General features: G+C 41.9%; 8 protein-coding genes and 2 long non-coding RNA genes across 13 annotated transcripts; 5 read left to right on the top strand and 5 right to left on the bottom strand.

Moving 5' to 3' along the window:
* Positions 1 to 6,337: 6,337 nt before the first annotated feature.
* Positions 6,338 to 9,821, bottom strand: LOC124050987 (12-(S)-hydroxy-5,8,10,14-eicosatetraenoic acid receptor-like). The gene is made up of 3 exons (XM_046373995.1): positions 9,273 to 9,821; positions 7,711 to 8,116; positions 6,338 to 6,832 (listed from the first exon to the last, which is right to left on the bottom strand). Exons 1-3 carry the CDS (start codon positions 9,407 to 9,409, stop codon positions 6,368 to 6,370), a joined length of 1,008 nt encoding a protein of 335 aa, XP_046229951.1. The 5' UTR covers positions 9,410 to 9,821; the 3' UTR covers positions 6,338 to 6,367.
* A 2,072-nt stretch (positions 9,822 to 11,893) lies between these two features.
* LOC124050650 lies at positions 11,894 to 27,440 on the top strand. The gene is made up of 3 exons (XR_006841666.1): positions 11,894 to 11,989; positions 24,982 to 25,163; positions 27,397 to 27,440. It is a non-coding gene; the product is annotated as an uncharacterized LOC124050650 (long non-coding RNA).
* On the bottom strand, positions 14,484 to 18,115 carry gpr31 (G protein-coupled receptor 31). The gene is made up of 2 exons (XM_046373393.1): positions 17,302 to 18,115; positions 14,484 to 16,360 (listed from the first exon to the last, which is right to left on the bottom strand). Exons 1-2 carry the CDS (start codon positions 17,833 to 17,835, stop codon positions 15,899 to 15,901), a joined length of 996 nt encoding a protein of 331 aa, XP_046229349.1. The 5' UTR covers positions 17,836 to 18,115; the 3' UTR covers positions 14,484 to 15,898.
* A 6-nt stretch (positions 27,441 to 27,446) lies between the features above and the next one.
* ttll2 (tubulin tyrosine ligase-like family, member 2) lies at positions 27,447 to 31,103 on the bottom strand. Its single transcript, XM_046373386.1, has 3 exons — positions 30,882 to 31,103; positions 29,001 to 30,352; positions 27,447 to 28,498 (listed from the first exon to the last, which is right to left on the bottom strand). The coding sequence occupies exons 1-3, from the start codon at positions 31,101 to 31,103 to the stop codon at positions 28,195 to 28,197; spliced, it is 1,878 nt and encodes a 625-aa protein (XP_046229342.1). The 3' UTR covers positions 27,447 to 28,194.
* Positions 31,104 to 32,207: 1,104 nt separating this feature from the next.
* On the bottom strand, positions 32,208 to 35,091 carry LOC124050648 (high choriolytic enzyme 2-like). Of its 2 annotated transcripts, XM_046373391.1 has the most exons (11): positions 34,788 to 35,088; positions 34,650 to 34,700; positions 34,403 to 34,453; positions 34,270 to 34,326; positions 34,129 to 34,175; positions 33,885 to 33,954; positions 33,685 to 33,799; positions 33,301 to 33,473; positions 32,747 to 32,828; positions 32,474 to 32,595; positions 32,208 to 32,290 (listed from the first exon to the last, which is right to left on the bottom strand). In XM_046373391.1, exons 1-11 carry the CDS (start codon positions 34,819 to 34,821, stop codon positions 32,268 to 32,270), a joined length of 825 nt encoding a protein of 274 aa, XP_046229347.1. In that variant the 5' UTR covers positions 34,822 to 35,088; the 3' UTR covers positions 32,208 to 32,267. The 2 variants fall into 2 exon arrangements, with proteins under 2 accessions (XP_046229347.1, XP_046229348.1); XM_046373392.1 differs by lacking the exon at positions 34,650 to 34,700 and having other exon boundaries at positions 34,788 to 35,091.
* A 298-nt stretch (positions 35,092 to 35,389) lies between these two features.
* Positions 35,390 to 68,259, top strand: igf2r (insulin-like growth factor 2 receptor). The gene is made up of 51 exons (XM_046373383.1): positions 35,390 to 35,618; positions 37,061 to 37,200; positions 40,897 to 41,015; positions 42,854 to 42,952; positions 43,630 to 43,762; positions 43,948 to 44,059; positions 44,272 to 44,380; positions 44,494 to 44,653; positions 45,643 to 45,832; positions 45,999 to 46,102; positions 46,599 to 46,763; positions 46,941 to 47,084; positions 47,220 to 47,375; positions 47,501 to 47,638; positions 47,941 to 48,091; positions 48,249 to 48,417; positions 48,586 to 48,701; positions 48,795 to 48,954; positions 49,456 to 49,632; positions 49,723 to 49,818; positions 49,959 to 50,060; positions 50,453 to 50,615; positions 51,223 to 51,399; positions 51,541 to 51,687; positions 51,936 to 52,114; positions 52,396 to 52,483; positions 52,660 to 52,869; positions 52,998 to 53,128; positions 53,540 to 53,643; positions 54,209 to 54,342; positions 54,440 to 54,636; positions 55,475 to 55,601; positions 55,709 to 55,840; positions 57,206 to 57,365; positions 57,708 to 57,816; positions 58,445 to 58,526; positions 59,014 to 59,147; positions 59,428 to 59,577; positions 59,670 to 59,828; positions 60,014 to 60,224; positions 60,709 to 60,861; positions 61,057 to 61,291; positions 61,604 to 61,737; positions 61,896 to 62,013; positions 62,589 to 62,735; positions 62,832 to 63,016; positions 63,498 to 63,684; positions 63,789 to 63,932; positions 64,087 to 64,156; positions 64,368 to 64,640; positions 64,723 to 68,259. The coding sequence occupies exons 1-51, from the start codon at positions 35,488 to 35,490 to the stop codon at positions 64,879 to 64,881; spliced, it is 7,470 nt and encodes a 2,489-aa protein (XP_046229339.1). The 5' UTR covers positions 35,390 to 35,487; the 3' UTR covers positions 64,882 to 68,259.
* Positions 68,260 to 69,405: 1,146 nt separating this feature from the next.
* On the top strand, positions 69,406 to 73,086 carry LOC124050647 (solute carrier family 22 member 2-like). The gene is made up of 11 exons (XM_046373390.1): positions 69,406 to 69,847; positions 69,955 to 70,058; positions 70,320 to 70,474; positions 70,564 to 70,732; positions 71,065 to 71,179; positions 71,365 to 71,468; positions 71,630 to 71,844; positions 71,984 to 72,092; positions 72,227 to 72,339; positions 72,484 to 72,583; positions 72,687 to 73,086. The coding sequence occupies exons 1-11, from the start codon at positions 69,446 to 69,448 to the stop codon at positions 72,775 to 72,777; spliced, it is 1,677 nt and encodes a 558-aa protein (XP_046229346.1). The 5' UTR covers positions 69,406 to 69,445; the 3' UTR covers positions 72,778 to 73,086.
* A 796-nt stretch (positions 73,087 to 73,882) lies between these two features.
* On the top strand, positions 73,883 to 80,172 carry LOC124050646 (solute carrier family 22 member 2-like). Of its 2 annotated transcripts, none has more exons than XM_046373387.1 (12): positions 73,883 to 74,505; positions 75,508 to 75,555; positions 75,713 to 75,816; positions 76,228 to 76,382; positions 76,828 to 76,996; positions 77,171 to 77,285; positions 77,430 to 77,533; positions 77,609 to 77,823; positions 77,931 to 78,039; positions 78,145 to 78,257; positions 79,089 to 79,188; positions 79,965 to 80,172. In XM_046373387.1, exons 1-12 carry the CDS (start codon positions 74,152 to 74,154, stop codon positions 80,086 to 80,088), a joined length of 1,710 nt encoding a protein of 569 aa, XP_046229343.1. In that variant the 5' UTR covers positions 73,883 to 74,151; the 3' UTR covers positions 80,089 to 80,172. The 2 variants fall into 2 exon arrangements, with proteins under 2 accessions (XP_046229343.1, XP_046229345.1); XM_046373389.1 differs by having other exon boundaries at positions 73,899 to 74,505; positions 79,987 to 80,172.
* plg (plasminogen) lies at positions 79,882 to 91,191 on the bottom strand. Of its 2 annotated transcripts, none has more exons than XM_046373384.1 (20): positions 91,050 to 91,191; positions 90,716 to 90,836; positions 89,468 to 89,603; positions 89,245 to 89,351; positions 88,763 to 88,877; positions 88,540 to 88,679; positions 87,763 to 87,883; positions 87,507 to 87,625; positions 86,806 to 86,968; positions 85,648 to 85,772; positions 85,084 to 85,243; positions 84,261 to 84,439; positions 84,010 to 84,158; positions 83,822 to 83,915; positions 83,179 to 83,293; positions 82,541 to 82,615; positions 82,302 to 82,442; positions 81,781 to 81,887; positions 81,009 to 81,154; positions 79,882 to 80,606 (listed from the first exon to the last, which is right to left on the bottom strand). In XM_046373384.1, exons 2-20 carry the CDS (start codon positions 90,762 to 90,764, stop codon positions 80,445 to 80,447), a joined length of 2,403 nt encoding a protein of 800 aa, XP_046229340.1. In that variant the 5' UTR covers positions 90,765 to 90,836; positions 91,050 to 91,191; the 3' UTR covers positions 79,882 to 80,444. The 2 variants fall into 2 exon arrangements, with proteins under 2 accessions (XP_046229340.1, XP_046229341.1); XM_046373385.1 differs by having other exon boundaries at positions 90,716 to 90,833; positions 91,050 to 91,170.
* Positions 91,192 to 101,600: 10,409 nt separating this feature from the next.
* On the top strand, positions 101,601 to 103,194 carry LOC124050687. The gene is made up of 3 exons (XR_006841671.1): positions 101,601 to 101,752; positions 102,571 to 102,682; positions 103,166 to 103,194. It is a non-coding gene; the product is annotated as an uncharacterized LOC124050687 (long non-coding RNA).
* The last annotated feature ends 3,327 nt before the right edge of the window (positions 103,195 to 106,521 follow it).

Below are 106,521 nucleotides of genomic sequence, written 5' to 3'. Positions count from 1 at the left end.
GGTGTGGTATGGGGCTGTTTCTCAGGGTTTGGACTCGGCCCCTGATTTCCAGTGAAGGGAAATCTTAATGCTTCAGCATACCAAGACATTTTGGACAATGCTATGCAATGCTATGCTTCCATGCTTCCAACTTTTGATGAGTTTACACAGAGTCCTGACCTCAACCCCATCCAACACCTTTGGGATGAACTGGAACGGAGATTGTGAGCCAGGCCTTTTGGTCCAACATCAGTGTGTGACCTCACAAATGCTCTACTGCATGAATGCGCACAAATTCCCACAGAAACACTCCAACATGTTGTGGAGGCCAAACTTGCATGCAGCCGGTACCAATGGAGCAAAAGTTAAAACTCTGATAACAGACTAATGCAGACTTCAGACGTTAGGATCCTGCCCCAGAGGACAGTTAACTCAGAACTGATGGGGATTCGCAGCCAGTTTGATCCTCTTGCGATTGTGTTGTGTGTCATCAGCTCTCAATGTTTGCTAAACATTTAACTGACCGGGCAGCAGCCGTGACTGAAGTCCCTCTGGGGATGCAGCGTTAATCCCTCCCACTGGGACGGATTTTCATTTATTAGCCCTGTTAGCTCCCGTTAGCCCTGTTAGCTCACTCATTAGCCCAGCTACAGACCTGCCCTGTGGTAAAACGAGTGTAAACATATACACACCTGCTCTGAGGCGCAAACTTTATTGCCTAACTTCACCTTTAACCGCCATCTGATGCTCTTTTACAAGTTCCTCTTTTCGGTCGTTTTTGAGGACGTGCACTCATAAATATTTAACGCTCGGGCTGCAAATCAGACAGCTCAGTGTGATAGCTGCAGATGAAAGCTAAATCATCACTTTGACAGTGATGCAGAAATGGCTTTTGAAAGTGTAGCAATCTTTGTCAGATGCTCCTGAAGAACATCCAAATGCCTGACAGAACTATCCGCTCAAATTACAGTCAGTGCTGCGTTGGGTTGTTTTTAAAATGCGTTACATGGAAAATCTGACTACATTTACTTCATTCTGTTTTCCAGTTCATGTCAAAAGTGCAGTCAGCTGTCCACAGGAGAGAGAAAAGACAAACAGACTGAAAATGTGCAGATTTTTTATGAGTCTTTTAATTAATCTGCTAACATAAGCTGTGAGGTTTTGCAGGAAAATGCAGAACCCTGGTGGAAAGTATAATTCTGGATATTAACACCAGGTGGCGCTAAAAGAAGAAGAATTTGAAAATTCAAACCCATCAGTGGTTTCAAGGCAAAGTTAATTGATTCTTGGCCACTTGGGGGGGCTGCAGAACACAACTTTGACATATGCTCACCTTAAAAAGTAATGTGTGTCTTTATCACTGTGAATCCACTTTCCTCATCATTTCACCAATTATTAACATAAAAACGCTTATTGATGCTTTAAAGATACTGGGCATTGAATGTTCTCTTGAATAATTATTTTGCTGACATTAGTTTTGCACGAAGAAAAAAATAATCCCAAGTCAAACAAACTGTCAGTCTTTATCCTGCCACCAGATGGTGCTAAAGTACAGGACTTTCAAATCCAACACATAGCAGCTTTAATAGTTTTTAAACTGTGGTGGAAGAAGATCTTTAACTTAAAGCAGCTGAAGCATTTTTCACCCAGCAGTTTTCCCATGTTTTTGTGTCTAAGTGACTAATGACAGCAATTTCTGAAACTGGTTTAGTTTTGAGTGAGACCACAGATGCTGTCAAAGTATGCCCGCTAAAAGTGTTTGTTTTGGTCCTTGACAGGCTCATATATCAAGTGTCTAACAACACTAATGAAATGAAATCCTTTTGGAGACACACTTTTTAGTTAAAGAGACAGATCTTTTTTGTTTAACCAGAAACGATCCCTATCGCCTTCACCAAATCCACCAGACTCCATCCGCAGAAACAGTCGTTTTAGCAGTCGTTTAGGCTCTCTTGGTATCTGACCTTGAATCTGTTTCCTTTTTTCAATATTTTTGCATCTTAATGTTTAATGTTACTGCTGGTAAAGATGGGGCATTTTACCCAGTCTACTCTGTAGGTGCTTAAATTTCACCCCTGGGAGCAATTTAGTTTCATCTTAACCTGTAATAATATACCAAAAACCATTTATTTTGTATTAATAATGTGAATCTCCAAAGTCACTTGCCTCTGAATTGTAGTGAAATGCAGAAAATGAAACAGTCAAGTAAAATCCGAGTATGTAAAAAAGTATTTAAGGTCAATGTTTGGTTAAATGTACTTCGCTTCTCATCATGACAATTGATTATATGCCAGTAAGAGAAAACTACACCTTTTAAAATGAATTTCAAACTGTGCAGATGTGTCATTTTTTCCACAAAAGACGTGTGTATGACTTCATTTGGCGAGGTGAAAGTAGCCCTGACTGATCACTGTGAACATGCAGAAATACATGAATGTGAAGCAAGTGGAGGCTTGTCTAAAAACTGGTTTAATTCTGTGATTAAAGAGGAGTCATCTCAGTCCACATTGATGAAGATGCTGAGGTGACGTGCTTGAATGCACAGCATCTTCACCACAGCCTTATCCTCTGCTGATGAGGAATATGAAAATCCTTTCATCACGTTCAACATTTATTGTATTCCTTCAGTGTTGACTGAATGAATTTCTCTCGAATAATCCCACCAACTGCGGCGCTTCTTCTCAGAGGATAATCCGATGACTTCGCTCGAGGTTTTCTTTCCTCGATCACATCAGCGACTAAAATGAGATAAGCTGTGAAGTCGTGTGTTGAATCATGAACGGCGTCTGTAAATATCTGCGTCTGCCATCGCGGCGTGTTGGGCCTTGTTTCTTGTGGAAAATGTTTTTCCACCAGAAAGAGGAGCGATTGTTTCCATGTTGCAGCAGTGACACAATCCGAGTGGGATTAACTGCAGGAACAGCTGGAAGACACGCTGGCTATATGATTTATTGTACCATTTTCTGTCGCTGTTTCCCAGGAAATAACACAACATTGAAAGCAATCACAAAACTAACGATTGACAGATTTAACGTAATGCTCAGTTACTGAAGTTACTGATAAATTTATTGCTAATATGATTTACGAGCATCTGTATATTGTCTATCAACCACGCACACGTTTCAATTTAAACGAAGTAAATGTGTCAAAATAAAAGCTAAGAGGAGAGAGTGGCCTGCCTATAAATTTATAAAAGCACACAACAGGATAACATTAAGGAAAAAAAAGAAAATAAATGAATGCACCGGGATTCGTGGAAGTACTTGATTATATGCAGGTTACTATAGTGTATTTATCTAGTAGTAGTAGTAGTAGAGTACATGACAAGAGTCCAAAATGTCTTGCTATGCTGAAGCATTAAGATTTCCCTTCACTGGAAGTGAGGGGCCGAGCCCCAAAAAGAGGCATGTCTGGATACTTTTGTCTATATAGTGTAGTTGCATATCAATGTACTACACTTTGCATATACTTGTGTATATTTTACTCAGCTGTCAGCTGTTACATGTCATGTTTTAGTCATCTTGCATTTGCCAAAGCGAAGTAATTCTTGGTTCATAGTTTTCAGCAAATGTGTTTACAGTTTAGCTTATAACGTGCAGATTTCTATACTCCAGGAAACAAGTGTGTTACTCACTTGTGGAACTGGACGCAAAACATCCCCAGTCAAATTTCTAGGAGGCAGCTTAGGCAATATTAATATTTATCTGGAGTAAGTGAGTCATCAGGAACAAAGCAAACCTGAAAAACTTTGGATTTCCCCACCAAAATTACACACTACGTGTGTTACTTCCCTCAGAGTCACCGAAGAATCAAACAGTTTCCAACAAATATGAACTTTAAGCAGATTTCAGTTTAGATATCAATCATGAAGCGTCTGCTCGTCTCCATCTCTTGAGTTTGTCAAGTTTGCAGCTTAGTCTTCCAGCTTATCTCGCAAGCTAAATTCCTTAAAAGTCAGCTAAACTTTAAGAGACGTTAAGCCATTAGAGGCTTCAGAAAAGCGGACGTGACAGGGAGGTGGCACCAATAACACTCCAGTCCGGCGTTTCTCTGTGTTTAGGGTTTGTTTGACTTTGTTGCCATACAGCGTCTCTCCTCTGTTGTTGTTGTTGTTGTTGTTGCTGTTGTTGCTGTAGTCGCTGCTGCTGTGATATTCCTGCTAGCCTGAACCTGACAGCCACCACCAGCTCTCCTGTTGCAACAGACACACAACCTGCTGGAGGCTGAACGGTGTTTCTTTTTGTGCTTTGTTTGGTCTGAAGACACGCCATTAGAAGAAAAGAGGAAGGTGGTTTCACAGTCAAGGCTGTGCACGGCGGCACGTTGCTTAATGTTTATGTATCTGTGGTCTCCATCTTTCAGCGGTGTTTTGCTGAGAACAGACAACCCTCTTCCCTCGCAGACTCCAAGCTGTACCTCTTCTGTCGTATTTATGGCAGCAGTACACAAAGCTCTTCGGTCAGTATTTTTAATCGTATACAAATGATTTTATTATTCACAAAATTGTACACAGTGCGAATGAGGACTGTTTAAAAGAGTCTTCCAAGTTTCTGTAGTCCACTTGGGTTTGTCGTTTCTGCAGTGGTTGTTGAACATTACTTTTTAGTTCCTTTATACGCCAGGACAGGATGGTTTTAGTCTGATTTAAAAAAAACATCAGTTATACACAGGAAGTGTACAGTGAATCACAGAAAGAGCTGTGAGATACTGAAATGTAAAAGCACAAAATATTTCACACTATGCTGCGCTGAAGGAAAACCCCTGTCAGGACCGGCAGGACTGGTCTGAGGTACTGATGATGAACTCAGAGATGAGCTGCTGAGCGATATGAGAGCTGTGACAAAATGTGGGCTCTCTCATCTTAACACCTTTGAAATACACTATATAGACAAAAGTATCGGGACATCACAACAACAGGGACTTTAATGACATCTCATTGTAAACACACAGACAGCTTTGCAGCTCTAACAGCTTCCACTCTTCTGTGAAGGCTTTCCACAACATGTTGGAGTGTTTCTGTGGGAATTTGTGCCCATTCATGCAGTAGAGCATTTGTGAGGTCACACACTGATGTTGGACCAAAAGGCCTGGCTCACAATCTCCGTTCCAGTTCATCCCAAAGGTGTTGGATGGGGTTGAGGTCAGGACTCTGTGTGGGCCAGTCAAGTTCTTCCACACCAAACTCATCCAACCATGTCTTTATGGAACTTTATGACGACTTGCCTTCACCTGAAGTCAGGAGCTGAGCCCAACTGCTGCCCCATAAAGAGGTCTGTCCGAATAGGATTCAAGGATTCAAGGAACTTTATTCTACAGCTCACATTCACATGTTTATGGTACGAAATTAGGACTCAGGTCCCGGGAGCAATAAGTAGAATATAAAAATACGAGATAAAAAGTTGAATAAAATAGAAATATAAGCTAAATAAAAATAGAATATAAAAAGAATATAAAACTAAACATTTAAATAAAGAGATATTTCTGTCTATAGCGTAATTCTAATAAATAATTCAAGTAAATAATAATTTAAAATATGAATATCTAAACTGCACTATTTAAGCATAAATTTGCTGAGAAGGTAATTTACATTTAACACATTGTTTGTTGTGCTCGTAGCAGCCACATAACGTGGAACCATGTGAGTGTCAGTCAGAGTGAGACAGTCTCTCACTTTCATACGCAGTGATGTTAATCCTTAAACGCCCTGTACACCCACGCTGGTGTTCGTACTTTGGCTGAATGGCTGAATATTCACAGGACTGTGGGTACGTGTACCAACCAGCACCCCCCTTTTTCTATATTTTTGAGCAGGACATTGAACAATTGAAATCAGTAAACTTTGACATACAGGTTTTATATGACAACATTACAGTTTCGCATTGAAGTTGGGTTTTGAAAGGTTTGAAAGATCTCGGCACCAATACAAGGCCATTAAAAACTCTTTAATGAGATAACTTTAAAAATAGATAATGATGAGAAATAATTTAGCAGATTAGACACAACGAAAGACCATGTTAGAAATAAAAAAAAAACTGCTTTCGAATCACAATTTGAATTTATTCAACGTTACAATATTATTTATAAAAATACAACTGAATATAAAAACCATTCATTTGTGCACAGACGGACTGTGCCTACAGATTACAAAGTCTTTGAAGGAAGTGTAGTCAGGTGGCATCACTCTATCTGATGTATTCATCATTTGTCAAAGTGGTATTTCTCAGTATCACTCCAACAAACATTTCCATAGAATCAGGACGGCTGTGGGTGGACCAGTGGTTACTCATTCTGTGGTGGCTGAGGCATAAAGGTGAATAAATAGTCCGTGTTCTTGCTGATATGAAATATGATTTTTAAAAAAAAAATAAAATAAAAGACTCTCTAGTTCTTATTTCTCTGTTATCGGCAATGAAATGGTTCTAGTCCCAGATGTTGTTGTAGTCGTCATCGTCGTTCCTATGCCACGGTCATATTTCAGCAGCCTCTTTCGGAGAAAAGCTGGACAGAAGGTGGTTGTGTAAGCATCTTTAAACCCTGAGTTGCAGAAACAGTACACCAGAGGGTCCAGCAGGCAGTCCATGTAAGACAAAACCATGAGGCCATCATAGATCTGAACCGCCACATTCTCTGCCTCCGCCATTTCTTTCAGCCTGACGGCCAGCAGCACGGCTCTGGCTATAGTGCAAGGAAGGAAGCAGATGGAGAAGACGATGACCACAGACGTGACCACGCACATGGCTCTCCTCAGCTTGGTCTTCTCCCCCACCGTTTTCTTCCTCAGCCGGTTGACGATGCACACTGTGCAGTAGACGAGGACGATGAAGGGGATGACAATCTGAGAGAAGAAGACGATCTGGAAAAAAACAAAGAAAGTGACTGTGAGGATGATGAGCCACACAGACAGATCATTTTCCTACAGACAGTCAACACAGTTTATTATTTACACCCCTCAGTCAAAGATTATCTCGCCAGGTGCTGAGGTAACAGACTATAAAACTCCAGTCATCTCAAACCGAACAGCAGTGAGACTTAAACTGTAAACTTTAGTAAAAGTTTGCGCAGCTCTTAACATCACGCTTTTCCAGGACTCAGATAGTCTTCGCGAGACCTTAAAGAAACACTGAATCAGAATTTTTTTTTTTTTTTGCAAGCAATTGTAATCTGAGAAGTTACATTTAACAACCCTACATATCACAGCTATGGCTAATGATTGCTGTCATCATCGAGTGAGCTGCAGATAATTTTCCCAGTTAACTGTTTCTGTGGTGTATATAAATGAGTCACATCACAGTCACAGGCTGTTGTGATGTGTTCACTTGTCATAGTTTTGCCCCACCAAAAGATAATCAGTTCACCATCAAAGAAAGACAAGAATAACAGCCTGTATTCACATTTGAGAGTGGAGAGAGCGGAGTTTTTACAATGCAATCAGATTTAAGATGCTGCGGTGCCAGGACAGGTTTGTTTATGCTGCTGTGAGTCAGGGAACAAAGGAAATTAGACAATCACTTCAAGCTAATAATCTTTAATGATTGTCGACTTTGTGGGAAGTCTGTGTAGGTGTGAGGTTGTGTGGATACCTGTAGTTATTATTAAGTGTTGAATATGGTGAGTTTTGGCAGGGGTGGCAGAATTTATTTTTTGTTTTCTTTTGTTTTTTTACTGCTTCTGTCTATGAGAATGCAAACTTAAGAACATGTGGATCGAAATGATGAAGCTCGGGGACAATACCTCTCGGAAGGTGTCTGTCACATCGTGCTCCGGACCCTCGATTTGTCGGCCGTGGCTGTTACAGCACTCAAATGTTCTCAGCATGGTGGGGATGGTGAGGGGCAACAGGAGAAGCCAGATAATGATGGAGATTTGAGGAGATTTCTTCAGTATCTTGACAAAGTTCCTCCTGCCCAGGTGCACCACGTTGAAGTAGCGATCGAGGGACAGGGTGATGAGGAAGGCGATGCTGGCCCCTCGGTTGAGAAACAGCATGAAGAGCATCGTCTTACACACCACAGTATCCGGGCTGCGCCTCTGCTGCTGTTGGTAATGGTAGGCCTTGACGGGGAGACAGGCCACCAGCAAGAAATCAGCAACCACGATGTTGAACAGGAAGATGCTTTTGTTCTTCCAGAACTTGAACCTGAAGAGGAAGCAGTTCAGAAAATGATTTGTTTTACTGCTATAAAGTTAATTCTGCATGACAAATAAAGAGAAGTGCGCACTGGTCCTTTTATCGCCTTTTATCTTAAAGATCTGCAGAATCTCTGCAGCCTCTGCAAGCGTGACACATGACTGTAAACTGAAAGTCAATGTATGAGAACTCAGGTGGGACCTGCTAGTCAACAATTTGATGTGTTTGCGATATAATGTTTATACCCTTTTGTGTTTACTAATTCATAATTGTCACTACTTCTCTTTTAGTGTGTTTCAGTGGTGCCAAAGAAAACAAAGACTCTCTATCTATTTAAAATTGTTTATCACTTTATCTTGTGGTTCGCAGCACAGCTCTTCTTGTTTAATCTGCGCTCAGAATTCAGCAAGTGTGCGTATGAATGTGTTCACAAGTCCTCAAGTCGTTAAACTTTTTAAAGATCATGTTTTTCATTGTAAGTGGAATTATTTGTCTGTGCAGCCAGCGTACGGTGGCATCCTCCGAATAAAAGGCGTTAATATCTGTACGTCTGTATCTGTCTCTAACTGTAGTTTAGTCACTAAAGTTTAAACCTTATGTAAATAGTTATCACTATTTTTTTAACACTTAAATTAATAACTTGCAGTTAACTACCCGCCCATTCCCATAATTTAATTGGCTGAAGGGCCACAGATGCAGGCTCATCCCAAATCACCAAAAACAATCTACTAAAAACTGAGAATAAAGCCCAGATGTTAAAGGCGCCCCTTTCCTCCTCTGCTCCCTGAGCTGAGCATCCATTTATTCGGATTTCTTCCCGACATCAGTCATAAAACCACAGTGTTAGAGAAAATGTGATCAGATCTCACGACTTGAAGCGGCATCCAGCTCAAACGCAGCTGGATATTCTGTCCCATCTCTGTGTGACCTCAGTGACTTTATCACAATACCTGAATCACTCAGAAAGGCTAAATGCCAGGAAGTTCCCACCAGCTGTTAAGTCGTGCAAACATAAATTAGGAAGTTTGAGCTTTCGGCTCCTTATGACTCGACACATTCTCTTTGCTGAAGGCTTTCCCTGACTTCTAATCCACCGGCTCTAATCCCCTTTAGGTTTCAGCAAATAACAAAAATGCAGTGACGGTGAGATTGTGTTTTCTCATACCTGAAGACAAAGATGTAGAGGACCGACAGGTTGAGAGGCAGACCCAGCACGAACTGTACAATCATCACCCCAGAGAAAATTTCATATGCGAATTCGCTGGGGGTTGAGCAGTTGTCAACTGTTGAATTTGTATTCATGATTTGTTGGTTGGACCTAACAGATGTGGAGGCAGTCAAAGTTGTAGAAGTCCTACTGTGTACCAAAAGGAGGATGAGGATTAAAGGTGCTCCCAGGCAGACATGACAAAGTTAAATCCTTCGTTCTGGAGTTGTTTGTAGCTGCCTCTGACCCAGAATCTTCTCCGCTCGGGCTCAGATTCCTCTTCTCACTGTGATCCGTCAAATTCAACAGCCCCCTTCTGAGAGCCTTACTGTGGTTTTTCAGCTCCGTCGAGACTCGGCTGGCCGTGCCAAAACATGCTGGAGAAACATGCTCTGTAAACACTGCACACACTGCAGGAACAAAGTGCTGAAAAAGCAGAGAGAAAAGAGAAAACACCCCGTCTCAATGAGTCTCTTTTTGTGTGTGGCTGCGAGTGATCTTTCAGAGAGGAAGGATTTATAATCAGCTGGAGGTGTGGTTTAAAGACAGGCTTTTCTCACTGAGCAGCAAACGTCGTTTCACTTTAATTTATCAGATACCGACACCTATTCACATGGTTTCTGCATTACAGAGAAGGTGTTACAATAAACTGAGGTGTTTTTCAGCAGGAAAGGTGAAATGCTTGTGAAATTCCTCGGATGGTTGACCAGGTGAAACATGCTTGCCTGCACATGTCCAGCTTTTATGTATGGATGTGACGATGACAGGAGTGAGGAAACGTTGTCCTTAACAGAAAATGACGTATCAGACAGATCAGTTTCCTGAAAAGCCTCAACGAAAAAAGTAATTTATGGGGCGGCTGTATGACATACACCGTGTGTTGGTTAGGACTTCACCTGAACGGCTCTGAGGCTTCACTCATAACACTGACGTTCAGTTTTGAAATCAGCTCCCCAGTGCTGCGCAGACTTATTTATTTATTTTTGGGTTTTTTTTTTAGTAAATCTATTCTGTTTAAACCCCTGATTTCTCCACAGTTGCGGATACAAATCGGATTATGTGAGGTGGTTGCTGCTTAGGAGTTTTTCAGGCTCGTGTGATCTAATCAACGCCTTCAACTCCAGAGTTAAAATTTATTTAACAAGACAGATGAAATTGTTTCTAAAATTCACAACATGTTTTTGTCCATCAAAATATTCCGCTTTAATCCAAAATTTGTTAGCATTCAGTCCTTTTGAAAACCTCAGTGTTCGGTGTATGGTTGGCTTTATTTTATTTTTTGTGCTCGTGACAGGGTTGGGTCGGCCTTGCTCTTGATCCTTTGACGTCAAACATTAACCAGCACCTCCATTTCCTAACCTCTGCTGCTCGTTCACTGACAAACAACAACAGTTAGATCTCTGAAGATACACACCAACGGTTAAACTTTCACATGAGTTTGACATTGACTCTGAAGCCACATACTTCTCACACAGAGTTTCTTGTGTAAAGTCTGCCAGCATGATATTGCACAAAAGAGCAGTGCCACGTCGTTTCTGCAACAGAACATGTCTAAACACAATGATAGACATGTGGTCTGTTGCACCTCTGACCACAACAGTGCATCTATTAATTCATCACATTCATTGCAACACTGCTCCTCTGCCACAGAACTGTCATGCTGTGTTCCCCTTTAAGCAGATGGGATGATTTCAGTCGACAGCTAACACCCTGAAACTCCCTTAATGGTGCAGTGTGTTGGATTTAGTGGCATCCAGTGGTGTGTTTGCAGACTGCAACCAACTGAACTCATCCTGCCTCACTGGCCAGTGTTTGGTTTTTCCATTCTGGGCTACCGTAGAAACATGGCAGCTTGACATGGTGGACTCTGTGGAAGAGGACTCACTAAATCTTCCACACTGGAGATTTCGAAGTAGAAAGATGGGAAATTATACTGTCAAATCAAAGTATTAAGAATAACATAAGATGACAAACTTCATTCATTCTGTGCATAATGCATCAACACTTCTTCTTTGTGAGGATTAAATAAGTGGATCTGCAGTGCATCCATTTCTTTAAACAAGCTTTGCTTGTTTGTGTAGCTTTGTCTCAAAAAAAGCAACAATCTGCACAAAACAAAGGTGCACAAACAAAAGGAACAAAATATTCTCCGTTCCAGTTCATCCCAAAGGTGTTGGATGGGGTTGAGGTCAGGGCTCTGTGTGGGCCAGTCAAGTTCTTCCACACCAAACTCATCCAACCATGTCTTTATGGAGCTTTGCTTTGTGCACTGGGGCACAGTCATGCTGGAATAGAAAAGGGCCTTCAACAAACTGTTGCCACAAAGTTGGAAGCATAGCATTGTCCAAAATGTCTTGGTATGCTGAAGCATTAAGATTTCCCTTCACTGGAAGTCGGGGGCCGAGAACAAACCCTGAGAAACAGGCCCAGACCACACCTGAATTCAATAATCAAGAGACATATTTGTGTATACAGCGTATCTTGAGGGTTTAGAGTTGTATTTGGCCTTACATCATCCACCTTAATGTGTTTAAATAAGTTAGTAATAAGTTTTTTGTTCTTTCTGTGTGCCTCTGCAGTGCCAGCTCTCCCAGGCCCTGAACGGTGTCTCCGACAGACCTAAAGATGCCAAGGAGTTCCTGGTTCAACTGAAGAACATGCTTCAGCAGATACAGGTAATGCTGAGAGATGTCAGGACAGTTTTGGGTTTGATGGGATGAAATGTCACATCATCAGTGACGAGTCCTGTGTGTACTGGGAGGAATTCAAAACAGAAGAGCGTGGGTATATGGCTGTCATTTCTAATTCATACCATGTAGCTAAGCCTGCTTCCTCTGCTTTCACACCACAATGTGATGTCGCTCAGATCGAGGTCATTATTTTTAATAGCGAGCAGGGCTGCCCTCTTCTGAGCAGCTGCACCAGCCACCAACTGCACTGGGCTGGCAGCTTTTTGGTTAAATGTGTGTGCCTTGAGCAGCGTTCCCTTACACAAAAGTCTCAAGCATGGCTAACACTGACAGGGCAAGATATACCAGGTCAGAAAATGAGTCTAGTTTACATTCCAATGTGGTCCTTTGAATCCAGGCATGCAGGATGCAGGACGGGAAATGCTTTACACGACGCTCACAAAGTTACGCTCTACCTCGGCTGTCGTGTCAGACTGAGCTGCTGCGTGCACCTTGCACTTTAGTAAAGAGATGCATAACGTGCATCCAGAGCTCATCGTCTCTCTTCGGATGAGAACTTATCTGTTCTGCATTTCGAGCAGCACTCCTGCAGCAAGCCATGATTTCATTTCTGCCTCTGTGACTTCCTGGACCAAGCATCTTTTTATTTTCATGCATCGGGTCGTGGTAGTAAGTGAGACTCGCTCACAGGTGTTGTTACGGCACGGACATCTTGATTATACGTGTCTCAAGTACCAGTAATGATGACTGCAGTACACACACACACACACTCATCTGTTTACTTTGAGTGCACTTAGAGTAAGGTGCTCTGGAAGACATGTCGCTTAAATTGATTATATTTGCTATCTGTAGAAGTGCCAAGGAAAGGATCAGTGTGTGATTTACACTCAGTGTGCGTTTCCTCCCACACACACACACACACACACACACACACACAGCAACTCTCAGAAATAAGAAACATCTTATTTCACAATCTAATCTGCCTCGGTCTTCTCACTACCAGGCCTGATGTTTCCTGCCCGTGTGTCCGCGCTGTGAATTGTCACCGTATGTGTTCTAAGAAGGTACTTTTTTGAGTGTTGAATGATTTGATCGTAACAATCATTTCAACTATTTCATACTTTTAAAATGTGTGATGTACAGTATAGCCTCGTTTGGTTGAATGTTTTACCTCTCTTGCTCATCACAACACCTTAGGGAAACAATGTATATAGAAATAAATGATCGAAAAAAATACAATCTAAAGTATTCTGAATTAGATAACACGTGTTTCACTGCATTTTTGTCATCTGATCTGGCCTGTATAACCCCGAATGATTTATACCACAAAATGAGCTCATTTCATATTTCTTTATATTCAGGGGAACTTTGAGATGATTCAGAGAACTCACCACATCAATACTGTGAGAGTCATATGGAAAACCTGCAGTTCATAATTTGAGTTCTGCAAGTGAACTTTGCTGGTTAAAAACCACTGATCTGACCCAGATTTTATACTGTATATAGGTGTAAAGTAAATACGTGTAAAGTTCGGACTTTGGCGACTTCCAGCTGTCACATTGAAAAACTGACAAACTGCAGTAAAATTTGTCTTCTCATAAGAAAATTTACACTCGCTATGAACGTGAATTGTGACGTGCGGTTAGACCTGCGTGTTGGCGAGCTGATATCACAGTATGCTGCAATACTGTCATTGTTAACATATGATTAATGTTATTGAATTCACCTGTCTGCCAGTGGTGTTAATGTTGTGGCTGATTGGCTCTGTGCAAAGACAACAGATTTTACGTCATCAACCTCGTTGTTTTTATTTTTTAAATATATGCTCTTTCTGAATTTGACCTTTGACCATTTGACCTGAATTTGACCACAACTTCTTTCAAGCAAGTTGAAACAGGAGCACCACAGTTGTGAAATGTTTGAAAAACAGCAGTTTGGACTCGTATGCCCAGCAGTCCTGATCACGATCCTCCTCACTTCTGCTTTGTCATCTTATTTCATCAGTTTGTACGAGCGGAAACCGACCACGGTCACAGAGCAGCAGGTCATTTTTACTATTACGCCAATAATTACGCTTATGTAGCAGATTTTTGAGGAAGTGAAATGTACAAAAGCTTGACCTTCAGCTTACTTGTTGCCCCTTGAGATCTGTTTAGTTCCAGCTTGCAGTGAAACAAATCAAACATTTACCTCTTTGCTATTGTTTTAGCCACAAGTGTACAGTCCAGAGCTTCTCCTCACTGCAGTCGGGCGCAGGTTTCTGTTTTTCTTCCTTCTATGAATGAAGCTGCTCAACAGAGCCAGTAATTAAAACCGCACCCGCTCTTTATCCCAGGACACAAGTTTCAGGATTGCTCAGATGACTGAGTCACGTCTAAACGTTGTGGGAATGTTTGTGTGTCAGCTGAGGTATATGTTGTTGGCTGCCGAGCCAGAAATCGAGTCCAAAGTGTCAAATAAATTTTCCAGAGCCGAGAAGGATCAGTCAGCAGAAATGTATTTAGAGATACCAGTGTATATTTACACATTCACATATCGCAGCAGGAGTAAAAACACATAAAAGAGAAGGCAGAGTATTTAGTGCTGCCTGTAAAACTATAGAGCTATAAAACAGTCAGTCAGTCTCTGAATGTGAATCCCTGATATGACATACCTTCCTACAGACAGCAGACAACCTATTCATCATGAGCTGAGGCTCTGACACCTTCAGCATTTGTTTTAATTTACACTTCTAACAAAAAAAATGTTACAATATGTTATGGTCAGAGTTATAGGATCACATTATGTCATTGTGATGTTGCAGTGTTTCACCATTGCAGACAAAACTGTGACAAATGCAAAACAGTGACATATTCTGTGACACGCCGTGATGAATCTTTAGTCCACAGGTGAGTACGGCTCATATGAAATTGAAACCAGACCCCAGCTGGTTGATTATTAAATGAGTAAGCTGTGTGTTTGCAGCGACACAGTGAACACCAGGTGATTCACACAGTGAATACTTCTGGATAAAGTTTGTCCAGGCTGGCTACAGGCGTGACTCATGATTTATTCTGTAACGGGCATTCGTGGGAAGGCTTGTCATTCTGTGCACTGGATTAATGGTTGCCATAGTGAGATCTCCAAATCTCCAGAGGCCCCTGACAGAATGAGGGACAGTTTACTGTAAGTTTAGTACAGCACAAAAGAAATTACACTGCAGAGAAAATATGTATATAATAACAGTTATACAATTAAGTAATAAAACAACACTAATGATCAGCTTCCTGTTTGGGCCTTTAGGATTAAGTCTTATATAATAGGGGACTGGTCATGGTCTATTATCTCTGTCAAATCTGGACAGTACTGTTTCCCCTTTTTATTCCCCTTAGTCTGCAATTTCTCACCATGTAGAGCTTGGGAGAAGATGTATTTGAGAAGCTTTGAAGACTTTCATGAAACCCTGGTTTCGCTGGTTTGACTGTGGGAGATTTGACAGATAAGATTCCTGCTCCTTTCTGGCCTCTTGAACACTTGGAAGGAATTTTTCATAGTTTGTCGTCCAAGACAAGCAGAACAGCACATGTGGAATCTTTAGCTGAGGGGCATTCAGCTTGGAAAAAGAAAAACCTTGACAAAATAAAATCCACCATGTTGTTGAGGCACTACAGAAAATCTACAGGGCCGCAGAACGTGTTGAAAAAGCCAAAACAATCCCTTCTATGTACATATGTAGCTCTTTTTATTTTCATTAAGCAATCAGTAAAAAATAGAAACTTAAATAATTATTGTACATCTTGTCTTCATTGCGCTCTTTACCTTCAGAGTCCTCTTTCCTAAAGTAGGTAGACACACTTTTTTTTGACACACTTTGAGTCTGTACAGCAGCCTTCCAGCTTCTGTTTTCCATGAATTTCAAATGACATGATTGCGCCCAGGATGCGATGAGTTTCCTGTTGAGCTTTCCACCGGCAGCTGAGTGTTTTTCACCAAGAACGGGAAATAATTGGAGAGATAAAGAGCTTTAAACTTTGTGCTACAGAAGCAGTAGACCAGCGGATCCAGGAGACAGTCCATGTACGAGAGGACCATGAGGCCGTCAAAGGCCACGGCAGCTTTATCCTGGATTTGTTCGCTGGCATCTTGGACCCGAGTGATCAGCAGGACCACCCTGGCCAAGGTGCAGGGGAGGAAGCAGAAGGAGAACACCACCATGACGGTGGTCACCAGGAAGACAGCTCTCCTCAGCTTGGTCGTATCCCCAATTGTCTTCTTTCTGAGCCGGTTTACGATGCGCACTGTGCAGTAGACCAGGATGACGAAGGGGATGATAATCTGGGTGAAGAAGACCGCTTCTCGCAAACTGTCCACCACGTCCTTCAAACAGAAAAAGGGATCGACTTGATTGTCATACACACAAACAAACTGTACATGGGGACAGTACCAGTCTTCGGTTTAAGCACTCTTCTTCGTCACTGCACATGGCGGTGGTGGAAGAAGTACTTGGATGTAGGTAAATGTACTTTACTTTTCACCACTGGTCAGGTGTACAGTATGTAAAAGTAGTCGAGAGTGTTCATTCACTTCATCAGTTAACTCACCAGTGATGCTAATCCAGCCATGGATTTCACTGACTGCAAACCATGGGTGAAAGCACAAACAAACTTCTGTTTAGCAGGTGGTCGTGGTATAAACACAACAATGCACCCGAATGTGTTCCAACATAACAAATAATAGACACGCTTCTTATCTTATCCAATACTTTCTCATATAATCTTACATAAACAGCATCCTTTGCTGGACAGTATTAATATTTTTGCTTTGCGAAGGCTCATGTTGCCTCCCTGTCGTGTGTGGTGCAGTGTGACACACTCCAGGGTTAACACTTCTCAACTTTAACAGTGCTGTGTGCTGTGTCAGTGCAAAAATAGCTCAGGAAACAGACGCTATCTAAGTGGAGCTCTTGGATGAGTGAACTCTGTTCTCTCTGGGATGAAGCCATGAACCCACAGTTTTCATGTATCTCATCCCCACCATCACACCATTTCATTATTTTCTCACCCGTTGCTCTGTGTGTTACTTCAGGCTGACTAACTGAACTTAACTATTGCATAAATGATTATGATACAAACGTGCTCACTCAGCACTGTGTTGTCATGTGATCTCAACTGACAACACTGTCATGCCAAACTTTCCCAAATGAATCATTTGTTGCTTAATTGCTTTGCCAGATTTTTTTGGACTGCCAGAAACGGTACCAAAAAGCAAAAAAAAAAACCAAAACAAAACAGAAAATTCACATTCAGCATAGACATTACCTTAATCAAGGTGTCATCTTTACTGTTCTTGTGGCTGTTGCAGCAGTCGAAGTTCTTGAGCATGGTGGGGATGGTGAGAGGCAGAAGAAGCAGCCAGATGAGGATAGAGATCTGAGGAGATTTCTTCAGAGCTCTCAGGAGATTCTTTCGACCAGGATGCACCACGTTAAAATATCGATCGATGGATGTCACTGTCAGGAAGGCGATGCTCGCTCCTCGGTTTAAAAACAACATGAAGAGCATGGCTTTGCATACTGTGTCGTTCTCACTCCTCCTCTCACCGTTGATGAAGTTGTGTGCCTTTATGGGCAAACAGAAGAGCAGCAGGATGTCGGCCAGCACCAGGTTGAACAGGAAGATATTGTTGGTGTTGGATTTCCAGAATTTCAGCTTGAATATGAAGAGGTGAAGGACTGATGCATTCAGAGGCAAAGCCAAGATGAAAATCACAATCATGACAGCTGCATAAAATTTGTACAGTGCCTTGTTTGAGGCTTCACAGTCCTCGATAAGTTGGTAACTTGAGTTTCCCATTTGGACAGTCAGATAGGTGTTTTCTTCTTAACTGACAGAGAAATCGCTTCACACACACACCTCTCACCCTACAAACAAACAAAAACAAAATCCTGCCCAACAAGTTTCTTCTGTGTGTGTGTCTTCGGCTTTAATCCTTTGTTAGGTTTCAGATTCCTTTTTCAGTCCTAGTGTGTGCTTCTGGTTCCAAAGTCATTCAGCTTTCATGCCCTGTTCTGTGAGAGTGCAGAGTACCAGGTCTGAAAGCAGTTCTCGCAATATGCAGAGCGAATGGTTGCCACCTCTTTGAGTTTGCTTTGCAGCTCAGTTTTGTACTCTTAGCTCCGCCCTTTAGCCTGAGGAGGTGAGTCACCAGCTGCTTTTCTATTGTGGGACCAATGGAGCTACAAAGGAAAAAAACAGCCTGTAACATGTAAAATACAAATGGTGAAAGTTCAAATTGCTAAGAGGAAACTAAGGAAGCTTCAGATACTTTTTTCTGAATGTCATGTTAAACCCTCACAAGACGAAACAGTCAGATACTGAGAGCACAAGCTGATATGATTTTTGACTGACAGCCAGCGACGTGAGAAAAATGTTCAGGAAATATTTCGCCCTCTTGCAAAGCAAACTGCTGCTTCTTGGCACAAAGTGTGAGAATGGACTCTTCTGCTGTTCTGGAGGGGTGTTTCAGTAAATCCCAGAAGCTACTGTAGGACTCACTGTTTCTCATGAATGACAGCTTGTGAGTGTCACAGCTCCTAGCTCCCTGGCTCAGTTTCACGACTCTTTACCAGATGCTGAAAATGCAAAAGAGAGATATTTAGGGACAATTTCTCATGAGAGTACGCAGATGTGGAGCCCGGGGAATCGGTGATAGATTTACACACAGGCACGAGGAGATGGACATGGTGCTGCTGTCAATGCTTTCTACTATGTAAGGACAAGTCAATGAGGTTTCCTGGAATGTTGCGTCCTAAGGGAGGAGGAGCAGAGGGGGTTAACCAGAGGCCTCACTGACTCTGCATGCCTCGAACTGCTGCAAGTCCAGACAACTCCACAAGATTTTACTGAAGATCAGACTTTCTGCAGGGACACGTTCTACACATATGAAGAGAAGTGACCTCTTTTCAGATTGGGCTCAGGATTAGAAAGGTGCGTTTATGCAAGACCAGGTCAGGTACATGAAATCTTGAAGCATGTAACATGGTGACTTGTGTAATAAATCCATGCTTTTATTTTGCTGTTTTATTACTTAAGGAGGATTTGTGCATAAGTTGGCTCTGATCTGGTTTATACTGAGCGACTAGAATGCTTTATTTAATCTGTCTCTTCTTAGACTTGATCTCATCAGACGAGTTCCTTTTCTCTGTTTTTCACCCCTCCTCACTAATCTGATCTTTGAACCTCCTTCGCCGCCCTGTTCTCCCTTCTCAGTCAGTGGTTTAATTGCATATGGAGTTACTCAGTCAGTTCTGCAGGGGATCAAGGAGGAGTCTTGGTGTAATTAAAGCCAGCAGTCTGGCCCTCGATTGCCACTGACTTAAGCTACCGAGAGGAGTTTTATGAGTAAGATCAGTTTTCATCAGAACAGAATACATGTTTGATATCGACCTGAAACACAGGATTTGCAATGATTACCAACTGGGTTATTAAAAGAAAAGCGATTATTAACCTGATGGAACATGTGATCATGGCTTGCTTATTGCGAGTGTTTGAATCCAGCAGGACTCTGACAAGTGAAGCTTTGCAGCCTGTCAGACAGATTAACAATCAGCTTGCTGTACTCAGATCGTCAAGCTAACCTGTGACTCCGGTAACACCTACTGTAAAGTCGTACTGCTGCTATAAATCACAGCTGTCTACGGCTTTCTCACTTTGACGCGTACTATCTCACAGGAGGCTGAGATGTTTGGCACTCATCCAGTCAAATGCTTTCGTCCGGCAGCTCGCACACAGTGACGCTTTCCTTCACCTCGTATTGCAGATTCAATCATGTGTCTCCTACTCACATGCATTTAGATCCAAGAAGGACACAGCAGAGCAGAGACATTCACCTACCATCACAGGGACCGACCAGACTGTGCACAGGGATGGAGACCAGGACCCTGGAGTATGGAATATCCTGCCTGCTGACCCTAAAGACTCAAAACTCTGGAGGTTTTTTGGGTGTTCAACTGAGATTACTAAATGATATGAAGATAGATAGAAGATATGAGGACATGGTGTGCTGACTAATTTGCTTTGACAATATTTGGCGTTTGCTTTATTTTCCAGATGTAATTGAATTGTTCTTCTTTTTTGAGGGAGAAAGAGACCCTCAGAGCGGGTGCAGACGAGCTGCTGAAATCTCTGAGCCATAACAGCTGTAGGTACACTATACTGACTCAAGTATTAAAGTTATTATCGAATTCAGGTGTGGTGTGGGCCTGTTCCTCAGGGTTTGGACTCGGCTCCTGATTTTCAGTGAAGGGAAATCTTAATGCTTCAGCATACCAAGACATTTTGGACAATGCTATGCTTCCAACTTTGTGGCAACAGTTTGTTGAAGGCCCTTTTCTATTCCAGCATGACTGTGCCCCAGTGCGCAAATATTTTCATAGCAGGATAGTGCGTATAGAGCAATTTACTGTGGCATATTTTTACATAAATTTTATGTGTAATTATTTTTGCAAAATAAAAGGTAACCCCTTTGTCCACATTAGCATATGCCCATACATGTTACTCTCAAATAATTCTTCTTCAACCTTTATTCGAAGCTTAGTGGAATGATGACAGAGATGCTACTTCAGGTGGTCCAGAGCCCCAGAGCTTCCTTCAGCCAGCAAAGGCCCAGTAGGAAGTTAACCTTCGGCCTCTAGAAACGCTCCTCTGCCCCATCTATGGTCTTTAAGGACGCAGCTGGAAACCTTCCAGTCTCTGACCTTTCAGCCTGAGCGCAGCCGAGAGTTTTGGACTTCACAAGACTTCTGCTGTGGTTCATCTGATCCTCAGACATCCCTGTACAGCCACAGAAACCCCTGAACAGCGGTCAGGGCTCAGACTGAGGTCTTTTCCCTGATCTACAGCCAAGAACAAACTTATTGCAACACAGATCTATCCTGAAACTCCACATTTTCAAGTAAAAGGCATCACTTTACAAAACAAGGGTGGAACCAATGGAAAATTTTTTGGAGACAAGGTGAAAGGTCAGTTTGAATTCACATCAGGGGAAAATGCTTGTGAGCTCATCTGGTGGCACCTTGGATGATCAGTGGGAACAATCCCTGCAGCAGCACAACACACATGCCTGGAGGCCCAAACATCCCAGCTCTGTGTGTGACTCCAACATTTCAACATTTGCCCCACATTTGAGGGATGACAGAGATCCCCTCAGGCCTGGTAAAATCAGGAAGTTATTGTTAACTTTACAACAACGAATGACTATGCTGAGAGAGTCTCAAGCTTGAATGTGGAAACTTTATCCACGAGCTGTGATGAAACAAAAACACATTTTCCTCCCTGCCAGTGCAGTAAGTCATGGCCGGGAAGCATCAGGACCTCAGACTGGGTCGGAGCTCAAAAACAAGCCACAGCAGCAGGAGCTGTTTGTCTTTTTGCGTCACGCCACATGAGACAAGCGTCAACACCTCTGAAACACAGCACATTTCCCACACATTCCTCTATAAGAAGCTGCAGCAGTAGTACTGGTGGTAGCAGCGAGGATGAAGATAACCCACCCCCACAGTGTCACCAGTTTCCCAAGCTCCCATCCGCTCCACCCTGCCTGTCAGAAGACGATTCTGCCAGTGAAGATGACCAGGGATGGATGTTCCCGAGGATCGAGAAACTGCACAGAGCCTTGGATCTGGAGGAGGACCTCAGCAACGATCATTTTCCTCAAAGAAATAATGCATTATCATACACTCCAGGGGGCCTGTGTTAGAGGCTGTGACAATCGTGACCAATCACATCCGCTGCTTTCAAGAACCACAGGGCTCTCTGGACAGTTTGGGAATCCTGTGGAGTTTTCCTCAGAGGAAAAATCTGTGGTCTGGAATGTGTGGAGTTTCTAATAGGAATTTATCTAAATGTACGTGCATGTTTTTAAATTCAACTTCAAAGGACGAATTGAAAATGAGAACTGTGACTGAAAAATCCAGGAAATCCAAATATGGAAATATTGTTTATTTGAAAAGTTTAACTGCTGGATACCAGATGTAGAAGCAATCCTGATGTTCCAGTGTGTGATTACAGCAAGCAAAGCCGGCGTCACTGTTCATATGTGCGTCTGACGATTGTTTTAAGACAAACTGAATTCTTTAAACTCTTACACATGCTGGAAAAAGGCAGAGTCACAGTATGAAGGCTGTTGCAAAATCCAGTCCGGAACGCCACATTTATCTGTCAAAACCTCATTCAGAGAAACCACAAGAAGCCCAACACAGAGAGAAAACCAGGAACGAGAACATCGGACCCCCTGAGAGTGCAGATGGACATCTGATGGCCTTAAGAGCCAAAGTGGGAGGCGGCAGAGCTACAGAGACGACGTCAATGAGGATGCGTAGTCATGTCGCAAGCAGGGCCAAAATAAACAGAAATTTTCCAAAATACAGGGAGCTGATTTGACTGACAAAGTGCTTGTTTCTATTGTTAATATGTACACAATACTCTCTTTCTCTCTGCCACACACAAACACATTAAGAAACACCACATAACACCATGAATGCCCATGACAGCAAACTATCCACAAAGACACTTTTCTTAATTCTGCTTTTCTGTGTCTGTTTTGTATATTTTTCATGTCTGGGGTGCAGAGAGCATAAAAATGTGCCAACCATCACAGGGAAGTCGTGGGCAGTTTTTTTTTTATTGTATTGTGCATGCAAACATGACACCCACCTCTGTATCAACTGATCAGCAGCCTGCCACATCTATGCACCACTGCGTTTGACAGGATGTGGGTTAATGTCATTTTATCAGTAAAGCATATTTTGTGAGCATTTCCCTTCTGATATATCATAGTCTCTTTCCTCCACAGAATGCATGCGAGCAAAATGATATGTTTTAATATTGTAAGTTTTAATCATTTTTAGCCACACTAGAGCTCTATGCATGCCGATGTCGGTCTGTCAGACGATGCACCCGGCAGGCTCACACTGAAATATTTCCAAACTGCTATGGATTGCTGAGAAATTCATGGTGCATCACGCAGTAACTTTGATGGTATCTTTCCACAGAGCTGTAACTTATATCAAGGGGATTTGTTGATAGTACTAAAAGATAAAACAACACCTGCTTATCCTTTAAGCCACAAAAATCTTGGTTTTGTAGCTGCTCGGTGTTGCTTAATCAGCCGCTTCAGTGTTTATCATGACATCATTGGCGTTTTGCGACACAGCCTGTGTACACACACCTGAATGTCCCTCATAAACGCGATGGAGGCGAACTGATTGTAAAACGCGGCTCTGTGTCAGAGCCTTTCATTTGTAATAATTAAAAAACTGTCCCGTATTTCAGAAAAGCTCCTTCCTGTATTCCCTTAAGTCATGACTCCCTCCCACTCCTACAGCATGTATGTTGCAGAACTGGCACCACCAGCACTGCATTGTCATTTGCGCGTAGTAGATAAGCTCTTTGATGGCAGGAATTCAACAATGCTTTCAGGTAGCAGCTCAGGCTCTCAGTACAAAGACTGAGAGTCCTTCATTGCACAATCACCTTCCCTTTGTGATAGCAGTTGGAGTCTTTCTTAGAAATAATATCCAATTATCTGACTAATGTTTTGGTCTGTTCATTCAAGCAAAACTGAAACCGAAGTGTCGGTAAATTCAGATTTACCTTCGTCAGATTTCAGATGATTCAAAGTCGTGTGTGCCGCAGGTATTTTCGTATTACATACCTTTTGTTTTCCCCCTTGAAGCAGGCCTGGACAAGTTGCTGCCTGGTTTAATGCAGATGTCACTCATCTGCTCGTCCTACTGGAAGCGATTATCATTACTGCTTTGAAACTTAATTGTCAGGAGGTGCAGTGAAAGCAGCTCTTATCTGACAGCTACAGAGGCATACCAGCGCACTGCTGTCCAAACAGTGTTTTCGACTTGGTGAGGAGGGTTGCAAGGTGCTTGCTAAGGATGCAAACAGTCCCCCTTTGTTAGACATAATTTACAGCTTTTTGTACTTCTGTTTTACAGTGTGTAATTTTCTTTGATTCGTTATCACAGAGCTGCAGGTTTCGTGGAGTCCTGAGAGAAGACGGAGTCAGCTTTTTTTCCTGTCAGATAGCATGTCCATATTTGTGTTTCCTGAAAAAGAGACCAACAACACACACTCTCTAACTCTTCATGAAGCTGTTCGAGAGGCGTGTTGATCATACTGAAGGCCGTTGAAGTGTATTGTTTTATACAGACAGGAGTGTCTGTTATTCTGTCCAGTCCATTTTTGTCAGTGAAGGTTGGCCAAATAACAAAAACACTTAAAATCCAACAGCACCACAAAGTACATCCTCCAAAATCAGCGTACAGTTACATAAACTCCTGCAGTTAAGCGGTTAAAAGAACATTTTCAGTCTCATTAGTTATGACAGCAGTAAATGTGTCATGGCGCTGTAACTCAATGAATTATCACCGTGACATTTTGAGGATGTCTCAGCTGCTGTACGTTCAGAATGAATTGTCCTACAACAAATCAGTTTTCAGCTCAGTAATCAAATGAAAGTCACATGAGTTTGATAAAGAGCAAAGCTTTGATGCCATTAGTTTTACTTACATACAGTATGTATTATTTTCTCCAATATCAGTTATTTGACATGCCCTGCCATTGACAGGCGACCAGTCCAGGGTGTACCCCACCTCTCACCTGTGGTTAGCTGGGAGAGGCTCCAGCCCCCCCCCCAAACTAAAAACTAAAGAAATGAAAACGGTTGATTATAAGTATTTAAGGAAACCTGGAGTTTATGGGATAAAACACAACAATTCGGTTTTTGACTCAAATGATCGCAAAGGTATTTGGGCTGATGCCAAGTGGTTAAACACATTAGAGCGTAAATCTGTTCAAACATTAACAAACCAACTCCCACTTCTTTAAGTCAGCACGGTGAGTCACAGTCAGAGCTACGTGTTCCTGAACAGGGTTACGTTTAATGTTTGTGTTCTCACTCTGTGTGTGTGTGTGTGTGTGTGTGTGTAGGCCATCAGGCTGCAGATGGAGGCCCTTCAGCAGCAGTTGAAGAGTGACTGGTCTGTCAGTCAATGCCAAGCTGATGAGGGGAAATTCTGGGCTGAGGAAGAAACTCACAGTTACACCACAGCCCTGTCCAGTGGCCAGTAAATGTACTGCAGAAACACATGCTGTTCACCAGCAAGGACAAGGTAACATTTACTGTATGTCCTCTGGATGCCCTCTCAGCCATTTTATCCTCATTAAAAAGTTTTTAAGTCAGCATAATTCACCCTGAGTTATACACGATCACGACTTCCACACCAAAACGCATCAATCACTTGACTGGCCCACACAGAGCCCTGACCTCAACCCCATCCAACACCTTTGGGATGAACTGGAACGGAGATTGTGAGCCAGGCCTTTTGGTCCAACATCAGTGTGTGACCTCACAAATGCTCTACTGCATGAATGGGCACAAATTCCCACAGAAACACTCCAACATGTTGTGGAAAGCCTTCACAGAAGAGTGGAAGCTGTTACGTGTTAGCTGTTGGTGTGATGGTCAGATGTCCCAGTACTTTTGTCTATATAGTGTACATAAACTAAAATCCTTATTGTGCATACAATAGATTGCCTGCAGTGGACAACAGGTGGCCTGTGTCTTCCACTTTAGTTCAGAGAGGATGGTCTGATGGAGCTATTAGAAAAAAAAAATGTTCCATTGAAAACACATTTTAAAGCAGAAAAAAATTCGTGCATGAACACTCAAGAACATTTTTTCATCTTTTTTCTGCGTGGTTTCCTCTCTGAGCTGGACTAAGTTGTTGTAAAACACCTGATGAATATCAACTGTTTATGAGGAGTTGCACGTTGTTGAGATTTGATCAACAAGCATAACCTTCACCTCTAAAAATGCCATATAAGGCTGCCTGTTCTGCTCGCTTGTGGCCAAGATTCAGTCACAAAAATGCTACCAAAAAAGAAAAGAAAACGTGCAGAGCTTCAAGTCCCGTTTTAAAAATCAGCAGGAAAAACATGACAGGCTCAGCAGAGTCAGTAGACTGAGTGACTGAGAGGATCCCGAAACATTTAGAAAATATCGATGTTTTCAGAGCAGGGCTGTGTCAGAAGATATTATCATAAAGAATATTATAGCTTGGCTGCAAGAGCACAAAAAGGCTGATGCAGCTGTCCAAAAGATTCCCCAACTGTGCTAAAATATAGAAATATATATTTGTTTAATATGAAACAGATCAAATGGACCACATACACATTTCTGAAGTTGCTTCCCCCCCCCCTTGTGTTACTGTGGGCATTTATAGTAATTTATTTCCTCATTTAAAAGTTTGAGACACCTGTGTCACTGTAGGCTCTTACAGCTTAAGCTTGTCTGAGATATTTTACTTGGGGTTAGATTAGGATGAGAACATGGGTGAATGCCAGAAATGATCTTAAATGATCTGCAAGTGCCACATGAGATCAAAGCTATTTGTATGAGCAAATCCTACCCATCTGTATGTGCTGACCCAAAGTTAGAGAAAAGACTCTTCAGACTAATAGAAAATGGAACTGACAAGTTTTGGGGTTTTTTGTATCACATGAGAGTATGAATGTGTACAAGTCAGTTAATCCTCAGTACAGTCATACAGAGTCAAAGGCAGAGATGGTTCAGATATTGTCCTGCTGTTTGGACCTGCTGTATTGTGGCTTCGTTAGCTGGTGGGAATGAAAGAAGCTGTGCTGCCCTCTGCTGGCCTTCACTTCACTGATGCGTGAGACGTGAAGGACATAACAGCCAGCGGAGGGTGGAAGTAATGCCAGAGACAAAGTGCTCTGAGAACTAAATTATCTTAGAAATATTCATTTTGCTCTTAAATGTCAGAAAACATGAAATAAGCTGAACTCATAATGATCAGTTCTGAGCATATCATATTGCGGCACACACTGTTATTAGTGTGTGTGGTTTTTTTCCACCAGCTGTTGATGATTGTTTCTGTCACACAAATTCCAGAGTTCGCCTTTATTCAAGTGCACAATACCTGTTAAGTGGTCTTTAAGCACCCCGGCAATAATTTATGAGAATGGACAAAAGGTGGTGTCAAAGCACTGACTGCCCTCATTACATGTTCATGCAGTGCAAGTCGATATGCTGCCTGTGCCAGCTCTGTCACTGCCAAACCTGATTTCACCTTCGCAACTTCAACGGCTGCTCGCACGTCTCAGTAAAACAGGTGGAAGAAACGAGACTGATCAAGGGTTCAAGCTCTTTCGGTGATAATTAGGATGATACTGCTTAGCAGAGTGTATTGTTGTAATTAACTGAATCCCAAGCTACAGGGTTACATTATAAGGATGTATTCATGACAGCACAGACATACACTTGAGATGATCACAATAAATGTAATTTCCCCACTGAAGATGAATATTTCTTTATTTTCCAAGATGGAACTTCTGTCTAACGAGTGCAGCCTGCTGTCTTTCACTAAGTTCAGACTCAAACGGAGTCGTTCAGCATCTTAATCAGAAAATGGAAAAAACTGTACAGACTCTGCAGTATGTGACACGTATGGCTCATGGTGTAGTACTTCTTGTACAATCTGTAACGGAGAAACGACATCCGGTGGAGGGAAGAGAGAGATCTCATTTCCAGACCACGCCATCAAGTATTTGGAGCCTGATGACAGCACCATTCATCTTTCAATTAAGACTCAAGTCATTACTATAATTCAGGATTAGCCTCGGGTGTCTGCTGGGTCACAAAGCCACTGGAACCGAGGCTCTCATTAACATGGAAGTGCACAGATATCATCATAAATAAACAAACAATATTAGCACGCCATGAGGTCGGCAGTAAGAGAGCAGATGCTGATATAAATGGAGTTTGATATGAAAATCCTTGCTGTAGTAGAGTCAAACGGCTGGAGAAATCCTCTTATTCCACACAGTCTGACAGTATTACGTTCTGTAGTCTGTGAGCTACATTACGTTTAAACTAAGTCAAATATTCAGACTCTGTGCTGTTTCAGTTCGCATTGAGGAGAATAACATTCAAACAGGGTTCAGTACACCAGCGCTCAGAGCTAAGTGAATTAGAGATGTTCTCTCATTGTAGGGCTCATTAGGCATTTAAAGCTGGCATATGCCTCTTTGTCCCTCGATGAAATGTCTGTTTTCATAAATTACAGGAATCTAAATGTTTGTTCAAAGTAAAACCCCACTCACCTTAATATAAAAAATACTCTAAGTGGGTTTGAAGCACTGACTGAGCAATGGAGGATCCTTCGGACCCCACAACAGTGAATCAAAGTCTTCTTCACCGTCTTCGTCGTTCTTCACCTCCTGATCTGCTCTCCACAGTTTGTCGTCTGATGAGGCCACCATGCAAGTCAGCCTGCGGATCTCCTGCATGATTGTCTTAACATCCAGTTCATGCTGTGAGGCCCTCAGAGTGGCTGCATTGAATGGGAAGGTCCGTATGAAGTCTCCAACCCTGAGCGGAGGAGTCTGTTGTCTCTTCAGTGCCCTTACTGGCCTTTCTTTCCTACTGTGCAACAACCACAACATTAAACACTCTCTGCTAAAGTGAATTTTTTAAAACTTTCTGGTTGTAAGTCTAAAAGCCTGTAGCATCCACTTCTCTCTGTCCTTCTGTCCGACATACACATGTCTGAACTAGTCTTGAAGAGCCATATCATCTCCACAGCCACTAGCATGTTCAGGTAAAGTTAGGAACCAGGTTAGCAACCAAATGTCAAGGGCTTATGGGAAACAGCGTTTGTTAAATTCTGCTAAAATACAAATATTGGATACACAAGGTTGTCCTTCAAGAAACTACTGTCTTTATGTAGACATATGAATCAAGCCACAGGAGAAACTGTGGAGGCTCCATTTTGACAAATGTAGTTACAAAGGCTGGGATTGGATTGAGACGTTTCACTGTGACTTTAAGTTAGCCTACTACAACATATACTTGGTGACTATTTCACCGCAGAGAGAAAGAAAAGGTGATCAGTTTCACAAACAATACACAGTCTTTTTGTAGATACCTGTGAATGTTCGGGAGCTTCCAGGCAGGTCTGAATCCCAGCCCCCGCTGTGGGATATCATGTGTCGAAGAGGAAGCATCCGTCTGTCTTGAGAGCTCCACCTGAGCTTTTGTTTCAGCGTCGTCGTCATGGTGCGTAACCTCAGACACGTGAGGGCTCCTGTTGTCCATTAGCCACGCAGCAAGAGCTGGACATGTCTGTCTGTTTACCACTGACACATTTGTCCTTGAATGTGAGCTGAGTATCAGGTTTAGATTCTTATCGTAGTGGGTTTTTGTAACTTTGGTGTTAATTATTCTGCCCCCGGCCGCATGTATCTTGCTTAAGTCAACCCGAGGAAGGTGTCTCTGGTAGCTTGTGACAAGAGCGTGTTGTCTGGACTTCATGTTTTCAGGCTGGCGAGGCAGTGGGAGTGTCTGGGAGAACTGGTTACCGCTCCCTCGCTTCTTAAACTTGGGGTCTTTAACCTTTGGGAGCACAGGTGTAACATGTGACATGTGGTTAGCGTTGAAACAAGGCTGCTTGTACCCTTGAATCTGGTAAGCCCTCTCTCTCAAGCTGTCATTCAGTGTATAATTCATCAAATCAATCAGATCACTGACTAACCCTTTCTTCACTGTAATATCTGCCTGGCAGTCCAGAGTTAACGCAGGGCTGTAGTTGACTTCCAGCAGCCAAGGTTTGAATTTGACATCAATAAGGATATCAAAGCCAAACAACTCCACGCAGTTTGGACAGGAGGGGACAGACGAAGCGATTGTGAGGAGGGTCAGTGTGACGATGTTGTTGATCTTCTGCCACAAAAGAACCTCGTTGATGTCTTGGCTGTGGAGAAAATGCCTGAACTTGCTCATGGTCCACTTGCATCCTTGGCCCACTCTCTCTTTTTTGGTCTCGTAGAAGGGACCGAACTTATTGATGCTGGTGTTGGTGAGATGAGCGTACAGGTTATGGAGAGATGACAGGTTGTACTTCTCAGTGGCGAAACGCACCAGGCCTTCTTGATGAATGTAAACAGTCAGTGGATGAAAGCTCTTCACACACACATAAATCCTCAGGTCAAACTTGTAGCCGGAGATCAGCAGAGGGTTACTGATGTACCTCTGTACTATAACGGAGCAGTCGTAGACCAAGGCCTTAATATCCTCAAAGATGAAGATCCCTCTGCCTCTGGAGAGATCCGTAGGCTTACATATCCAGTAGACCGACTGTCGCCCGCTCAGACGCAGTTTGTTGTACTCGGCCAGGAAGCGAGTGTAGTCGTTTGGGAGGATGAATGCAGTGGGACTGAAATCGTAGAGAGCTGAACCAAATGTAGCTCTCATTCTCCGTAGGTTGCGTGCCAGGCAGTCCTTTCAGAAAAAATTACAAGTGATTGTGTTAGATTATGATCATTGTAAGAGAAAAGAACAAACTCTTTCTAGTGGACTTCTGTCTGAAACCTTTTTTTGGTTTGGTGTTCTTGCTTAGAGCCCTATTTACATCAGGTATTAACATGTGAGCTGTATCTGTTATCTGGACAATGACATCCAGTCCATGAGTCCTTGCCTTTACACCTGGCACTAAAAGACGCTAAATGCTAATGGCTGACATCCATTGGATCAATCGGTGACCTTTAAACTTAACGGGGAGATTTTTTTTCTTTGCTGTGATCTCATCACAATACGAGCACTATCACCTTTCAATGTGTCGCACAGTTTCATCAGAAGGATGACACGAGTTTTCAAACCAGGATTGTTGTACATCAAATGTAACAAATACGGTACATATCTCCTCAGTAATATATCCTTTTTGAAAGCTGTAACACACCTTTTAATAGAGAGAAGAAAACATGGATCATTCTTCAACACCTGAAGTCAACACAGCATGTCAGACCATCACCTTGCGTGTGATGCCAGCAGTCTTGGGATGGTGGTTGAGGCGTTGCCACGGCAGCAGGTTGTGATACTGTGAGTTGCGGAATGCAGAGCCCCGCCAGTAGAGGTTCCAGTCTTCCTCCTCCTGCTCTTCCTCATCATATTCCTCCCATCCTCGCTCCAGAAGCACCTCCCTCACCAGCTCTGGACCTCCGTCATGGAGTCTGAACACAAGGGATGCAGCCATGCAGCATTGTAAGCTGTAGATACAACAGGTATGAAGAAGAGAAAGTGCAAAAAACACCATGAATGGAGCTAAAGGCAGTAATGTTGATTCAGATTTTACAAACACACACTTTAACAGTTGATCCCCTGGCTGGTCTCCCAGCACCGTGTTTGTGTGTGAGCTAAAGCAGTTAGATGGTAAATCTGAGAAGCCTAAACAAACCTGACACTCGAGCTTCAGCGTACCAGCTTACAGACAGACACAGAACTTTAGAATATAGAAAATGTTCATAAAGAAAAAGATCCTGCTACATTTCAGACTCATAAACAGGACTTTATGGTCACTTTTTAACATGGCAAAAAACACTGAAGCAGAAAAACATGACAACAAATACCCAGACATACATACAGATATCTCCTCTGAGATTCTGCAATGAAATCTACAAAGAGAAATAGAAGAAATAATGTGCAATAAAATGCTTATTTGGTAGAGATCTAGAGTCTAGATGGTTTGGTCTTACCTTTGAATGCTGGTCGCACATCAGCTGATGGTCTCACTCCCTGGCAGGTAAACGACAGTTTCGACTCTCTCAGGGTGTAAACAGACAGTCTGCTCTCTTAGCTCCCCCTACAGACAAAACCAGACTCTCACACAAACCGGCTCATATTATACGCAGTCTGTTAGACGGGTTTTTGTGCAGGAGGCGTCCGTCTTACAAAAGGAATAGCTGTTATGACCAGATGCCCAGTGTTAGGTCTGTATTGTTGTTATTGTAGAGGTGATATTGTAGTTTTCTGAGGAACATTTTAGCCTACTGTGCTGCCAACACAACAGAAGCATATTATGGTAATACAAAAGATGATAACTCAGCAGCCACTTTTTTGCTACACCTGTATAATTTATTATCCAGTGAGTATTAATAATCTAGTACTGCTGTGCAGGTGATAAGGATGTCAGTACACTGCTCCGCTTGCATTTTTTTTTTTTTTTTTTTTTGCAATAGTTTGGCTATCACTGAACTGTTGGTCAGGTGAATGGGATGTTTAGGTATGTTCTGCATTAGTACGTGATTGAATGACAAAAAGGAATGAGATATATACTGAAAAATAAAAAATAAACACAGCAGGCCTTTTATAATTTTATTAAATCTCACAGCAGTGCAGGTTAACCAACAGCGACGCCCACTCACAGCCCTTTCATCCGCTCACCTGAAAAGAAAAGGAAATAAAGAAAAACATCTCAGTATTTTCAGAATACTTTGACAGCTTGAACCGATACCCCACTGCAAGTTTAAAGTTTTGCATTTAATTATTTATCTGTCGTATTTGTCAGAGCACTGTTACGTGACGCCTGCAGATGGCAGAACACTACTTTAGTGAGGAGGTTAATACCACAGTGGTAGAGTCTGTTCAGTCTCTGTATGTCCAGATTGCTGAGATGTGTTCTCTGGCCCATCTGTGGTCCGGCCTGCTTGGCCAACACCGTCGGACTTCCATCTAGAGTGAAAAAATACCTGCAGCAAAAGAACAGAATGTAAAAAAATATATTTATGTATGTGCTGCATTATCCCCTCACCGAGCATCTGCAGACGTCGTAATTAGAAATGTTTGACCAAACAATGATGATTTGTTTCTCCTCTGAAACAAAGATGGGTCAGAACTTACTGTCCATAGTGCATTATTGAGTTGAGGTCATATGGTAGGTTGAGAGTGTTCCCATGTTTCTTCTTGAAGTTCTTTTGCCTGCCTTTAACCAGAAATTCCAAATAATTCATTACTTAAAAACCTAAAGCATGTTTTTATGTTTAATTTCTTTTCAATTGTGTTAATACAGTTCAAATTAATGAGTTTAAATAATTCCCCAGCAGCAACCTTTAATCTAAAAACACGATGATGTGTTGGATGGGGTTGAGGTCAGGGCTCTGTGTGGGCCAGTCAAGTTCTTCCACACCAAACTCATCCAACCATGTCTTTATGGAGCTTTGCTTTGTGCACTGGGGCACAGTCATGCTGGAATAGAAAAGGGCCTTCAACAAACTGTTGCCACAAAGTTGGAAGCATAGCATTGTCCAAAATGTCTTGGTATGCTGAAGCATTAAGATTTCCCTTCACTGGAAGTCCGGGGCTGAGAACAAACCCTGAGAAACAGGCCCAGACCACACATGAATTCAAGAATAAACAGGTGTGTCCCAATACTTTTGTCTATAAAGTGTATTTACCTGGGATGATACTCTGCCACTGCACAGTGATGTACTGATCCCGGTCTTTGCGGGTGTGTTCATGATGCAGTCCCAGAGTGTGGACGATCTCATGGCAGAGATTCCCCACACTACATGACCGGGAGAGATACAGTGACTGGGCTCCTCCTCGACAACCAACAAACGATGCACAACTAGAAAGACATCCAGAGATGAGTCGCCCGAGAAAAAGAAAAATAAACTCACTCTGTCATTTTGTGCCCCAACAAGTAAATTAGAGCTTCAACTCAGGTCATTATTATTGCAAATAAAACAAACACTTTCTGCATGGCTTGATACCACTAAAGATAAGAAAGACAATGTGATTTGGGTGAACTGACCCTTTAACATGAAGAAATTTCTCACCCATTGCCTTTGAGGAACTTGACGTAGTTAAACTCTGTGGTGTGAGGCTGGAAGCGAATGCAGGTGTAGTCTGAGATCATCTTGAAGGCAGCGTAGATGTCCGACACTCGATCAGCTGTTAGAACGAAAACGTAGAAGCCGTTGTGTCACCTGCACTCCAGTAGTTGCACATCAGACCTGTTAGAACCGGCACAACCCACCCAGTTGGTCACTGATTTTGTAAGGCATGACGGCGTCTGGCCACAGGGTCTCCACAGCGTTCCTGTCCTCCTGTAAGTTTAGACAGCTAAACCTTTCAATATAATCACCATGGTTTAAACTGCTGCGCACAAAAACTCTAAATCTTTTGATCATTTTAGTTAGAACTACACTCCTATTAAAAATGTTTTCTATCAAGCATTTTGCAGCCATTTGAAAACAAAACAAACGATTCCCCCATCTTACTGGTATCAGAATGTCGCCCTCTTGGACAATCTTGTCTTCTTTAAGCTCTGTGGGTAACAAAAACAAAAAAACAGTCATTGTGCACATTGCAATGTGATTCATTTTGGCAGATTTAACACATATGACGTATCTGAAGTTTACCTTCTATGGTCTCTGCACTGACCAGCTCTGGTGGGTCAAGTTTTAAAGCAATCATACCTGCAGAAATCTGAAACTTTAAGTCGCATTGTTTTAAACACAAAAGAAAAAATCTTCAGCACCAATGAGCACCGACCTGAGGCAGCACTCGTCACATTCTGGGTGTCATTTACAGGGAGGCCGCCACCTGAAAAAGAAAAATTCACTGAAGTTTAGGTGGTAACAGTGATAATTTTTGCATGTTTTGCACGTATAAAATATACTAGATTTATCCATTACAGTTGCTGTAGTGACACAGCAAGCGCAGAGGAGCAACATTATAACAACATTATCATATCGTCCTCATAAAATAAAAAGTGCTAGCAAATCCAATGAACACCAACCCGAGGAAAAGGTGGTGGCATCCTGGGTTGGGCTTATGGGGGCACCACTAGCTACAGAATAAGAGAGAGCAAATAATCATCATTATTTAGCAATAAAACAAATAAATATATCTGTAGTTTGAACACTTCAGTTTGTACCCGCTGACACGCAGATGAGGACCAGAAGCCACATAGTGCAGCACAGTTTCAATGGAACACAAAGCTTCTGTTGGACTTTTGTCAGAGATCAGGTCACCCAGACACCATCAGGTGTCATCACTTCCCGCTGATTATTGATTATGGCCTGTCAGCTTCAGCTACTTTTATCTGCTCTAATTAAATGATAATGCTATGTGCGGTGAAGGTTATTGGCTACATGATCTGAGGGGTGGATGGGCCAGGATTAGGACAGGTTCGGTATGCAAAGTGCTCGAAGTCTCCGTCTTATCGAGTGCAATGTGACGCAAGGATTGATGCGTTCAGGTACCATAGAACATACGGACGATTGATTCTTTTACTTAACGAACACCCGTCAACACCGCTAGGAGGCTGGTGAATGAGGCTATGTTCTTGACATCATGACAGCATTGAGATAAGATACAGACAGTAGACATATTTTCTTTACATATTTTCGAGGTACTGGGCCAGTATTTATATAACTGCTGACACATAAAGACTACTTCCACGCAGTATTTGCGTTTCTTTAATTTCCCCACAGACATTGAATGCAGCATCAGTCACCGTCATGTGATGTCTTGTCATGTGGTGCAGTCACTTCCTATCAATTTGCTCCAGAGCAGATAGACTCTGCTGTATCATGTCGTCTTAGGCTCCACAGACAATATCCACCACAGTAAACATGTTATTTCAGCATAAATCTAATCGTTGTGCGCCTCTGAAGCGGGTTCTTTGGTTAGTGTCGTGTCTGGGATGCTTGTTGGTCCAGACCGGCGCAGAGGACAGCAGTCCGTGGTACCAGGACCTCTGCAGGTAACAAACACACCTCCGACACTGACACACACTGCAGCTAGAAATAGAGCAGATGACGTTAAAGATCACAGCTGCTCATCCTCATACGCACAGGGATTAAATTTAAGATAAAAGATGGATTTTATTCATACATTTTGTCCTTACATTTGATGATACATTTGATAACTCCCAGACGCGCTCATCCGGTTTCTCACGAGCCTTGACATTATGAGAAGGTCTCCTGTTAAATTTAGCTCACAATCAGTCAGCCTTTTGTCACAGTTACAACATCAACTTTTAGACTGCCAACGTTGCCGCTCTCAACAGTGTAAGCTAGCTAACATATCAATAAATAGTTGTTTTGAGAAAACGTCTGCCTCATAAGTTTTAACCGGCTGACTAGCTAAGTTGCTGTTGAATTAAATGAGCTCCAAAACTTGCTAATATCATTATTAAATTGTCTCGGGTCCGAGGAGTTAACGGTTAATTTCATCTTGTTTTATTCTTTGTCAAGCTAACTGCTAACGCAACTTGAAAACTGTCACGTAACAGCTAATGCTAAATGTTAGCAACGTGAAATGACATGTCTCAGGAAGGAACAATGGCACCACAGTCTCTCCGTAAAGCACCACACAACGCTGTGTGTATCGCAGCCAAAGTTAAGATTATAGCCGGGACGAGCTGCTGTCTGAAAAGCACTGCTCTCCTGGAGAAGTGGAGCTCGGTATGTGCAGCTGCCATTCAAATATTGACACGTTATAAAGTCAGAAATGATAAGCAGGTGACTCAACCTGTAAGGTCAGGCTGCTCGCGCTCTTAATTTCCGTGTTTTGGCAGCATTACTTTGTGTTCTCACAATAGACTGTTAAACAATAGAGTTCAGCTAAGAAACTTTTGGAAAGTTTAATTCCAGTCGTAATATGTGGAGCATTCAGAGCTATCAGGACTGTAGGTTTTAGTGATGGCCGTTTAGAGACAGCATTGGGCAGCAGAGTGTACTGTGCTTACTGTAGGTAATTTTGGTATTTTTGACTAAAATGATAATGTGAGTATCCAAATAGACAAAACAACTCGTTCCAGCTTCTTAAATGTATGAATGTTGCTGTTTTGCTCCTTTTCCTTTGTTAAATGGAGACGTTTTGGGCAAATGAATTGATAATTTTTTGATAATTAATTGTCAGTACAGTAATTTCAAGCAAGTTGACAAGTTGCCAAATATCAATATTTGCTGCTTATTTGTGTTAAATTTTAGTATATTGAATGAGGTAACATTTGGTGTGACAGAAGAAACAATGTAAAAACACTATATTCACACATTTCAAGACTAAGACAATTAATTTATTAATAATCAAACGTTTCAAGTGTGTGCATTGCCTGAATGTTTTTTTTTTTTGTTTCTTCTTTGACTCTTTGTCTTTTTTTCTGTGTGTGTGTGTGTGTGTTATTTATTCCCCATGTTGCAGTTATAAATGGGAGGCCATCGACAAGGATAATAAAGTGAGCTACACACTAAAGCTCTGTGAGTCTTCGCCGTCGACCAGCTGTGGGCCAGGCGTTGCCGTCTGTGCCAGGAACCTCACCACCAACACAGAGCAGTCTGTCGGTGAGTACGTTCCACTGGGGCACAATTAAAGGTTTTGCAGTTACATAAGACATCTGTCATCAGCCAGGTGTGGTAGCATCATGGCAGCCTGTCGGAGAGATTATGGATGGTGATAATAAAGAAGTAAAAAATGGACATCTTGGAATATTATGTTTTGGGGTTTTTTTTAGGTTCTCCTCAGCATGAATAAAATATTGCATGTGTGTGCAAATCAAGTTTGTTGCTATGAGTGTCATAGTGTCCACAGATGCTAGTTCACCTGGAAACAAAGGCTAGAAGGGACAGTTGCAGTGCAGCGAACATGTTGTTGCTTACAAGTCGGTTCAGAATTATGTGACCTGATGTGTTTGCACTTGACCGCGCCTTAAAGGGAATGGATGTTTGTTCTTCCTGCTTATCCCAGTGAGAGGCTGGTTCTCTTTTAACAGCACAGGTAAATGTTTTCCAGTTCTGGTGTTTTGTTTTCTTCCTGGGGAACATTACAACATTTTTTTTTCTTTTTTACAAGATTCAGATTTACTGCTGTCATTGCTGTACTTTGAACATCATTTCAGTGGCGTCTTGTAGATCCAACCTGTGTAAAGTTGCAGATTTCAGCATTAAATATGATTTTTGCAGGAGCTATCACCACGTTACCTTTGTCCCAACCAGGAGACAAACTTGGTGTAATAGCAGGAAAGATATTGATATCTACTTCATTTGAACCTTGTTTCGAGCAGCACTGGATAAAGGAGTGTTGTGTTTGGAGCAGGTGTTGGTCTTAACAGCCTGATATGGCACCCAGCCCATAATGCTGCTCTGTTTTAAATCCTAATTACCTGGTTCATGTTTTTGAATAGCAAAGTGCATGTGAGCTGACGTACTGTTGGCCCTCTTTGATGCGTTTCATGTGTCTTGTGACAACCACTGAGCAGAACATTTCACAGCCTTTTAGTGGCACTACAGGAAAATAAATCCACACCCAAGAGGGGTTTTGCCTTCTTGTAGCAGTTCTGCAATTGTTTTGGGCACAGTTTGGCCACACAGGAGACACGCTAGGCTGTCTCTGTGTGAAGCATGAAATTAGCTTTGAATTATCTGGCTTAATCACAAGAAGTGTTTTCATTTCTACAGCCGCTTGAGGTCATCGTCACATAAACTCATACTGTCTTTGGGCATTTGGTGAAGCGAATGATGCTGTCATTTTTCTGTGAAAGACGGTCTTGGTTTCAGGTTGTTAACCCAGTTTCAGGCCCGACCTTTAGTGAACAGAGACGGCCCTGATCTCCAGTCGGTAGCTGGCATAAATTGATTACTCTAAGGAGGAGGCTGTCACTGCCTGCCACTCCCCCATAAGCCAATTTAAATGGAATAATATTATGAAAAATAACAGCGCTGAATCCATCAGTCGTTTAACTGAGTAACTGAAAATAAATCTTTGGTAAGTAATTGCTTCCTTTCTGTGTTTTTATATAATTTTGAATTGAAAATTAGATTGTACCCCATATTTCAGGCTACCAGGATTTGCTGCTTTTCTTTGCTGAATTTAAGACCAGTTAAGTTTTGGGTGACTGTTTTGTGTATGTGTGTTGCTGTTTTTTTTTTTTTTTGGGGGGGGGTAGTTTCAGTTTCTCAGGTCTCTTTGATTTTGCTCACAACCTTTCTCAAGAAGACAGGCTGCCAGACAGAGTTATTTCAAAGTCCTGCAACAACAACTTGTCCTGTAGTCTGGGGTTTTGACCTTCTCCTTGTGACAACTTTATTTTTGGTAGCTCTCAGTCACAGTGTCATCAGATTTCTGAGGGTGATTTAAAAAAAAAAAGAGCCTTGTTGCTCATTGATGACTCCTGTTGTTGGAAAAGTGTGTTTCTTTATGTGTGTTCAGTCATTTTGCAAGAGGAAGCTCACATGCGGAACGTGAGAGAAGAAACAGTTTGGTCAGATGATTTACAGTTTTAATTGTAGCGGCTGACTGATCCCATGACCCAGGAACGCATCATCAAGCATAAAGTCTGCTCTCTCGCGTTACTTCAGACTTTATTCATGCAACCTGCTTGGCTCTCCTCACGCTTGCTTCCTCAAATGTGAATGTTTGGAGTGACGGACCAAAATGCCAGTTTAAAACAACACGAAGCTCAGCAGCTGCAGTCGGCTTGGATTCACGTCTTTGCAATGAGTCAGATTTTTGTTCCCATATTTTTATTAAAAGATCAACATTATGGCTGCAACAAACAATTATTTCATCCGTTAGTCTCCTCGTTGCGTTTTAGGTTAATCATTTTTTTTTCTATTAAATGTTTAAAAATCGCGAAAAGCACCAGTCGCCAAGTGAGTGTCCGAAAGAGAAAATCAGTTTGCTATCACATAAGACGAAGGAGAGCTCCAAATCCTCACATTAGTAAATGTTTGCTATTCTTTCTTGTTTATTCACTTTGTTGTTTAATCAGTTATTAAGTAGCGGTTGATTATTTTGCTTTTGTTCAGCTGCAGTAATATACAGAACAGTAAAACTCTTTTACCTAAGTAAAGTCTAGACTGCAGGATCACATTTGCCTCCGAATTATAAAGGATAAAGAAAAGCAGCAGCAGTGAGTGAGTCAGCTAACCACTTGATTTGGTGATCATTTTCAGCTTCATCCAATCAAAATATCCAGAGAAATGTCAGTGAAACAGCGTCTTTCGTGTTGCGTATTTGCAGGCAGCCACAATGCTGCCAGGATATGACGGGGCTCAGAGCTGCTGCAGCGCAACAGGCTGGGACCTGAGCAGCGTGTCATCCGAATGATTCAAACCGTTCTGCCCCCTGTAGTTCACTTGTTTTCGGTGTTAGTAGGTCACTGTGTTGTTCAGTTACATTCCTTTATGGTTCCTCTGTGATAACAGCCCTGCCACAGTCGGGAGGGGGGGAGGAGGGCAGAGCACTCAAACACACTTCAAAAACACATGAGAGTTTCTGTTTGTTCTTATACTGACTTCATAGAAAGATTGGTGAGGGGTGGTTTATGAAAGAAACTGAAACGGAAAGAAAGCAAAAGTGGCCGACTGGATAACACAAGCACGGTTCATTACGAAGGAATCTGCGTTTTTCAACGCTTTGTCAGGAGCAATATTTGAACAATACATTGTTGAAGCATTTTAGTCAGTTTTTAGAGAAGATTTTAGAATTTTTTTGACACATTCTCAGACGCCCACAGTGTTTTATCTGGCTGACCTGCTGCAAGTTTATTTTTGTACTTTATTTCATTTTCCCACCGCTGTCTGTTTACGCTCACATGATAAATGAAGACTCTGTACTGACAGCGGGGTCGCGATGTTACGACACAGGGGTTTATCGTGTGTTTACAGAGCAGTGGGTCGGTCGAGGTTGGTGGGTTAAGATGTTATTCTGCCAGGCTGTCTGCTACGGTAACAGACAGGAAAAACCAAGTCTGAGAATGAGAGCCTGTGCGTCTTATTACACAATTATTAGATTATATAATCTTTTTATGACACAAACAACAGGTGTTTCCAGCCCCTCACCATGACCTCTATAACACTCAGACATCATGGCTTCATGTAGTCGTATGTAATTTGTGTATGATTCTGTGGTTTCATCACTTTATGAGTTGCACTCATTATTGTGGACATTTTGAACGTGAGTAGAAGTCCACACATGTGGCAAACAAAAGCCTTGAACAACATATCAGTGGTTTGTAATTGACTGTCTTACGTGTGCAGGCGACCTGTCCCTTCGGAGGCTTTCTGACAGGGTGCTGGATTTCAACAACACACAAAAATGTCCCGGAAGCAACAACAACATTCAGACCAGCATCAGCTTCCAGTGTGGGAAAACCATGGTGAGACTCAAACACACACACACACACACACACACACACACACACTTGTTTTTAAATGGATGATTTGTGGTGATTTCCAGGAGGGTTTAGTCTAATGTGTGAGGGACATGTGGTGGCCTCAAGGTTAGAGAAACAGGCTTGCGACTGGAGAGGTTGTCAGGATGAATCCCAGAAGATAAATCTGTGAGGACAGTTGGCACAGTTCCCACATCACCATTACCCTATCATTAATCAATAGCTGAGTATTTCTTATAGATTGATTTGTTCGAGTCTGTCAGTTAACGCCTGGTCTACATTGTCTCTTCTGCACATCAGAAGCTTATTGTTCAGCTGTGGAAAACCTGAGGAGTTGAAGATTTTTTTTTTCTGATCAGGAAGATCAGTACAAGCCAAAACTGACTTGTTTTAGGATATTTGGCCAGGTGATCAGGTTTCAGTAGCCTAGATTCAGCTGTTGATCGAGTTGTTCTGCAGATGAGGTTTAATGCACGTCAGCAGTGATATTTGTTACGTGCTACAAAATAATAAAAAATGCTGAACTTTGCACGAGCTTTAACTTCCACCATGAACATGCACTTTCACTGTTGCGCAATATTGAGCACTTGTTAATGTGTGCTGTAGGGCTGTAGTCAACTGAAATTCTTTTTGTACTTGCACTTAATCTCTGGATAACTAAAAATGCTCTAATTTGGCTTTGATGCAGCCGTCGTTCTCTGATCCCACTCTCTCTGCCCTCGCCGGAGGAGCTGATGGACCATTAAGACCATTAAAACCATTCAGAAGTGCTTTTCTCCACGTTACAGTGAAACTAGAAATTGTCCGACCGGGGAGAATTTGTAATTTGCGTTTTCTGCGTGATGACTTGGCTGATGTTGGATTGAAACAAAGATTAAACTCCTCTCGTCATGTTTCAGCTTTCAGTTGACTCATATTTCCATGAGTTCTTTTCTCTGAAACCAATAGTAAGCAGCTGTCAGCAACATTTTCAAAGGAACTGAACCTGTGAATAGAAATAAAGCTGAAAAATGTCACCTGCCGTGTATTTCTGCTCACTTGAGTCCATAGTGTGTGTCTGCGGTTTCAGGGTTTGACACAGTGGTGGGTTGACATTAACGTGTCATTTCCTGTCAAGTCTCGAAGATGAGTTTTCAGTAGAGGTTAAGTTATTAAGTTAAGCATTTTCATAGCAGAATTTTTTTATGAAACTCATTTTGGTATGTAAAAATACTAAACTATGAGAACCTTGCAAGGGCGCTTATTTGCTTCTCCCGAAGAATGTTATTGCACAAGTAAGCAAATGAGACGAGTTGTTAGGGTCTCTTTCATTTGTCTTCATTTTAATAGGAAAAAATCTTTTTTTGAGTTACGTCTCTGTCATGTGGAAAAACAACAAAAATCTGGATTAAAATTGCGAAACGTTTGGAAAAAAATTTTCGAGATTTTAGAATTTGCTTAAGAGAAATTTGCATTGCTTACGTTCATATTTATTTGCTGCTGCTTCTCTTTGTGCTTTTCTTGGTGTGTTTGTGCAGGATGTAAGACCACCGGCAGAAATGCTGTGGGAGGTGTGTGAAGAATAAACACAGCAATGCGAGGGTTCATAGTGTACTTTTTGTTAGCATTTTAGCCTTGATAAAGCTCTAACTCTGGGATTCTCCTGAGGCAAAAGTTCGGCCTTCGTGCTAAATGGTCCCTTTATTCGCCTGTGTGTCAAATGGCTGCCGTCATGTCATTTATTGTTCCTTGGCCGCTTCCTCCACAGCTCTGTAATGTTTCCGTCTCTCACATCAACGTGAAACTGTCGGTCTTACTCATGTTCCTGTGTTTGCGTACCACAGGGGACCCCAGAGTTTGTCGCTGTGTCGCAGTGTGTGCATTACTTTGAGTGGAGGACCTACGCCGCCTGCAAGAGTGATAAATTCAAACCACACAAAGAGGTACGTGGTGGAACATTGGCTGGACGGCTCGGAAGTGTTGTGATGCGTGTCTGTTCTTAGGAAAGAATGAGCCGGAGAGGCGATGAAGAGGAGCCGAGCCGTCTTCCCACTCTTGTGTTTATCAGAATAAAAGTCGTGTCACATGTTGTCACAGCGAAGCAAATAATGCGAGCAATTGAGGTCATTAAACACAAACCGGCTGTTTTAGCCACAGACTCAGAAGAGAAACAGGCTGATGTGTTTGTCAAAATACAATCTTTGACCTTTTCACACATTCACGTAGGAACAAAGTGTTTGATGTTTTTTGTGCTTTTATAAAGATTTAATTAAAAATGAATAATATGACTGCTGATCTTTAAATAATTTTGAAAAAATCTCTAATTGGAAGCCCTCTAATAGTATTAAAATTACTTCTCGTACCCTCACAAGGTACTACATTAACTGAGAGTTTATTACACGTCAGAGGGGACTTTGATTACATGCTGGCACGTTCCTACAGACCTGTTCAGTGTTGGATAGAACCAGGATGTCCCAGCAGGCAGTTTTAAGGAGGGTTTTCTTGATTTTTCAGGAGCATCTGAGAATAACTTCTAGCGTTTTCCTCTATAAGTGTAACTTCGAGTGATGATGAAAACATGTCAGTGCCGCAGTCCGACGCTCCTTCCTCTGTTGTCCAGGTGCCCTGTTATGCGTTTGACTCGGACGGTAAGAAGCACGACCTCAGCCCTCTGATCAAATTAGGCGATGGCTACCTGGTGGACGACGGTGACGACAACATCGACTTCTATATCAACATCTGTCGAAGTCTCAGTGAGTACCTGCGGGAGAAGAGCTGATGATTGGATGAATAAGTGTCTAGTAAATCTGAGCTGGTGATTGTCTATCGGGGAACTTCTGCAGCACCAAAGCTTCAGCGTTGCTCCTGTCAGTTGTATTTCATACACAAACATACTTTTTTTTGGCATCACCTCATATCCTTTGTCATCTTCTCTCAGACCAACCAGACAAATCCTGTCCTGAAGACTCTGCAGCCTGTCTGGTCACCAGTCAAGGCTCCTTCAACATGGGCTCTCCCACCAAACAGCTGGAGCTGGTGTCCAGTGACAGGTATCTTCATGATGGGTGCTTCATGAGAGACTCACATCTGTCACCTGACGTGCCTTATGTTTGAATTAGAATCAGCTTGACAGTTGTCCACACTGTGCTGACGTTGTGTCTTTATTGTCCAGACAGAAAACTTTATTGCACAGCGTTTATTGTCACCAAATAAAAAGACAGTTTTCCTAAATGTTTTCACACGTTTCTTGTCCCCCCTCAAGACTGAGGTTACAGTATGAAGTCAGTGTTGGTTCGTCTCCTCCGGCCTTATGCAATGGGCACACTCCTGCTGTCGCCATCACTTTCATCTGTCCGTCAAGTAGACATTCGGTAGGTCACACACGCACACACACACACACACACACACACTCTCATACTCTCTGTTTGATCTCAGCCAGGTTTTTAGCCAGAAGCTTTACTAAAAGTGTCATTTTGCTTCTCAGAGCAGCACTCCTAAGATGACGGCCGAGCTGAACTGTCGTTACGAGGTGGAATGGGTGACCGAATACGCATGTCACAGAGACTATCTGGAGAGCCATACTTGCAAACTGACCAGCGACCAGCATGACCTGTCCATAGACCTAACACCTCTCACGCTGAGCTGTAAGTAGAGGGGCCAGACTCCAGACAAGACCTGTCAAGGATTTGTTGTTGCATCTTTACATTTTTATGCTTTCTTATTTTCTCTTACTTTGAAATGCTCACATACATAATTTTTTTGTGTTTGATATGTGCTCTGGATGCTCTGTTAGGAAGTGGTTAAATAATGTCTTGAACACGTCCTCATTCCTCAAACTGGTTCTTACATGGTAGAAGACCACACAAGCGCAGAAGCAGTTATTTCTTCCTTCTGGAAACCCCAGCTAGCCAACTATTGACACATGAAACTAAGGTTAATTATGCTTAATAAACATCTGTTTTTTTAAATGAAAATAAAGCTCAAACGTTCCTTCCCTCTTGCATTTTCTGCAATTCCCTTTTCAGCTCATAGGCTCATAGTGCTTTTTATATCACATTTAGAGGAAGTAGCTTTATGAGCAAACTAGGCTGGCCTTCCGGGTTCCTAGCCAGCTCAGTGTTAGTAACAGAAAAAGCCTTTTCCACATGTTATTACAGTCTGTGCTCCGTCTGTGTGTGCTGTGGGGTAGGCCAGGTGCTGCCCACTGCTGGCCCTCAGAGGCAGCAGTAACTCCAATAGTTAGAGTACAATAATTTGTTTTGTGTGGTAATTCACAAAATTAGTTATTTTTATATGTAAAATTAAAATGCACAACTTCAGTGACCATTTCCATGTTGGAATATCACCACATTTGTGTTTTTCCACTGTCAGCTCGTTCCATCGGGACGCAGGGACACAAAATTTATGAGTTTGAAACAAAAATGTAACGTGGGAGACAACCCTGTGCCGGCAAAAGCTATGATGGATTCATAATAGCAGGCAGTGTGTCGAATGTGGTGAAATCTCATCATATCTTGTCTTGTCACAGCCAAGTCAAAAGAGAGACATGCGGTCCACTGAGACTCACAGTACAGTGATGATGATGATGATGATGAGTCAGCCTAAACCTTTCTGTGCCATTTTGTGTTTGTAGCTACAGATCATCCGTACTATGCACATTCCAATCCCAGTGGTGGGAGTGAAAGCTACATCTACTACCTGAACGTGTGCGGAGCGGTCCCCACTGACGAATGTGGCGACGACAAGTTCATATCGTCCTGCCAGGTGAAGGAGTCTGGAGACGTGAAGAAGGTGGCTGGAAAATATCAGAACCAGACACTACGGTAATGTGTGAATGAAAGCCTGCGTGAGGAAAAATACTGCCTTAGCAAACACTGTAATCACAACAGCTTGGACAGGAAACATCCAATAAGCATTTAGAAATTTCTATTTTTGATACTTCTAACTGTGTTTTTCCTCTTCTGTCCGTGTTTGTCTTTTCATCTGTAGTTATTCAGATGGAGATCTGACTCTGATCTACCCGGAAGGCACCACATGCTCCTCCGGCTTCCAGAGAATGACAATAATCAATTTTGAGTGCAACAAGAACGCATGTGAGACAGACAAGTGTTCGCCCAGTGTGCATGTTGTCTCTTTGGCACCACCCAGTGGTAGCATCAATAATTACATTGTAACAGACAGCAAGAGACACGCGATTTGTATAATCTCAGAGATTAACCACAGGGACATGAGTAATTTTTATTTTTGCATTAAACTAATGAACCCAAAGGAACATTACATTTACAGGTTAAAATAAGAAAATAAAATGTGACTGACTCTAATATTCTACGTGTATATTAGAATCAGGATATTGGTATGGTGTCATTAAAGTACGACAAATTGTATTTTTAATACTTTTATTGAATTGTATTTTTAAAACTTTTAATGTCTCACGGGGAGGCTGAATGATTTGTGCATTCTTACTGTCACTTTGTACAGTTTCAAGATTGTTTCATTAAGTAGTTTGACAGGTGGAATCGTGTCAAAACATTATTAATGTGTGTCAAACTTTGTTAATCCTGAATTCATGGCTCGTGTTATTTTCCACAGCCAACGGTGGACGGGGGAATCCAGTTTTTTCTGGGGAGACAGACTGCACTTATTACTTTGACTGGGAGACGGCTTTCGCTTGTGTCAAAGAGAAGGAGGATCTGCTGTGTCGAGTCCGAGACGGCCACAAACACTATGACCTTTCACCCCTCACAAGATACAATGGTGAGTTTAACAGCTCGCTGTCAGACTGGGGGGAGGCAGACTGTCTACTGTCACTGGTCATCTCATTTTATTTATCAACAGGGCTTTGAGACTGGCCCCTTTTCCAAGCTGTTTGTCCTTGCTAAATGTGTACAGCTGAAAAATCACCTTCCACTCTGTCTCTGTGTGTTGCTTCAGGGTCAGATGTCAGCAGGAACTGGGAGGCGGTGGATGCTCAGTCCCCGAAGTCGAACTCGCGTTTCTACCTGAATGTCTGTCACAAAGTCATCCAGTCAGGAGCCGCTGCTGGCTGCCCGGTGAATGCGTCCATCTGTGCCGTGGGTAAGAGTCTCCTCGAGGATGTGAGTTTGCAAAGACGGAAGGAATTAGACCGTTTCAGGTGGCATCAGGGTGTAGGGAAGTCAAGCTGTAGTTTTAAAAACTTTGTCAGATTGTGAAAATCGTGTCCCTCTTCAGGTAAGGACCAAAAGGCCATCAGTCTGGGCAGTTTCCTCTCGTCTCCTCAGAAGAGTAAAATAGGAAATGACATCAGACTGGTTTATACCGATGGAAGTTTTTGCATCAACAAAAAGACGAGGATCCAAACTATCCTGACCCTCAAGTGCAAACCAGGTAGGTTGAACAGAGATAAGTAGCCATGAAATGTATTTCTCACTGATCTTTTCTTCTCCCATTTCTGTTTGACTGTGATATTTCTGTTGCTCGCCTTACATTTTTCTTCTTTCGTCTACTTGCAGGAGATCTGGAGAGCGCTCCCATCCTCCGTAGCATTTCGTCTGACGGCTGCGTCTACGAACTGGAGTGGTACACTGCTGCCGCCTGCGTCCTCTCGAAGACGCAGGGAGACGACTGCAAGGTGGAGGATGTTCAGGCTGGTGAGACGCGTCTCTAATTCCTCTCTTGGTTTTAGGAAACATTTGTTACACTCACAGAAAAGAAGCAAAACCTTCTGTGAGGTCGTTTCTCAGCTTCCTCAGCTCTGCCACCTGGTGGCGATTTCCAGATCTTCAAACTTCCACTCCTTTATGTCTTGTGCGAGTTGTTGAACTCACATGGGGATCATTAAAAAGGCTACCTGATTTGTCCTGCTGCATTCGTCCCAGCAGGCCAAACGCTGCCGAGAGTTGCCTTTGACTCCCCCAGTCCTCCTCTCTAACTGGCCTCTGTCGCTCCACAGACCTCTCTTTCAACTTGTCGCCTCTCTCCAAAGCCAATGGTGGCTTCTACAACCTGACCAGCGGCAACTATGTCTACTACATTAATGTGTGTGGTCCTGTCCAAACTGCCAGCTGTCCTGAAAAGGCCGGAGCATGTCAGGTCGAACAGAAGTAAGAACAAGCCCTCTACGTTCAAGCAGCATGAATTTCCTTACAAGCACAATCTTATCCCTGCGCATTAGTGTTAAATCTGCCTGTCAGTATGTGGTATGTTCGCATGTCAAATGAATTATGATTTTTTTTTTCTTTTCTCCCTCATCTACTTCAGGTCCTGGAGTCTTGGGGAAGCGAACTCCCGTCTGTCGTACTACGATGGCCTGATCCAGCTGACCTACAGTAACGGCTCCCAGTACAACGACGAGCAACACACTCGCAGATCCACGCTCATCTCCTTCCTCTGTGACCCTGATGCTGGAGCTGGACAACCCGATTTCCAGGTAAACTGCTTTCATACTCTTTTGCCTCATCGTTGTAATTTTTCAATGAGTGGCTGCACTTTTGGAAATTTTCTTTATGGGTCTCCATAGTTGCCGTATTTTTCACGTCACCTGAAAAAGCTCTGCTCATCTATAAACTTTACTCTTGTCCTTATCTCATGAATCCAGGTGGAAGACAAGTACACGTATAACTTCCGCTGGTATACATCCTACGCATGTCCTGAAAGGCCTCACGAGTGTTTGGTGACAGATACCAAGACTCTTGACCAGTACGACTTATCCAGGTAACGTGTCAGTCCAGCATGAGACGTTACTGTAGCTGACCAGCTCCTCGTCCTCCTCTTCCTAACTTTCTACTTGCTTTCTTCTGCCTCCAGCTTGTCACGCTCCACATCCAGTGGCAACTGGGAGGTCATGGATTTGTCGGACCCCATGAACCGGAGGAAGTATTACATCAACATATGTCGGCCTCTCAACGCTGTACCGGGCTGTGACCGCAGCGCCTCCGTCTGCCAAGTGAAGTACATATACGAGCAGGTCTGTAACAGCTGGAAACACTATGTGGAAAACACAAAGAAAGAGAAATAGGAGTGATTTGTGTGCTTATGCCCACAATGTCTCCAGCACTGTTCCTGTGACTGAGATCGTTCACTTGTAATGTGTTGTGTTACGAAGAGGTATATCAGATTTTTCCAAAGGGCGTGTGTGCTTCACATTGAACTCAAACCCTCCTGTGATAATTCTCGGTCTAGTTAATATTTTAATGTCCTCCTCCATTAATTATCCTCATTTACAGTTTTGCCTCGGATACTCAGTGTTTGTTTAGTTCCCGTCTTTAAAAAGGGCAAAGTTGCCAGTGTTCACCGAGTTCATATTAAACAGCCAGTGAATGTGATAGCTGATGAGAAACACAAATCTCTGGCTGAAACTTGAAAATTTCCCTCAGGATGAATCTGAGGGAAGAAAGCTGCTCAGTATGCACAGTGAAATAAATGTGTGTCTTAAATGAGATTCAGCAGCTGTTCCCTCTGTCCTCAGGGCTCCTCGAAGGAGGACGTGTCAGTCAGCAACATGGGGGTTTCCAAGCGGGGGCCGATCATCGAGGGCCGGGACAGGCTGCTGCTGGAGTTCACAGACGGCTCTGTCTGCATGTCGGACGGCCAGAAGCTCGCATACACAACACGCATCCACCTGGTCTGCTCCAGAGGATCACAGGTGAGTCTGGTTCAGATAGTAAAGTGGCGCACAGCCCCCTCCCCCCCATGTGTCTGAGATGTGACTCCCTTTGTGCTCCTCGCCGTGTAGTCAACAGGCCTTCGGTTCTTGATGCTCCAGAACTGTACGGCCACGTTCAGGTGGGAGACCAGGGCGGCCTGTGCCATCACCACCACCAAGAACAATGTGAGTTAACCTGTTTTACTGCTTGTTCTCATCTCATCCTGGTTAACTTATTTATGCTCAGGGATAAGACAACAATTTGGAAAGATTGAAACAAACAAACAAAAAAAAAGTTTGGCTCAGATGATTTATTTGTGTCTCAGAGCTGTGCTGTGGTGGACCCCAACACTGGCTTTGAGTTCAACCTTCAGCTTCTGGCCTCTGAGACTGGATACAAGACTAAGGCAAACGGAAAAGACTTCCTGGTAAGACAGCCAGCGGTGAATAACATCCACCAAATGCAGCTCTTATTGTTGATTAAATGTATTTGTGTGACGATGTGACGGTTCTGTAATTTAAGAAAATTATCCCCCATCAGGAAGAAAATTACTTACTTTTGTTCAGTAAAGGAACAGTTTCTTTTGTTTGTTGTATTGACTGATTGATTCAGCTTAGCATAGCAGTAAAGAAGCTCCAGCCAGAAGCTTGTATTGTTTGTTGTTACTGTTGATTTAACTCAACAGCCTTTGTTTTTTTGGGGGGAAATAACGTCGTTTTTCTCCTTCTGTTAACTTTTCCTCTTTTAATCATGATGTTTGAAACAACTCTCTTCCAAACTGGAACAAAAGTGAAATCCCCACTACTTGCCGCCCTGTAGGTGAATATCTGCACGGACGTGACAGAGTGTGGACAGGGCATGGCTGGCTGTGAGCTGGAGGACGGGCATCCCGTCAGCCCGGTGGGGGTGGAGAAGACCCTCCAGTACTCCACCGATGGCCTGCTCAAACTAACATACAAGGGACCCCTGGATGATCCCACAGGTACCAGCAACACAACGATCAGCAGCTGAGTGCACTGTGTGATCAGCTGTGGCAACTACACTTTGAGTTGATATAACCAGTAAGATCCTCCTGATTGGTCAGTACCAGCTTACCTGTAGGCAGAGACCTGATTCTTTCTTTTCCAAAGCACTTGTTCATAAACCAGAAAGACTCATGTCAGTATGCACTCAAATAGTACTTGGAGAAAGTGACTTTGAAGGAGAAGTGAAACTTGAATTTGTATACATAAATGTAGACTGTGAGCTATTGTGCACATTTTTCTAAACCATTTTTGGTCACAATAAGAGAACTAAGGTCCATTCAGTCCGGCGTTGATTAAATACCATTAAGGATGTAAGACTTTACGACATTCAGTATTTGATGAAGCTCGTCATGCTTTTGGTTCTTGTGTTCCTGTCAGAAACTGGAAGCTAGGCAAACTAGCGTTTGGATCAAATAAGCCTGCACAAACACAAAGGATGTAAATACAGATGTCTTAGTAAAAAATTAATTTAGATGTCAGCTGGGCTTTAAATTTGGACTTTAATTTCCTCGACTTTCCTGCACTTTCTTTCATCTTTCCAATGAAATTTTCCTTCTTCCTCAGCGACGCGAGACACCTTCACCATTAATTTCGTGTGTGATCCAAACTCTCACCCTGGTTCATTAAAACTGCTGCGTGAGGACCTGAGTTCTTTACCTGACCACGTAGTCCACGATGTCTTCTTTGAGTTCTCCACTGCCCTGGCCTGCATTCCTGCTCCGGTTGACTGCCAGATCATTGGTATGAACACGCAGACACAAAACTCTCATACGCATAGCGAAGTATGAGCGGTGAAGTAGTTTTCTGCAGATCACCTGGTTAGCTTTTGCACAACAGGTAAAACACAGCTTGTTTTGTAAAGCAGGACTCTCTTACCTGTAGATTCCCATGGTAACGAGTATGACCTGAGACACCTGATCCGTGATGGAGACGACAGCCCCTGGATAGCCATAGAAACGGATTCGGTCAAGTCACGCAGTTTTTACATCAACGTCTGCAAACCTCTCCCGACTCTGAAAGAATGTCCAGGTCAGTGTGCTCATCCATAACTAAAGCAGAACTTCTAACACCTGCTTGACTCAATGACATTGCTGACTCACTGACATTACATTAATGACATCTATGTATTGTGCTGCAGAGATATTTGCTGAACTCACGCTAACGAGCTAGCCCCAGCTCGCCCTGTCCAGTACCTTAGGCAATAGTCCAGTAGCGCCCACGTGGTGTCCAGGGACAATGAAACACTTGTAGCGGGTTTTTTTTGTTTTTCTCTCCAGTGGGTCCTTTGGGTGCTTGTGCCGTGATTGATGGAAAGAGTTCCAACCTGGGATACGTCCAGTCCAGGCCGCAGGCAGCAGAGGACGGCTCTATTAGCATCGTCTACCAGAACGGAGACCCGTGTGGTTCCACATCCCGCTACTCAACACGCATCATCCTCCAGTGTGATGACAAACCAGTGAGTATCAGAGCATTCGCTGTGACCTTTTGGTCCGAGCTGTTTTCCAGCGTTATCAGTTAGTAGCGAGGCAGCGCATGTGCTCTGTCTGTGTCCAATGGGATGCGTTCATGCACATTATTAGGTGTGGGTCACCAGTGTTGTGGCATAAGACACAAAGACTGCAGTTAAATTCTCATTCCATGAGAAGCCAGGAATTACAACCTTAACAACTAGCCCAAGACATGCAACTAACCCATAGCATCACCAATAATTTTGTGTATGTGTGTGTCTTCTTCCAGGGCTCCCCCATGTTTGACCGTCAAGATGGCTGTGAGTATGTCTTCATCTGGAGGACATCTGAGGCCTGCCCCATCAGGAAGTCTCAAGGTAACAACACGAGTCTGTGTGTGAGACCTGTGGATGTCAATATTTTAAGATTAACACTGCTGCTATTGGATAATCTTTTCAAAAATATTCAGGTAGAAGTGTCATATCATAATGAAGCTTCAGTTGAACAACAATTAAAACTTGATGAGCCTCACTTCACTAGCTTGTCCTCCCAGGTGATAACTGTCGGGTTCATGACCCCAAGAGTGGCTACGAGTTCAACCTGAACTCTCTGAAGGGTAAAGATTACCAAGCCAACAACAATAAGTACATCTACCACCTGTCGATCTGTGAGGGGCTCCAGGGAGACGTCTGTACCCGCAAAGACACCGGCGGAGAAGCTGTCTCCTCCTGCCAGGTGTATGGAACAAATCAGAAGATTGGAGGTACAGAACTGATAAAACCACCAAGACCAGCTGAATATTCTGATATCTGATTTTGGAACACCATATGTATGAATTTGTGTCCTTATTCTTGTGTTTATCCTTGTGTCCCATGTGACATGTGGGTGCAGGAATGGCAAACCAGGTTCTGAGTTATGTAGGAGACCAGCTCATCCTGAACTACACTAATGGAGAGACCTGCCATAAGATCTATCAGAGGTCCACAGAGATCTACTTCTCCTGTCACCCCGACCGTCATCCTGTGAGTTTCACGCATACACTCAAAGACAGCTGATCTCCCAGCAAATTTATTGCAAGTATATTTTTATGGTCTGTTTGCACGTGAAACGAATGGACGGATGTGAAAGGCTGCAAGTGATCGATTTGTTTGCACTGAAAACTGAAGCGCACGTCCTGGTAGATCTAAATCCTTGCCGCATCTATGTTTTTGCTAACATTCATTTAGCGTTTCTTTGTAGATAGATAGATAGATAGATACTTTATTGATCCTGAGGGAAATTCAAGATTAAATAAAAATGCAGAGCTCTCTGCGCACTGCGTGATCCTCCCACTCACTGGAAAGGTTGCGTGTCCTCTGTATAAAGCACTGAAAAGCATCTCGGCTATGTAGCGACGGCCACTAACTGTGTGCTCTGTTAATTCACTTGTTAAGGGAGTGCCCGAGTTTATCAAGGAGACTCCGGACTGTACCTACCTGTTCAGCTGGCCCACCGCTCTGGCCTGCATCCCAGTCAAAACCACCAGCTGCTCTTACAAGTAACAGTCCTCTTCCACCTCCCACATGTCACCCTCCTCTTACTGCTTGTCCTCTTATCTTCCTCTTCGTGCTTCTCTTGTAATGTTTTTCAGTAAAGTCTTCTTTTAGGTGTACTTGTACACTTCAGTCTTCTACTTCACATTTGTTTAGCTTTATACTTTTTATATTTTTCTGATATTTCTGAAGTGCTTTGTATTAATTGAAGCACACTGATTCACACACGCTTAGTGTGACAGTCAACATCCTACAGGGAAGTTTTCAAAGACGTTTTACAAAGATGTTTTTTTTATTCATCTTCTCAAGTGATTTACAGAATGCCTATTTGTTGAGTAATGGATCAGCGTTTTTTGTTGTTTTTTTACTCGTCTTTATCTGCACCAAGCATCACAGTCGCAGTATAATCCATTACTGTAAATTGTCTCTGTCTGACCAGACAACGGTGACAATGTGATGAGCAACACTTAAACATCCACAACAACACAATTCAGTTGCTGTAGCATAATTAGCTGTGCAGAAATGTGCACAGACTTTGAACACCCCCCCGTGTGTCTGTTCTGTCGTCAGTGATGATCGGGGTCACTGGTACGACCTCTCCCCTCTGGCTATGGACTCTCGGAACTGGGAGGTGGAGCCCTCAACAGACGACACGCAGAAAACATTTTACATCAACGTCTGCAGGTCGCTGGTGCAACAGGGAGGTCAGTGTGTATGCTCGTGTTCTTTGTTCATACAGCATCCTTGAAAATAAATCCAGTTAAAATTCAAATTTGACGCTGTGCTCCCCGTCCGTGACAGGTTCATGGAAGTGTCCCTCCAGTGCAGCGTCCTGTCTGAAGGTCGGAGATGAGTATATGAGTCTGGGGCAGGTGGAGTCCGGTCCCACGTGGGACAGAACTGTCCTGAAGCTGCGGTACACCAGCGGCCAAGCCTGTCCTGACGGAAGCCGCAACAGGAGCACCATCATCCGCTTCAAGTGTGACAAAGACAAAGTGGTGAGGGACCCACAGAGACTCATATATGCTATTTAGTCAAATCAAGACATGCCTTTTTTTTATGGGGCTGCTTTTCAGGGTTTGGGTTCAGCCCCTAACTCCTGAGCTCCATAAAGACATGTTTGGATGACTCACAAATGCTCTACTGCATGAATGGGCACAAATTCCCACAGAAACACTCCAACATGTTGTGGAAAGCCTTCACAGAAGAGTGGAAGCTGTTATATATACCAACTCCATATTAATGTTTATGTATTTAGAATGTGGTCTGATGGTCACATGTCCCAGTACTTTTGTCTATATAGTGTATGTTGCAGACATATCCATACAGTCTGAAGAGATCCTCCTTTACTTGACTGACTGGAGTGAGCTTTTACTGGTGCAACATTGAAAACAAAGTTAGATTTTGTTGTGGTCGAGTGAAGGAGAGAAATAAAACTCTCCTTTACTAATATTTTCAGGATGGTTATGTTCTGTATCTGGGTCTGGATACATTTTTCATTTAAATTCATATTCATATGCTGCTGTCTGTTTTTTGTTTTGTTGTTTTTGTTTATAAATCTGTCATGGATGTAATCTGCCTGATTTTCACAATGGAAAAATTCTTTATTATTTCCTTATTAGTTCCTTAGCTCCTATTTGCATCGTACTTCCTGGTCCATTTTTTGTTTTTTAAAAATGTTGTGCTCTTTTTAAAACAGTGTGGAACTCGTTTATAAATGAATCTTAAGCCTCTGCAGTTTTTTACCTTTTCTCGTGTTGAGGACACCAAGACACTGCAGGAGGTATGAGTGTTTCTTTAAGTGGTGTTAACATATGTGTCCCTGTCTCCCAACAGGACTCCAGGCCTACTCTGATCTCTTCCATTGAGGACTGTGTGTACACTTTCCTCTGGTTAACAGCCGCTGCCTGCCCTCTGAACAGCATCCAGCACGACGACTGCAAGGTCACCAATCCTGCCACAGGTCTGACATCCAAACAAATCATTTTACTGTGCCGTGATGATAGAAGCTGTCCAGGTGTAGTGTTCAAGTCAGGACAGGACAAACCTGGTCTGTCTCCTCTCCTGCAGGTTATTTGTTTGATCTCAACAGCCTGACAAAGGAAGGGGGTTACACTGTGTACGATCATCAGGACCACAGGAAGATGTTCCGCATGAACGTCTGTGGAAACGTGACCAACACCGGATGCAGCCCTGACAGCGGTACGTACATCCGTCCAGTGACCGAGTCCTCTTTCGGTTGTCGACTGAGACGCTGGCTCAGAACTAACGTCGTTCCTTCCTCATTCTGAGCTCAAACAGCAATGAGGTAACTTGTGTCTCTGTCAGTTTAATGGCACGAGTTGCAAAGTCAGCATTAAAAATTCGCTTTTTTTTTTTTTTGTTTGCTGCGATATTTTGTTTCTCAGATCAATCCTTCTCAAACTGAGGTATCGATCTGTTTAATGTTTTATAGCGTCTCATGTTTCAATTACCAGAAACTGAAAATGTGCACAAAGTTAATAAAAATAAAATCACATATTTGTTCCAAAGCCAGCACGCAACATTCCTTCAGCCAGGCTCAAAGGTCACTTGTCTACGTCAAGTGTGTGCGCATAGAAACCACATGGCAGGCAATCAGATCAGCCTTTAACTAGTCTGAGCTAAATGTTTTTGTTTTCAGACTGTGAAGCTGCAATGGAATCAGCTTTTAACTAGACAGAACTCCTCCCTGTAGTTCACTGAGTGGTCCACGTTGATTTTCAGAGGTGGTTTCACGCCTCATGGTGAAAACTCACGAGTTTACGAGCTTTAAGCTTTGAAGCAAATCCCTACGAGACGTTTCTGCTTGGAAATGTCATTTGTTTGACGAAGATGCAGGTGTTTAAACAAGATGAGGACGTCTGCATTGGGGCAGCTGTCTAAGTCCTTATTCTACCTGAGCATGAAGTCATCCCAGCTTTAACTGGAAGAGAAAACTGTCTGAAAGAGGACAGAACAACACGGGTCTTCAGCCTCCACAGCTCCTGCAGGCTGCTCAGTCACGGTTTAAAAGGTTAAAACACAAGAGCTTCCTCATAAAGATGTTTAGAATTGTTTCCTACTTATTCCAATAAACTGAATAAACTTGGGATGAATCTAATTTTCAAACCGTAACGACACGTCCAGAGAGGGAAGAATTCATTCACTTCACTCCTGGTTACTGTTTAGTCTCGATCAGATGGTTTATGTAACAGTGAGGACGTGATGGGAACAGAGGAAGACACCCAAAATTCCACTACATTAAGGGTGAATTTATACTTAATCTGTATCAGAATGCACAGTGTACTTGTCACTGAAATCTGTGAGATAAACTTAGCAACAAAAAGCTGCTGGAAGAGAATTTATTCGGCAAACTTAACAAAGAAGTGCACATTTTTTTATTCCGAACGCTTATGATCTGCCTGAAAGAACTATTTCTATTTCTATTCTATTTTATTATGTTCAGTTTTTCTATGCATGTCTTTGGCACAAACACAAAGTGCAGTTTGGTACTTAAATTGTTAAAATGTAAGTTTTTCAAATATCTGAATGCATCTTGTGTTGCAGCTGTGTGCATTAAGGATGCCCGCACTGCGGTGAGCGGCGGTCTGGTGAGCAGGAAACTCTCCTACAAGGATCACATTCTGGAGCTGACGTATGAAGGAGGAAGTCCCTGTCCAGCGAACTCCGAGCTCAGACACAGCACCGTCATCCACTTCATCTGCAGGTGCTTCCCCCTTTTATATAAAAAACAAATATATATTCTCTTTGTACAGTTTTACGTCAAGTTTATAATCACATTCTGCTTTATTTATGTTTTACACAGCATCACAGATTGTGGGGCTTGTATTGTGTAGATTCAGTGAATCAACCAAGTCATTGGCTGAGCTTTCATGTGCAGAAGACTTAATGCAATGCTGTCCTTTACTTACCTAATGAAATATATTTTGCTTCAGACATTTGCTCAGACACTTGATAATCTATTTGCAATACACCAGTAATTTATTTGTCATCTTAACAGTGAAATATATGTATGTTTTGCTTATGTTCTGAATGTTTGCTTGTACAGGCCGCCCAGCATGGGCTCAGCCCCTCCAGAACCAGTTCTCATTGACTCAGACGCTGAGACCTGCACACACTTCTTCTCTTTCCACACACCCCTGGTCTGCGAACAGCCAGTAAGTCTGAATCAGTGCCATAAATCAGAGTACAGTAAGTAAGTGTTTTTTAGTTCAAATTTTGTGAAACTTTTATGTTGTGGTAATAAATTATTCTCACCTTAACCTTAAGTTCACCAGGTCACAGCCTCATTTCAGACACCGGTTAGGGAAACACACAGTCGTGCATATGTTGTTTTGTGTGCCTTTTGTTGTGGTTATTTCGTCAACGTTGATCTTCCACATATTGAGGTGCAAAACTTTGGAGCATTCCTTCACAAAACAGGGCTAAACTGGCCATTTGGCTGAGCAAATTGAGTTTCTGTTGAGCAAAGTCTGCACAAGGCTCCTTCAGCGACTTCTAATGAAAAAGGAATGAAGCAATCAATTCTGCAGGAGACGCGTGGGATTGTCTCTGACTCACTTGTTCGAATATAAAACTCATTTGTAATCTTTCAGAAGACCAACAGAAGAAAATATTTGAAGAAAGCTTTCTGTGGCCATTGTATCGTGTAATGGGGAATGGATTTTGGCTTTCTGAAGTCTAAAAAATACTGCTTCTCTGTGTTTTATGACTCTGGTTGTAGACTCTACACAGATGTACCGCTGATGACTTTCTTTAATTTCCTTTATCTTTGCTTTTTTATAGGTGAAGTGTTCAGTCCAGAACGGCTCTGCTCTTATAGATCTGACTCCTCTGATTCATGTCAGTGGATACTACACAGCAACAGGTACGCATATCAGGTGTCTTACAATGTGCATGTCGGTGTGCGTCTTCAGTCATGTGCATCATACTGTCGCCATTAGTGACGCACGGGTTGATGCTTAACGTGTGGATCGGGCATGTTTTGGTCAACTTACAATGAAATATCACAGGTTAGGGCAGGCGCGTCAATAAGTGACAAAGCAGCGCTCCAGGTAAGATATTCAAAACTTACAGAAACACTGCCAAAGGAAGAAACCAACCCCTCTTGACTGCTGCAGTGCTGTCCAAGGTGCAGCAGGATCAGCACCTTGGACAGCACTGCTGTTGTCGATCTTGACTCAGTCCTGATCTCAGTCCTCACTCCTTTCAGTTCTGCTGATGTAAGGCATGAAGTTTGCAGGTCTGGTTGGGTCTGGCTGAATGATTAGTGCATGTTTTTGAGCTCTCAGACGGGTCAGATGCATCACTAGTTGCCATATTTCTGTTTCTACCCTCCATTTGTGTCATTTCAGATGACGCAGTGGACCAAAGTGATGACTCACCAGACTTTTACATCAACGTCTGTCAGCCTCTAAACCCCATCCCCGGGGTCACCTGTCCGCCTGGAGCTGCCGTCTGTATGGATCCTGACAATGGGCCTCCTGTGGTAAGACACTTGGAAACACTTGTTGTCTGTGGTTTGATGTCTTTTGCTGAAAGCCACAAACTGGCATAAAGATGAGCAGGTCATTTTTAGAGAATCCCTGATTTCAGTCTTTAATCGTTACAGTTTGAATAAAGCAAAACTGTGGTGGGTGCGGAGATTATTAAAACTATTCTTTTTGTTTTGTATGATGAAGATGATCCTTCTGGCCTTCTTGTCTCTTCCTCTGATTTCGCCTCCATCCTTTTCTGTCTTTAATTCTGTCCCTGTATGTCTTTCTCAGGATATTGGGAGGACCACCAGCGGCCCTGAGATCAATCCTGCAACAGGGGAAGTTTCCATCACTTACTTAAGCTCCACCAAGTGCCTGGCTGACCCTGCACACAATTACAGTTCGATCATCATCTTCACCTGCCAGAGAGGCGTGGAGCTGGTGAGTCAGTACTGTTGATGTACTCGTCTGAGGATTTATTTCTCGCCCCCGTATGTTTGACCAAAGCCTTGACCTTTAACGTCTTTATTCAGGGCTCTCCACAAATGCTGAGGCTGCAGGGATGTGTCTATTTGTTTGAGTGGGCGACTCCCTTAGTCTGTTCAGACGTCACATACACCAGTGGCTGCAAGCTCAACGACTCGCAGCTCCAGTTCACCTTTGACCTGTCGACCCTCTCTGGAGAAGTGCAGGTGAGGTCCATAAGCTTGAAGTCCCAGTGAATTTTGACACTTCAGTTGCGTTAAATCTGTTTTCCATTGGTTTGTGCTTTTTTTTCCCGCTACAGCTGCAAAAACGTTTGTCTACTAAATTTATTTACTGCCCCCCTCTGGCTTCCCAGTTAAATCTACAGTAAAGTGAAAGTTGTGTATGTTAGGTCCCAGGGATATCCAGCACGTACCGCATCAACGTCTGCAGCTCAGTGGCAGAGCCGGCCTGTAAGCAGAGCGCAGTTTGCCAGGTGTCTGGTTCTGGTTCAGACAAGTCAGCCTCTTCGTTTGGCATCAGCAAGGCCATGACGATGGACTTCAAGCACGATGAACAGGCCGTACTGATGCAGTATGGTGGAGGAGATCCCTGCCCACCAGGTACGTCTGCTCACCTTGTTGGGTGGTTAAGCAACTCAAATAATTCAGCTAAAGCTTTCCAACTCTTGTCTGATGAGTGGTGCCAAAAATGTGAGCTCGGGTTAGGTTTTCCCTCTCTCCACTAGAAACACACTGTTGTTCAAGATACCCTCATCGAAACAAATCAAACCCATAAATGCATTTAAATAAACAAATTAGCTGGATGAGAGTTAACAGAATCATTTAGGCTGATTAACAACATATACACCTGGATTAGTCAGTAAAAAAAAAATTAAGACCACAGATTAATTCCTGCTTTTAATGCATCCAAAAATGTCTAATTGGACCTTTATTCAAGGAGAAAAAGGTGGAAATTTGAGTCTGTATTTGTGAGAGATTCATTAATATTCCTGCTGAAATTTCTAGGTTGGCTTTATTATATTTTCCTGATGAGATAAGATCATACAAAAACAAGTAATTTATGTGATTTGTTTGTGTTTTCCAGTGACTAGTGAGGACGAGATGTGCGTTTTCCCCTTCACGCTCATGAAGAAGTCGTACACAGAGTGCACCACTGACGGCAGGACGGATGGCAGGAAGTGGTGTGCCACCACAGACAACTATGATGCAGACAGGAAGTGGGGATTCTGCAGTGCAGGTGACGCCAAGATGCATATATGACATTAAATCTTTACCTCCATATTTACCAGCCTGAAATATCCACTTTGACAAAATGAAATCAGGAAATACAAAACAAAAGTTAAAATAATTTGTTGTATGGCGTTTTTATACCTCGACCTGTTACTTCTCCCTTTTTCTGAAAACCATCTCTCCTTTTTCTCCTCTCTTCCAGCCTCTGGTAAACGCCAGTCGTCCATATTGTTCATCTGTGACCAGTCTAAAGGCCACGGTTCTCCTCAGCTGCTCTCAGAGACGGTAGGTTGTTCAGCCACGTTTCAGTGGCGAACCAGCGCCGTTTGTCCCCCGAGGAAGATGGAGTGTAAGCTGGTGAGCCAGCATCAGACCTTCGACCTCCGAAGCCTGTCCTCCCTCACGGAGCCGTGGAAGTTCAGCCACCGGGGAGATTCGTAAGTCTCGTTAAAGTCCTCGTTAAAATGCATAGATTCGTTTTTGTACTTACTGTTTATTTTAAGTTTTTGTGCGAATTGTCATCCCAGTTAGCTGGAGGACCAGTTGACTCCTGTCAGATTCCTCTCATGTCAAGCTGTCCACCTTCTGCTGTCATGTTAACTAGCTCAACCCATACAACTTGGATAGACCAAGTTGTATGGGTGAATTGCGGTTATTTATGCAGGATAACCTAAAGTAGTCCAGGCTGCTTTTCTTGAGTAACTGAGTTTATTCAGCTTTGGCTTTCTTTCCTGTTTGTATGTCCACAGGTACTTCATCAACCTGTGTCAGGGTATCCACGGTGGATTACCAGGTTGTCCAGAAGGAGCAACTGTGTGTCGACACTCAGCAGGAAAGACCCAGATCCTGGGCCGAGTTTATACACAGAAAATGAACTACACTGGTAGGTAACGTGTCAGTATGCCTGATATTGGACTTTTTTTGAGGGCCTACAGTATCTGCTGGAAGTTTCCAATAATCTAAGGTCACTTAGATTTCTAGTGACTCTCACAGCTGTGTGTTAGAAAAGCTCATGCTCACATTGTCAAACTGCTTCTGCAGACGGAAAGATCTCCGTCACTTACTCATCGGGAGACGATGTCTGTGGTAACGGCGTGAATGCCAAGACCGTGATCCAGCTGAGCTGTGGCTCCACTGTTGGACACCCAGCACTCATCAGGTAACACAAACTCCACTGACGAGCTCAGCTGGTTGTGAATGAAAGCTCAGATTCGTTAGAGAAAGCTTTTCAGTTGAATAACAAAGTAGATGACTACATGAGAGGAGACGAGAGCTGATGTGGAGAAAGCAGAACAGAATTATTTAACATGTTCTCAAGCCGCTTCATACACACATGCGGTCGCCTTAACCACTCAACGTGTTGCCGCACAGCATTCATTTACTCTTCAGTATGTCTGACTGCCTGTTAATCAGAGAACACAGTGTTTGTCTTTGAAGTTAAACTTTATTTGCTTACAACGTCATTTGAGGTGCGTAGCAAACTTAATGATATTCATAGTCATGAATCAGTCAGGTTGTCTGCATTCGGTGAACCTTAAAGTGTTAAATTGTCTCTTTTTATTTAAGTTTTATTTAATTACTTTACTAAACACAATATAACTTGCTTTAATTTCTCCCGTTAATGTGTTATTGATTTATTCATTTATTTGTTACGTTCGTCGTTTTCTCTCAACTAGTCAAAGTGGTCCTACAAGTTTTTAATGTGGCTTTCTCGTGTCCCGTCTGTGTGAGCAGCATTGATGAGGCATCATGTGAGTTTGTGATTGGCTGGGAGACTCGGGCGGCGTGTGTGGTGAAGCAGCGTGTGGTTGAGATGGTGAACGGGACCATTCGGGTTCCTGAGACGGGAGCCAGCCTCAGTCTGGGAGCACTCTACTTCAGGTAGCCTGACTGCACTGCGTCTTCATTCTGCTCGCAGTAAACTTTTTCCACTTGTGTTTGTTTGTTTAACCTTGTTTTTAACCCTCCCTCTCTCAGCCACCACCAGGCGTCTGGAGACATCCGTCCCAACGGCGACCGCTACATCTACCACATCCAGTTGTCCGGCATCACCAACAACTCCCTGACCAACTGCGTTGGCGCCAACATCTGCCAGGTCAAACTCAATGCGCCCTACAGACGCAGGATTGGCTCCTCCAGCAAGGCCAAGTACTACATTAAAGGTAATTTATAGCTTGGTTTGATGTCCGTTTCTATTTTCTAGAAACAAAATCAGAGATTTCGAGGGGTGGAGAGGGGTTTCTTAAACTAAACTGTAATCTCACTGGATTGGGTTCCCTATGACAGGCACAATGCAGACAAGAGTGAGCAATTGGTTATAATTATGAGTAATTGATCAAATCTGTCAAGTATCAAGTAAACTTACACACTTACAGTTCAGCACATGGAAAAATAAAGAAAAAAAAAGCTTATTATCATTTTTTAATTTAATGATTTAAACTGAGAAATCACTAAAAAGTGCTTCTCATGCTAGGAAGGCTTAGCACTAAATAGCAGTGTTTATTTTAAGGAAACCTCCCTGGAGATTATTAGCAAATTGAACAGTGTTTCCAAGCATGCCTACATGCTAACACTAACATATTTATACTGTATGTATACTCAGCGCCAATGCTAATTCTCTATCATCACATGCTCTTCCATCAGGAGGAAACCTGGATGTGATTGTTTCCTCTGAGTCAACGTGTGGGCGTGAGAAGACCAAAACGGTGTCGTCCACCATCATGTTCCACTGTAACCCCTCGGCAGGCATCGGCATCCCAGAGTTTAAGCTGGAGACGGATGAGTGCCAGTACCTGTTTGTGTGGCACACCAACGCTGTGTGTGGTCTCATGTGAGTAAACACTTGCACGCTTTAATGGCCATGAACCACCTGGATTTGAGTTTTAAGAAACGACAAACATGTGCAATAAGTCTCCCTCCTTCGTTGCCTTGCAGAACTGTTGAAGCGAAGTCATACGATGACGACGACGCTCCAGCTCTTTCCAGGCGGAGCAAGGCGGTTGGCGTGATCCTGACCGTCCTGTTGGTGGGTCTGACCGTCTGCCTGTTGGGGCTGTTGTTCCACAAGAGAGAGAGAAGGTGAAGTCAGAAGCAGAATTTGGCAGATTTTTTAAGATTTTAGCAGAACTTTTTTTTTCTTCTTCTTCTTTGTTTTTAAGCATTGCTGAAAAAATGTTATCAAATTTTCATGAAGGCCTGTTTGTCTTGTTGCACATCTCTCGTCTTCTAACAGGGAGCTGGTGATCCAGAAGGTTGCCAGCTGCTGCAGGAGAGGAAACCAAGTCTCCTATAAATATTCCAAAGTAGGTTAACCTAATGACCTAATGAATGAATTCATTTGGAATTGGTCAGTCATCTGCTATAACAGTAAGACACAGACAGGGAAGATTTTTTCTGCATAATGAGTACTTTTACTGTTTTGAATGCAGGACGTTTACTTACAGTTATGTACTTTCCTTGTGTGACGTTGGTACTTGTACTTAAATAAAGGATCTGAATACTTCTTGTCTTCAGGTCAACATGGACGAAGAAGGGGGTGAAGAGGAGATGGAGTGGCTGATGGAGGAGCTCGAAGCCCCTCCCACATCCTTTTCCTCGTCCTCCCAGCGGGGCAGGAGTAACCATGGCAACGGCCACATCACAACCAAGCCAGTGAACACGGATGGTCTGCGTTCGTTCGCGCTGGACGACCAGGACGACGACAGCGAGGACGAGGTGCTGAGCGTCCCGGGGGTGCGAGTGGTCAAATCCAGGCACTCTGCGGCCCATCGCAGTGCCTTCCTTCAGGTGAGTGTCGTCTCCCTCATCACAAGGTGTTACTGTGCCCACGCTCTGGCTCTCAAAACCTCACGGGAGTCCTTGCTTTCAGGAGGAGAGTGACGAGGACCTGGTCGGGCTGCTGGAAGAGTCAGACAGGAAGAGGAAGAGCAGCAAACCTCGCTCCTCAGGCCTTAACCACGGTAACAACACGGCAGCCAACAGGAAACGGGACGAGGACGACAGTGACGAGGACCTCCTCAGGGTGTGATGTCACTCTCCTTCCTGCTCTCCTCACCCTCCAATCTGAACTCTTCTCTCTCAGTGAATGTCTCCATAATAGCAACAACAACAATGAAATACCAACAACATATTGAAACCAGAAACCGTTCCTCTCTTTTGGGATATTTTTTATTTTTATTTTTTCTGTCGGACTGCACCTTTACTTGACCTACTCAGACTCTGTCCAGTCACTGTCTACAGACTGTCAACGTTAGCACACAGTTTCTTATTTATTGATAAGCGATTATTTAAAACATCAAATTGTCTGTCAGAATTGTTAAATGAAGTCATTTGTTTGGTGTGGTTACTGCAGTTTTGCCACCTTTATCGAATCCTGACAGATCAGCCGAGGCTCTCAGAATCCGCCCCAGAGGCACAAAAAGCATCTTTCCTAACGTGTTGGCTCTGCAGTGAGGCATGTCACTGGAAAAATATGAACGTTTTCTTGTCGTCTAGTTTTGATTTAAAGCTGTGCCATTGCTTTAGCACTTTACTGTAGCATTGATCGACTGGAGATAACACTGTCTACATGTCTCATTGCAGAATGGGAGACAACAAAAAGGAAGACTTTGGCTGCCTTTGGAGTCTTTCTCAGGGCTTTTTTTTTTTGTTAGCTGTGGTTACAGTTAGCTCAACAGTTTAGCAGAAACACGACAGTTGTGAAAGAAAAGTAACCAGTGAAGGTGTTGGCTTGTGTTGTTTCCAAAAGGGAATGAAGGCACTCATTTGTCTTCTCTGGCTGTTTACAGTTGCTATAAGAGCAGATCTTCTCTCTTTCTATCCCTTTGAAAAGAGAGCGCGATGCCTTCCCGAGGATGAATTTATGTTGCGTTTTCATCGATGAATCGTGTCCAGCGACAGATTGATTTTTGTCTTGTTTTGATCAGAGACACTGTACATAGATAATAATGTTCTATAATATGGACGTTTTGTTTGTTCGTTTGTTGTCTTCACTGGTGATTTGCTCACACATTTGTTTTTATGATTATCTTCTGTGACAAAATAGAGGTGGCCTTAAGTGTGAGTGAACCGTAGTCCAGAATGGAGGTTGAAAGTGAGGTGTAAGTTTAGATTGTGTTGGTTTGGACGTCCCCCTCCAGCCAAAGCCATATTTCTACAGCCACCGCTGGCACTAATGTAACGGAAGTTGGGAATTTTATTTTCCGCTTGCACACTCCCTTACATTAAAAGCCCAGTTTTGGTAGTCAGATCCGTGATTGTGGATGTTGCTGCGTCAAAAGTGAAATTTTAACTCGGTAAAGCCAAGTTTTTTGCATTGCCGAAATCAGCCCTTTTTAGCCAAATGCATGTAAGACAAAAGCAAGACGTGAAGCATAAATGTATCAGGAATGCAGGCAGTTGACTTACATTTAACATATTTTCTGCTTAAAAGTGAAATCAGTATTTTCAAAAGGGATGTCAAAGGATGATCAGAGAAAGCCCACACAGTATAAACGCAGAGTATTTCAAGTCTCGTCCCGCTCGTCGGCTTGTTTCTTCACTCCCAGCCAAACAAGTTGTTTTGACTTTGGTGTCTTTTTGGTTTACTGAATTAGAACTTCAGTGAATTTACAGACTCACAAACAGCTGAATGTTCACACCAGTGTAGTTTAGGGTGGTAAGGTGTCCTTCTCCCAGTTCAGAGCAGAGTTAAAGTCTACTCCATGTACCTTTAACTGAACATGATGGACTCGTCAGGGCTCTGCTGTGCCATAATTTCTCTGGCAGGCAAGCCAGTTAAAGGTGTTTGCTAATGCTGGAACAGTTATTGTCCTTATAGCTGAATCTCTCTGGTATTTTATTTCAATTAGTCATATATACTATAAAATGTCTGGAAAAAGGTGAAAAATGCCCATCATAAGTTTCCAAGGCGATGTCCAAACATCAGCCCAAAACCCAAAGATGTAGAGAAAAGTAAGTGATCCTCCAGTTGCAGAAGCTGCCAACACAGAATGTTTGACACGTGATAAATAAAGTAAACTGTCAAACCAGTTTAAATCACTACATGGGGGGAGCACGTTTTGAATCATTAACAGATTTTCTGTTGATTTGCAATCGGTACACGAGTATTTATTCCACAATGTACACTGATTATATTGTCTATGATAGGAAGACAAATGAGGGTAAATTCACTTTTGGGTTTTCTCAGTATTCAGTTCGCAGAAACTTAAGTCATTAACAAAACACATGATGTCGTCAATAAAGTCTCCCATCAATCAATAGATAAGGTTCACCATTCAGGGTATTTCTAAAGCTTTGTACACAAAATTTGGTAAATGCGTTTTTGTAAGATGCCACTTGTCCGAAAAGATGAAAAAAAAAAAACCCAAAAAGGATTAAAAAATAATAATCTTGAGCTGGTATTATCATCGAAAACATCAGTATTTTATATGGATGAGTTGGAGATGTATCCTAATAATTAACAAACAGAAACAGATCACCTTGCTCCCGTCCCTTTGCTGTGGGTACTCAGTAACTCCTGTGTTCTGATCACAAACTGAAATGTGACTTTTCAGAAGCAGTTTTTGACTGAAATTGTCAGACTCCAGAAGGTTTGATTGAAGGTTTGTTCACATCTTGCACTAAAATATCACTTACCATATAAACTGTCAAAGTAAATAGTTTGAGAGCAATTCAGTTAGTGGGTCCCAATGAAATGTCAAGAATCCATGTTTAGTATTAAAGCAGCAGAAGTTATGAAATCGACCATGTTTTTATAAGATTTAATTTTAAACCCTCTCATTCGTTCAGTACGTGGATCTCAGCAGTTGTCCCGAACGCTTTTGATTTTAAATTCCTGACCCTGTTTGAGGGCGGTTTGAACCGGGACAAAAGCAGCTACCCGTTTCTGACTCTTTGTAATCGCCTCATCTCTCCTGAGGAGACGTCATAGCGCTCCTCATTTCGGAGAGGCAGATGGTTGAGCGTGTGAAGTCCTTTTCCCATCGTCACATGAAGTCCCTGATTCTGCTGTATTTAGCACCAAAGTTTGTGTGGCTCATCTGCATGGTACTGTACTGACCCTTCTCTTTCCCGTCAAGATGTTAATGGACATTCTTGTGCTTTTTTTTTTTTATTTTTTGTCTGCACTCGAGCAGAGAACTGGGTTTGGTTGCATGAAAGCAATTCATGAGACTGAGATAACAAGGTACATTCAGGAGCAGACAAAGAAGTTCGGAGAATACGGTGACTGAAAAAGGCACAAGAAATTTCCGTGATGAATGGGTACTATGGGGGATCATTGTTTTGTTTTAGTTGGTGTAAGTTATGTTGTCTGATATGTTTTTCAGCTCTTTGCCTGTTTTCCTATTTAAAAAAAAAAATTGATGTAAAAATTGCATTATTTGAATAAATAAGATGCGCTCTTTATCACGTTTGTGACTTGATCACACACACAAAGCTGGCTGCTCCTTGGAGTGACTTGAACTTGTTTAGAAGGACTTCAGATTTTAACTTGTCTCAGAGAACATAAGACACGGCTTGTTGGCAACTATAAGGACTTCAGACTTGATTTTAACCTTTCTAACTTTTTTGAGACTGAAACTGGACTCAGACTCCTCTGGAATGGCTTGAGATTGGACTTGGACTTGTCGAGATGGACTTAAGATTTGACTTGGGTTTGTCTGGCAGGACTTGAGACTTGGACTTGTTGAATGACACAAGATTTGACTTCACTCAAATGAGAGAAATTGAATCGGACTTGTCTTTCACTACATGAGACTCGAGTTGGACTTGTTTGAATGGATGTAAGACTAGACCCTAAATGACCTCTAACGACCTGCAGACACAAGACTCATGGACTTGTCTGAAAAGATTCAAGACTCAGAAACAGCCCTGACCCTCACTGAATACAAGCATCAATCCCCCAGGTAACATAAGGCCCACTGAGACCAGCTCCCCGCTAAAGACCACCAGCTAGCAGATTGTCTTTGTGGTGATGAGTGGGTCCATCTGTCTGTGCCACCAAGTTGTCTTCCAATAGTCACATGTTGAGTTAGTAAAGCAGAAAATCCCCTCCAACTTTCTAACAACTTTCACTGTAGAAACCTGATCTTTGCAGATAACATTTTGACCACAAACTACAACCTTTCTACAGAGGAAAAGAAAAACGAATTGAAGTGGTTACCTTGTCATAGTTCATCCTTCAGATGCTTATGTCTAACAGACCCCCACAAGCCACATTTAAATGTTAACTGATTGACAGCATTGCTGGCCATGTGCACACAGGCTGCATGTTCTTTCCCATGTGTTCATGTTGGTGCCTTGATGTTAATAAACCCTTGTGCAGCTCATGGAGGCTTCCTGCCAGGTTCAGGTGACACACTTGTTCAGATGTGAACGAAAACATGTTTAAACGCTCCACTGCACCGACCGTAAAACAACTACGTCCCACCTGTGGACCTTTGCTCCTGCTTGTCCAGTTAAAAGCCGAAGACAGACATGTCAGTGGTCACTCTAGAGGAAGGCTCAGCGTACAAACAGGAAAGGCTGGTTTTTAACAGTTGACAACATTTTTTGAGGGAGAAAAAAAAAAAATCAACCTCTCTGCAACCATGACCACTTTTGACGACATCTTGGAGGAAGCTGGCAAGTTTGGCCGCTGTCAGAAGCGAATCTTCGCCCTGCTGTGCATGGTGTCCATGCCGTGGGCGGGCGTGTACGTCGGCATTGTCTTCCAGGGTTTCACCCCGGACCACTGGTGTCGGGACTCTGCGGTGGTGGAGAGGAGGCAGGCGTGCGTCTGGACGCTGGAAAACAGTCGCAGGCTGACGGTGCCGCTGGTCAACAACTCCGGAGTGCTGCAGCAGAGCAGCTGTAAGCAGTACGAGGTGGACTGGAACACCACAACCCTCACCTGTGACACACAGGACCTGAACCTCAGCGGAATCCCCACAACCCACTGCAAAGAAGGCTGGGAGTACGACTACGAGGGAAGGCAGTCCTTTGTGACTGAGGTAAGTAACAACGGGAACACGGCAGTTTGTTTTACTTTCATTCCTTTCTTTGAGAGAGAAATGAGAGAAATGAATATTATGAGTCATTTTTTTGTGTGTTGTTCCAGTTTGACCTGGTGTGCGCAGATGGATGGCTGGTGGACATGTACCAGGCCACTCTCAACGTGGGCTTCCTGGTTGGGAGTATTGCTATTGGCTACCTGGCCGACAGGTAAGTTTAAGTGGTTTGTCTGGTTTTCTTGTTGACGACATAAGAAATGCAGTCTCGGTATGGAGGAAAAGTAGAACAGAATTTTACAATATTTCAGTCTTGACTGGAGCCTCGCTGGTTTATAGCATTTAGATCAAATAATTTGCAGTACATGAAACACGTTTATTTGACGCATGACTGCTACAAGTTCTGCATAGTTATATCAAACTGGCCAATGACTTATGCTCTCACTGTCTGCTTTGTCTTTAAATCTGTCTCCAGGTTTGGCAGGAAAATGAGTTTCCTGATGTCCAACCTGCTGAATGGGATTGCAGGGATCCTGGTGGCCGTGGCTCCAAACTACGTGTCTTTACTGGTTTTCAGAACGCTGTACGGGTTTGGGGTGAAAGGAGGCTGGGTGGCTGGATACGTGCTGAGTAAGAACCGGACAGATAAACACTCCTCTTCTTTTGGTTCTGTCTCAAGCTGAGCTCTATTTGACATGTGAAACCTTCCTCACTCTCAGTCACGGAGATCGTAGGGGTGGAGTTCAGGCGCACGGTGGGAGTCATTTATCAGATGTTCTTCAGCGTCGGCATCCTCATCCTCCCTCTGCTCGCCTACTTCATCACCGACTGGCGTTGGCTGCAGGTCGTCATCACCGTCCCCTACATCCTCTTCCTGTCCTACTACTGGTGAGATACACTTGTCGTGCTTTTACTCCGATTCTGATGCGATCAACAGCAGGGTTTGCTTCAAGAGCTCAGTCAGTGAAATCTGAATCATAGATACGACTGAGCTGTTGCTGTTCTGTGCAGTATCTTCCTTTGTGGCTTCACTCCTCTGTGGCAGATTTAGCTCTGCTTTGGGTCAATACTATAAAAGTTTGATGACGATGTTTGATTGGTTTAATTGTAAATATATATTTACATTTAATCATTCTTGATTAAAAACATGAAGAAACCTGAATGGGCCTGTCCAGAATACAGTATGTCGATATTTCTTCATAAACCTTTTGTATTTGCAGGTTTATCCCCGAATCTCCAAGATGGCTTCTCTCTCAGAACAAAAAGTCCAAAGCTGTGGAGATCACCGAGGCCATGGCCAAAGAGAACAAGATGTCCCTGTCCAAGAACATCGAGGTAGCTGCTGGTTCAGCTGAGATGAAACAAAATTTTGACTTTCTCTCGGTGAAATGCTAAAGCAATAGTAGTTTTAATTTTCTAGGTACCAACAGCGCAGAATCAAATTTTCGCTGACATGGATTCTGAAGTATTTGAAGTGTAATAAAATCAAAATTCCTCAAAGTGTACGTTTGATCCTGCAGACTCTGGCAGACGATAACGCAGACTCCACCACCACCGCCTCCTTCATGGACCTGATCAGGACTCCAAAAATGAGAAAACACACTTTCATTCTCAGCTACAACTGGTGAGCGCGTTTACTTGTCTTGTATTTTGATTCCTTTCATTAATTCAAACATGTTTTTTGTGAACTTCGACTGCAGCAGTGGAGGGAAAATCAATTCGAACGCTTCACGCTCTGATCCCATCTCTGAAGCTCATGTACGAGTCTCCTTTTGTGTGTTCCAGGTTCACCAGCGCTGTGGTCTACCAGGGTTTGATCATGAGGCTGGGTATTCTGGGAGGAAACGTCTACATCGATTTCCTCATCTCCGGCCTGGTGGAGTTCCCCGCTGCCTTCCTCATCCTCTTCACTATTGAACGCATTGGCAGACGCCTTCCCTTCGCCACCGCCAACTTCGTGGCTGGAGCCTCCTGCTTCATCACTGCCTTCATTCCTGACAGTAAGTCTCGGGTGGACAGACGGGTGCAGATGGGCAGCAAGCCATTCAGATGCAATCAGATTACAGTTTCTTGGTTCTCTGGAACTTAGTTGCTTTTATTTCTTTTTTTTCCCACATTTCTCTCTGTCCCTCTTTGCAGGCATGTTCTGGTTCAAGACGGTGGTGGCCTGCATCGGTCGGCTGGGGATCACCATGGCCTTTGAGATGGTGGTGTTTGTTAACACTGAGCTCTACCCAACGTTTGTCAGGTAAAATGTACAAACTTTCACAGATGTTGAACTAAACCTCACTTTGATAAGCACAACCAGCTCACTGACCAGCTCACCGGTTATTATTATTAGTATGAAATATAGAACCTTACTGGTTGTTCTTCTGTCTGTAGGAACCTCGGGGTGTCAGTCTGTTCCACTCTGTGTGATGTTGGAGGCATCGTAGCTCCTTTCCTGCTCTACAGACTGGCTGTCATCTGGCTGGAGCTGCCACTCATCATCTTCGGTGGGTTTTACATTGTTTTTTTGTTTGTTGTTTCTTTAATTGAGTGAAAACATTTGTTCTGCAATCTCACGCAAATGTCACACTGGGCTGATACAAAAAGCTAATGTATTATTAAAGTTAGGAATATGTCCGGCTGCCTTGCAGGGTCTCTGGCTTTCCTGGCTGGTGGTTTGGTGCTGCTGCTTCCTGAGACGAGGGGCGTGCCGCTGCCCGAGACCATTGATGACATTGAGTTCCCAGACAAGTAAGTATCCACTCCCAGAAGCTGGAAATAAAAAACATTTTCCATTTTTTGCTTAGTAACTGATACTTAATTTATATCACGACATGTTTGTGTGTATTTTCAGGTTGAAGGAGAAAACCACACTGAAGAACCAGCAGTTGACCAACCTGCTGCCCAACGACATTTCGACCAACAGAGACTCAGCCGTGGTTTAATCTCCTTCTGTTTCCAAAGTATTTATTTATGTTGTTCATCAGTGTTGCTTGTGGATACATTTGGTACCTCCTTTGATTTTGGTTTTTGACTGAATAGTAGTAGTTTTTCTGTGACCCTTGTCGCCCACAAAGAATGGAGTGTTTAGACTCAGCTGCTGTTATGTTTCTGTGTTAAGCCTCAGTGATGTGATGAGATGATGAAAAATGTGTGTGTTAGTTGAAAGAGAGTGACGTATGAACTCATGTGACCTGTGCTATGCTGTTAGAATTATTACAGAATTTCTTTATTAAATTATTCTTTTAACACAATTTGGACTGCAAGTGTTCTCATTAAAACCCCTGAAGACTCAAATCTATTGATCTATCCATCTATCTATCTATCTATATATACTGTATAGACAAAAGTATTGGGACAGCTGACCATCACACCAACAGGGACTTTAATGACGTCTCATTGTAAACACACAGACAGCTTTGCAGCTCTAACAGCTTCCACTCTTCTGTGAAGGCTTTCCACAACATGTTGGAGTGTTTCTGTGGGAATTTGTGCCCATTCATGCAGTAGAGCATTTGTGAGGTCACACACTGATGTTGGACCAAAAGGCCTGGCTCACAGTCTCCGTTCCAGTTCATCCCAAAGGTGTTGGATGGGGTTGAGGTCAGGGCTCTGTGTGGGCCAGTCAAGTTCTTCCACATCAAACTCATCCAACCATGTCTTTATGGAGCTTTGCTTTGTGCATTGGCTCACAGTCATGCTGGAATAGAAAAGGGCCTTCAACAAACTGTTGTCACAAAGTTGGAAGCATAGCATTGTCCAAAATGTCTTGGTGTGCTGAAGCATTAAGATTTCCCTTCAATGGATCCCCATAAATACAAGTGTCTGGATACTTTTGTCTATGTAGTCTATGTAATCTGTCTGTCTGTCTGTCTGCCTATCTTTTGCTATTGTTTTAAAAATGACAACCAAAATGGTATAAACAAGGTCCTGTTCACCGTTTATCCACAGACATGCAGTGGGAAGAGAAACATCTGCAGGCCTGCAACACAAGTACTGAGCGTTGTGTAACTGGTAGCACACTTCAAGCATACTAACTGAATTTGCTTTGGCTTGTGTTCAGTTCAGGTCCATTCAGGGATTGCGTAATTGCTCTGCCATTCTCTGTTTAACTCCATTAAACAGTAACATGTTTTACCCCACTGCAGATCTCACTGTTTTAAAACAGGTTTTTTGGACTTTACCTCCAGATCAACCTTTTTAGCGAGGAGGTGTGTGAAGTCTGTCCAGATCTCTTCAACAGACTAGTCTGTGGTGCTCAACAGTACAGAATTTCACTTGATACCTCAAACAACAAAACAAAACAACCAAAAGCAGCAATGACGACCTTTGATGACCTCCTGGAAGAGGCCGGGACTTTCGGCCGCTGTCAGAAGCGAATCTTCGCCCTGCTCTGTCTGTTGTCAGTACCTTTCTCAGGTGTTTACGTCGGCATTGTCTTCCAGGGTTTCACCCCGGACCACTGGTGTCGGGACTCTGTGGTGGTGGAGAGGAGGCAGGCGTGCGGCTGGACGCTGGAAAACAGTCGCAGGCTGACGGTGCCGCTGGTCAACAACTCCGGAGTGCTGCAGCAGAGCAGCTGTAAGCAGTACGAGGTGGACTGGAACACCACAGCCCTCACCTGTGACACACAGGAACTGAACCTGACCGAGGTTTCAGTTACCGCATGCAAGGTGAGATACCTGTCGCTTTCAGGCAAAGAGCTTGATGAGCCATGTGACGCTAAGGCCTCCATTAGCTTGACTTGAAAGGGGGAAAAAGACATCTTGACTCTGTCCAAAGGTAGGGATGATTAATGCATTAAAATCTATTTGTTTCATTTGCGCAAAAACTGAAGTGTAAAACAAAGATTTGCCATTTTATCGAGGGGTTATGTGACGAACCGTTTCTTGGCTCTGTGCACTTGCCAAGCGACAAGCAGACACGCTGCGCAGTCAGTGCTGCCAGTCAAGAAATACTGTAGCTGCAGTGCTACAGAAAAATATTTTTACTGTTTGGTTTTTCCAGACTGAACAAGTGAAATGCGACATGTTAATCAGTGAGTGATTTTGTTAAAGTTGGACAGAGCCAGGCTAGCTGTCTCTAACTGTCTTCAGCGTCTGTGCTAAGCTAAGCTATCAGCTGCTGCCCGGAGCTTCATGTTTACCAGACAAAAATAAGTTTGTTCCACAAATTCTCAAACTAATACTTTAAAGATTTCAAAGATTGGGTAACATTTATGAATGTGTTTCCAAAAGGTTATCAGATTGGATTATAGGATTTGTCTTTAAACTGGTCAAGTGCTTGGTAAGATTTTATATGTGGCTAAGAATCTCCTACTTTTGTGCTTTTTTTAATTATTATTGTTCCTTTAAATTAACATCTCCTGTGGCCCTGAAGTTATATAAAGATAAACCTCTTGCCATGTAATGCTTTCTAGTACTTTTTTGGCCTTGTGAGAGCTACAAAACTCTTTGGCAACAGTGTGCATGTGGATTCTCCAGGGCATAGATGGCATAAATCAAGCAGGGGGCCTCAGTGATTTCTGGTGTCCAGGTTCATTTTTTGTAAATGAGTCACACAAGTGAAGTGGCCTCATAGGTCTGATTAGAAGCGCGTCTTTCCAAGTCTGATGGGTTTCGAAGAGCAAAATTTCCCATCTCAATTAAATGTAATGATTTGTTTTTGTTTGCAAGGATGGCTGGGAGTATGAGTATGAAGGAAGGAAGTCCTTTGTCACAGAGGTGAGAAGAGAAATTTCACGCATTTGTGCTTCAAAACAGGACTAATTTTAGGCATTTAAAAACAAAATTGTTGTTGCTTCGCATTCAAATCTAACTGTAACTAAACTGCAGCCACAGTAACAGTAAATAGACATATAACGTTTTTCCTTTGGTTTAGTTTAACCTGGTCTGTTCAGATGCGTGGTTGGTCGACATGTACCAGTCCATTCTCAACATGGGCTTCTTCTTTGGCAGCTTTGCGTTTGGTTACTTTGCTGACAGGTGAGGCCTCAGATAAGTTTCACTTAGTCCTCCATATTGATCGCTTTTACACCCCCACCAGTAGAAATACTTAAGAAAACAACTGACAGTTTGGTCAACAAGTTTAAACTTATACCTTATTGTAACAGATTACATCCAATATTTGTCCCATAAGTAGGGCTTGTTTACTGTAAAAACATGCTGCTGGTCTCATAAAACTAAAATTTCCCCCAACTGTTCCCTTTCATAAGTACTCCTGGTTATCAGCAGCACAGACTTCTGTTTGGTGCATTCAAGCTTTCCATCATGTTTTCAAACAAGTCTTAGCAAAATGCAGTGCAAAGAGACAACACATGTACTACAACATGGCAATGTGATCTGTGACCTGCTGTGATTATTAATGATTAATGAACCTTCTCTTTCTTTGTGCAGGTTTGGCAGGAGGATTAGCTTTTTAATGTCCAACATACTGAATGTGATTGCAGGGATTGTGCTGGCTTTGTCCCCAAACTACATCTCCATCCTGGTGGTCAGGAGCATCTTTGGCTTCGGAGTCAAAGGAGGATGGATGACTTCATATGTGCTGCGTAATGACGGCGTTCCTTATTTAATCAGACTGATTTTCTTCTAAGGCAATAGCTGCATCTTCCGTAACTAACTCACAAGCTAAATGATAAATTTTAACTTTTACTTACGGTTATTTAAGTATATGTTTGTATGTACTCTTAGTAAAAGATCTGAATGTTTCACCACCAGTTATGTCACAGTTCCTATACTAAGCATTCAAAGTCACCCCTGTTAGTTGCCTAACTTTAGCAACACATTAATCAAACTGAAGTCTCTGCACATGCACAAGACAAACTTTATGTAAACTATGGAAAAGGTGACGTCAGTCCGTTATTGTTTGACTTGGTCGGTGGATTTTCTTCTCGTCCTTGACAGAGGTCAATAAGGTTGTATATTTCTTGATCCCCCTTTGAGATTTGTGTCCACTCTCTTACAAACATGTTCGGTTTCTTGTCTTTTTGTCAGTCACAGAGATTGTTGGAGTGAAGTACAGACGGACTGTGGGCATATTGTTCCAGATGTTCTTCAGCATCGGTAACCTCATCCTCCCTCTGCTCGCCTACTTCATAACTGACTGGCGCTGGATGCAGGTCGTCATAACTGCACCCTACATCTTCTTCCTGTCCTACTACTGGTAAAAAAAATAAATCAATCAAAATAAATCATAATCTTGTTTGTTGGATCTATTTAGGAGTGAGTTTGCTTCTGTCTTTTTTGTCCATGTTCAGTTGCTTCTTTTTTAGAACTTTTAAGAACAGCAGGTATGTAGCTGATCAGCTGCTGAGAGTTAAAGTGTTTGTTGTCACAGGTTTATCCCAGAGTCTCCAAGGTGGCTCATCTCTCAAAACAATTCTCCAAAGGCTTTGGAGATCACAGAAGCTCTGGCGAAGGAGAACAAGAGGACAATCTCCAAGAACTTTGAGGTAAATCAATTCAGCAGTTTGCTTAGTATCACAATTCTCCTGAAAAGGAGAACACGCCTACTTCATTTTGTGATTTGTGTGTCAAATTGTTTGTATTGCAATCCTAACCTGATGTCACAACTGTATCATGGTGACTTGTTTCAGATGCTGACTGATGATGATGAGAAAGACTCCCCTTCGGCATCTTTGTTGGACCTGATAAGAACTCCAAATATGAGAAAGCATACTTTCATCCTCATGTTCAACTGGTGAGACTCACCAACAATCACAGACTCGTTGGCCAAACAAGCGCCTAAACGTGTCCAATCTTCTTATCCCTGCAGGTTCACCAGTGCTGTGGTTTATCAGGGCCTCATTATGCGGGTGGGGATAGCAGGAGGAAACGTCTACATTGACTTCCTCATTGCTGGTCTGGTCGAGTTCCCCGCTGCCTTCCTCATCCTTTTCACAATTGACCGCATCGGCCGCCGCCTTCCTTTCGCCACCGCCAACATTGTAGCTGGAGCTTCCTGCTTGGTCACTGCCTTCATTCCTGACAGTGAGAAGAATCTTTGACAGAATTCATGAAATACGCCCTTTCTGTTGTTCAGATGTTCTACCAGGGGAAAATGCACGCAATTCTGTGAGCAAACTTTCATCCCTCAGGTATGTTCTGGTTTAAGACGACGGTGGCCTGCATCGGTCGGTTGGGGATCACCATGGCCTTTGAGATGGTGGTGTTTGTTAATACGGAGCTCTACCCGACGTTTGTCAGGTGACGTCAGATGGATCAACTCAGCTGGTTTCACAGCTATCACGCAGCAGCTCTGAAATATATGGTGTAATCGCAGAGTTTAATGGTTCACCTTCGTGGTTACAGGAACCTTGGAGTGTCCGTTTGTTCGACTCTGTGTGATATTGGAGGAATCGTGTCCCCATTCCTGTTGTACAGACTGGCTGTCATCTGGCTGGAGCTGCCACTCATCATCTTTGGTAAGCTTCTGACATCATTAACGATGGCTTTGATGGTAAAGCTGCTGTACACTGATAGACAAAGAAATCATGTCTTTACTGTATACTGGAATATGCCTGTGCAAAGTGAATCGTTTGAAATCAACTCCAAACTTCAGCTGGTAATCCTTCTGTGCTTTAGACTTAAATTTATTTTATTTATTTTAATTTAGCTTTAGCTACTTCAGTAGCTACTTCAGTACAGGCACTGATCTAGGCTCATGTCATGATCCACCTGCTGACCATTTGCACTGTTTACCTCACCTGCTTGCACTACCTCCACTCTGTACTACCTCACCTTTGTACTACCTCCAGAACCATATTTATTTTACTAATTTTATTTTGTTTTACCTTATTCTATTTTATTTTATTCTATTATTATATGTTACTTGTTCACTGAGACAAATTCCTAGTAATGTGAAACCTCTTCACTTACATGGCTATAAAGACAATTCTGATTCTGATTATTAATTAATTGCAAATTTATTTCTATTATCCTGTGATGACACCATTGTTGGATTCACTGCCATGTTCCCTTTACTGGAAATACTTTTTGATTTTAGCTGAGTTCTAGTTGTTTACTTTTATTTAGTGTGAACTTTTTCAAGCAGGACCACCAGGAAGTACTTCATCGTAATAAGTGGGGATGGGACACAACTGTGCCAGTGCTGAATATTTCGCTAAAACCACGAGATCTTTGTGTCATGATATTTTCTTGTGAAGCCCTAAGTTTGTAGTGGCACCGTATTGTCTTTTTTAACTCCATACCTGAGTCAGGCAGTGTTTGAAATGTCCACGTTGTGTTTCATACAGGAGTGGTTGCGTTCATAGCAGGAGGTTTGGTGTTGTTGCTGCCTGAAACCAGAGGAGTTCCTCTCCCTGACACCATTGATGATATCGAGTTTCCTAACAGGTGAGACATGTCACACAGTGTTTAGTCTCATTCCTCCTCGTCAGGGGTGGGTAACAGGAAGGAAATGGCCAGCTGGGCGCTCAGGTCTGACATACTAAAATGTAAGCAGAAATCACATGTTAATTTGAACTACTTCAGTGTGGGTAGACTCATACGCTGACTAATAAATGTATGGTAAGTAATAAGTAGAATATTTTTGTAGTTAGAGCAGGAGGAAGTTGCAGAAAATAACAATGATGGAATGTCAACTTATTTTACTCAAACACTGTATCTAAGTGCTTAAGTAAAGTACTCGAGGTCCTTGTGCTTTTCTTGAATATTTCCAGTTTCTGCTACTTTATACTTATACTTTATTACAATTTTGAAGGCAGCTGTTGTACTTAGTACTGCAGTATGTTTATCTGATAACTTTAGTTACTGCCTACTTTGTAGGTTTCACGTTGCATCAGAGCCAAAGCAGCTCATTTTGAATTTATTTTATCAGCAATGGAAAAAACAAATAAATGATTTTGATAATAGTATACTAATAGTACACACTACTAATAGTGTAACTTACTATCTTCCATTGTCCTAATTAGATCTTCTGTTAAAAAATCTACTGTATGAAATAATCAGTACGTGAGTAAAATTACTGATGTTACTTAAGTTGTGATGTTTCCCAAATAATTTGACATCACCAATTACTTGACATACAGTTTTTTTATAGCAAATTTTAATTCACACTACTGTCTGAAGAAATTAATAGAGTAATGGAGTCTTCTATATCCCGTCAATAGAATATGTATACTTTGTTCCCAGGAAAAAGGACGTTGTAGAGGAGAACCACCAAATGAAGAAACTTTTAAAATCAGACCTGACAAACAACAAGGAAAGCACAACTGTGTGACTGCTTTTGTGTGACTGCTTTTGTGTGCATGCTTGTGTGTGCATGTTTGCTGCACGGTAATACAAAGTGTTCACCTCCACTAAAAACAAGGAAGTAGATTTTTTTTGGTACAATTTCTATAAAACATTATTTCCACATTTCCTTTGCATTAAGTTTTATTTTTTTAGCCCTCACAAAAAACACATCTTCGCATCCCAAAAAGGAGAAATATGATCTGCTTACAGTCTTTCAAGCACAGGAAACAAAACACTTGTTGACGTCACTTAATACAAGGCTACAAACATTCATGTTAAAGCATCCGCAAAAAGCACAATGGAAAGTCACTTTGTGCGACTTTGAAGCTAAAGCTGTCGTTGAAGGTGCATGGATGTTAATTGGCTTTGATGGTTTTGTCGATCCAGTCAACAAACTTGGAGACTCGAGCGTAGACGCCAGGTTTCATGGCATTGGCACATCCCAGACCCCACGATGTCACACCCTGCAGGATATACCTGTTCTGGGAATTACACACCAGAGGACCACCGCTGTCACCCTGCAGGGGGAAAAACATAGAAATGCTTGTAGCAGAATGCATTGTCCAACTTTTTTCACAAGTTTGGTGAATTTTCAGTTCAGCTGCTGCTAAAACCAGGCTGGTCAGAAAAGAACACCAGGAAGTCTGCAGGGAAGAACAGTTTTAGGTAACCGAACTGCAGTTGACGTAGATATGGCAAACATATGATTAATTGCAAGCGAATGCTGGTCTCTCATTCCAGTTGAATAAAATCAGTTTCTGAACAAATCTGACTCAAGAAATAAGCAACCCAGTTTCTGAAACTTTGCTGATATGAGATATACTCGTACACTCCGACCACGTGGCAAAGCGATGCTCAACGCTGTATAGTTTTCTAAAATGCTGTTCAGTTCCTGAACTTCTTTTCGACATCTTCCGTACCTGGCAGCTGTCTGTTCCTCCCTCGATGTTTCCAGCACACATCTCGTGGTCTCTGACTCTGCCGTTCAGGTAGGATGGACGATTACAAATCTTGTTCTCGATCACCGGGAAGCCAGTTTCCTTTAGGATGCCTTCTCCTCCCGTACCTGCAACACACCTCCCTGCAGTCAGCTACCTTCCTCCCTTTTCGCAACATTATCATTACCAACATAATTACAAGCTCCCCCTCAGCTGGGCAATTTTGAAGAGGTATTTACAGTCTGGGGATGTTTTTTCAGTTAGCATTACACATTCACTGTATTGCATCCCAGTATGTTAGCTTGTATCAAATATTCTGCATATCTTGTTTAAAAGCTACACTCCATGATTTTTTCCATGCAGTCCAGCTTTCTTTATCTTTAATGTGGCTTAGAATTTTTGACCTCATCATCTGTAATAGATGGAATCATTTTTTTGTAATTTTTGCCACTTTTCAAAGTTCACTGCAAAATCAATAAAGAAATTTCTGGGAAAAGATGGGTTAATAGTCTTTGCCTTAAGAAATCTGTAGAACAATCAAAAGGATGGATGTTTTTACCATGAGTTTATAACCAAAAAAGACTAGATGGATATACTGGAACACATATTTTAAACTTTGAGTAAAAAATAAAAAGCATCATAAATGGGGAAGCCTCCTTTTTGCAGTTAACGAGGACTTTATTAACATAATGCAATCTCTGACCCTAACCTCCTAACACATTAACCTTTTAACACAACATGTGACATACTGTACCTTGAGTGTCACCCCATCCAGTAACATAACACTCAGTTCCAGAGGGAACAATGAAGTCCTTTTCTGGCAGACAAGCTGGCAGGACTTTGTCATTTATTAGTGCAGGGCTGAAAACACACATACACACACACACACACACTCATAGGGTCAGTAAGAAGTAAATCTTCATTTCATACTCATTAATAATTTATTCTCTAAAATACCGCAAGTAATGACAAATTCACTGTTTGAGAGCAATTCAACTATGAGTAGTGCTGAATTTGCAGTAGTAACAGTGGTGGAGGAAGTACTCAGAAGTAAACATACCATAGTGTAGAAGTATTCTGCCACAAGTAATAGTCATGCAATCAAAATTTCTAAAACTTAGCATTAGCATCAAATTTTACTTAAGGTACCAAAAGTAAAAGTATTTGATCGTGCAGTATAGCTGGATTGTAATGTTGGATTATCAGGGTCATTATGACTATTAGCACATGAACTTATACGTGTCACAGTAGTGGGCTGATCAGTCGAGTACTCACGACTGCAGTTTGAGCATCGCGATGTCGGCTCCGTTGGGTCCCAGCACCAGTTTCTCCAGGTTCCTCTCTTGTTTCGACGGCTCATTGGCTCTCTCTGTGTGGACGCCCAGGAGCACCTTGTAGGCTGAAGGCCGTTTGGACCTACAGAGACACACATTCATAAACATACAGATTACCCACCGGTCATGTTACCAGTGGTCTGAACATCACAGGTGTTTTCTTTAAATTGTCTCTCAGACCTCTCCAGGCAGTGTGCAGCAGTAAGGACCCACTGAGCGTCAATCAGAGTTCCTCCACAGAAATGAATTCCCGTACTGTTAGAAGAAGGAGACAGACAAGGACACAGTAAACACCACCAGCTGCAATAATAAGAACTTTTTAAAAATCAGATATTATATTATAAAATTACATATGGACCCCCTCAAAGGCTGCATCTTGCTTTCAAGTGGTATTAAAAAAAAAACAAAACAAAACAAAAACATGCAGGTTAGCAGATAATAAGTTCCAGCTCACAGAATGTCTCTCTAGTTTTACAACTACAGAAAACTGGTCAGGATCAACCTGCCTCCAAGCTACAAAATTTCACAATTCTAGATTTTAGTAAAGAGCTGTGATGTCCAATGATAGTCTAATCACGTTTTTTAATGAATAAATGGCTTTATTTTCCAGGTCAATTAAAGCTAAAAACATTTTTGATTTGAATAGCACACTTCTGTCTCTTAAAAACAGAAGAAAACATTTCCAGTACCCTCAAAAACTCTTGAACCAGTCGAACCTTTTACAGAAAATGGGCCTTATTGTTTGCCGTAATACAAAAAAGGGATTGTCTTTTTAAAGCCTAACACTCCTTGAACCTTTATCATATTTCTCTACTCACTTGGTCCGGAGGCTGATTTGCCAGGGCCATGAGTGAGGTTTAGATATGCATCCTCCCACAATACGACCAAAACAGCGCTTGGGTTTGATGACCGGCGTGCCGCAGTTGAGACCAGCTAGAAAGAAAGTTCACAGTCATGAATTCAAACAAGAGAAACTGGACACAAACATTGAATTTGTTTGACTGCCTGTTAATATTTTTTGATTAATCATTTAATCTGTAAAGTGTTAGAAGATGGGGGAAATTGCTGTAGTAGATCATAACATCCTAATGGCTTGAATGTTAACAGGTTCATAGTTAGCATGTTAACAAGCAAACATTTAGTATAAAAGCTAAGTATTTATAGTATATGAACATTTTAGCATCTCAGAAAGTTAAGATTAGCAGGCTAATATGCAATCATTATAAAATGCTAATGTTTACTGAATACTCGTATGCCAACATGAGTATTTATCTGATGCGTGATGTGTACGAGTACATCTCACATCAGCAAAGTGAACATTTTGACCTGATGGTGGCAACAGATGACAAGGCAATACCAAAAATATTTTTCACCCTGGACCACATTTCTACCAAAAGATTTCTATTGCCATTCCTGGAGCCTCCCAGGTCAAAAACGAATACACAAACAGTGTTCTCGTACCGCAATCGGGGATCTGACAGTAGTCCCATTTCTTGTTCCTATCAGTTGTGTAGCACCACGGTCCATTTACATCGTTATCTGGGTTTCTGCAACTCTGACAGCCAAACACAAGGAGAGAATCAGAGAGCTAGATACACATGTGTTCATTAAATCAAAAATCACTCCAAACATCCACTACGCACACTTACATTGCCCTCCAGACCTTTGTCTGGGTGAGTTTGTGGGGTGAAGCTGTTGTGTTGGTGAGGGCTCTGAGCACTCCAGGCCTGGCAGGTCACACCCAGAATGGTGATGGAAGTTGGACCCCGGTATGTTTCTCCATTCCCAACCTTACAGTCTAACACAAGAATAAAGAGAAATGAGTGAATTAAGCATAAAATAGCTGACTAGCAAGCTAAAAATCTGACAAACACAAATTTAAAAGGTTGAGTTAATTAACCTGTCTGTGTTGGGGCCTGGGTGGGCTCGGGTTTAGAAGTTTGGGCGGGTTCTACCTCCGAAGGATTTGTGGGGCATTTCTCTAAGTTGCAGTACTCCCAGCGGACCCTGGGGTCTGTCGTGTAACACCAGGGAGCTCGGTCCCGGTCAGGGTTCCTGCACAGATTCCTCCTGAGGTCCCTGTTGAAAGAGAAAACAGGAACATCAGGAAGCAAGTGCCAAGGTTTTGTATTACTTGTATTTGTATGAACAAACTGTTGGCTTGTGAATACCACCACTTCTGAAGGTGCCACAACCAGATGTACAGCAGTGGTGGGCTCACTCTGAGCCAAAATTTTATTTATTATTCTTTTACTCACATACCATCATGTTGTCTACATAAATTCTAGGTAACTGCCGTTCTCCCAAAATGGACTGTTGGATAATAAAATCATCTGAAATCATCCCGTAAAATCTCTTGGACCAAAATGCACCTTCCACTTCACTGCTAAGGTGCTTATAACTTCAGTTAACTACTATTATTTTGTCCAGATAAACAAGAAATCGGCAGTTGATATAATGCTAAGATAATTTTACAAAAGACGGAAAACAACCCAGTTTGGCTACTATTGCCTTCGCGCCACCTAATTAGCCTTTAATTCTGTTTGACTGCCGGGATGTATCCCACTATGCTGAGCAATAAAGGAACAAGTTTGCCAAAATGGCTACCTCTGTTAAATTTAGTATGTGCGTTTTATAATAAAAACTAACTTTCATAACTTCTCTGTGCCTGAAATCCTCATTCTTAAAAGAAAATGTATTAGTAGACACTCTTTGTTGCTCACGCTTCGGGAAAGTTCTGTGGAGTTTTCTGATGGCTGTGAGGAGACATGGAGCTCCAGGCTTGACATCTTTTTCCACTGATGGTCTCTGAGGTTATGCCCCGGTAACTCGTGCCGTCCCCCTCATAGCAGTCTTCCTCGTCTGGGGGGATCACTGGCTCATCTGCAGCAAGAGAAAAGAAATCAGGCTGAATCGTTAATATTTCAGAGTCAGCTTTATCGCTCTCAAGTACAAAACAAACACCTACCAGTATGAAACATAAAAGATACTATATACAATAAGATAAATATATACATTTAAAAAATACTATAAACAATAACAGTGAAGCATCTGTCATGAACGTTATTTTAACTGGGTCATTCACTGAATCATTAGTCTCTAATCATTGCTTTGCCGAGTCCCTTCCTTTGCAAATCTTTCCTCAAAGTGCATGAACAGATTACAGAGCAGATAGAGAAATCATGTTACCTCACAGCTGTAATAAATCTTGTTATTTTTTTATGTGTGTATTTTGATTTTCTGAATTAGGTGCAGCTTAATCGTCGTGGTGGAACTGTTTGTCGTACCCGGTCTGGCTCCATCTTCGCAGCTCGGCACGTTGCAGTACTCCCAGCGAGTTTCAGGGTCAGTGGTGTAACACCAAGGCATCCTCTCATTGTCGGGGTTACGGCAGTAGTTGTTATCTAAGCCTCTGGCAAACAATAGACCATATTAATGATGATGAATACATGTAAATACAACAACAAAGGCAGCACACTTGGGATTCTGGTTTCCTCTGTTTAGTCCTTGTGGTTTAAAGCTGCTTTTGTCGCAGTCTGTGACATGTCATCCTACAGCTGTCCCTCAGATGTCCATTGCTTCTCCCTCGTTTCCTCATCACTTCCCTTTCCTCCTCCATCCAGCCACACACCTGTTCTCACTTCTCGTTGAGTTTCCCCTCCCACCTCCCCACCTGCATCTCATGCCCTAATCAGCCTACATCTAACAGTTCACTTCCTGTCCCCTGTCATGTGCTGGCTCTCTATCTTCTGTACTTGTATTTTGTTTACTTGTTACCCTGAGATTTGTGTCTGGACTCTGTTTCTGCCCATCTTCCTGTCTGTTTATTGGACTTCCTGCCTGCTCCTCACTCTTCTTGTCCTGTGTTGGACTGACTTGTGGTTTTGATCCTTGCCTTAGCAACCTCAGCGTCCCAAACTGTACTGGTTTTGGTCTAAAGCTTATTCTTGATTTGCCATACTTTTTTTTCACAATGAATTTATGAGTACTGATTTCACCACTGCTTCCAGTAAGGATTCTCTCAAAATTCAATTCAATTCAGTTTATTTATATAGCGCCATTTCACAACAAAAGTTATTTCATGACACTTTCCAATTAGAGCAGGTCTCGACCAAACTCTAATTAAACTAATTAAATTGAAACACAGAGAGCCCAACATAACAACATGTATTAGTTTTTGCCTCACTGCAGCTTAGCAGTGTGTGTAGCCACAAACAGCTGAATGATTCCACATACAACAGACACAAGACAAGATTAGAGCTGCTGCACTGCTCATCAGATGATTTTAGGGCCTTTTAGCTCCGTTTTTGTCTCCACCAACTCCTAGAGAAACATATGTAGCTGTAACCTTGTCTTGTCGGGTGTGTAGCACTGGTCATGTGGTGTACAATAGAAAAAGGAGTTGAGAGATGTGCTAAGAATTATTCTGTTGGAGCAGCTCTTACTTGCAGGGGTAGTTGTCTGGCGTCCGGCTGTGTTTCTGTGGTGTCTGAGCAGACCAGCTCTGGCACGTTTTTCCAGACTCGGTGACAGCTACCGTACCTCTGTACCTTCCACCCTCACCAGTGGCACAGGCCACCTCTGGGACGATGGTGGGAGGCTCGGACGCTGAGCACGGAAGATGAAATGAAATGGTTGTAGGGCATATTTAAACTCCTTAAATATGGTCAAATTTGAACTAAATTTAAAAATTTGTTTATGGTGTCTTTTGTCTCTTAGGCAAGTGAATTCAATCAAAGTATGAGAGAGTCTGTAATCATGATTGAACACAAAGATTAATTACACAATGAATAGTAAAAAGGCAACCAAACAAACTTTTAAATAGAAGATTCACAAGGACTCACACTGGATTACTTACATGATATTATTATATGTGTTTTAACATGATATCGGTATTTAATTTTAATTATCATGGTTATCATCAATACCAGTATATTGAGACACAGCATATTACAGTCTATGAAATGCATAATCACATGCACAATCCGCTACGCTTTTTAAGTTTCTGAGATAAAAATTTACTCTTATCTCCATATAAAATGATTCTGATTCGTGATGGAAGATAATAAAAGCTTATGGAAAGCATGAGGTGTTGTAATCGTGTAGCACAGAAGTAAAGGAAATGAATAACAGTAGGAAGACTTACTGCAGCGAGGTATAGCACAGAAGTCCCATCGTTTAGATGGGCTGGTGGTGAAGCACCAAGGTCGGGGGTCTCCATCGGGATTTCTGCAGTAGTTCACCTCGAGATACTTCCCTGGAAGACTAGAGAAAACAGAAATAAATGATCAGGGCAAATGGAAAAATGCGAAGCATCTCATTTGCAGAATGCATTTATCAACTATTATTCAAATCCTGCTTGTGGTTGGTCAGTAGTTGCTACAGCTGCCCTGTAGTCTTACGCGCTGGGGTTGTAGCCATGGTTGTGAGGTTTCTGGGAGTCCCAGTGTTGGCAGGTGAAGCCATTTTCTGTCGTGGAGATTTTCCCTCTGTAGTCCTCCCCACTGCAGTGTATGCATTCCTCTGTAAAGGAACAAGCACAGAGACACTGAACTAGCTGCTGTACTGGTCTGCCTGTCTGTTCACTTTATGTGTGCAGTATGTATGAATGTGTTTGTCGTGTGCTGTGCATATACAGAAATAAGAAGTAAAGCAATGTCATAAACCTCACGGGGTGGAGGATTATAGAAAGACCTTTAAAAAATTACAGTAGCTTCAGTAAGTGTTACCTGACCTGAATGTGACCAAATTCACAGAAACTTTATCTAATATCACAGAGTTTCACTGGGTTTTACAGGCCTACAACACCAGCATTTCACCACCCATATCTCTGACAGGAAAAGAATTCCCCAAAGTCTTGGGTCAAAGACAAAGGAGAGTCCATAGCCCCACAAGTTCACCATCATAGTTTGGCATATTAGCATGCTAACATTTGCTGTACATAAAGTACAGCTGAGGCTGATTAGAGCATCATCAGTGTGCACTGCAGGTATTTGCTCATAAACCAAAGTATGGGTCAAATTAATCACCAAAATTAGTAGGCTTCATTTTCTAGGAATCTGACTTTGTCATATACTGTAGATACACAGTACTCAGGACAACACAAAAGTAGTTTTCATTTGTACTTTGGCATCAAACACACCCACACACACAAACAAAATAAATTTTTGAATTTTTACCAGTGCAGCCGGCTACGTTGCAGTGTTCCCAGCGGGTGTTGGGGTCCATGGTGTAGCACCAGGGTCCCCCACTGTCCCCATCAGGGTTTCTGCAGAAGTTAGACTCCAGGTCTGCTAGGGGTTTGTTCTGCGGTGTGAAACTGCGGAAGATGCATTCATGTAAATTGCATGAAAAGATGATGATATAATTTCTAAAATAGACTGTTAATATGTGAATACACACTTGGGCCTGTGAGGGTAGTTCGCGGCCCATCTCTGACATGTTTTTCCAGATTTTGTTCTGGACTTTGTTCCTCTGTAATCTGTTCCTATTCCATTCACACACTCCAGGAGGTATACTAGACAAGACAAAAAAAACCCCAAAGGATGTCAGGGCTATCAGCATGTTTGATCATTAAATAAAGCACAAATGTTTGTTTATGTGCTCACTGTGTAGCGTACCACAACATTATCACTACATTATCTGGTGGACAAATTCATCAGGCAGTTCCTCGAGTGAATCATAGTGAGGTTTCATCTGCAAATGTCTGAGTTACAGTAGTGTTCACTATGTGTCACCGTCTCACTGTGTTTGCAGACACAGTCCAAACATCACTGCAATCACGCAACAAAGGCTAAACATTAACCACAATGTAATGGGAGCTAAAAAATATATCATTTACACTCCTGATAGGTAACTCTTAGAACTCAAAGAAAAGCACTTGCCATTTTTTTCGTATAAAGCTGTGCTGCTTCTGCGCAGGATAGTCTCTGTTTTAGAGTTTGCTGCTTCTGTCCAACACTCTTGGTCCTTTTCAATGTAAATGAAAGACCTGTGAAAACACAGTGCAAGGGTCAGTTTGTGGTACTGAACCTTACTGAACACAGAAGTTAAACTGCAATGTGGATGTACGCTCAAATGTAAAAGATTTTAAAAGTGTGAGCTCACTTGCATGTGAAGGTCTTTTCAGCGTCACATAAGGTGGCACATTCAGTCACAGTGTTTACAGAGTATAGTTTTCTGTTCAGAGACAGGATCCATGCTCCTTCAGTCTTGGAGTAACCTTCCACCTCAGTACCACGAGCTGCAGTTAAAAACAGTAATTAACAGTCAAATATACCTTAATCATCAAACACCACGTGAATGAATGAACGTTATCCAAAACTCAAACTCAAATCTGGTTTTAGTTTTCATGGTTTTATGAGACAAAATAGCAGTAAATGTTATCAGACAAACAACAACAGGTTCCTCAATATATTTCTTAAAGTATTTTTTAATAAAACTGATCCAGCAACATATCAAAAAATAAAGGAAAATAATCAAGTAAATAATAAGTACTTAATAGTAATGTAATAAAAAACCTTAGTTCATTGAGTGAAACTATGATGAGTTGCATCCACAACTAGAACACACAAATTATCAATATTCAGCATTTGATAAAAGAAGGGACAGAAAGAAGGTGAAATGATGTAAAGCCACAGTGCTAATATACAGTACACACTTTCTAAATGGAAGAGATAATAAAATGTCAGTGTTGATTTTCCATATATTCTTTATATGAATGCATATTTAGCCATTAAATCTGCTGTTCTGACCTAATTAGCTTGAACCAACGCTGAACAACAGTTGATGTTACCAAGAGGCTGTTTCCTTAGGTTCTCATTTAAATAACAAGAGAGGAGCCTTTTTGGACTAATGTCAGACTTGCTTTCACAAAGTTGCGTAAGTTTTTTATCATCTAGAGCATTGATTAATGAGTGCATAAACATACCATCTGCATACAAATTACACATGGTACATTATTGTAGAATCAAGTGAGGGAATATGCAAAGAAAAGAATGGGAGCTAAGACTGAATCATGTGGTGCACCAGACAGTACAGGGCAAGTTCAGTGTAGAAGTAGGTTTGTTATTGGCAGCAGCAGCATTGACACACACTCATACAGAAAAGCTGACTGTCAGGTATTTAATGTGATTGTTGAGATGGATTTTATCAGGATCTTAGTAGACCCGATTCTTCTTCTTAGTAAAGAAAAATCAGATGTACCCCGGGTTCTCCTTTGCATCCTTCAGCTAGTGTTTCCCATCCATTTATCTCGGTTTCCTGTTCTGTCTGTCCTATTTTTTGTATGTTATAGCAAATACGAAGTTGTACAGCTTTCCCGTATTCTCTTTAAAACATGCCTTTATATCTTACCAGTGCAGAGCAAGGTGCCGAGGAGGAAAGCTAGTGTGTTCAGGTCCATGGTGAGGCCCTTCTGCTAGCAGCTCATAGTCAACTAACTCATCGAGGTGCCTCCTGGTGTATTACTGGGCTTCTTTCAGCACGTCGGGAAGACAAATAGAACATCATTAGTCAATCATTGGCCCGACAAGGACAGCAAAAGAGCTACAGGTCAAACACCTTGTTTATGGGAGATTTTTTGGAAAACTAAATGTTGCATCGCAGTATGACAGCATTTCATCCCCTCTGCTTTGTGGTGAATATTATAAAATATTTTCCAAAGTACTGTTTGTTGTTTAAGTCTTACCTAATTGCAGTTATGAAACACCATCAGCAGGAGATCAGGCAGAAACTGGGAGGCTTTTTGTCTAAGTTGAGGTGCGCCCACGGGCTTCTTGAGGTGTTCCGTTGCTTTTCTGAAGCCACAACAGATTTAGGAGCCTGCTCGTGAGCTTTGACCTGTTTTCATATCATGTGACCTTTCCTTTCTGATCAACATGCCGATTCTCTCCCTTCACCACTTCACGGGAATTTTCGTCCATCCTCAGCAAGCACACTTGTATGTCCTGCGTGCTGTTAAGATTTACGGTATAACATAAGTAAATGGTTGCATGTTGTTGGTGTATCTTTACTGATGCATGTGTGTATTTGTGTTATGTAATATAAACTCGATTCTCATTTTCTAGTGAATACTGTGCGATCCAGATTAAATTAGATCAATAGTTAATCTTCAGCTAAAAGGGACCAACGTCCTCATCTGCAAACATGTGATTACAAAATAACCTACTTTAGACTCAAATTGTTCCACTTTCCTCTGAAGAAACCTTATCTGTTTTCAGTCGAGTTAATGAAAAGATTTAGTTTAAAGTACAGTTTGATGATAATACTCATTAAACTTTAGATTCTGAATGCAGGAGATTAACATGTAATGGAGTATTTTTACTTTATGATATTCCTGTTTTTACTCAACAAAAATGGCTGAATACACCGAGATTAAAAATCACAAACACAGCCAAGCCTAATAAAATTATAGTGCAGAAAAGTGTACATGTGATGTGCAAAGTTGTAAAACTGAAATTACATCAGCAAGAACTGCACTGATTCCCTAAATTTTCTAAAAAAGATAACAATCCAGTGATGATCTTCTATTTACAAGCAACATTACCATTAATTTGGGGTGGTAATTTTATTTTATTTACTGTGTAAAGACCCCATAAGTGATTCTGGAGAGAGATACTTGATTGATGAACCTCATTTCCAGGACCTCAAATATTCAGCAGCCCAAAACATTCAGAATTTCACAACATTAAAATGAGACTCAGCACCATCTTTTTCTGGAATAGCTGATGTCCAAAACACAGCAAAAATAATATGAAAATAAGAGAATACAGACAAATGGCAGTGTCACACATTTTTAGGGAATCACCAGTGACGACTCTGAGGGATTATTTTTGTATGGGTCTATACATTGCATGCTATACTTTTAACAAACCACATACAACTTTCTGCACTATATTATCTCCTATTTTGCACTCATGTCCTCGTCTGCCCTCATCTTTATTGTGTAAAGCTTGTCTCACTCTGTGTATGTTCTGGCACACCTGTTGTGTTTGGTCTTACTTCACAGACAAAAGGAAAAACTTGAATTCTCTCCTGTTCTTTTGGACCAAATTCCAACAAATGACAAGCCATATAATACCTAGTAATGTCCTGCAGGGGATGCTATTGATCACCAACCTTGAGGAGCTGTGAGTGTAAAAAAAAAAAAAAAATCACCTTCACCATCACCTCTCCAACTTTTAACAATGGCAGAAAGGTAGATAGTAAGGACAAAAGACACTTCATTGTAACTGCATATGAAAAGAAAGTGAGGACAAATGGATGGACTGCTGAAGTCAATAAGATAGTGTCAAGGATGGGAAGTACATTAGAGCTATTGATGATGATATCCACAATTACAATAAATGCTTCAGTGCTGGTGAATGATTCGTGTTCAGTAGGCCACAGTGATGAATGTCTGTCATACAGCATGATATGATTTGAGTAAATCTGATGGGTCAGGTAGTTCATGGGATTCAGGAGTGCCTTTACAATTTTCAGTGTTACTATTCTGAAAGCAAAATCATGTTTTATACATTTGTTCAGCCTTCAAAGGTTACCATCAATATATCAGTTCAAAATAAAAAATCACGATTTCAGTCAGAAACTGTATGTATGGCAGAGCTTGGCATTGACCTGTTTTTTTTTTTATTTATTTAAACGTTCTGAAAGCACTGACACCGCAGAAGATGGACTTATAGGTAATAAATTAAACTAACAGAACTAAAACCTCAAACTGCAAAATGAACTTTGAGTGAATCTCTATTGTTGAATATTGTAACATGAAACAGAACATACACTTTAATTAAAAAACATAGTCATTCGGTGTGGTTTTCGGGACCTGTAATGCCCAGCAGCAAGATGTTTATCTTACTGGGGCCTTGTTGGAACTGGGAGAGTCAATTTTCTGACATTGTTTAAGTACCTCAGTCTGGGTTTAGGGACAACTGATCTTTAGCCATGGTTGCGGGATGACGTCTGCCAGTTGGTTGGTTCACCGTTTTGGTCCAGGCTGAAATATCTGAACATCTATTAGATGAAATACCATGAAATTTAGAACACAAATTTGCACTCATTTCGCCCTTGGCAGTGAAAGGAGATCCGTAGCGTGACTGTATGTTTAAGAACAAAATCTACACAGTAAGCTGAAAGGTAACCAAACTCCGCCTCTTCACTAATTCAAGCAAGCCTGGCAAACCAGTAGAGGGCATCACTTTCAGACCTTCACTGAGCGAGACTTTAAAAAATTGCTTAGAAATCAGTGGCTAATGAGGTTACACTCAGGACAACAAGGCAGTAGATTTTACCTCCAAGCTGCGTACCTGTAGAAAAGACCAAACCAGTGGCTCTTAACGGTAGAGTCAAACAGAATTTGTTTATGGAAACCACTTTCTCAGAACAACAGCATATTGTGGGCTGAGACATACAAAGAAAAGCTCATGTTGTAAAATTGCTTCATTTAGGTCAATAGCATTTGTACATGAATCCACCTTCTTGACTCTGTCGCTCTACCTTGGACATCCTGCTCAAAATGGTCTGCAGATGTAGATTTAGTTCATATGTGTCAGATTAGACAATTTTATTGTAAAATTGTCCAAATGGACTCTTCAGTTCAAATCGCTCAAATCGTTACACCTCCCATTTCCTTGTCCCCTTTCCAAACAAGAGCACATGGACGTTCTGAAAAATAATCACTTATTTTTTCCATGTGGCTCCTACCTTCAGCTATAATAACATGTTATTGTTTCACTAAGTTACTAACTGTATTGGTTTTATTCTACATTCCTGCAAATTGAAGGTCAGTCTCTGCCATAAAGTGGGACCACAACAATACTTGGCACAGAGATTGTAAGTGAGAGGTGTGGGCTCTGTGGAGTCCAAGGTTCACCGCTCAATCAATAGCCCACTGTCAGACCTCAATTTAGAGATGTTCCTCTCTCTTTAAAAAGGGAAGAATGGCTTCTTTCTGCTGCCGCATCATTCAGGGTTCCATGTCATTTCTCTTTATGTGACCGCATAAATCAGTAAAACCACATTTTCTAAATTTATGTACGTAATATATTAGAGCTGGATGTGTTTCTAAAGGTTATCGGTTCTGTGTCGGTTACCATTCTGGCCAGAATTCCCTTGAATAACACTGGAGTGAAGGTTTAAAGGAAGGTCACACAAAACTCAACATGAACTCAATATAATGTTAGTTGTAGTAATACAGACTGCAGATTGGCAAAATTAACATCTGACCAAGCACAGGAAGATACTTAACTCCCAATATGTAAAGTTTTAATATGTTTTATTGACATGACATGACTCAAATGCACAGTATGTCGTTTCTGTTTTAGCATGACATCATGGAAGTCGTCTTCATGGTTAGACAACAATCACTGAAGACTGAATGCTGCCTTCTCAGACGAGGTAAGGATTTGAAGTTTTAATCACGCTACGTTTACTCACATTTGCCACTTCCTTGCTCATCCTCTGACTCTCCGGGTTTTTTGAAAATGCACTGGGTTTCACATTGTTGGAAACATTTGGGATAATGTAAGGACACAATCTTATCTTTCATACTTCAGTATTTTAATTGAGGATGCCAAATGTGTTCTGAAATCACAAAAATAATAATAATACATTTAAGAGAACTTCAATTTATGAATGAGTTATATGAGTATATGTCCTCCACAGTGCACAGTTTGCACAGTTGTTATACATTATGTTCGTATGATGGCAATAGTGAGTAACTGTGTTGTAATATATGCTATGCTATATACCTTCATAAAATGTATAATTGGCATGGAGGTTCATTGCTGACACTGGGAACACATAGTTGATAGTACTTCTGCCTGTCTGAGAACAAGAATTCACAATATGTGGCTGTGGCAGCAATTTGAGTTATTTCTTATGACCAGTAACCCTGATCAAGTCCCAGAAACGTCATGGTCATTTTGTATTATGGACAAGAAAAACCTCACATATCGCTCCTTCAGAATGTCAGCTCTTTGTGTGTGTTTTCAATTACAGCCTCGTTGGACAGAAGGTCCCACCAAATGGATGCAGAATGACGGCACGTTAGAGCGCGCTACGGTAAACTGTGCAACACTTTCTTTAAACATTGTTCCTTAAATTGAACACATTTTTCCTTTGATTAAAGCATTGCTTAAGTGACTTGCCCTTGACTGGACCATTGTACAGCTCTGTGGTTTTGAAGGATGTGTAATTAAACACACGGCTCGACACAGCACAGGTATTTTACCCTCTGTTGCACATGGATATGAAAAATAGAGTGAAACCGTGCTTTCGACCCTCTACGTGGAACATCGGGTTCATGTCTTCGCTGCTTTGTCTACTGGATGAAAAAGCGAAATAAATAAAACACTAAGCAGGTTAACACTGTTGTGTAAAATTTACTCTAGTTAATATCACATAAGAGAGTCACCCCTTAGTCCTCTTGACTGCAAATAAAAATATTTCCACTTTGGCTAAGTGCTTGTTATAGAAATCACTCTGTCTTCTTTGGAGCTTGTCATGACTGACATGCCAGAGAAACAAGAGACAAAATTACCGCTAAAGCTTATTATTTTTAGTTGCGTTTGAATAAAATGCCTGGATTTTAAACTGAGGTTCCCGAAGGTTTTAGGCAAGACAAGTTTATTTCAGTGGCACCTTTCAAATCAAAGTGCTTTACTTCCGAAAGAAATGCATTAAAGGAACAGTTCGCCAAAAAATAAAAATTCAGTCATTATCTGCTCACCAACCAGCTGATGGAGAGTCAGATGAAGACTCTTTGTCCACAAAACACTTCTGGATTTTTGCAACAAAACCGCATTGCAGCATTTGGCTAAAGAACTCAAGAAGCTGGGGGGTTGTGTTGAAACGTTAAAAAAACAATAATCCAAAAAAGCACAAAATCCACTTCAGTTGTTTAGCAGAAAGCTGCAGTGCCACTTTGCTGCGAAGCTCCACAAATGTTTTGTGCACGAAGAAACTAAGTCATTTTACCTTCTGCATGGTGGTGAGCAGATAATGACTGAATTTAGTTGTAATAGACAATATAGACATGTAGCATTTTTAAAAGTAAAACAAATTAAAATAGAGGATAAGGATGAGCTAAATTGTATAAGACAAATCATGCAGTAGCATTAAAATTACAGTACAATGCAAGACATGAATAAATGGACCAAAACTTGATAAAACACACTTTAAGCCCCTCAGGGCTTCGTATCAGGGCACATCTCAGTTTGTTCCAGACATGTGGTGCAAAAAAAACCTCTGAAGGCTGCTTCTTCAACAATACTGACACATGTGAGGACATTTTTATTTTACTTTTCAATTGTATACACTGAAGATTTATTTTTTTCTTTTAAGACTAAAAGAAATTTACCGCAGTATTCTTGAGTTCACTCAGCAGCCTCAGCGTCTCCTCATTGCTTCATATCTACAGTTGTTTGAAGGAAGAACACAGTGCATCTCCATATAGACGAGCACATATAAGGTCCTGCACAAATATGCACACACACACACACACACACACACACACACACACACAGAGAGAGAGAGTCCAATGTACAGAGTCCAGCTGTCTCTGTCTCTGCCATTACTGTAAAAGAATACCCCCGGCCAGCGCTCAAACCCACTCCATCAATCTCTCTGTGTTTGACAGAAACTATGCCCACCTGTTCTCCCACAGTCCACACGCAGACACTCCGAGGCTGAAGCTCAACGTGTGACTTCGGGCTTCAGGTTCAGGTTGGTGCAGACAGAAACGAGCCACATGAACACACTGAACACATTCTTTAAGAACGTCTTCAGTAATTAAAGCATCGGCCGCAGGCTCTCGGGTCTTTTTCTTTTTTTTTGACTGATTTGAGATGCTGGAGGTTCTCTGTGGACTCCTTCACTGCGTGGCCGTAGTTGCTAGTTGCTTAAGATCTTCAGTAAGATTGTAATCGAGATTTTACATTAATTATGGCATTTCATTGCTGTTGTCAGTTACAACTCACTCTTCTCCAAGGTGTCAACTTGTCAGTGGATCTTGGACAAAGATAATTCTAGGAAACCGTAGATGAGCATGTAACCTTTTATCTGATAAGAAACTCTAAGTATCTTATGTCTGGGTGAAGGGAGTCAGCAGCCACTGTCCTCATGTCAGAAGTCCTCTCAACGAGTTGCGAGCTCACACGATTGCAGGCACGCTGATTATGAGACCACTGATGGTCCTCCACTTCCCCATCTCTGCATCAGTCTTTTACCTCTTTTTATGTGCGACGTCTCCTCCCGTCATTGGACGCTGATCACCATGGTAACGGCAGAAGCTTTGAAGCGTTGGGGTCAGCCCTACAGCGTGCACAATAGCAGGACCCTGAAAGTGAAGCAGCTAAATGAAATGCAGCCATCGCTGATTTTATCATTTGCCCGTCTGATTTTCACATATCAAAATGTTGTCCATTAATACATCTAGAATTGTTCAGCGTGATTCAGGAAATTAGTTCAGAAGAGGCCCGATCGCTACAGGTGAAGGCGATCCAGTGTGGAGGCTTTAACAACATGACTAAATTTTAAGTCACATTTAGGCATATCGATGTTTGCAGATTAGACTTCCTCCAGCTGTAATTTGTTTAAAGATTAAACGTCTTTAATTCCTTACTCAAACATTCCTCGCAGGTTGTGGGATTTGTGAGATTTGAACCAATGATCCTCTGGTCTCTAACCTTCAGGCTTCTACTGCCCCTGTCTAAGTTAAAAATATGTGAGACAAAAGAGAGACCAAATCCTTTTAAACTCCTTTCACTAAACTTTTTTTTCCTTTTCTTCGGCCATAGATCACCTGTCCAACCAGATTTGCTTGTCTTCACACCTCACCAATCACTCTTCATCCCTTCCTTTTCCCTCCTTTCCTCTACCTGTTAGGTCCACAGCTCCATCAAGAACACACACACACACACACACACACCCTGAGGCCCCATGGTGCTTGCTAATGCTTGTGGGATTCAGGCAGGAAATGGTGCAGCGGTGGTGGGAGGAGGGTTATGCAGAAAGGGGGTCAAGGTGGATCTCCTCTCAGGTTACCTGCCCAGGTAAGTCTGTGTTTGTTTAGTGTTACCTCCCAGTTGTCCGGAGGTCCAGGCTGAGACATGGAGAGCTCTCTGTTCGAGTGTGTGCGTTGTTTTATTGTGTGAGGCACTGTTGATGTTTGAAAGAAGTGATATTTAATCCGACTATTGTGGAAGACCCTGCAGATCCTCCTCATCTGCGCGCACACACACACACACACACACACACACACACACACACACAGCAGTAGTAGTAGTGGCCTCAACAGTTTCCCTCGTATCAGTGTTATAGTCTCTCAGCTCAGGAAAAAACCTGGCAGTCGGTCAGCGTAGCAGCAGATGACACGTCTGTCTGTCTTCTTAAAAATAAAATACTAACAATTGATGTGATCCACCTACCGTCCCAGATAAGATTTGACAATGTAATGTTGGCAGAGGTTCAGGCGCAGCAGAGGCCGAGCTTTCACTGCCTCTGAGAAATATAAAGACAGCTGAGCCGGGAGACGACTGGCTGGCTGCTTTTAGGTCACTGGAAAGACTTAAGAGAAAACACTTTTGCGTTTTTGGATGACATCAAACTAAATCTTTGTATTTCTCTCTTCTTGACCTCTTGACATCTTGACTTGCATGGGTTAAATGTGCTCTCGTAACCAAACCGATACAGCCGTTATTTGACCTTAACCATTTTCATGTTTTGTGTTGTTCATTTGATACTCATATATGGATGAATATATGCTACTTCTTTACTCAAACACTTCATCCTGTATCTTGACAAAGACCAGAAAAAAATCCTTACACCTTACATCTAAGGATCAGGGTGCATGGCTAAATTACAGTAACATATTCAATTTTTCTATTAAGTTTGAGTCTAGACCACAGAGATCCACACCAGTCCTTTTCTTGGGGTAATGCTACATTCTTATAATGTGATGTAAGACTGTGTGAAATGAAACTAAATGTGTTGCAGCACTACTGTTTTTGTCCACAAGGAGCACTTTTTGGCATTTGTGAGTCTGTCCACACTTTTACAGTTTCCACTTCTCCTCCAGTTGAAATCAATGGAAATCAAGCATGTGAGGGAGGTAAACAAACCTCAATGAAAGTCAGTCAGTGTGTGTTCAGGCACAGGATTTGTTTTACCCCACAGCTGACAGTTCTGGCAGTCAGAGCCTGGATAACAAGAACCACAGCTGTGTTTCCACCCGACTCCAGCCTTCCACTTAAACGGAGAACACATTTGGTTGTTTCATTGTGGGTTCGTGACAAGCACATCAGCCATTTAGATGATTCTTTAATGCAGGCCATCGCTGTGTTTGTTGATGCAAGTGTTGTGTTGTCATCTCACATTCTGAGACTGAAAAAGACAAACTGAATGTCACTGACATTTGCTTAGGTGTTCTCTATAATGGAATTCCAATATGCACACAATCAAAACATATGACTGCGAGTGTAGATATATTGGTGGTTGAAGGCTGATATTTTTGGATTAAAGCTGCTGATAACTGAAGTGTTTTCCACAGAATTTTGGCTGTCCTTGCTAGCAACACAAAGAAAACAACTGCATGGCATGAGACTAAATTTCACTAAGTAGTCTTTTTACGACAAGATTATTCAGGACGATGGTCATTCAAAAAAAAAAAAAAAAAAAAAATCTGCCATCCTTATGGCTGTTGCAGGTTTCAACTTTACCGTTTTGGTTCATTATCACTGTTCCACAGAGTTGTTTTCGGCCACAGCAGCTGTTTTAAATGGCATCTAGCTCTGGAAGTGTGGTAGCACATTATAACCAAAGGAATATCTTATCCTCCCTTACAGTGGCTACTATAAACAAAGAAAATGTTAAAGACCTGCAAAGTGGACCTTTAAAAAATAGATATTTGGCAGAAAGTTGGTAGAGACCAAAATCAGAGCTAAAACAAAGTGAATACCAGACTTAGATTCACCATGTGACCAGAAACATGATTCCAAATGAGTAATAATAATTGAGTAATAATTGAGTTCCTTCAAAACTGCTGTATGTGTAAATAAGAAGCTGTTTGCTAATTTCTGTGTCCAACAGGATGATAAGAATGGAGCATATTTGATGCTAACAGTCACAGTGCAGTTTTGTTTGGTGACGTAAAGACACCAAACTACTTGTTTAGGTTTAGGAAAAGATCATGATTTTGGGTATGTAAAATATGATAATCCCATCAGTATGTGACTAAAGAAACCCCAAAACATCTTAAAGGGTTCACAATGTGTTTGTGCTGCCCCCAGGTGGCCACAAAAATCAGTTATTGCAGATTTAAGCGAACAAGATACTTCACAGGCGACCAAATTAGTGGACCAATCTACCACTATCAAACTAATACTTACAGGCCAATAACTCTAGCTTACATGCAGCTTCAAGTCAATAGGGAAATATGGTGTGAGTTTTACTGTTTGTCAAAGGTTTAACAGTCTGAATGCTTCTTGTTTTTCCACTCAGTGTGGCACACTTTCGTCTCCTTCTTTCCATGAGTTGTTTGCAACAAAATGTCCATCATTCTTTCCCTCTTTCCCTTGTGTCTTTCTTCTTGCCACAGGAACTGTAGCAGAAGTGTGGGGGAATGTTGCAGAATAGAGCAGGAGGATTCACTCTGCATAGTTAAAGGACTGTTCCGCTCCGTTTCTCCTGTAAACAGTCGTCAAGGGAGGAGAAACCTGATAGCCTCACTTAGCTCTGATCTGCTCTAACTGCAGAGATCACAGAAGGATGGAGGTGGGAGAGAGGTGTAGGGTTAGACTGAAAAGTAGATGCAGATGCTTGTTTTTAACCTTGAAGAGGTGTTGAATATTTCATGTTGTCATGTTGAGATTTAAAAAAGAAGTGTGCTAGTGTGACTCGCTGCAAGGCAAAGTATCTGCATCAAGTAGACAACACAAACTTCAAGTGCTCTGTGAGTACTTCTGCTGCATTTGCACACATTCTTATTTTCACCATGCTTCAACCTGAAAGACTTTCATCCTTCATCTTTTAAAATAATACAAAGATAGTGCTAGAGAAAGAAAGTGAAGGGGAAGTAAGATCAAAATGTTTTATTAACATTCACATTGGAGGACAGGATGCAGATTTTAGTGAAATTGATTAGTAACAAAGGACCAAGACATTCATTAAATGTCTGAATTAACTTTTGGTTCTTTTTTTCTCCCCGTAAACTACTTTTATTTTCATGATCAATGAATTCCAGAAGAATGTTCTGATAAAATGTTGTATTTACATGTTTTTGGTTGCACTTTCTATCCCCCAAGGCTCCTCAGAAAGGACCACAGGACACGCCTCAACATGTCAGGTTGAGCCACTGGTTTTAGGAGAAGAAGAAGGAGCTGCTGCGCTGAAAACATGGTTGGTGAGAATGATTCATATAGTAAATGTGGCATAAAACCAAAACAATGAGCTAAAAGAAGCTAAAGTAATGGGAGATGACTATTCTTTGTGGCTGACAAAGGACTGCTTTCATGTTGAGTGATTTGATTCATTCAGTCATTTGACTGATTGTTAATGTGAATATATTGATTAATGATGTCCCAGAATTCTGACTAATGTGATGTAAACTTAGGTCTTGCCTAGACATATATGAATGTTTTTGAAAACTAATACAAGTTTTAGATCACAAAAACAGTTTTGAACACCTGTTTTTTTACATTTGTTATTTGAAAATTTCATTTTCTGTGTCTCAGTGTGTTAAACTATAAATTGAGTGCTTGGGAAATGATGGTGCCATCACCTCAATTCACCCACGGCCATTGTTGCACATACCCATGTACATATGATAGAAATAAAAGAGATTAAAGCGGGTTGCACTAAGGTAAATTACGACAGTCTTCATCCCTCTTAACAAATAGTCCAGCTTGGTTTGATCACAGATTGAACATCCGCTGATTTCTGATTCCTAGAAGTAAAAATATTAAAATGCACAAAGACCAGCAATTCAATTATGTAGGTGTATTCAGTATTAACAATTTACTGAAATACAGCAATGAATCAATGCACTCCTTCTCTCTTTGCTTTGATTAAAGGACAGCCCTTGTCCTTAACCTCAGCCCTGTATTTCACATAATTAGCACAGCCCTTCCTATTCTGCTGCTGGAGAGCTGAATTAACTCACGTCTTTGTGAAAAGAGGCATTTGTTGTTGTTGTGTGTTTTTTTTAATTGCTCCAGAAAGGAATAAGAGAAAGGGAAGAGGAAAGAGAAGGAGGTGTGTTTGTGATTATTGACGCCGATCAAGAGCACCTCTCCATCCTTCTCTCGTCCGTCATCGCTCAACTCAGAAGTCAGTATTATTCTCCAGCTGTCTCACTCTGAGCTGAAACAAATTCCAGAGAAACAGTTCTGAGAAACAGAACATGTGGTTGAAACTGGCTTTTTTGTTTGAATGTATCGTTTTGCTCTGTCACTTTCTCACCAGCTTCTTTTCTCAGTTTCTTTCTATTTATTATTTGAGGATAAGCACATAGTTTTTCTGTGCCAGTCAGGAGCTTGAAGGATTATTAAATTATATACTAAAAGAAACAATTTGAGGAGCTGGCAATCCATCAAAGCTGCAACTGACCAGTGTTGATGAGCATATCAGGTGGAACCTCCTCACAGCCAGGATGCAGCAGCAGTTACATTGGTGTTAAATTAAGTTTGTTTCACATTTAACAAAAGAAATAGAAATGATAGTACAAGTGACTGATGTGTTTTATGAACTCTTATGTGCCATAACTTGTATAAAGGCTGTTAATATATTTGATTTCTTGATTATCCTGCACAGAAACAGTCCAGCCTTTATGCATCGCCCACTGAATGTACCACTCAGAAAAGCGCAGCCTGTCTCAACCCAACCGGTCAAGACAGATGGCCGTCCATCTAGAGCCGGGGTCTGCTCCTAGGTTTCTGCCTTCTAAAAGTAAGTTTTTCATCGCCACTGTTGCCAAGTGCTTACTCATGGGGGAATATTTGGTCTCTCTATTAAAGACTAAATGAAAGAGTTTGGTCTAGACCTGCTCTATTTGGAAAGTGTCACGAGATAACTTTTGTTGCGTTTTGGCGTTACATGAATAAATTGATTTGAATTGACTCAGGACAAAGAGAAGGATTTATATAGTGTTGCAAAAATAGTCAATCCTGGTGTGCTTTATTATGTTCAGATAAAATAATAATAAGTCCCATATGAAATCACTTTAAGCTGTTACAAAGCACCATAGCTAGTATTGTGGAAGGAGGTTTTACTCCCAAGGGAGTAAAAGTTGATAACCAACCACTCAAAGCTGTCAAATGTCACAACATCAAACATGGACAAAAATCATCTGCCAAACACAGGCCCTGTGGGTCATGTACTCAAATTGAGGAGAAACTACAGTTTGACAAAGGAGTAAAACATGGGTGACCTCTAATGTTCACTGAATGGCTTTTTATCAGCAGGATCAAGAGCCGTCAGACATTCATCAGTGAACCTGTATTATAAGGAATATGAGTCTGACTCTTTAATGTTCGATTTGGTTTGAACTTGAAATTCAAAAGTACATGTTAAATCAACATAATGATGGTCTGCTCATCAAAAGTAATTTTGTGTTTTATATCTTGATCAAGGACACGTCCACATATGGACCAAAATTTCCAAGACTTAAACCACCATCTTTCAAAATAATGGACAATGGCCCATTTTTCAATCGGCACAACAATACTTTATGAACTCATATCTGAGAAAACATCAACAATACACATGACAAACCTCTAAGGTCAGCGGTGAAAAGTAGCTAATTACAAGCGTCAGACCAGGCACCATCATGGAGTCAAAATCAAAAACATAAAGAGAGAATCTATATGAGACTGGAGATACACAGATATTTGATAGCAAGATAATTGATTGATTTTGGTCTTTTTGGGGGATTTGTTGACAAAAATAAAAGGTAGAATAATGCCAGTATTATTTCATATTCTGAATTTTATAGTAACCAAAACCTAATCATGATTCTTGTCAATTTTTTAAAAAATTTGGTAGCCACGTGAGAATATTAAGAAGAATACTAAAACAATACTAAAACAATAACTAAATTTGACTGAATGACTTAATTTTGCTTGCCTTTCTAGACTGATTGGAAAAGTTCTTTGTAGGTATGGCAATGGACACACACACTCACATCCATACACAAACACAAGTTACTTACTTACTTTGACAGTTGCGTGTGTCTGTTCCTTTCACTTATTTCACACCAGTTGTCCTGGTAGGGCAGGATTCAGCTCACACTAAATGCTCCCTTTATTAAGTTCGTGGGCCTGGCTCAAATACTACACAGTGGGACTGTGTGTGTGTGTGTGTGTGTGTGTGTGTGTGTGTGTGTGTTTCTTGTCTTTATTCACATGTCAGGACCCAACCAATAGAACACCTTTGTGAGGACATTTTGACATTTTGCAAATAAAAACCTATAACTCTCAAATAGCATGTTTGATTAGCCAACACATTTACTATAGCACAAATCCCACCACTAAACTGAAATTCAAATTCAGTTCTAAAATTTTTAGACAGCACAGTGAGAAATGCCAATACAATGAATGCAATACAGCCCACACAGATTAGACTCTGTGTGCCTAATAAAGTGGCCACTGAGTGTGTTTCTTATTGGAATTACAGGAGTACATTTGTTTTTCCCTCACTTTCAGACATAGTTTTCAACATTCTGATTAGGGTTATGTAGTTTTACTAACACTGCTTGATCACTATATATACATGTACGTGATTTGTTTTTAAATTTAATTTTTAATTTTGTTTACTTTATTAAGCCCAAGCTGAGAAATGATTTCTCTGCATTTAACCCATCACTAAGTGAAACACACACACGCAGTATATACATGTGATATATGATGTCAATACACAAAGTCAGCTTAAAACTGGAGAAATAAAATGCTAAGAGCTCTCAGTTATAGGTTGGATTAATTGCATTAGTTGGAAAAATGAGATAGGGCTTTGGGTTAAGGCCACAGAGAAGGGCTTGCTAAATGTTGGCAAGATAGTGTTTTTTGTTTGGGTACTATGGGAAATCAGACACCAGTCACTATGGCAGTAACGTAAACATACTTTTGAGTTTGTGCAATGAAATTCCACATCTTTACTCACACTTGTGATGGGATTGTTTGTTTGTTTGTTTTTTTACCCATTCTTAATCCAACGGCCCTCATAAATCCCTAACAGATCATGGTCCCCACTAAGTTACAAAAACAAGCGTGAGAGAGTGTGTGTTCTCTGAGTTGAAGAGCAGTTGTCGTTGACAGCTGCATGGGAGCAGAGAGAGATGGAGTCAAGTGGCTTCAAATAGCCATCGTTCTCCTCATTCATTGGAGGGACCCCTCCCCTCTCTCTCTCTCTCTCTCTCTCTCTCTCTCTCTCCCTGTGCAACTCTTGGTGTGAAGTTTACATTTCTCTTGTTGACACAGCCATGAAGTAGTTGTTTTGTTTTTTTTAAATCTCTGCTCTCATCAAAAAAAGATGTTTCATAAATGTTTATATCAAAGATGTCAGCACAGTTTAGTTTACTGTGGGAGTGGGTGTGGATTTGTAATGGTGGTTGCTCTACTTAGCATAATTTTGCTGCTGTTAGCCCACTAAATGATTAGCATTGAAAAGGAGCTATTCTCAACGCTCAACATGTATGAATATACATGTGACAATGACAAACTTAAACATGGACACAGAAAATAGTTGTTCTTCAACTGCTGTAGCATCAAACGTGCTTCACAGACAGAAATTATCTGTGATATCACTGTTTAACATGTTGACTGAGGAGTAAAACCAGGTGTCACTTTTCTTTTTCAATTTACAGGTCTGAGCTGACTGTGGTTTATGTTAACATCCAGGTTACAAATATCCACTGTTTGAGTAACATTTAAATATGTGCTGTAACTAATCATCATTTCTTATCCTGATTCAGTCAATGTTACGTGTACAAAAATAGGGAAAAATCATCAGAAAAATCATCAAAAATCATCAATTCTCAGAGTCCAAAGTGACATGTTTAAATTACTTAGTTTCTGTCACACACAGTCTAATGTATTCTGCCGTATAAAACAAAGAGAAAAGCAGCAAATTGTTGCATTTGAGAGGCTTTGAGAAGCACATGTTTGGTGTGTGAT

The sequence above is a fragment of the Scatophagus argus genome, chromosome 19 (assembly GCF_020382885.2).
Source record: "Scatophagus argus isolate fScaArg1 chromosome 19, fScaArg1.pri, whole genome shotgun sequence".
NCBI lineage: Eukaryota > Metazoa > Chordata > Actinopteri > Scatophagidae > Scatophagus > Scatophagus argus.
The sequence above is the reverse complement of the archived record's forward strand: the minus strand, read 5'-3'. Positions and strand labels throughout refer to the sequence as shown.

Coding starts and splice junctions, on each gene's coding strand:
- LOC124050987 (XM_046373995.1), bottom strand. CDS start 9,409: ATGAATACAAATTCAACAGTTGACAACTGCTCAACCCCCAGCGAATTC. Junction 8,117..9,272: donor CTCTACATCTTTGTCTTCAG/GTATGAGAAAAC, acceptor CTTCCTCTTCAG/GTTCAAGTTCTGGAAGAACA. Junction 6,833..7,710: donor TGACAGACACCTTCCGAGAG/GTATTGTCCCCG, acceptor GTTTTTTTCCAG/ATCGTCTTCTTCTCTCAGAT.
- gpr31 (XM_046373393.1), bottom strand. CDS start 17,835: ATGGGAAACTCAAGTTACCAACTTATCGAGGACTGTGAAGCCTCAAAC. Junction 16,361..17,301: donor AAGATGACACCTTGATTAAG/GTAATGTCTATG, acceptor TTCTGTTTGAAG/GACGTGGTGGACAGTTTGCG.
- ttll2 (XM_046373386.1), bottom strand. CDS start 31,103: ATGGCTGCATCCCTTGTGTTCAGACTCCATGACGGAGGTCCAGAGCTG. Junction 30,353..30,881: donor CTGCTGGCATCACACGCAAG/GTGATGGTCTGA, acceptor TTTTTCTGAAAG/GACTGCCTGGCACGCAACCT. Junction 28,499..29,000: donor AAGCTCCCGAACATTCACAG/GTATCTACAAAA, acceptor GTTGTTGCACAG/TAGGAAAGAAAGGCCAGTAA.
- LOC124050648 (XM_046373391.1), bottom strand. CDS start 34,821: ATGTGGCTTCTGGTCCTCATCTGCGTGTCAGCGG. Junction 34,701..34,787: donor CCTCATCTGCGTGTCAGCGG/GTACAAACTGAA, acceptor CTTATTCTGTAG/CTAGTGGTGCCCCCATAAGC. Junction 34,327..34,402: donor TGTGACGAGTGCTGCCTCAG/GTCGGTGCTCAT, acceptor AGATTTCTGCAG/GTATGATTGCTTTAAAACTT.
- igf2r (XM_046373383.1), top strand. CDS start 35,488: ATGTTATTTCAGCATAAATCTAATCGTTGTGCGCCTCTGAAGCGGGTT. Junction 47,085..47,219: donor TGCGTCCATCTGTGCCGTGG/GTAAGAGTCTCC, acceptor GTCCCTCTTCAG/GTAAGGACCAAAAGGCCATC. Junction 58,527..59,013: donor TGGATACTACACAGCAACAG/GTACGCATATCA, acceptor GTGTCATTTCAG/ATGACGCAGTGGACCAAAGT.
- LOC124050647 (XM_046373390.1), top strand. CDS start 69,446: ATGACCACTTTTGACGACATCTTGGAGGAAGCTGGCAAGTTTGGCCGC. Junction 69,848..69,954: donor GGCAGTCCTTTGTGACTGAG/GTAAGTAACAAC, acceptor GTGTTGTTCCAG/TTTGACCTGGTGTGCGCAGA. Junction 71,469..71,629: donor TTCATTCTCAGCTACAACTG/GTGAGCGCGTTT, acceptor TGTGTGTTCCAG/GTTCACCAGCGCTGTGGTCT.
- LOC124050646 (XM_046373387.1), top strand. CDS start 74,152: ATGACGACCTTTGATGACCTCCTGGAAGAGGCCGGGACTTTCGGCCGC. Junction 75,556..75,712: donor GGAAGTCCTTTGTCACAGAG/GTGAGAAGAGAA, acceptor CCTTTGGTTTAG/TTTAACCTGGTCTGTTCAGA. Junction 77,286..77,429: donor CAATCTCCAAGAACTTTGAG/GTAAATCAATTC, acceptor GACTTGTTTCAG/ATGCTGACTGATGATGATGA.
- plg (XM_046373384.1), bottom strand. CDS start 90,764: ATGGACCTGAACACACTAGCTTTCCTCCTCGGCACCTTGCTCTGCACT. Junction 87,626..87,762: donor CATGGCTACAACCCCAGCGC/GTAAGACTACAG, acceptor TGTTTTCTCTAG/TCTTCCAGGGAAGTATCTCG. Junction 86,969..87,506: donor CTGTGCTATACCTCGCTGCA/GTAAGTCTTCCT, acceptor TTCCGTGCTCAG/CGTCCGAGCCTCCCACCATC.